This window comes from Vigna unguiculata, chromosome 11 (assembly GCF_004118075.2).
Source record: "Vigna unguiculata cultivar IT97K-499-35 chromosome 11, ASM411807v1, whole genome shotgun sequence".
Lineage (NCBI taxonomy): Eukaryota > Viridiplantae > Streptophyta > Magnoliopsida > Fabales > Fabaceae > Vigna > Vigna unguiculata.
In genome coordinates this window covers 34,166,958-34,277,478 of record NC_040289.1, presented here as the reverse complement: position 1 = coordinate 34,277,478, position 110,521 = coordinate 34,166,958, and the positions used below count along the sequence as shown (strand labels likewise).

Here is a 110,521-nt window from a genome sequence, read left to right as displayed (position 1 = left end):
ATATATATATGAAAATATTTATATTTAGTTCGTGGTTTTTAAGGAGAGATTACATATTTTTATATTAAATGTAACATTTTTTTTTAAAGTAGTTATCTTTTTTTAGACATTACATGGCAGTGTAAGTGAAGAAGCTACCCAAACCAAAATGACAGCTATGCTATTAATTCACAACATGGTTAATTTATGGAGAAAATAATAATTGACGAACAAACCAAAGTGACTCTCCCTTTCATCACAACAATTTTTCTTTTTGTCTTCCTTTTCAAAGTTAAATTTCTTGGTTGTTATGATTACAAAAGAAATAAAGTATTGGAGTCCATCTTTTCATGGATGCTCTTCTGCATACATAGGTTAGGCTCGCCGTCCAACTTATTTGTAATCATTAACATTTATTTTTTTCTATTTATATTATATTTTTATTATATACATTTTTCCTTTTCTTTTTCATCTTTCTCAATTATTTTATTTTAAATTCATTCTAAAAATACTTGTTTACCATTGATGTTGCTGTTGCTCAATTTTTCTCTACTGAAATTCTCCAACATCACGTCATTAGCCAAAAGAGAAACCAAGAAAAACATAGACAAAATCAATTCATGACAAAAAGGAAAAAAAAGTATTATTTGTGTGTGTTTTCTAAAAATTTGAGATAATGAGTCTGAAAAAGAGAGAGAAAAAATGAAAGTTTAGTTATTTGGGTCAAGAGAAAGATTATGACTAATGTTTCTTTGTATTATTTTTTTTATTAAATCATCATTGATTATTTTATTTTATAAATAACAAATATATTTAATAATCCCTTTTGTATTAGAGAGGAGGGAATTAAAGAATTTAGTTTTAAAAATTAAAATTACAGTAGTATTATTCTCTCATTATATATCGATTATTTAGGGATAATTTTAAGTTGATTATTTTAGAGGTCAGACAAGTTGATTCATTAAACCTAATCTATTTTATTATTTATAGTACGTAAGAAGTTTAAAGATGATTGTGATTAAGAATAACAAAAATATTTGTGTCTATAAATATTTGTGGATAAAATTAACGTCGAATAGGTTAATGATACTTTAAATTTTTATCCAAAGTCCGCGTATTTCTCCTTTTTCTAGGTTTTCTTTCTTTTTCTATAATTTTTTAATTTTTTTTAATATATTTATAGTTACCACAAATATTTGTGAGTTTACTTTATTACGGGTTGGACAAAGAGAAACTACTATCTATGTCTATAGAGACTTATTGTTATCTCTAATTGTGATATATATTATGTATAAAGAGAGAAAGGAAAAAAGAAATTGCTAAAGAGTTTTGCTAAAATTATTAGGTTTAGGATGTTTAAAAGTAAAATAGTAATTTTAGAGATAAGATATTAATAAAATAAAAGTGTGAAATTATTGAGCACAAACTTGTAAAACCAGGTAATACCAAATTCAAGTTACAAACAAATATAATTATAATACAATCTAACATTATTCATAACATTATATTATTATCAGATTATAAATTTCCTTTTTAATAACAATTTTTTATACGTAGTTATAATTGTTCTACCAATTCAAAAAGATGTCCTCAAATTAAGTATATATGACTCATTTTTAAAAATTAACAATAATAATAATAATAATAATAATAATAATAATAATAATACCTTTCTTTTTATTATAAATTACTCTATAAGCAATGTGATGCTACCTCATCACTTAATAATAATACATGACATTAAAAACGTTAAAGATAACAAAATGTACGAATAATATATATATATATATATATATATATATATATTATTGTTTATTCAAAATCACACATTAATATTGTAACATCCATAAATTATACTATCAATAAATAATGTATTATATAATTAAAAATAATAACATATCTATTACAATAAATTATAAACGTATGAATATAGATTATAAATATTCAAAATATACAAATAATTGAATATTTTATCAGAAATATATTAAATACTTTAAAATTTATATATGTAATTAGAAATAATCATTTTTATTATAATAATAGAAGAAATGTAAATAAAAATAATATATGTAGTGAATGATTTAGTTATAAATAATGTTACAGATTCAAAGGTTATTTTCAAAAGAAAAAGAAAAAGAAAAAGATCTAATTAGTATATATATATATATATATATATATATATATATATATATATATATATATATATATATATATATATATATTCATATATACGAAAACATATGTAATAAAAACATGTAAACATCGAAAGTACAATAATAAATACACATCCATCTGAAAATAAATTATCAGGAAAAATGTTTAGCTATTAATATAATTGGCACAATGTTAAAAATTATTTGGTTCAAAGAAAACTAAAACTAATCATTACTTGAGTAATATAAATATGTGAAGGGTGAAGGAATGTAGACGAGGTGGAAAGAAAAATAAAAATAGAAAAAGTGTAATGCTTTAATTTCATTCATCAAGTTCATCTAGTATAAACAAATAAATAAATAAATAAATAAATATATATATATATATATATATATATATCATTAAAGTCTCAATTAAATCTTAATATATCTTTCACAATAAATAAGGTAAGGGAAGAAGATATTTATCATTTTATCTTTTTATTTTTATTATTTTTTTATCTCTTTATAATTATTTTTATTTTTATATTTACTTTAAGTGAGGTGTCTTAACCTCATTCTAACTTATATTTAGTTCTCGTTCTTATTTATTTATTTATATTCATTTTAGTTATGCATTAGTCCTATTTATTCAATTTATATTATCCTCTTTTATTTATTTATATTGATTTTCAATCACGTACTAGTCCTCTTTATTTATTTTTAGTTATGCATTAATTCTATAATTATATGATTTAACATCAAAATAAAATTTATGATAAATAAAAATATGATTTTTGTAGTTGAAGATATAATCTTGAAGATTTAAATGAATAGTTAGTATTCAAAATGAGATGTTCTTGAGTTACTTTGTTGGTCATGATGACACTTGGTTATCCTTACTAGTTACTACAAAATTAATCAAGGAACTGAAGATTCTACTATCACATTCCTAAATGCTCCAAATGCACCGATTATATTGGAGGGATAGATTGAAGTCACTTTTTATTTACCCCCAATAATCGAAGTGAATCCTATCCATAACTGTTTTCCTCCACATGTTTAAAGGTTAACCTACAAGGGAGAAACTGTAAATAATAATATTTATTCTTCTTCTAGTATAGAAAATATAATATGTACCAAATGATGTAAATTTAAGACACATACAGTACGGTAAGATATATAAATATATGTACATGTAAATATTTTAATTATGTTATATGTTATTATAAAATTATATATTAAATTTTTGTATAAATATAATATAAAATATAATATATATATATATATATATATATATATATATATATATATAATAAAAAAATATATAAAATAAAATTTGGTCGTCACATATATTCAAATTCTAAACCCCTTAACTAAATTATGAAAATAAAAACAATTTTGTGGAGCAGTTTGTTTCGTCATTATTTGTGTGTTAACGAGTTACGCACATTAACTACTTTAAATGGAATCCATACTTTTAAATTTAAAAAAGTAGTTTGTTTTTTTAAATAAAAGTAAGAGAAGAACTTAATTTGAAAGATTCGTCTAGCTAGAAAATCTGATCTGCTCATCAAAATAATATTTCTGGATAGTTTTCTTGATAATTCCATATCGTGATCATCAACCTACTCAAAATTCTTCATACAGTTTTAGAAAAATGCTAATGGAGTTCAATATTTTATTGCGATTTTTAGTTGAAAATAAGTAATTTTCTATATAATAAAAACCTTCCTATAATTATCCATATCGCAAATTTAGGCAACTGTTTATGGAGTTCAATGTTTTAATCTCATTTTGATTTGAAATAATTCTCTCTCTTCACTAAGAATAGCAAAACTTTCTTAAATTTATAACAAAATCAAGAATAAATCATTCATGACCGTCTGCATTTTTATTAAACTTTGTACAAACTTACTTCTAAAATTATATTAAAAAGTATCGCTTAACCTTTTTTCACAAAAGACTGAAAAACTCTACTAATTAATAAATAAAAGAGGATATTAGTTTTACGAATTAACTAATATTACTTTAAAAGATTAATTTAATTAACAACTTGGTGTGGGATGGAAGAAATATAATTTTTATTTAATAGAAAGCATAATAACTAAATACATCAAACTGGATATATTTAAATTCTCATGTTATAACATATCTTAATGTAAGTTATTTTTTTCATTTTCATTCTTTAATCATATTTATCTTTTTCTGTTCATTTTTTCATAGCATTTATTACTTTCAATATGTTCTCTTACCTTCCATAAACCCCCCAAAAAGAGGTTTTTTCTGATGGTTTCTTTTTCTAACTCAATCTCTTAAATATCCTCTTAATGGCCCTACAATGGGTTGCAGTTATACATACTCTGGCAAACTTGTTTCAGAAGAACACAGTGTAACCTTGCTTTTAAGGATAGCATAGTTTTACCTGGAAAAGAGTGAACTCCCCTATGATGTTGTTGTTTTTGTTGTTGTAACATTTGAGATTTAACCCACTTTTTAATCGTGATGCATACGTAAGACTCTCACACCTTCTGTTTTCTGTTGGAGATAGACACTGACATGACAAAACACGCTTCTTTCTTCCAAATCAACCATCTTTGACTAACCACTTAGGTTGTATAAATAAATTGCCGAATCCTTTGCTTCACTTCACTCTTTCTTTCTTTCTCTGCCTCTCATACCTTATTCTGCTTCCTTTTCTTTTCTCCAAATGGAAAAGCTCCCTCATTTACTATGCATTTTCCTGTTCATTGCTTTGCTCTTTCACGGAGGAAAGGTTGCAGCTTTCAAAACCCAAGATGGATCAGAGGAATGGGGATACGTTCAAGTCAGACCCAGTAAGCCACTGCTTCAAATTTACCAATCTTAATTCATTGGGACACACCAAATGATAACACTATCACAAAACAATTTTGTTTTATTTTTTGTGTTTTCATGTAGTGGAGCTGTTTTGGGTTGTTGCTGTTGATATTTAGAGTGTGTGTGTGTGTGGAGAAAGGAGTTTAGAGTGATATTGAATTGATAGTTGTAAATTGTTTTGCCTTGTTGTGTTGTTGTTGTTGTCATCACAGAAGCACACATGTTTTGGTGGCTTTACAGAAGTCCCTATAGAGTGGAAGATCCCTCGAAGCCATGGCCAATTGTTCTGTGGTTGCAAGGAGGACCTGTAAGTGTTACTGAATTTGGTTGTGTGATATGAGCAAAAACATGATTTTGAGGTTTTCAAACATTGAGCAGGGTGCTTCAGGGGTTGGAATTGGAAATTTTGAGGAGGTTGGGCCTTTGAACACAGAATTGAAGCCACGGAATTCCACATGGTTGAAAAAAGCAGATCTACTGTTTGTGGTAATGATCGTGAAAAGAGTTTCTATGAACCTTTTTACTCGGTGGCTCTCGATTGTGTTAACTCAATTTAATGCTTCTGGTGATGTGAACCATATAGGACAATCCAGTTGGAACCGGGTACAGTTTTGTGGAGGACAAAAAACTGTTTGTGAAAACAGATGATGAAGCAGCCACCGACTTGACTACATTGTTGATTGAATTGTTCAACAGGGATGAGAAACTGCAGAAGAGCCCTCTGTTCATCGTGGCAGAGTCATATGGTGGCAAATTTGCTGTCACTCTCGGTTTATCTGCTGTGAAAGCTATAGAAGCTGGGAAATTGAAGCTTAGACTTGGAGGTAATCTTCTCTTCAATTATGTGCATCTGTAAGATCAGATTCTAGATTGGTGTTTTTGGACTAACCAAAAACAGTTTTTGTCTGATCATTTACATAAGGAGAAAGGTTATTTACCAACTTTACAGCTCACTGTGTTGGTGGCTTTGTTTTCAATTTATGATAATTGAAAACAGTCTTTACTTGTTACTTGGATTAAGAGTGAATTTCTCTTATAAACAATATTAGAACAGAAGAAGTCCAAGAAATTGATGATTTGGGGTAACTATTTTCCTTTTGTTTAGGTGTGGCATTAGGAGACAGTTGGATCTCCCCTGAAGATTTTGTGGTACTCACAATAAATAGAATTTATCTGTCCACCAGTTTTTGTTGAACTTTCAAAGTTTTCAATATTGAATTCAATATTGCAATTGCAGTTCTCATGGGGTCCTCTCCTTAAAGACCTCTCACGACTTGACGATACTGGCCTGCAAAAATCAAACAGGTAAAATCAGTTTTCCATCTTCTCAAGTAGAAACAAACATGAATGACACAGATAACAAAAGAAAAATGGAAACTAAGTAACATTCTATGGAATGGTCATTTTCTGTGTTATCTAACAAACCCATTTTAGAGATCAGTATTGCTGAGAGGATCAAGCAACAACTTGAGGATGGTAAATTTGTCGAAGCCACCGACTCATGGAGTGAACTTGAATCTGTGATTTCCATCGAGAGCAACCATGTGGTACCATGATGTCTTCATTCAACATTTTATTTATCCTTGTTCCCTGTCTGACCCACATTGTGCTTTATTCTCTTCTTGCCATTACTCCTAAGAAATTCTATAACTTTTTGTTCACTTCAGGACTTCTACAATTTATTGGAGGATGCAGGAAGTGATGATGTTGCAACATTGGAATTAGGGTTATATAAAAAAATATCAATGAAGAGGTACTCCAGGTATCTCACTTCCTTGAGGTCAAGGTCAAGAACTCCTGGTGGTGAAGTTGATCTTGATACATTACTAAACGGTGTCATAAAGAAAAAGTTAAAGATCATCCCAGAGAATGTTACGTAAGTCTTTAGTTCTTTGAGAACAAAAAGGGTTCTCCAAATTTCACTTCAAACCAATCAAATTGATCACTCACTTAGCTTCTGTGCTGACAGATGGGGAGGGCAATCTGGTGAAGTTTTCGATTTCCTTTCAGGTGATTTCATGAAACCAAGAATCAATGAGGTAAGAAGAAAATATAAGCATTAAAACATGCAGAGAACTATGGTTTTAACCTTCAATAATACAATTAGATGTTATCATGTTCACAATCGTACCATAAATAGTCCATTTGAGCATAAAATCAACCTTTCTGGTAAGCTTAATTTCTTGAGTTCTTCCCTCTTATGATTATCATGTAGGGTTTGAGATCTTACATCAAACAGTAAAGAGACTAATTAGTCCAATTCACAGTATATAAATGATTAGTTTAATTCACATTATATAAATGAGTGTAAATTTTAAGTTATAATTTAATTATTTGGTGTTGAATTAAGGTTTTTTTAAGTGATGACTAGTAATGAAGTCAATGAGTCCAATTTACAGAATATAAAGAAAACAAACCTACTTTATAATATAGTTTTGTAGGTTTAAATTAAGTTTAAAGTTTGGTAACAATTTTTCTTTTTCTTTCCTGAATATTCACTGTTCTTTGATTTAAAATCTCAAGGTTGATGAACTGCTTGCCAAAGGGGTCAACGTGACAGTGTACAATGGACAAGTAAGGCCCCTTTCCAAAACTTTCATTGATAGTTTCTATGATAATTAATAACAATTAATGATGTTCATGATTAGATTATATATAAAAACAGGTCACCCTAATTATTTAATTTAACACTTGTTCCAAATTAATCAGATTATTGTATATGATTGTTTCAGCGACTTTGTTTTATCTTTGAAGTTTATCCAAATCATGTGCTACTTTTTATGTTTTAATATAGTTATCATCATATTGTGTCTCATTATTACAGGTTGATCTGATTTGTTCAACCAAAGGGACTGATGCTTGGGTTCATAAACTGAAGTATATGCATATTTTTTTCTTCTTATTTAGCCTTCAAGATTGTTAAGATTCATAACAAACATCAAAGTTTTTTAATGTTTTTTTCTTTCTTTGATCAATGTTTTTGTTATAGGTGGGAAGGGCTTAAAAATTTCTTGGCCAAAGATAGAACACCCCTCTACTGTGGAAGTGACAAATCAACAACCAAAGGCTTTGTTCAATCATATAAAAATCTATTCTTCTATTGGATCCTCAAAGCTGGCCATTTTGTAAGTCAACCACAATTATCTTCTCCATACTTTTTCATAAATATTTCTGAAAAAAAAACAAGTTTTGCAGAAAGTTTTTTAATTAAAATTGTTTTAATTTTTTCTTTTAATTAATTATACTTTATCTTCTTTGTGATTGACGTAAATATATAATACAAGGAAAATGCTGCTTGGAGTTTTTTATATGAATTTTAGTTTTTGTAGTTTCTTCAAGTATTAGTTTTTTTTTGAACTCTTATTCATCTTGGACTTCATTGTTAGGACATAGTTAATTCCTAAAGAACCAAAATTCGAGTGAAGTTAAATGGAAAAATTAATATGAAAAGAAACTAACTAACTAACTATAAAGTCTAAAATCCATTTCCTAGCAATACTAGAGGTTCACTTCGATTTTCACTACCAAAAATAGTTATATATCATGTTTACAAATTATTTACCGAGTGATGAAGTAATACATTGACTAATAAAAGTTATCATTTTAATTTACCATAACTTTCGTTGCTCAAATTTTATTTTGAAAACAATATGGCATTTTATGTAAGAAAATCAAAGTACGATTTATTGGAATTAATAATTTATTTTAATCATATATATATATACATATATAATCATAGCAAAAATTAGTAAAAGTCAATGTGTCATGTTTTTGTACATAAAATTGGAAATGTGAAACCCTAATTTACTTGAAGAATGTGTTTTTTTTTTTTTTTTTTTTTTTTAAAGTAGCTTCCTTTGCTTTCAATGAGAATCATCTTAGGATCACATTTTTCTAAGAATCAATTCATCTGTAGCTGTCAACACAATAAATTTGCTTTCAAAGATTCCTTATTCTTCTTTCTTTCTTTATCTTTTAAAAAAATCTTTTAGTTTTCACGTGTGTGATGTCAGAAAATTGAGGTATTATCTTTCTTATGCTTTTGCTTTACTTTCCTTAGAAACACGATCTCATTGAAAAAACAATCAAAATTTCCCAAAATTAATGTTTTTGTTACTTAATCTGTCTTTGTTATTTTCAAAAATTAACATTTTTAGTTTCTATTCTTTTCTGTGCTTTAAAAGGTTACCTTCCATACCTTTTCGTTTGATGTTTTGGTTAAAAAAACTGTCCTATTAATTGCTAGTTTACACAATCAATGAAGCATTAATTTTCCTTTTCCTGATACCAGTATAGATCTTAAGCATTTATTCTTGAGAGAAAATAGAAAAGAAAATTCTCTCACATGTACTTGATATAAAGCACTTAAATTAAGTTGATTTTGCTGAATTTTTAATTAAAAAGTATCTTTGACAAAATATTTGTAGTTTTTTATTTTTTATTTTTATATCACAAGAAATATATATATATATATATATATATATATATATATTAAACATAAGGTGAAAATTATAATTATAAATGATAAAAGAGTAATTAATATTCTCTTTCATTTATATCTTCTCGAGAAAAGTATCGAAGTGTTTCTTTTATTGGAAAATTCTTAATATAAATCAGTAATGTTTTTTGAAATATATTTTATACTTTCTGTTTCTTTATCATTGCCTTTTTAATAAAGAAGTATTTTTTGTGTATCATTTTTAAAATATCAAGATAATATAATTTTTTTCCTAATTATGTTTCTCGTTTCTATTTTATGACGTTTTGCAAGTTATTTGAATATTAAATAAAAAAATAAGTTATAATGGATCACTTATTTAAAATTACATTACAAATAAAAAAATTAAATGCTTTCCTAAGTTTTTGAAAGAACTTTAACAACTATTATGTATAAACAAAATCAACAAAGTAGTAGTTCAAAAAATTATAGTTCATATAAATTATAAAATGTGTTATATATAAAGTGATCACTAACTTATATTAAAACCGAGAAGGTAAAAGAGAAAGAGAATTTAATTAATACTACAAGATATGGCCATATTAACAAACTACATCAAACTTTTCTTTCTTATCTTTAGCTTTACATATTTTAGTATTTTCTATTTGTAAAGTAATTGATATTTGCCTTTTAATAATATTTTAAAGTAATAATAAATGATAATTGGGTTTTAGAGGTACCAATTTAGGTGAGATATCAAATTATATAATGATACTAAATATAATTTTAAAAAAGTAATCAATGTTTTGAAAATTTAAATTGTAATTAGTGATTAATATTTTTTTTAAAATATAATTTTATTCAATATTTGGTTACTAGTATTAAATAAGGACATTTTAGTTGGAATATAGTAATATTTTTCTTTCAATAGATTTTTCATAATCTACATGCATGAAACTTGAAAGATGAATATAATATTTTTTACGAAACCCAAAATGTTTGATTAAAAAGAGTTATAAAAATGAGAAAGATTTCAGTTGAATTAGTAGCAGACATTTATGAAAGTTCAGAATGAGATTAAATGGGATGGTGACTATTTTATTACAACTTTTTGTGGGAAACATTGGTGTCAGATTGTTGAGTTATGAGATCCAATGAAATTGTCTCTTCTGAAAAAACCAGATTTGTGTCTATGTGCTTCACTTATTTTGTCTGATAAAGAGTACACTGGTTTTTAATTTCAGGTACCCACTGATCAACCTTGTGTGGCACTAAAGATGGTGGGTGCAATTACACAGTCACCAGCTACTTGACATTTCCATGGAAAATAAATAATAAGATTAGAGTTTGGAAGATGGAGCAGGTACAACAAAAAAAACAAATTAGAATAGGATAAAGCATTGGATTGCAATAAAAAACACTCATTTAACACTGATGCTATTCATTGTTAATTTGTTTTACCATCTAATTCTTTGCCTAATGTCTTCTATTTTGTTGTTTTTTTTCCTCTATTTAAATTTATAATATACTCATAATCGTTTAATTCTTTTTTATTTTATTTTTTAAATGTTTACAAGTAAAATATTTTAATATAGAAATAATTAGTGTGTAAAATGTAATGGATTGGATCTTGTAAAAAAAGAAAACATTACTTTTAATAAAAATAAAGGGAGAAGGTTTTTTTTTTTTTTTTTGTTTGGGATGGGTACCTTCGCGATTCTGATTTTTAAAGGTAAACAATTATTTCTTCTTAATGTATAGGAAAGAAAGTTATGAAAAAAAGAAAGAAAAATAAGTGAAATATCCGATCGAAACAAAAAAAGAAATAAAAAACGAGGCTCAAAGAAAAAGAGTGTAAAAAATGATTAGTTGTTTCTAGAAGATAAATAAATAAATAAATCTTTTTGTGGATAGAGATCACGGGAAGGCAAAATAATTTTTAAATATTTTTAAGCGATAAAGTTCTTTGTTTTTCTTTCTAAGAAAATATTAATATATTTTACGAAATTTCCATTGTAATAGACAAATAATTGAAATTTTCAAATATCCTATGTTTTCTCTACTAGGATGGAAATTTGTGTCATCTATATGTTTTTTTATTATAGTTTCTTATAATGATTTTATACATAAGTAAATATTATTTTTATTTTATGTAATTGGATTTATCATATAAAATAAGCCAATTAAATATATTATATATTATATTGAAATTAAGTTGTAATAAAAAGTTTAATTATTAAACTTTTTGTCATTTAGTTATATTAACATATGAGTAATCTTTTTCTCACATGGAAGTCTCTTTCCATTATTTGGTATTTTTCTTTTGTTCCCCTTTTAACGGTCACTTTTATTTTTTGTTAGATCTAGGTGAAACTATCCTCAGCAGTTTATCATTTTTTTTTTATTTTTTTTCTACACTTTACTTTAAGTTATTTTTTCTTTTAAATTTAACGTTGATATATTTTCTTGAATTTTGTACTATAACTTTCAAATATATTAGGAACATCAAACTGAAGAATCTCTCTTGTATATTATTATAAGTTGTAGATTATAGATATGTTATATTGAAGTTAGGTTGTTAGGAAAAAAAATAATTATTAAACATTTAGAGTTTAATTATATCTAAATTATGAGCAATTACTATTCTTTTTTTCACTTAAACTATCTTTCCATTATTCGGTAGTTTCTCCCTCTTTTAATAGTTGCTGTTTTTTTGGTTAAATTTAGATGTAACTCTCTTTCAAGGGACAATTTATTTGTTTTTTTATTTTTTTTCTCCCCCTTATTCGTTTTTACATTGACATTATTCTTTTTAAATTTATACTAATTTTTAAATAGTATTAAAAATAAAATAAGAAAATAAATTGTTTACACTAAATTGAAGATTTCATCCTTAGAAAAATATTTATACGGATATTTGTTTTTATTTTTATTTTTTTTACATTAGACAACAAGAATATAAAAATAAATAAAAATCAATCTGACGCACAATATAAATAAATAGATTTCTTTTTGTATTTTATTAGTTACATAAAAATAAATTGAATTATACTTTCGGTATTTCTAAACAAGTCTCAGGATAAGAAACCTAATGATAATGACGTTTTTAGATATTGTTTATGTTTCCATTTGTGCTTAGTCATTACAATATGTTCTTATAAAAATTAAAACGTGTTCAGACACTTTATAAAAATAAATTTATTTATCATCTTTAATTGAAATTTGAAGCTCGGGCATTACATTGATGAAACCTGAAAGGAACTAGAGAGATCAGTGGTATCTAATATCTCACGAATCCCAAAAACAAGAACAAAGGTTTTTCTTTTAAGGGACATAGTCAGGACCACTATTATGATTGAGGCCTATTTACATTTTATTTTATTACCTCTGGCAACTCATATACATGTGTCCAAAAACAATTGTTTACTCTAAAAGTTGTAATAAAGGTATAGATAATATTCTAATTTTTTGGAGCTTAATGCAACCTTACAGATTATCCAATTCACCATTTTTCTGTCTAGGATCACTCACATTTTATAAAATGCATCATCATTTCAAGTCGAGCTAGGTCACAGCTAGTAAAATGTCAAACTCAGCTTTTTTATTTTTGGGTCGTTTTGACTATTAATTTATAAAATAAGATATGTTGAATTTTTTTTTGAAACAGGATCAACTCGTCGTGGGGAGAATGACATTAAAAGTGAAATCGTTCATACCTGACCGGTTTCATTCTTTTTTTAAAACAAAATGATATCGTCAGAGTGAAAATCAATTTCTGATAGTTTCATTTAATTGCTAACGAAGACTATCCTTATATACACCGGTTTCGGTTAATAAGTAACCGCAGGCTTGGGTGACGACTTCAATCTTATGGAAAGAGAGAAGAACAATATGCTAAAAAGCCAAAAATATGCGAGCTATATGAGTCTCGGAAGAAAGCATGTGCGCCATATATAGATCATATTTTGGATTTTATGCACATGGAACAACACAATTTGACAGTTAACTGTCAATGATCTAAGACAAAGTCTTGTTATGCGAAACTTGATACTCATATTTACCCTCAAAGATTTATCCAACCGTAGTATGCAAGCAATGGCTAATGAGTGTTTTAATAATGATTAATGCAATTATGCAAACATGGAAGTGGGGTTTTGGAAACTGTTTTTTTGTTGTGGTGGCACAGACACATGTACAAAAATTACGTGAACTTGAGGATGGTCCTTTAAAAAGGTGTTCAGAATTGATAATGGATATATACCCTAAATTTGCAACATTTGGCATCACCACCAAGTGGTACTCTTTAATTAAGTAGTATAAGAAATCGTTGGCTTGTATGACGACTTCAATCCTTTATATAAAGAAACTGGCTTTCGCTCTCACAACATTACTTTTAAAAAGAAAAATGAAATCGGTTGAAGGGAGGATGACTTCACCTTTAATGTCGTCTTGTCCCATAACAACTTGACTTTTTTCGCAAAAAAAAAAATTTGAGAGACCCTTTTTTACAAATTCAAGTTACAATGGACACCAATTACAAAAAAGTCTGCCAAACTCTTTTGAAGGTTGTTTAAATGTTTTATATACGGAATGATCTTAAGGCCATGACTAGCTATACCACCAATCTCGTGACATTATTAATCATACTATTTTCATTACTTTTCTGTTGGTGTTATAATAACTCTTTTATTTCATAATACCAATGAGTAGTTATTTAAAAAAAAAAAAACAAAGGACATAAATGCAATTAATTAATATTTTATAAAGCTATACCACTTAGTATATTTCTTTATTGTGAACAATTTCATGATATGGATATGGTTAGAAAACAAAGTATACAAGTAAAGAGAAAGTATTTACTTCATAAATTGATTTTGTAAATTTTGTAAACATAAATCGGTATTAAAATTTAGGTTTAATTATTCTTTTGAATCTTACTTTTTTGAAAAATTGTTAAGTTGGTCCTCCAATTTATTTTAGTTTCAATCTGATCCCAATTTTTTAAAAATTGATATAATTTGATTTTTTTTGTTAAATTTCTTGGAGTGAATAAAAAATATTTTATCAAAATTGATACTAAGATTATGTTAATTACACAAACAAAACAAATCATCTTTATTAACAACTTCAATCTTGATGAAAAAACTTGATTTATTTTAAAAAATTTAACAAAAATAACCAAATTGTGTTAATTTTTTAAAAGTCGATACTAAATTGAAACTAAAAAAAATTGAAAGACTAACTTAATATTTTTGAAGAAAAACCAGTACTAAAAGAGTAATTAAACCTATAATTTAGACTTTTCTATCGAATTTAAACTTTGTGCAGCTTCCTTTGTCTCTATCTCTTACCGGGTTATACACGATGGTATCCTTTCATAACAATATTGTGTAAGTTTATGTCCTTTGCGAAACCAAGTTGAAGTTAGCAGTATAAGAAAGTTCAAGTAGCTATTCCTTTGTCCCTTTCGATCTCTGTGGCCTATGCGCCACTAGCTCGTCTACTTATCTTTTGTTCCTTCTCACTCACTATGTGTGGCTAAATTTCTTAAAGAAGAATAAAACACCCTCTATTGTGAAAATGACAACACCACCATGGAATTTGAGATTGCCTCATGTGTGAGGGGGGTGCGTTTATATTTTACTTATTTATTTCTTTTATGCTTGCATAATTTGAATCAGCAGCACTGTTTCATGAGTGTATTGTCCCTTAGCGTTGAAACTGGAGTCAACAAGTAAGTTAGAACAAAAAAGATGACACAACGTAGAAATAAGAGACAACATAGTTATCCTGCTTAGAAAATAAGACTACTTAATATCTTTATATTAATTTTTTTGAAAAAACAATTTTGTTACTTGATGTTACTTTTTTAAAGAGTGTAATATTTTGTTAGAAAATAAACCAATTTAATATATTCAAATTGGTAATTTTTTTGTCAATGTTCGTCCTTCGTTTGCTGTTGATTATGCAATGTCATTCTTCTTTTACATTGCACAATGATATATAACTTTCTAAATTCGATCATACATTTATCTTTCAGTTTTGTTTCTAAATAAGAAACAAAATTATTTGTGATCGGATTTGTCTTGAAATAATAATGTACTCCTTCAAAATGTAAAATGTTTCGTTAATGTCTTTCACAAAACATAATATTTTCTATGATGGATAGGTGTAAAGGGGTTTTTAACACAACGCCTCACTTTTTGTGATAATGTATGAAACAAAAATTAATACAATACTTGTGAAAAGTGTGATAGACAAATTATTAAAAAAATTAGAAATCAACTATTTGTCTATAGCACTGGATTTGCGACTCAATGTGTAATCTATCCTACCTAATAAAGAAAATTATGGTTATTGATATACCTTCGTTTATAATGTAGCATGCATTTAAATCGACCTACTAGAAAATAATTACTTTTTAAACGTATATCTAAGAACAAAAAATTGATTTGTAAAACAACACAATTGCACAAGGAATATTGATTTCAAGTTTCGGTTTTGTTGATTTGAATATAATGAGATTTAGAGATATCCTAATCAATTGTACACAATTTTTACGTTTTGGTTTGTATATCTTAAAAATTATCCATTTTAGTTTTTAAACGTGCACTCTCACAATCATTTTAATCCTGGAAATCAAGTGTCCTATGACATAGCAAATTTTTCAACAATTGCTATGTTTTCATAAATTGTAACAGGGACGAGCGAGAGAAGAGTGAGAGCAAGAGAAGAGAGTTGTAGGTGGCTAGCTGAAGTTAAAGAAAAGTTATGACAGAAAGGATAAGGACGGTTATACGGGAATATTTCTAGGGACACAACCATGTTTTTCTTCTCTAAAATACTAGAGAGATACATGAAAATAGATCTGTGGGAGATTTTCCCAAGGTGAAGAAGAGTCTAAAATATATTAATTGAGAAGAAACTAGATAAATGGAAAAACAAGTTCACTTTTGTGAGATTCACAAGGTGGGTAACAAAAGGAAGTTAAAGAAGGAACTAAACACTACCATGTTCGGTTATGAAAAGATGAATATGAACATCCCAAGGTTTAGAAACAAAGATAAGAAAACAGAGTCTACAACACAAAATGGTGGCTAGATCTTAACAAATAACATCTTTAGGCAGTTTGGAGAAGGAAAGGCCAATGCAAGTTGAACAAAAGGAAAACGAAGCAAAAGCCAAGATAAGGTCCAGACTTGCACGATGAGGAGTAATGTTGAGGAGGAAAGGGGCAAATACAAGTGTTCAAGTGAAACACAATGTTGATCTCATCAATCGATGGGTGAAAAGATTGAATCATATTGTCTCATATTTCTTTTAAGAGATTATAACATCTTTTGACTAAGCTATTTCAATACCTAGCATACCTAGCTTCCAAGATCCTTTGTTTAAAAATATTTACACAAGTACTCGTTTAGCTGAGATATTTGATTAGCATCATCCTCTGTAATGACTATATCATTAACATATACTATTAAGTAGACACATTTTCCAAGCAAAGGTGTGATAGTAAATGATTAAATGATTTGCTTCACAAGGTTTTAGCCCAAAGGTTTGAACAAGGTAGACAACTTTTTCAAACCAAGCATATGGTGATTTGCTTGAGACCATATATATATATATATATATATATATATATATATATATATATATATATATATATATATATATATATTACACAATTGAGTTCCAATATATTTTAAATAGACACAATTTGGTCTCTTTTATTTAATTGACATTAATGTTGCACGAAAGGTGTCACGTGTCAAAATAAGGGTCATCTTCTACCTTAGGACCCCTCTTGTTCAACACGTGACACGTTCCAAATTTTAACAAGTGACATGTTCCAAATCTTGACACGTGACACCTTCTACAGAGTTTGACAAATGACACCTTTTCAACAGCATTAACACCCAATTAACAAAAGGAACCAAATTCACTCTATTTAAAAAAATATAGGGACTCAATTGAATAAAAAAAATAGGGTTAAATATGTTTTTGGTCCCTTAACTTTTAGTGAAAATTGGAATTAGTCCCTCTTCAAAATTTTGACTCAATTTAGTCTTGTAACTTTAGAAATGCGTGAATTTAATCATTTTAACCAAATTTTGTTAAGTTTATTTGACGTTTGAAACGTGTTTCATGATAGTATTTGAATTAATATTGAAGCGAAAATGTATCAAACTAAATAACTCAAATACTACCATGCAATATGCTTGAAACGTCAAATTACGCATTTCTAAAGATGAGGGACTAAATTAGTTCAAAGTTTCGAAAAAGAACTAATTCTAATTTTCATTGAAAGTTAAGGGACCAAAAACATATTTAACCCAAAAATATAGGGACCAAAGTTAAATATAAGACTAAAAATAGGGACGACTAAGAAGTGGACCTTATTTGCACCCACTTATATACTGTATATTGGCTTTATCTATAATCGATGTGAGACTTTCAATACACCCCCTTACGTTGAGGCATATACATCTTAAGCGTGAGATTAGACATTAATGGGTGGTCGAAAGTGACTCGATAGCGGGTGAAACAATAGACCCAACAAACAACAAACTTTGTTAGGATAAACTCTAATCCATGGCTCTAATATCATGTTAAGAAGTAATCTTTAAGCCTATCTCAATCCTCCAAAACCAACTTTTATGTTGTGTTTGGATCCGCATGAGTACTATTCATGCGGATGGAAAATGACTTGAAAATGTGTTTTGATCTACTTGTTTACGCCGATTTGATAGTGTGAATTTGCAGGTGAGTTGTAAAATATGGCACTCTATAAAATGAAGAGATGTGCAAGGAAAGTCAGATCATCGTATTAAAATTACTTTATTGTCCCTCTCTTTTAACAATTTAATTTACTTATATTTAATTATATGAATATTAATAACACTGTATATTATTAAATATATAATTTTAATTATTATAATAATTAGTATTATATAATAATAATAATAATGTTATTATTATTCAAATAAATATCTTTTGTAAATAAATTAATTCTATAAAATAAAAGTATTTAAATAAATGTGGAGCTAAAATTAAACTGTCTATATTATAAATTATTTCAAGTGATAATTGAGAATAATAATAATAATTTTAAGTTATTAATTGTAATATGAATAAATTATATTTTTGTAATTTTAAATAACATTTTTAATTTTATTTGAATATCATTTCTTCTATTTACATTAAAGGGTAAAATGGTAATCGTATAATTTATTCTATTAAAAATGATAATTTAATAAATTTTATCAATCACATCATACACAAACTTTTATAAACTTTTCACTCGTATCCACTCAAATCATACCATCTTTCCTTTAATCTAAACAATCACATCTTTACCTACAAATCAACTCAAATCAATGCAAATTCACTCTTCCAAATCCACACCCCAATCCAAACACAACATTATCAATTAAGCCAAATAAGATTGAGAGGATAAAATTATTTTATCTCTAGTAGATGTGAAACTTCCGATATGGACCAAATTATCAATTAAGCCAAATAAGATTGAGAAGATAAAAGAGAAGAAAAAGAACAAATTTTAGAATTTAGGTAAGAGAAGGGAAAACTTGACCAACTCCTAAGAGGAAACTTAGAACCATCGGCTAAGGTTATGAAATGAGAATTTTTTGGAAAAGGGATAAAGGTTATGAAATGAGAATTTTTTGGAAAAGGGATAAAGAACACAGAGGTACTACTAGAAAAGTGGTCATAAGCACCAGAGTCAAGTATCCATGTGTTTTGACTTTCCAATGATTATAAAATGCAAACCGTTGACAAGCAAAGATTTGCAAAATAATTATGCCTAGTTATTAGATTTCAACCTCATATTCTTTGTATTCCTCATCAAAGAATTTGGGTTTAACAACTTCAGTTTTAGAGATATTGGCTATTGTGTCAGGAAAGTCGTTTGAAAAGGAGTTCTTTTGAATGTGACCCACACTTTGACGATATGTGCATTGAGGACGTCCCTTGCCACCAAGTTCTCCTCTAGCATTGCGTCCTCCTCTTCCACGTATGGAAACCATGACAGAAGATTCCACCGACTCAGCATTCTTGCTATAGAGTGTTAAGACAAAGAAGATATATTGTCAAGCTTTCGATGGATGGATCTTCGTGACAAGTTAAAAGTCGATCTCTAACATGTTCAAATTTTGATATATGACATAGAGGATCATCACCAAATAGAATTTAGCTTCTTCTTGATCTCGTATAATAACACAACCTTCCACGAACATTTGTAATTCTTCAATCGTAGATCATGCTTCGCTCATAAAAAAACACCATCTCGTGGTCTATTTGTTCAAGAGAAGTAAGCCTGTTGGTCGAGTCATAGAGATGTTGAATATTATTTGAAAAAATATTTTGAGCCTTTTTTCAAAGGAGTTACACATTTTAAACAATCTAAGATTACCCAATAATTGTGGTTCCACAAATTGCAATAGTAATGCACATGACTCCCGTCTTGTTCAAGATGATCATGGAAACCTTAGCAAGGGAACCAAAGTTAATATGAAACTGCCCAATACAGATAATTTTTTCCATGTAGTTTTTTAAAGGTAATAGTAGGAGTTCCAGACTATAGGTCCAAACAGTTTCGTTGCCAAAGAAGAAAATCAATCAGGAGAGACAAAATGAGAACCCTAGGACCTTCAACCACACTAGAAAAAGAACCAATGGTCAAAATGGAGAGGAGGTCCTCCTAGCCTTGTCATGGAGGTACGAAGGCGCTCCAATGAGAGGGAGGTGGTGGTGGTGGTGCATGGATGACACACGCCAAACAGATAAAGACCGTGGAGTTAATTCAGCTTCCGTGATCGGCAAGGTTGGTCATCGCGTGGAAAGGCGCTCTAAATTCAGTGGTTTTCAAAGAGAACTAGTACGGCGAACATGACAAACAAAGACGAAAAGCGGATATTTCGCCGGTGACCAAAACCAGCAAAGTGGGATCAACCCTCTGTAGTACCAGAGATAAATAAAAAAGACTATATTTTAGAGAGCTTAATCACTCTACTCATTTTTATACTATTATATTGATAAAATTCTGATACAATGAATGTAGGGAAGAGTAAAGATCAAACTAGAGACCTAGGTACACATATAGGTACAGCTCATGGGTACAACACAACAGTTCTCCAATACAACCACTTCCTACTTATATTTAATACCTATTCTAATAGTGTGGTTAGTTGGTGGGTTAATTTTTCAGTTTGGTATGCGGTTGTATATTGTTTGTGGTATGTCTTATACCACATCCCCTTTCTAATATAATATATCTTGATTTGCTGATTAAAATTAATAGCCGCAAATTTGTTACGAAAGAGACCACTTTCGGCAGTAGTTTTGTAACAACTTTACTTAGCAGAATCAAAAACAGAAATAAAAATGCACATAAAATGGGAAAAAAAAAACGAGTTGTTGTCTTCCCTAACTTTCTCTCTATCTAGTCAGTCTCCTGTTCTCTAGCGTCTTGTCCTGTATTTGGCCATTCTTGCAAATCTAACATCCACATCCTAACTTGAAATAGTTCATCACAGGTAAAGACCGGATAAATATGGTAGAAACCAACAATTAAATGGACATTACTTCATTTTCTGGTAACTGAAGTTTATACTACTGACCCAAAAAATATAATGAGGTCCAGAATGTAAAAAAGACGAAGAATGGATTCTCTCATGTGTTTCAACATTAGTACATCACTCTTCAATCTTCATAGGCATTAATCAGGTTAAAATTTATGAATAATTAGAAAGAAAATGATAGATGCAAAAATTTTGTATGACAATTTACTCACATCACGTTCAACTAAAATAGGAATTTGTGCGCCTCTGATAGATAGAAGAGGATGCGGATAATCTACAGGGTAGTGATTAGTTACCCCAGTAAACAGAAAGGAAAAAAAATAAATTCTATATATATATTTAAGTAAAATTATAGTACAATTACAGCTTATTACCAGAGGACTATCTACAAGACACCAAAGCACAGATTTGGAAAATACTCCATAATTAATAGGGGATCAAATGCCAAGCAATATGCAATACCTTTATACGGAGCTCTGCCAAAAATGAAAGACAAAGGGGAAAAGGAGCAGAAGATTCTATATGCCTGACTTGCACGATAAAAGACAGCCACTCATTCAATCTTTTCCAGTATATCCAACCTGGTTTTCCTCTTCCAACCTTTCATAGTGGAAACAAGATTGATCAGTCCGATAATCTGGCTTTTACTGTATTCCTGCAAGAGTTGGAATGCTTAGTTAAAACCTCAAGGCAATCAAGATATGAAACAATGCTGCGGAAGGGGGATATGCTTACTGGGTGTGCTCGAGCCCAGTGCACATATTCTGTCTCGGGAAGGTAGTAAGCCTGGTTTAAAAGTCCAAGACGTGTATTAGTAATAAATGCATATCACATATATTCAAACATGTGAGATCCCAACTTATTTGTACAACAGATAGGCAACAAAATCCAACTAATTCTGCAATGTGGAAAAATTCATCTGTATATATGCAACAAAATAGTGGGAATGTGTTTCCATTTCCTTCGTTGTTACCTTGATGAAAGTTTCGACCATTTGAAGCTTGGGCTTCACATTCACTGACACAAAATGCTGTAATCCATTAATCAAAACCTGAATTGTCAAAAGAAACAAATTCAAACCCAGCATATAAAAACTAAAACAGAATGAATGACAGGGTAAGAAGGTTGATCAATTTATAGATCATTGTCTGCAACTCTACTTTAGAAAAAGAATTAGTCGCATATAAATTTGACACAATAAGATTAAATTGCTAGTAAGGTTTGAAAATAAAATTCCGTTGAAACCAGAACATGGAAAAGTAATTTAAACAGTGGCAAAATATGTCATTACATAATTTAATAGTTTATTAAGATTAAATTATATTTTGCATAACTACTTAATATAATAATAATCTTCTACAGTAAATAAAAATCCAAACAAACATTGAAAGGACTTAAAATTGATCAAATATTTAAGGAATAACCTGAAGATCTAATGACATAAGAGCTCGTCCTTCATCACTGCATCTCTTCACCCTTGAAAGTCCTTCAACAAGAGTTTCTGCCACAATTTCAAGCCCATAATCCAATAATAGGCCTTGAATCTACACATACAGATGCAAATTTTGTGGATACAAACTAATGTTTAAACACAAGGAATTACTTTTCTATGTTTTATTAAAGTGGACATTTCAAATACAAGCCTTTATTCATTTAGTAAGCTGATTTCAGTGCACTTGATAACTGTCTCTGAAGATAATGAATAACAACAATACCTCTTTACGAATTCCTCCATGAGCAAGTCTTGTTTTATAGTGCTTAAACTCCCCCAGCAACAAATCAACATATCTATCATTACAATCTACAAGTCAGGAGTGCAGAAATGATGCACCATAATTCCAAGAATAATATTCTAGCAAAATTAGAAACAATATTTGCAGCTAAATAACACTTGCAACAACAACCTAGCCTTTTCCTAATAAGTGGGAGGGACCATCCGCATAGATAAGATTGTTGGAGGTTCTACATTGATTAGAAATATGTCTAAATTAAGGTACACAAGTGTAGGACAATCCTCATCTCAAAAGTTGGTTTTGTGGAGTTAGGATAGACCCTAACCCAAATTCTAAAAGAAGTGATGCCATAATGTTCCATTTTAATCATGTCTATAAACTATTCATTGAACTCTTAATCTTAATGGTTTTACCTTTTTTATCTCTTTCTATCCCCTCAATTATAGGTCTACCCTCGATTTGATTTATTTCTCCACAAAAGCACAAACAATGCCAACATCCTACCATTTTTTTACAAATTCGGTGCTACCTCAACTATTCTCAAATGCATTCATTACTATTGATAGCATGTCTAGCACACCATCTCATTCAACATAGGATTCTCTCCATCACATTGACATTATTACTTTTTTAAATTTCATCTCCCAACATTCAGTTTGATATAATATTGCAAATTTTATATCTATACAGTAAATTTTCTCCTTAAGCTTGAACATTACCTTTTTGTCACTGACGGAAATGGGAATGGGAAAGAAGAGAAAAATTTTATTGAATAGAGTGAAAAGAACATGGAATAAGAGAAAAATCTCACCTTCAAGGGTTTCTCATTCACAACGAGCTAACACTCAATTTACAAATGACAAGAAATCTGAATCTATGCTTATTCCCCTGTTTCTATCTGCTAGTTCCTCTAGTTAACTAACTATTGTTCTAAACTCCCATTCTCCTTATATCTTAACTGTAAAACTCATCCATTTACCCACTCCACTTAAATCCTTTGATTTTCCACATCACTCTCAATTCCTTCATCTTGTCACTGATGGACCCAAGAAAGATGCTTAAGCTTGTGACATGTGAAGGTAAGGTCTCCAAGTTGCACACCTACTAAAAGTCATGAGCTTCCAAAGCTTGTCTCCATACCTGTAATTTGTCATTTATTTATTCTCAACACTCTCCAACTAGGAACTATATCAACTGCAAAAAATGCAATGTGGCACTACCACATAGTTTGATGCAAACCTATAATTATAGGGGATCTGCTGTGACCCCTGGCTCAGGTTCTCAGGCTTTCCATGTCATACACTCCTGCTCTGTGGCCTTCCACAGAAACATCTCCTAGCACTCGAATATGGTTTCATTTCAATAACTCCAACAGAATCAATTGCAGAAGTAAAACTAGTTTTCCTTAGGACTCAAATACCAAAGACTTTTATGAGATGAAATCACCTTTCCGCACATCCAGTACCATTGGTAGAGTTATAAATTGAAGATATCTTGACAAGGAACAAAAAGAAAATGTTCATACTCAAGAACTTCATTAAAACAAGATCCCAATAGTCCAAATAAATTTTTACACGTACATTAACTCCTGTGTGCAATAGTTGTTTACCTTTGATATAAAATAGTAACTACAAGTAATATACCAAGAGGAAAAAAAGGACATGGAATTCAAATATAAAGACGATTCAAAAAATACAAACCCATTATGCTCCATGCCAAGCTCTTTTAATTCCCATTTACAATTGGCAACACGATCAACATATCTGCAAAAGAATGTATAAAAATTAAAAGAACAATAAAATTTAAACTAGCTACAATGATCTCGCAATATGAAAACATTCAAAATTAGGTTGAATTTTTTCTTCCACAACTTAATAAAAGACTTGGGGGCCGACAAATAAACAGAAGCATAAAAATAATATTTTAGGATAAATTCCAAAGCACAACTGTCACCAGATACAATCCTTTCATTGTACAACAGTTTTGAGATCTTTAAACAACATGCAAAATAATTGTTACAGCAAAACATTTTTAAATAAAAAATTTCCTTTAATATATAGGAATCCTAAAGATGAATGATTGATATATCTCACATAAGAAAAGAAAAAATGTATCACTAGACATATTTGGATGTTTCATTTTCTGCACGAAAATTTTCGGTCCAACTCTGCAGTAGAAAATATTAATTAAATTGAATTTAATTTGGTATAATATAGCTTCCCTTCCCAATGGTTTGTCAAAAGCCAAAAGCCTCACATTGGGGATGTCAATTTTAAAGTACAAAAGTCATATATAATAGCAACACTTCCAAAGCAACCTTGCAGACTTCTATTTACAATACATTTGTCTTACCCATTAATGTGCAACAATAGTCTCACTGTAGTCCGATGAACATGTTCTGTAAGATCTGGTACAGCATCCACCTAAAGAAATCCTTACGTATTAGATTGTTGTTATCCATACTTAATCTTTTTCATATAAAAATACGTAAGAACAACTGAATCAAGTAGAAGTAAACTATCAGATAAAAAATATACATCCTAAATATAAAATCCAAACATTCATCTACTAGAAGTCAACACCTTGATGTTATACATAAAGGTATGCTTATAAAAAGGCTTTAACGAAAGGTGGTTTTCTACAATGTCAAAGGGTCAGAACTTCAAGAAGTGCATAGAGGGGCAACCACAATACCCTTAGTGAGGATTAACCTAACATGCTTAGGATATGGGAAGGACATAGGAGTTCACCACTCCCTCACTCTTCCCGATACCATGATGAATAGTTTCTTAAACTAGAAAGCCACCAATGCATGCATTTTCAAAATGAAAGAATTCTTACTCTTCGTGTAAGTATAATAAGGCCCTCCAAAAATGTATTTGTTTTACACTGAAACTCTATTATCGTGACATGTTTTTAGTAACACAACATTGGTCTATTTCCATTACCTTCTTTCCAAGCCCTCCCACAAACGGAACATAACAGGATTTCAACTTCATTTAACCACAACATCAAATTTTACAATCATTTTAATGAATAGTCAAAAAAGCATTGGGGAGTCGGTCAATATCAATTTCCATAATGGTGTAACCCACTAAGTTAAATATTAAGATTCCACATACCATATGAACGTAGAAATCCTCAAGTATAGTTGAATTACTTTGCAAGAGCATTGATTGGAGATGAGCTTTAGATCTATTCAGTATTCGAGCAACAAGAGATAGAGTGTCAACAGCTACACATCTTTCCTGAAACAATTAAAAAGATTTATAAAGACAAAAACATATCTTACACAACTTCCTCATTGAATCAAAATTCAAACTACAGAAATGAAGAAAATTATCTTAATAAGCCACCACAGAATGCAAAGTTTCATTGATAATATGCTAGCTGCATATTATCAATGAGTGAAATCAAGGTAACAACCACACTAGATTCACATACCAATGTGGAGCTCATGTTATACAAGGGTTCTTAACATAAGTCAACCCAAAATGATTGCTAATAGGTTGAGGGTGCCCCCGTTTAGAAATGAACTTTAAACCTAATTCAATCCTACAAAATCAACTTGAAGATAATATTTGCACCCACTTATTTTAAAATTTAAGAAGCATTATTAAACTAATTTTAATTTGTAGATTAAGTGATTTGATATATATAAATTATATCACATATATATGTTTTACTTTATTTTTTTTTATATCACATGTATAAATTATTTTCTTATCACATGTATAAATTATATCACCCTATATATTTTTTTACATATAATTATTATTACAGACCGACCCATTAACATATTGGCCAGACAAGCCTAAGCCCATATGGTTTGCAAGCTAAACGAACATAATTGTCTAGTTCATTTTAGGTCATGTTTCTCATGCTTAGGCCATTGGACCATTCCTGTTTTGACACCTTTAACTTTGATGCTGTCCTAGAATATGGATTGTGAGCCTAACTCACTCCCAAAAGCTACTTCATGTTGCAAATGGCATGAATTGTCCCATGGCAAATGCTAGGTGAACCAAATCACAATCAAGTAGTTTGATTTCAAGTGGAATAATTGTTGAGGGGGAGACTATATTTGAATCAGAAAACACAGAAACCCTAATCCTAGTGAGTTTTCTCCACAAACGCGCTCCAAACAACCTTGTTTTTAGTTAAAAGTTTTTTTCTCATTGAACTCACCAAATCATTCCAAACTAGTAAGTTTGACCAAGTGAAGCGAGTCTCCATCATATTTTACCGAGTTCACTTGAAAAACGAGTTTGCTTTTGAGTTGACTCGAAAGCCATGACTTACCAAGTTAACTCATGAGTTTGACATCCATGGTCTCAGTAACCATACTAGAGTTGTATGTTACTATCTGGGCAAGATCTTTTGATAAAAGATCTACTTTCAAATAGTGTTTCCATTAGAGGTAACTTGATTTCTTGGAAAAGCAAGAAACAAATTATTGTGACAAGATCTGTGCAGGAGTATAATATAGAGTTATGGCCTCAACCACTTGTGAACTTGTTTGGCTTAAACAATTACTTAAAGAATTGCAATTTGGAGATGTCACTTAAATGACACTTATATGTGATAGTCAGGCTTCTTTTCATATTAGTTTTAATCTTGTTTTTCATGAAAGGACCAGGCACATTGAGATTAATTGTCATTTTATTCGAGAAAATATTGTGTCTGAAGACATCAAGACTGAGTCTGTTAACTCAAGTGATCAATTGGCAAATATTTTCACTCTCTTTACGGGAATCTAGAATTGTTTTCGTAACAAGCTTGGTACATAATATTTATATGCACCAACTTGAGGGGGAGTGTTAGATATTGTTACAAGATATTATTAGTTACAATATCTTATATTAGTTACAATATTAGGTGTATTGGGTTAAGCCCATATTTTCCTTTATCATTCACTATAAATATATTACCCTATGTGTATTTTCTACACAAGAGGGAATTAATCTTATACCCTATTTTTCATTGTGTAATGTTTTACGAAAATCTTTAGTTTATAGAGAGAGAAAATGTTAGTAAGATATTTCTTCAAATACAATTTTAAACATGTTATATTGTGACAAAATTATTAGAAGGTACAACTTTTAAAATCTTCCCTCTTAAGCGACTTTTAATGTGTTAATATAGGAGTAAAGAACAACAATATATTTTCTCATTTTTCTAAAATAACTATGAAATTTCTTATTGTATGCTTTCTCGTTTCTATTTGACACTAGATTTATATTAATTATTTTTTAACTTATAAATATAGGTAAATAATTGTTCATATAAATATGTAAATCTTATTTCTCATATTTGATCCTATTTAAATTTTTGTCTGGTTGAATATTTTTTATAATATTATGTGTGTATCACGTCTCATTGCTTATGATTTTTAATTTTGTTGTCCTTGCGCCTATGCCCATGTCATTCTTGTGTTTGTATATGAGGATTTGTGCTTCATAGCTCAACACTAGATCTAGAAATTGGATCCTGTTATTGCTCTTCTCGGAGATCAAGTTTCCTCCAATGAGAACACAATATCCAAAAACGGACTTCTTGCTTCATGGTGAGCAAAGTAACAAACAATTTTGTAATTACCTTTGCCATTGTATATTAACCACAAATTGGTGTATTTTTAAGGGTTAGCTTTGTTTTTGGTCCTCAAACTATAACAAGGTTTAGGTTTTCATCCATATCTCAAACTTTGATCTTGTTAGGTCCTTATACTTGAGAAATGCATGGATTCAGTCATCTTCACCCAATGACATTAACTGATTTTTGATGTGACAAATAGCAAATCACGTTGAATGTGGTCTACAAGTTCCTCTCCTATTAACATCTTAAAAGGTTAACGCGATTTGCCGTTTGTCACATCAAAAAACAGTTAATACCATTGCGTGAAGAGGACTGCATCCATGCATTTCTCAGGTATGGGAACCTAACAGAACCAAAGTTTGAGATAGGGATGAAAACCAAAATCGCATTATAGTTTAGACATAAAAAACATAGTTAACCCTACTTTTTTAGGTATCGAAGGATATGTATGTCAGGTTTCCAATGGCTATCACACTAACTTCAAGAGTAATGTCTAACCGAGTGACACTTAGGTAATTAAGTTTTCCTACTAGACAAAGATATCTTCTAGGGTCTTTCAGTGGCTCACCCTGACCTATATGAAGCTTCACAGTAGGATCCATAGCAGTGTTGTCTGGGTGACAATCAAGCATACCAGATTCAGTGAGGATGCTTAAGGCATATTTTCACTAAGAAATGACAATGCCAATGGATGATTGGACAACTCCAATGTCAAGGTAAGCACCTGAGCAAACCTAGGTCCTTAGTTTGAAATTGACTATGCTGATGAGAATTCATATGAAGGATCCTTTCAAAATCAGTAATGAAGAATGAAGGTTAAAGATTGAGTTCTCAACTTCACAATGAATCATATAAAACTTAAGTAGGGTGGAGGTGAAACAACCAACCCATGCGCAAAAGATTGCTTCAAACAATAGAGTGGTGTAAAGGGTGCAAGTTGCTTCAGACTACAAAATTGGGTGGCAATTCGTATATAAGTCTTCTTTCAACTCATCATGAAAACAAACATTTTTGTGTCCAAATGAGGAAGTCAATGAAGAACGACAACCATACTAAGAAAAGGACAAAGAAAGTTGATTTTGGCTACCAAGGAAGTCCCACCAGAATCTAGTAAAAAACTTGAGTATAAAAACAATACAACACACAACAATCACCACCACCTAACAAGACAACCAGAGATGAAGCACACAACAACAGTGAAGAGAGAGGGAAGTGTGCTTTGCAAGTTAGGAAATAGATGCTCAAGAAAGGGTAGGGCACAAAGGAAGAGAGATGAATCTAAACCTAGAGGCAAAAAGAATTGATTATGGCTCAAGCACAAAAATTAGGGAATGAAATACTTAGAAATTGGGTTTTCCTGTGAACCACATACTACAACCCAAATTGTGGGATTTGGTATGTTGTTTGCACACTACGCCATCCATCTAGTTTGTTGAAGTGATGACCCAAACCACTACATTTGTGCCTACAAGCCAGCTTGAGGTTATTGGAGATTCCACATAGATATGAGATAAGAGGAATTAAAAGTATATAAGTAGTTGCAAACCTCACCTTACAAGTCAGTTATATAAGATAGAGTTAGGCTCAAAGTTTACTTCTTAAGATGATACCAAAGTCATCCAAAGTTTATCTTAACAAGATTTATTGTTTGTTGGGTCTATCGTGCCACCCACTGTCGAGCTACAGGACCACCCACTATTGTCTAGTCGCACACTCAAAATGTATATGCCTCGACGTGAAGTGGGTGTGTTGGAGATCCCACATCGATTAGGGATATGACAAATTAACAATATAAAAGTGGGTGCAAACTTCACCTTACAAGCAGATTTTGTAAGGTTGAGTTAGACTTAAAGTCTACTTCTTAAGAGAGGCAAATGGAGGAGGATAAAAGTCAACATGTGAAATTGTTAGCACTATTTATCTACCATATGATAGCCAAATGTACTAATGTGGTGGACAAGATGCATGAAGCCTAGGTTCTAGTTCCTCTAAAGTGAAGGGATGTACTTTATAAGATAAAGTGCATTTACATTATGGTAATGGATTGCAATAAAATGAAAGTATATCTATAACAAACTCATTAAACTTCTCACAATCTCAATTGTTGATTTTTTACTATATAACTATTAGTACATTTAGTCCTCTAGAGAGTATTCCCCTCAATTTAGAGAATCCAATCAACATATATGCTCAATCAAACATGAGTATCATATTATCTCTAAGCCAAATTTCAGAAAACAATAATTCCCACCTCATCGTTATGGACTTCTCTAAACAATCATAGCAGAAAAAATTCAATCAATAATGCCATGTAGTTAATAAACATTGAAAGAAATTCATAGTAGAAGGCATCACAATTCTAGTCATGTGAAAAAAAAAATACAAAGCTCATGAGAATTGGTTTTTCTCAAAATAAAACTTCAAATAAATACCGTGAGACCCAAAGAGGTCCCCGAGGAATGACCAAAATTTGCATTGGGCGGGTTTGTAGGTGTCAACTCTGGATGTGCAAATGAAGAGGTCAAAGATGTTGGTGAAGACGATTGAGGCTTAATCCACTCTTCACAATCTTGGTTTACTCTAGATAAAGCTGTTCTCAAGCGATCTGCATGTCACAATTGAACTCAATCACTAATAATTAATCAACTCAAAAATTGGATTTAGCTACCGATGTTTTTAGTATTTAATTCACTGTCACTTACAATTAAGAGAGTTAGTTGAGCTTTTTCCACTTGAACCAGTGTTTTGCTGACCAAATGTTTCATATATATTATAGAAAAATATTTCAAACAATTGGCATATTCCCTGCATCAATACACTGAATCAGGAAAAAAGAATTCAGAGGAAAAAAAAAACAACCCGAAGCTTGTTTCTGTAACGTTTAAAGAAAGTAGGGAGAAGGTGGGCAATCTACAGCATGCCCATTTAAGGAAGAAATGACTAACCTTAAAGAACTCAACATTTACCACTTCCAATTTCTGCATAAGCCTTGCATATTTATCCATAGACCTTACATTTTAACACATTCATTAAATCCATTAATAGTGATAATTATACTAATAAAGCTGGATGGTGGAAGGTAACAGATTCTTCTAATGCAAAATTGTAAAGCAACTTACTTTAAAAGACAGAGAGACGATCCAGTTTGTGTTGTATTCTCGTCATCATTACCATGTGAAGAAAGAGTTCTTGAATGAAAGGGTTTAGAACTTCGACTTGGTAGTTGGCTGTCTTCATCAATAAAGTCAGCAAGAAGATCCTCATTTTCATCTTCTGAAACAGAACTGGCGCCATTTATGTGATTGGAATCGTTCTTTCTAGGTGTTCTATCATCAAATTCACCATGAACTAATCCATTAGGTGGTAATTTTTGCAAGAAAGGGTTTCCACTTTTTATCCAGTGAGAAAACCCATTTTTCCTTGCACCAGTATGAACCATATTCCCTGATTTAGGGGAATGAAATGCACCGGCATTAATTGATTTGCCACTGGATAAAGAAATCAAGGGTGCACCATCACCAATAAGTCCTGCAAAACTGATCATTTGTACTGTTTCTAGAGGTAATTTTAGCCAGGTCTCTCTCTCCATAACCATTTTTAGTGCCTAAAATGAGAAAAATAATCATTTAATCATTTATCCAAGACTATATATAAACGGACATTGGTCAGATGCAAAGCCTGGCATATCAACATGCCCAAAAAACGATTCTGCACCATAAATTTGGAAGACCCAAAGAAAAAAAATATACAATGAGTTACTTAGTTTATTCCCCTGTCATGAATTATTTAGCTTCCACATTTTGCAATAGTTTCAGCAAACTAAAGCATCCTTACTTTTCCATACAACATTAGCAAAGCAATCTCAACTTTCAAGAAGAGCAGAAAATCAACAGAACCACAAATGACATAGCTGGCAGGGTTACATCTCGAAACAAAAATAATATAGTGGATGTTTCTGGGTCTAAACATACAAAACATTTCTCTGATTCGGATTATCTTCTGTTACAAGATTAATGAGACATCAATGTTAATCTTACAAGTCAATAAATTTAAGATTCATGGAAAAAAATTCTTACATCAATGTTAATCTTAATGATGGCCGGAACACCATCACCATACACAGATAGGACACAAGAAATGACAATGCATTTTACGTATCATACAAGACTCAAAGGAACTACATAAGAAAACACAATCAATATTATATGACTCTAACAGCCACGAAAAATGGGAAGCCTTAAAGGGTACTTACATGCACATTTTGTCGATGAAAAGCTGTGAAATAATTTTCACACACAGCCTTTAGCTTCTGCCTAAATTCAACTGCTTCGATTCCACAAAAGGCTTCCCCAGTCAAAATAAAGACACTGAGTTCTTCATAATTTTTCAAGAATTGATGAATACTGGCGGTACAAACTGCAGCAGAAGAAAGCAAAACAGACACACGACTTGCAGTGAGATGCCACAAATTCCTTCGCCCTCTTTGAAGGGTCTGTGACACAAATGTTATAGCTTCTTTGCGAAGATGGTACCAAGGGGATTCAATGTTTAATGTTGCACTGTCCTCCTTTCCAGTCTCCTTAAATGGATCATGATAATCACTGTATGGTGAACCACTAGTTTCAGTCAGAGAGCTCATTGTTACAGATTCCTCCCTAGAAGATGAACCATGTAATATATCTCCTGAACTGGACAAAGAATTGTTGCAGGCTCTTACATCTGAATCAACTTCCTGAGCGCCTGGACGGCAGGAAATCTCTTCATTGCACTTATTTGAATTTCGTACTGTGTCCTGAAATTTAAATCAATCATACGTATGAGCTTGAAGAGCACATATCAACAACTACAGACCCTGTAAGCATGAATATAAATTTTTCCCAGCCTCTAGATTGAATACGTATTAAAATACTAAATGTTTGTGAGAAGAGTACTCGCTCCATCACAAACTGGTGATGTACTCAATCCATCCAGCAAAATCAAATAAAGTATCTCTCCAACTTACTCGTTAACTTGTTGAATGAGATCTTTCATGATAGTAAGAAATTAAAAACTAGGGCCTAAGCAATTGAGTGGAAAACAAAGAATGACTTCTCCAACCAATGCAACGAAAATAATAAAAAATTAAAAGTCATGATTGACCTAATAGTAGTCTGTGTGACTTTTAATTAGATGAACAAGATCACTTGAATACTTGGATGCACAAAGCACAGGTGCGAAGGCATATAAATGGAAAAAGATATGCGTTTAAGAGCGTCAGAGGAACCAGAAATTACCTTTCTTTCCAGCTCGAAATCCATAATTTCATGGTATGAACACATAAGGTCAAATAGAACAGCCAGTGTTCTTAATAAGCATAGCCTGAACTTTGAATCCGGTATTCTGAGGCATAGATCGCTGTAAGTGAGCCTGGAATTGAAATGACAACTATGAAGCCAAATCAACATAAAAATACTTATAATAATGATCATCAAAGGATGATAGATATGCTTGTAGAAGAAGAAGTACCTACTATTTTGCAAAACTTCCTCCTCATCCTACAAAAAAAAAAAAAAAGCCAACATACTAATTAAATGAGCTCTTTAAAATTTTGGCTGAAAGAGAAATAGCAGTCCTTCAAATCAACCAAACTAGTATTTAACATGAATCAATTGCTATGATCAATATTTTGTTGTCAATAGCATATTATTATGATAAAAATATCCTCAATATCTTCACATTGATTAGAAGAAAATATATTTAGAATCTCCTATTCATTTCAGCATATTTTAATTTCCTTATTTTAAATGGTTTGATTTAGAGGTGAAGAAAATGTATTGGTGTCATTCTTATCAGTATAATGGTTTACTTCCCTACATAATTAAAGTTAGTATTAGAGCCCTCAATCTTGGAAGCTCTATCTTCGTTCCCGCATAAACAGTTGTCTTTGCAGCTATCCACTGCCATTGAGGTTAGCGGTGGGCCAAAATGATGTGCCTCATGCCAGTTGTTAAGAAATGGATTTTAAACCTAATTTAACCTCACAAAACCGACTTGTAAGGTGAGGATTGCACCCACTTATATATTGTGAATTGACCTTATCTCTAGTCGATGTGGGACTTCCAACACATCCTCCTGATGCCGAGATATATACTACATCCCGTGCGAGGGTCTAGAAATGGATGGTCCAATAGCGGTCCAATAGCGGGTGGAACAATATGTCCAAGAAACAGAAATTTCGCTAAGATAGGATTTTTAACTATGGCTCTGATATATACATCCAGTGCGAGGGTCTAGAAATGGATGGTCCGATAGCGGCCCAATAGCGGGTGGAACAACATGTCCAAGAAACAGAAATTTCGCTAAGATAGGCTTTTTAACTATGACTCTGATATCATGTTAGAAGTGGATTTTAAGCCTAACTCAACCCCACAAAATCGGCTTGTAAGGTAAGATCTGCACCCCAATTATAAATTATGAAATTGTCTTATCTCTAGTCAATGTGGGACTTTCAACAACGACTAAGCTTAAGTAGCCAATACACAATCATAAGCTTATATAAAATTGATAGTAGTAAGACAATTTTAATTGCAGACATCAATTACATAGAAAAACAAACAGAAGTTCTACTCTCAATTTTATTTGCATGTCGAGTAGGGAAAATATACTATTTACTCACTCACCTCCAAACAATTTCTAATCCAGATAGTACTGAACATGAGTTAGACAAGAAAATGTATTGCATACCTCATGCATAATAGCCTTTAATACAGAGTGTGTTTCTGATATAACTTCTTGCATGAAGAAACTCTGTATCTTTTCAGCAAGACCAGCAGTATCCCCTATTAATGCATAAGCATCAATTACCTGTATCACCTCATTAGATTAACATCATTTATAGTATATTTCCAATACCAAATGTCTGCACGCTCACAGACAATAAAGTGGGGACAACAGGTCATATCAAATATTGGCGATTTTTTTTATAAAAATTGGAAAAGAAGAAATACACAAAAGTCAAACCAAGAAAGAATGGTGGAAAACTAACCAAGAAAAAAGGGGAAAAAAACTAAAAATATGATCAACAAACATCATGCCAATTGTTTGTAGATCTACAAGAGCTTTAGTTCAACACGGCAAAGAAGCTTGGTAACAAACTACTTGATCCCAAATGAACTCCAAATACAACTCTTGACCAATGAAAATTCTGGCGTTTCTTTCAAGCCGCATGCAACAAACAACCACAAATTGAAAATACCACCAAATCCTTTTAGCATCTCCAATACCAAAACCTCATAAATTAACACGCAAAAGAACTTCGGGAGAACCATGTGGCAAACCCAGTCTTCACCAACAACATGAAACAATTTATTACAAAGATGGAAAATTGCCAAGAGTTGCAAACACAATACGGCAAGCAATTTTAGAACATGATCTTCGGAAATGAATTTCCGAATATTGGTAACAATTAATAGCATTAAATAAAAACTTTAAAACTAGCTAAGCTGAGCCTTCAAATATCAACAACCCACAGATGGAAACTATGAACATATCTTTGAGCAAATGCTAACATAGTAAACAGAAATATATAGAAGATTATTTGTGAAACTCAATATCTAGATAACCAGGAACACCAAGGAAATTTTAAAATTGTCTCTGGAAAAAATAGTGAAAGTCTAAAAGCTAGAAAATTAGGAAAAACAGCTTATAGGTCAAATCAGTCTTCAAGTCAAAACTGGATCAATAAAAATCTCAAACATAATTGATTTAGTTTAATTAATTTTTCCTAGATAAAGCTTACATCATTTATATTCCCTTCATTCTATTTATTTGAATTTCCCCCCAAAAAGAGAAGATTAAACATCACCGGCATTCACCAAACAATCTATAAACATTACACTAGCTCATTTACTGGGTTAATTTAAAGTAGTTTTTAATTGCCACGTACTCCCTCGAAACAGAAACAAAACAAACAAGTGTGTATGCTCATTTACCCATTCTAGACACTGAATACTCAACACTTGCCCAATATGAGTAGAAAGCAAAGAAATTAATACAAACTTACTGTTATATAGCCATCTTCCTTGAATTCTTGACACACTCCCAATAAAAGAGCATCCAGCTTCTGCAACGTTCTTCCCAGCCAAACCTGGCATTAATAATGCAATGAAGGAACCTCAGTTAAATACACAAGTACTTGCATTGTAATCAGGAATATATTGGGTAACATAGGAAATAATGAATTTAATAATTAGACAAATTGTTAACATGCAAGAAAAATTTCCAGAATAAATTATCTTAATTCTTCCTAGAAGTTATTCAAATTCACCTCCACGCCACGACTCATTTCTTGTATTGCTGAAAGCTCTGACAAACTATCTAAGAGTTGCAAATACTCAGATAGAACTTGAAATGCCTGCATAATGATAAAACTAATAAATGAGCATCTTAGCAGATACCTTAGATCGAAGAACAAAAAAACAAAAATTACAAACATCAGTTAGTTGTGATTAATTGACCACAATATATATGTTAATACATATTATTAGAGTATGCACTTAGCTAAACTGTATATGTTAAAACTGTAGTAGTAGTCAGAGCTGTTAACCATTGCTAACCATGGTAGTTGAATCGTGAATCGTATCGTGTATCGGAGAGCTGATTTATTGTATCGTGAATCGTTTCGTATCGTGAATCGTACAATTCATAAACATTTTGAAAGTTATCTTTTTTTAATTTTTTAGATGTAGTGATAGTTTCTAGAGTAACTTTTTTAAGGATGAAGTAGTTTTAGTTACTTTTTTTTTTCTGGGATGCTGTAACTTTAGTTGAAGTTACCATTTACTAATTGGATTTTAAGATATTTTAAAGAAATGGGCTAAAATTTAGGTTAAAACAGGCCCAATTCCAACCCACTAAAAATCCTAGGGTTTTCTGTCTTTCATATGCACTAAGACTATCTTTGAGGGTATGCCACCGTTAGATACAATGATGCCATGCGAGTTGCTGCCATCAAGGTCTGTTGACTTCTCTCTCATCCTTTGCGGGGTAGTGAGAGACACCACGGCAAGAGAAGCCACCGCGAGAGAGGCTGCCACGAGAGAGGCCGCCGCAAGAGGCACCACGGCGAGAAAGGCCGCCGGCGCCACTGCAAGAGGTGTTGCAGCAAGAATCGCAGTCGTGAGAGGTGTCATTGTGAGGAACATTTGTCTCTGTGAATGCTACGATTCGGATCGATTCGGAACGATTCATGCGATTCGAAGTCCGAATCGTACGATACGAACACGATACAGGAACAAAAACGATTCGTATCGTGGAGCTGTTGAATCGTTTCGTATCGTACGATTCGTATCGTGAATCGTACGATACTTACTACCATGTTGCTAACCACTACCTCATGTAACCTTTTCAGTAAAGGCAATTAGCTATCTCTTTTGTTGTAAGTAGTTAGCTATAAATACTTCAGTACACTTCCCTTTTTGATAGGTTAATAAAATGAATACCATACGGTTTGTTAAACAGCTTTCTCTTGTTCAGTTGATTTTACATGTGACTCTTCTCTCTTTGTGACATCAATCTCATCAAGGTGTTTATTTTCTGGTATTTGTTGGTGATATCATAATCATTGGGAGCTCTAGTGCTCTAATTCAACAGCTTACTACTAATCTCCATGCAGCTTTTTCTCTCAAACAACTTGGTTCTCTTTATTATTTTCTTGGCCTGGAAATAAAATACTTACCTGATCCTTCTATTGTTATGACTCAAAGTAAATAAATTTGTGACTTGTTTCACAGAACCCATATGGCAGCAGCTCATTCTATTTCTTCTCCTATGGTTTCTAATTGCAAATTATCCAAGTTTGGACCTGATATCTTTTCAGACCCTACTTTATACCATTCAGTGATAGGTACTCTGCAGTATGCTACTCTCACTCAACAAGAAATCAGCTATGTTAACAAAGTCTTGCAATTTGTGGTCTAACCACTGGAGTCTCAATGGGCCATTACCTTAAAGGTATTTTGTTTCATAGACAACATCTTTGACCTGCTTCTCCTGCACAATCTCTGTGCCTTAAATCCTTTTTGTCATGCTGATTGGTCGTCTGATGTTGATGACAGATGCTCTACTTTTAGAGCAACCATCTATCTTAATCCCAATTTAATATCTTGAGGGTCCCCCAAGCATAAAGTTCTTACCCACTCTAGTACTGAGGCTAAATATAGAAGTTTGGCTCAAAATTCTACTGAACTAGCGTGGATTTCTGCTTTGCTCAAAGAGTTGCAAGTTCCATTCACTGCTCCAGTTCTTCTGTAACAATCAAAGTGTTGTGTCTATTTCTCATAATGCAGTGTTTCATAGTCATACGGAACATATGGAGAATGATGTATATTTTTAGGAAAAAGATTTTGGCCAAGCAGCTTTTCATCTATCATATTCCAGCACTGGAGAGATGTGCTGCCCAAGCCTCTCTCTTCATCTCGTTTTACTTTTCTCAGAGGCAAAACTCAATGTAAAGATTTTTTTTGTTCCAGAAAAATCTTCTCCTTGAATTTGAGGGGGGGGTTATTAGAGTATGAAATTAGCTATATTTTGAATGTAAAAAATGTAATTCGTAGTCAGAGTTGTTAGCAATAACAACTACGTCATGTAACCATTTCAGTGAAGGCTGTTTAGCTATCTCTAATGTTGTAGGTAGTTAGCTACAGATACTTGTGTATGATTCTCTTTTCAATAGTTTAATAAAATGAATACCATTCAGTTTGTTATACAGTTCTCTCTTGTTAAGTTCATTTTACACACATACATACATAGAGAGATGCTCACCTTCCAGTAATTCCCTTCCTCGGCAAGGGATTCAAGTGTTGATTGCATGTTCAAAGCCCGTTGAAGTTCAATCAAGGTTGGAAGCATGTCCTATGAATGGAAATAAATGAATTTACCACGGGTATTAAGGCCTTAGTGTAAGCATGTATTACATACCACCCCTACCCCAAAAGAATGGGGGAGCTATGTATCCAAGACTAAACTACTTTACATGCCCAATTGTGAATAACAAGAAATCAATTCTCAGGAAAAATCAAATAAAATCATGAGAAGCATAAAGGCATTACAAAAAACTAATGCTAGTTTGTATACAGAGAGACGGAAATACCACAAGAGCTTGTTTCTTTTTGGAATAAGAATTCACAATCAGATCCCTTGAAACCTCATTCATAGACGATGTCAGATGTCTTCTTCCATTCTGCACAGCATTAAAAACAATGTAGAAAGAGCTACATAAAAAGTAAGTATCAGCTCCTTATGAGTTACGATCTTACCATACAGATGACATTTGCAATTCTTAAGTCTTTTTCCAATTCTCTGACCAAATTCATCCCCTTCACTGGCCAAAAGTAAGTATCAGTTCCTAATTCTAAAAATTCTTTTAAAAAATGAATAAATATAAAACTGATCTAGAATGTTAAGTTGGCAATAGCAGTAAAGTTGCATCAACCAAACTACTCAGTATCTCAATGAATTGAAACAAAAATTATTTAGTATTTAAACTAAAAATAACATTGCATTCTTCCAAAAACACCAAAGAGAAACTTATTTTAATTAGTATAGAGAAATTAATAATTATTTTATAATACTAATTGGACCTATCAATTTGGCCCCACCCACAAGGCTTGACGCTAACTCATGAAAAACATTTACTCAATCCAAACCCAATGAGTTTGGACAGGGTCAGGTCAGGCTTAGGTAAAGTTAGACCAGGCTAGAACCACCATGATGACATGTTGGTCTAGATTGGCCCAAGTTAGGCCAAGTCAAGTTGAGTCTAGGTCAAGGCACACCAGATTGAGTTGGTCGTGCAAAGTCTAGTTCGGGCCAAGTTTGGCTGAGACAAGCCCAACTCAAGTCAGGCCAAGCCAGGTTGGAGCATGTCCGACCAAGTCAGGTCAAGCTTAAGTCAAGTCAAGGTGGTTCAAATCCAAATTAGTATGGACAAAGTTGGGTTGGACCAGTTCAACCTAGATCGAGTCAAGTAGGGACCATTTCAAGCTGGTAAGCCCAAGTCTAGGTTAGGCTGAGTTCAAGTAAGGCCAAGTCATGTCTAGCCTATGTTGTTCTAATTCAAGTTGGGCCCGGTTTTAAACCATGTCAAGTCAAGGTGGGACAGGCCCAACCAAGGTCAGACCCACATCGGGAAAAGTTGAGTTGATCCCAGGTAAATTTGAATCAGGTCAACCCTAGGTTGAGTTGGGTTGGCCCAATCAAGTTGGACCAAGATTAGGCCAAGATAGTCTAGGCCTTCTCAGATCAAGTTGGGTCGGGTCCAAGTCAAATTGGGCCCAATTAGAAAAGGTTAGGTCGAGTTGGGCCTTTTTTTAGTCATGCAAGCTTAGTTTGGGTCTAGCACAAGTTAGGTTTGGTCGAGCTCAAATTAGGTTGGGTTTGGTTAGGCCCACATCAAGTTGAACTCAATTGGATCCAGCCTAGGTCAAGATGGGATTGAATCAAGTCGAACCCAAGTCAAATTTGGGTTGGGCCCAAACGAGCCCATGTTAGGATGCGTTAGGCCCACATCAAGTACTCGATTGGATCCAACACAAGTCAAACACAAATCAAATTTGGTTGGGTCCAAACGAGCCCATTTTAGATTGGGTTAGGCCTAGCCAAAGTCAAATTGAGTTGAATTCAAGTCAAGTTTGGTCAAGTTGGGACAGCTCAAGTAGAGTCGAGGTCCCATTGAGTTGGCTTGAGCCAAGGTTAAGCCAAGCTTTGTCAGGCCAGGTCAAGTTGAGTCTAGGTTTGGAAAGATCGAGTTGAGCCTTAACTCAAGGTGGGTCAAGCTATGCCTAGGCAGGTTAGGTTGGGTTGGGTCCCAACCTTGCAATTAAGTTGTAAATAATAAAAATTAATTAATGATCAATTTACATATTCAAAGGAATAGGACAATTCTAAAAAGTATTTAGGATTTAATTGAAGTTTTATTTTAATGTTGTAGTGGGTCAAACCCACTTTGCCCCAAACTCTAACTCACTTTTGTGAGGGGGCTTTGGTGGCTAGGGCTTTCTTAACCAGCTCATTTAGTGGGTCAATAAAAGAAGACTTATTTTAGGAATGGATTGAGATTAATCCATGAGTCATGGATCAAATTGACAACTCTAATAATAATAGAACAAGTTATACAAATACCCCTATGGTTCTTCAAAATTCACACAATATCCTCACCTTATTAACTTTAGAATAACCCCCTTGTGGATACAAAGTGTACTGTATTTCTTGGGTAACAGGGTGCGTCAGTGCCATATATTAAGGGGTTACTAAAAGGGGGAAAAGGGAGGTATAGTATGAATTTGAAAGAAACCACAAGGGGTGTTAGTGTAATTTTATCATCACAACAATGTAGCCCTGGCAATAAAAAATAGATAACTTTGTAATAAGCAAGGAAAATCTGCGCACAGCAGAAAAAAATTCTAAACAAAATATCTAACATGAATGACCTCGTGCACTAAAACCTGCACAGAAGAGGTATAGCCAATTCTCTCCGTTCACCTCTTCAACTTACCCATTACTTCATGATGCTCCATAACATGGCGAGATAAATGTTCAGCCACTCTATCCAGTTGTACCAATCTAAGGGCAGCCTACATGACAAATTCCAAGACAAATATCTTATATAAGAGTATTTATAGCTTTTAGCAGGGTAATACAAACCTGATTCAATCAACTAACAAAATTCAAACTGTTAAGATAATAATGAGATTTGTTAGAACAACAACGAAAATTAGATTATTTCAATAACTGATAATAATCAGAATCAGCTTTCCATTTAGATAAGTTTACTGAAAGTGATTTTAAGATAATTAATTTTCTTTGGACTCAACGTAAAAATCCGCGTTGACATATGAAAATCAGTGTGTATAAAGTTGAAAAGTAAATAAGAACTGTTAAAAAATAATCACAAGCTATAAATTTTCAGATTTGAAAAAAAATTATTTTATCCAAAATAAAAGTTTCTTTACAAATTTAAGTTATTATCGGAAACATACAGCTTATTCTACAAAACCACACTTTTAAAAGAAAAACAGCTAATTATAAGATTTCTGCTGTCCAAAACATGCTATAAATGGTTAGTAGTTATTGAACGTCATAGCAGTTCCTTGCTATGTAGCACGGACACTGCAACACTTATAATCTATAAAATGTAGGACGTAGTGACACACACACATATATTTATATTGAACGTCATTATGGATTACTGAAACTAACAATGAAGATTTATATTTTCAAAATCATCTATAAAGAAGTTGGTCAAATATAACAATATGAACATACACACTCATACACATACATACATATATAAATGAAACGAGGATCTAATTCATCTAAACATTTCAACCCTTCTTGATCATTATCATTGAAAAGACATTACAATCGAGATTCATCTAAAGATAAATTAACAATTTCAAAGAATTCCACATTATATGAAGATATGATACAAGAATAAATAAAAGCATTCCTAAGAATACATATATAACCTAAATATCCCTAATTATATAGGATTTGTTCCTTATTTTTGACTAATTATAATATAAATTTACACAATAAGTTTCTAAATTTTTAACTTATAAGAAAAACCATTGTGCCGGCCCTCATTAACATTGCACCAGAGAGAGACATGTCAGAGACCCAAAACCACGTTTTTTAAATTGGACACTTCAACAGAATATCCAATACATATCAGACATAGGGACATGCCATTGAAGAGGCGTCTCCAACTACCTGACTGCCAAATCACAGCACTCCACTGATGGAATATTGTTTTAGTCCCATTGCTCAATCGTGAAGTAACGGCATTGGAGTTGCTCTTAAGTGCGAGAAATGATAATTTGCAATGAATGTTATGAAACACCTATACTTTAATTTATTTGATGTATTTGTATCAGATAATAATACTCTTTAATACTACACCATACTTATTGGAAAAATACCCAAGCCTTAAAATTATGAAAATTTAATACAACTAAATGAGAAAGATAAGCATGTATAATAATAAAGAAAAGTGGAACCATTGATGAACAAAATGGAAAACTGTTCCCTTCATATATAATATAAAGAAAAGAATGAGATTAATAGAGTTGAAACTCAAAGATAATTCAGATGAAAGCTTCAGTGTATGTATTCACTCAGCAGGAAATGATGTGATGTGTGTGTGTGTGTGTGTGTGTATATAAAGATGTTACAGATGAAAAGATAAAAAGAAGTTAAAGTGAGTACAAAATAGATACAAATAGAGTCAGCTTGTAGAAGCTAGAAATCAGATAACATTGTATTTTCTTTTAGATAGTACTATTTCTATTAGTAAATAATAAGAAGTAATTTATGATGCAATAATTTATAAATTTTTTTTTCAGATTGGTATGATAACCAAGTATGTTCCTAATTTAGATTTGCATAATTGAAACTATATTTTTCTTCGTAATATATCATGTTTTATGAAGGTTATCCATATCAAGATATGAATTTATATGCATTATATCCTATATACTTTTAAATTATTAAATAGTCCCATCAGATACTACTGCATCCAACACACATTTCATATCTGTACATCCTAGAATAGCTGCAAGAGATGACCAACAAAGCTAATGACAATTTTACTTTTAATAAACAAAAAGGAATCTTTAAGAGATAAACTTCATCAGTTACAAGTACAGAAAAATTAAGAGTTTCTACTTTCTTTAAGCTCATAAATAGTACAATGAATGGATACAACTATTTCTCGTTAAGTAGAAGAATGGCTAAGTAGAGGACTGAGAAAATTTTAACTTTAAAGATAACAAAAATAAAAAATATTTTATCTGTTAGCAAGATTGAGACACATGAACCACACCTGTTTTTCAAAATATGTTAGCTCATTCTCATCAGCTGGAACACGCTCTAAAATATGTTTAATTGGATCAAAGTCCTGCATAAAGGCATTCAAAAGAATCCATTCAACTCCACAATTCATGGTGATCAAATATGATTAATACAAACAAAATTTCATTGAAGTTAGTAAGGTACTAATAGCTATAATGAGGCATTTAAGCTCAAAAACTTGCTATAAATACATGCATACCTTGATATCAATTCAAACAGATTTTCTCATTTACATTCCTTTAAGTCTTGAGTTCGTTAGATTAGAGGGCACAAAAAGATAGTTTTTCCTCAGTATATTTTTAGCACAATGTTAATTTTACTGAATTTTTCCTTCTTATTTTTCATACCGGTGATATTGGGCAAGAAATATTTAGATTATAGGAATATTTTTAATAATCAGGAGAAATTTTATACAGCAGTACTATTTTTCATGCTGGGTTTTATTATTGGCCCATTCCTATAATCAGTACAAACATTAAGATATCAAAAATATATAAGTTGTTAATTAGTAGTACACTAAAGAAGAAGCTGTATAAGAAAAAAAAATGAGTAAGAGGAGAAAAGAGTGAAGAAATTGTGTCTCTTCTGAAAATGAGCCAAAATAACAAAACAATAAAAATAAATAAATAAAAACAGAAACATTGATCACTAAGGGTTATGGACTCCCATCACCCAAAGTTCAAGTTCTACATAAATGGATACACAAATATTAATTAAAAAAACCAAGGAACAAGTTCGTATGTATAAAAACTTCCTAATATGAAGAGTTATATTAGTGATCTGTCTAAGGATACAAAACTAATCCTAAATAAAAGTTATGTGCTCTCAACTGTTAGCAACCATCCCAAGGTCTCCTGATACAAGCAATTATTTAGAAACTTACAAAAGATAAAATTTTCTGCCATCTCTCAATAAACATAAACAAACAAAAAGGTTTCTCCTCAGATTGAGCAAAAGAACCTCCATATGAAAATAGTTTCTGTCATTCAACATAAAGGAGGTTGCAAGAAAAATCAGTATGAACTTGAAACAGGAGTGATATAGAAAGTAACACCTCTTCATAGAATTCATCCTCCAGATCCTCCACCACTGGGCCTTGAGGTCTGCTTCCATATATTGAACTCAATTCTTCTGAACTTGATGAAAAACTATATCTCTGATGAGGAGGTAACCCTGCAAGAGCACGAGCTACAGCAGCAGCTGCTGAAGCTCGAGCTGGAACCTGTTCAACAACATTTATAAAACATGAAAATATGACTCAAACTCTTAACTGTACGAATATGACCATAAGGATAACCACAACGAGCCTTCCCTGTTAGGCTCGCTGGTAGGTGGGCTTAGGAGTGAAATTACAAGAGTTATTCACAAAACTTATAGCCCACCAAGTGTGTTTGGTTTGCAGTTGAAAACTACAGTATTCCTGCAATATTAAGGATCGCGGAGAAGACACAACCGCGATCCAAAACCATGGTATTCTCTACAACCATAAACATCTAAACATCTATGGCTTTTCGCAAGTCCACTTACAGTACCAATATTCTTGACAAAACTCGTTTCATGATTTCATTAATTTTCCAAATCAAACTCGCAATCGCTAGTTCTAAGTCTTGATCAGTGTTATTTCGCAACCAAATAGCAGGCGCCGAGCAATGATACATCATCAAATCCAAAACCAGCATAAAATGCATCAAAAGCAACATAGTTAACGCTTCACACTGACTTAGCCACAAACACAGAACACGTTTTAGCAATCCAATTGCACGGCATTATCTAAAACTAAAACCACGCATCTATAGTTTCGAAATTAAAAATCAAATTCAGCATAACGAGTGTAGCAGTGGTGACCACGCAATTCTACACGACAATGATCCAGAGGTGGATTTACCTCGGGACGATCAGGAACGGGAGGGAGCAATCCGATAGATCTCGCGGACCTAACGGAGCTCAAGAATTTTTCTCCAACCTTGGACAAATCCATTGCTCCTCCCTGGGAGAGCAAGAAGAACGGGAGCAAGAAGAAAACCCTAGAGCTCTCGATCCCTCCCTCGCTCAAATCACCATTGAAAATAAACGGATTCCCCAGCACACTTCCAAAGGGAAACAAGTTCGGCTGCATCTCAACTTAAGACGCCGAGATCCACCACTCACAGCCGCGTTTCATAGCGAAACGGCTGCGTTCACCTCTCGGCGAGATCTGAACGTTGTGGCATGAAAATGAGAGTTCGGAACTGGAAAATATGGCGATGGCGTAGTTATTTATTTGCGTTGAAGAGTTTCGGGTCTTGCTTTTACTTCACTGGCCACAGTACAGTGCATGAACGTGATCGTTGCTCCCTCGCTTGGTACGCTCGTTGACGAAAAGTGGATTAGAATTTGGGATCAGACACTGACTTTGCGCGCATCTGGTTTTGTTTGTCGTTGCTTTACCAAAAAAATTAAGTCGCGTGGTATGGGATTTGGGATCAGTACTTGGAAAAGGTTACTTACTTCTTAAATTTACGCTAATCAAGCAACTAAATTAGATCAAACTTGCTTGTGTATATGGAATGTAAGACCCCTAGTAATCAAGTAATTAACAGTTAAATGAGTATAAATAAGATAAAATCTTCACCTTTCTTTCTTACAAACATTAGCCTTTTTTAATAAATAAGATCATTAATACCTTCATCACTCTCTCACCAAAAAAATGTGATTATTGAATTAATTTCTGAAAACAGTGGTAAAGAAAAACTACTGAAATTTAATTTATCTTTATGAATAATCAATATAGTGATAGAAATAATTGGTGGTACCTAATGATTTGGAAGACAGCACTTTTCAACAAAAAAAAAATCATCTCTTTAAATTTTTTAGAGAATTCAGGATTTTGCGATTTTGCCGATCATTAATCGTATGGTTTAAATAATTTGAAGTTTAATGATATTTGTGATAAGTAAAAACTGATTCATTTATTTTGAAAATTTGAAATTATTTGAAATAAAATAAGTTATTTGCACGAGGAAATTAAACAAAAATTAAAATTGAGGAATTTTAAATATTTCAAATAATTAAAAGGATAGAATTTGAAGTTTACTAATTAAAATAATTTCAAATAATTAAAATAAGTAACCTTGTATTTTGATGATGAATTTATATAATTCGATAAATTCAAATGCATAGTATTTAAATTATTTATAAAAAAATTTATTTCAGTTTGTACATAGTTTATTTGGATCGAATAATTGAAATATCTTAAATTTCAATTTTTTTATAATGCAAATTAATTTTCATTTTAAGCCAAATTCAACTATATCTTTAAGTCCGAGTTAAGTTAGCTCAACGTTCAATCCGAGAGTGCTCCTATCGACTTTCGATTCAAGTCAAGTCCGGAAGATTCAACCTCGATCCACTAGGTTTGACCTTTATCTCGAGTTAACTCATCTCAAATTTCAACTAGGGTTGATTGATTTCAACCTTCACATTAGGTTGACTCGTCTTAACCTTCAATGCGAGCCAACTTTGCTCTAACCTCAACACAAGCCAACCCAACTCAATTTGTGGTGTGACCCAATTAGGCTTAACCTTTAACTCGGGCAAACTTGACCCAACCATCGGTCAAGGCTGACTCAGCCAACCTTCAACTCACACCGATGAAACCTAATCATCAGCTCGTGCTAACTCAACCCAACCATCGACCTAGGCTAGCTCAACCTGGCCATTTACCCGGTTTGACAATCGACCCTGCCCGAATCAGATTGGCAATTGACCAATTCTAGCTTAGCCCAACTATCAGCACAAATGAACTTAGATCCACCTTTGGCCCTAACTAACTTAACTCGACCTTTGATTTGGACCGATATGACCATCGACCCAAGTCGAGTCAACATGACCTTCAACCTAGGTTGACTCGGCTCAACCATCAACCTGGATCAACTCGACTTGGGTGATAGTCGGGCCGAGTCAAGTCAACTACTAAGCTGACACAACTTATATTGCTTATCGTCTTAGGGGACTCAGATCGACCTTTGCCCTGAGCCTGGCTCAACCCAACCATCTGCTCGAGCCAAATTGACTTGACCACTAGCCTGGGCCAACTCGGCCTGATTGTCGACTTAGACCGCCTATACCAACTATTGGGTCTGGCTTACTCAGTCTTACCATCGCTTGAGTCGGCTCGGTCTGACCATTGATATAGACAAAATAAAATTGACCATCAGTCTGAGCTAACTCGGTTCGACCATCGGCCCATGCCCACTTAAATCGACCATTGTCTTGGGCTAACTAGGATCGCCCTTCGTCACAACCCAGACATGGATCAGCCTTCATTTTGAGAATTACTCAAGTTGGCCTTCGTTCATGGCCTGACTCAGCCCAAACTTCAACTTAGGTAGACTTAGATCGACCATCAACTTGGGGCGAATTTCAACCTGACTTGTGAAATTCGTAATCGATTAACTCAAAGGTCAAGCTAATTTGGCATAAACTATAGGTCAAATCGATTTGTATGAAGTGAAAGTCGAGCCGATTCAGCCTAAACTTAAGGTATAGTCGGGATAACTCAGGCCAATGGTCGAACTAAGTCAGTCCGACCAAAATCACCCTGAGTCGGACCCGACCCTAGGGGAATATCAATCCAAGTCGATTCGATTTGAAGGTCAAGTAGAGTCGTTCCGAGCCGATGGTCAAGTCAGCACAGGCTGAATATCAATTTTAAGTCAGCTTGGATTGAAGGTCAAGTCGAGTCGATCTAGACCGATGATTCGGTCGAATCGATCCGGGCTAATGATCGAGTCGAGTCAGTCTCGACCGATGGTTGAGCCGAGTCCGAACCCAAGGTTGAACAATATCGATCTAGGCCGAATGTCGAACCGAATGAGCCCGGATTGAATGTCGTGCTGAGTTGACCCAAGTTAGCCCAAGTTGAATGTTGAATTGCGTTGGCTAACGCAAAGTCAAACCGAGTAAACCTTGGTCGAAGGTCGGTCCAAGCCGACCCCAACCAAAGTTTAAGGAAAGTTGTTCTCTGTGGAATGCCGAACCTAGTCGGTCGGGTCCAAAGGTCGGACAATGTATAAGGAAAATGATATAGTGACACACAAAATTTGAGAACTTCTTTCACAACAATACGTGGCACTGCCAAATTTTTTTAATTGAAATTGATTTCCATTGTGGCATAGTTTGAAAGGCAGACAAGAAGGTTTGTTTAGAAGATAAATTTCTTCAAATAAAGTGTTATTCTGAAAGTTGTTTTGAAGTGTGTTCGTCTTTTTCAAGTCCTATTCCTCTTCCTCAACCTCCTCCTAACTTCTTTAAGCTTTGTTGATGGTGTGCATCGTAGTTGTGCTTTTGAAATTGTTCTTTATCTTGGAGGCCTTATTTTTTGTTGACGTTTTGTTGAAGCTTGAATGGTGTTGATGTTGTAGAAGTCAATTGTTTAAAGTCGTAATCATCTTGGAACCCCTATTTTGCAAAGGTTATTAAACCAGTGTGTGGGTAGTCACCGTAAGTTTTCAAATTCGTAAACCTAGTATAAATTTGTTACTTTGTTTGTAATGGAGTTATTTATCGTCGCCTTTTCTGTGTAGTAGTGGATATTTTTTTAGGGGATTAGGTGGTTGGTTTTGTAAGAGTAGTATTTGGTCGTTATCTGCATGTATTGGCTAGTATGTTTGTCGATGTTCATTGGTGGTTGCTTAGGAAGTATGATCTCGTTGATGTCGTTGATAGTCTTGTTTTGGTTGTAATTGTGGGTGGTGTCTATATCTTACATTATTTTTTTAGGATAGATTTAATGTAAAATATAAATTAAAATAAACTTAATCTTATTAAAAATATTTACTTGAAATATTAATTTTGATAGAAATATTTGTGCATATTTATATAGAAATTAAATTTGGTTTCAATTTGGAGAGAAAAAAAATTGCACAATTTTTACAAACATTAGAACTAAATTGAGACAAAAATTAAAATACTATGACCAAATTGAAAATAGGAAAATGACACCTGACATAATAGTGACATGTGACACTATCACTGTCACGTGACACAATGTCAACTTGACACGTGGCAAATTTTTTTTTTGTTTAAATTAAAAAAATAAATAAAAATTCAAAAAATTCAAGAACTGACACATGACACCGTATTTAACGCCGTTACTACACCACTAACAGAAAGAACTTGATTACATCAAATTTCTCAAAGTAGGAATCAAATTGAAATAAAAAAAAATTGAGGGACCAAATTGATATTTTGCTACGAAAATGGGACCAAAGATATGATTTAACCTAATAACTTTTTTTTTCAGAATTACAAACTTTTATACCGGGGTACAAGAAGAAGAAAAAAAGGTGCATGAAGAAAGACCCTTCTGAGGGATCTCTCAAATTATCGGTCCAGTGCCAGTTCATTCTTAAAATCTTGTTTTGAAAATTTCTCAGTTTTCTATATATAATTCGAAAGTCACCTTTCGAAAAAACATCATTTTAAAAATTTGAGGAGGTGCCTGGATAAATTGTGGGGATGCAAGAAGTAAAAGTCCAGAATGGACCGTCATTCATTCCTGATTACTGATTTCATCCCCTACGAGCCTTTGCATGCATTTTTTTTTTATATTACAGGTTTAGCTGTTATTTTTGTATAAGCTAAGAATTTTATTTGGATACTCTCCTGGATCAGAAATTAGAACCATTGGATTTTTGGGTAACGATTAATCAAGGACTCTGATGTCACAAGGCGGTAGCCGAAGGCAGAACTGGACGTAGAGGATCGGAGTGCACCACGCCTCTTAACTAATCAGCACCTAACACCTCGTTGTTTTTGTCGTCTACTCCATAATTTACTTTATCGAGGGACCGTTTGAACCTTTCCTCTTTCTTGAAAAATTTTGTAACACGAAATTTCATCTTTTTTTTAAAAAAAAGGAACAAAGAAAGGAATAATGGTAATAATTAAATAAAAAAGATTTTCTTAGCACAACCAAACAGATCTAATTTCTCACTTTCCCTCATTTCGCATTTTGGCCAACTCACCATTCTCCTCGGGACGAGGCCTCACGCGATAACTATCCTAATGGCTCCGTTTCCGTCTGAGAACGGCGTCGAAGGAGACGACGAGAGAGAAGAGGAAGATGAAGAGGAAGAAGAGGACGAAGAAGAAGTGGAAGATGAAGAAGACGAAGAGGAACCGAGGCTCAAGTACCAGAGAATGGGAGGTAGCATACCTTCGCTGCTAGCGAGTGACGCCGCGTCATGTATTGCCGTCGCGGAGCGGATGATCGCTCTCGGCACTCACGGCGGCACCGTTCACATCCTCGATTTTCTTGGGAATCAGGTTAGTTAACGTGTGATCATCTATTCGTTGCGTAATTCGACGTGGAGAATCTTCCGATTATTGTGTATCTGAGCTATTATTACTGGAATTGAAGCTGGTTAGATCAAATTTATGGAGTGAAAGAAATATTTCGTGTGATTGAGAACTTGCATGCTTTGACGTTCTCTTCAAATGTATGCTAGGAATTGTGGATATTATTTGGTTTATGCTAGCACTGTGCGCTTTGAGATTTCGCAATTTCTGTGAATTCGAACTGTTACTCGAATTGGAGCTGGGTAGATAAAATTTATGGAACGGAGCAATCTGTATTATTGAGAAGTTCGTTGGTTGATACTCTCTTCAAATGTATGCTAAGGATTATGGATGTAATCTGGTTTTTGTTGAATCCGTGCGCTTTGAGATTACACGTAGCTCTGGGGTCAGAATTTCGTAATTTCTGTGAATTTGAACTGTTATTTACTCAACTTGGAGCTGGCATGACTAAATTTATGGAAAGGAGAAATTCGTGTGGCAAATGAGTTGTTTTCGTGATATTCTCTTCAAAATCAGATTATGCATGGGTTTATGGATGTATTTTGGTTTATGTTGACATTACGCTTTGAAATCTTGTGTAGCGGCTGTTGGCTCATGGTCAATTGCTTGCGTGTTGTGTTATTTATAGGAATCCGTTTCTAATTGAGTTACCTTGTTATAGGTTAAGGAATTCTCCGCACATGCTTCTGTTGTCAACGACCTTAGCTTTGACACAGAAGGTGAATATATTGGAAGCTGTTCTGATGATGGATCAGTTGTGATAAACAGCCTTTTCACTGATGAGAAATTAAAGTTTGATTACCATCGGCCGATGAAGGCAGTTGCCTTGGATCCAGATTATGCAAAGAAAATGTCCAGGAGATTTGTCGCTGGAGGTTTGGCTGGTCATTTATATTTGAATTCAAAGAAATGGCTGGGCTACCGTGATCAGGTTTGTCAGAATGTTTTAATACTTGAGATATCTATTCTCTACTCTACAGTACTTTTTGTTTGTTGACGATAAAACTACCCCACCCTACCATTCCCCAAAGGTTTTGCACTCTGGTGAAGGTTCAATACATGCTGTGAAATGGAGAGCAAGTCTTGTTGCATGGGCTAATGATGCAGGAGTGAAGGTTTATGATACTGCCAATGACCAGCGTGTTACATTTATTGAAAAACCACGAGGAAGCCCACGCCCTGAGCTTTTACTTCCTCACCTGGTCTGGCAGGTTAGTCAAATGTTGATTTAGGCAAGCTCTCGAGTTATACCATTCTTCCATGCAGTCTCCACTGCTATAATTGAACGCTTATTCTGTTGCATTAGAATTTGAACAGTGGCAAGGCCATTATTTCCTATGTTCCTGTATATTTCTTGATAAAACTGAGGCGCTTAATGCCTTCTATAACTGTAGGATGATACCCTCTTGGTAATTGGATGGGGAACATCTGTCAAAATTGCTTCAATAAGGACAATTCACCAAAGGGCAGCGAATGGGTCGTTCAGACAGGTTCCTCTGTCTGGTGTGGCCCAGGTGGATATCGTGGCATCTTTCCAAACCAGCTATTTCATCTCAGGGCTTGCTCCCTTTGGTGATGCTTTGGTTGTTCTAGCATATATTCCTGGAGAAGATGGAGATAAGGATTTTAGTAGCTCAGCTCCTTCACGGCAGGTATTTATGCTCATTGGTAATAATGAAATGAAATTCTTTAATTTTCACGCTGACCTTCTATCCTATTGTAAACTCCTCCCTGTGTTTATATGCTACAACTTGTTTTCTTTGTTCATTCTTCTGTCTTTTACTCATTTAATGGTAAATTCTTCCAAATATCATAACTTGAAGTAGTAATTTCCTGGTCTATAATGCATAGGCATGCTGAAAAATTTATTTATTTATTATTACATTTTGTGAAAGATCAAACAATGAATTTGATCATTTGGATATTTTAGATTGCTTCAGTGTTATATGTAAGCAATGGTACCAGATCAGCACCATGTTGCTTCCCACTAGTTAGACATTTTCATATATATTACAGACAGGCATGTGGAATGCGCATTATTTACTATTTAGTGCATGTTGGTTCTATTTATTTTCGGATAAACAATATTGTTATACCAGCTAAAGAGCTTTTGGAAAAGAGAAAAAATAATTATTTACCCGAAAAATGATTTACCAAGCATGACCTAATGTGTCATGTCTCATTCTGGCTATATGTCATTGTGATTTTTGAGGGCACTGTTTCTTTTTGGGGGTGTAGAAAATAATGAACTCAAGCTGCATAACAAAGTCAGTTGAAAGCAATCAAATTTATATTGTATTTGCCAAAAATAAAGTGTATTTTGTGTATTATAATAGGAAGCGCCAATACTTCAATTTGCTTCACATACATGATGTCAGTACTCCTGGATACTTCTCCAATAAGTGTAAATGATGTATCAAGACCTGTGAAATACCGATACTTTTATTTGTTTCACTTATCTTATACTGAGATTGTTGAAGGTTCTACGGCTTTAAAACATTTATACCTTATAAAACTACATGAAACATACAAGTATGCGTAATATATGAACATGTCTCTTGGTGAAGCTGATTAAAAAATTGTCTCTCTATGAATTATTTAAAGAAAAAGAATGAAATAGATATTGTTATCCCATCCCTATATGTAATTTGTAAATAATATAGGAAGTAATTTGTGATGATAATGATTTTTAATTTTTTATCTATTTCGGCAATACCTAAAAAATGCGTATTTTGATTTTGTATATGTAGAATTGCAATTATATATTTATTTTTGAATTTTTATACATTTTTAAATATGTATCTTGTACATACCATATCCTGTTACCTTTAAAATAACTGTATTGATGTATTGAATACATATCTCTTACAAAGTGATTTATTGAATTCATGTATATATTCAAAAATTTGACTTTTTTAAGAGCTTGAGTAAAATAATTTTGAACAGGGCAATGCACAAAGACCAGAAGTAAGAATAGTAACATGGAATAATGATGAGCTTTCAACAGATGCTCTGCCAGTACATGGGTTCGAGCATTACAGAGCGAAAGACTACTCTCTTGCTCATGCTCCCTTCTCAGGTTAACATTTGGCTTACTTTGTTTGTGATGTTCTGAAGCATATTCAGCTATTTTGAATATGGTGTATTTCATTCCACTGATACAGACATTAGTATGATATCACTGCCTGCAAAGTGGGGATTTACAGTGGGAGACGAAATAGCTGATAGAAAATAGGTGACACAGTATTCAAGGGATTGTGCACACCCCTACTCTTCATTTTTTTCATCTCCCGTCTGTCTTCTCATCTCTTTTCTTTTAACACGTATGAATTTTTCCTCCCCCAATTCCCCTTGGTTGCCTCAGTGGTAATCTGGTTGCATTTACCATTTTCTTCATGGGATCTTAATTCCCTTTATTTTGTCTCCCAAAATCTTTTCTTCATTCATTCCCTCCCTGAGAGACCTGAATCCTCTGAGCTCCTCCTTTCTAATATACACCTTAGTAACATATTGTTTCCTGAAATCTGCATAATATTGTTTTTCATTCAAATGTAGGTAGCAGTTATGCTGGTGGTCAATGGGCTGCAGGTGATGAACCACTTTACTATATTGTATCTCTGAAGGATGTAGTTATTGCCAAGCCAAGGTTGATTTCAATTTCTTTATCCATTGTACTGTTTTAACTTTTGGTTGCATTTGTGTATGACTTGTGGCCATAAAAGTATTGAGGGGGATGTTGACAAAATGTTTTTGACCAATACATAATATGTGATGTTTCCTTTGTTTATTATGCATTGAAAGAGGACAATATTTGAAGTTTAAACTGCTCATCATGTCCACCCTCTAGGAAAGGGGAGGAATTTAGTAAGAAAAGAAATCATCTTATGATAAAAAGTTGTCTTAAACCTCATCATATCCACTTAGCATGATAATGTTGTCTTGTGTTTCTTTGTATTTTCTAAGACAAGATATGGTTGTTTTCAGTTGATTGCTTGCAGGGACGAATGTTCTAATTCTAATTGGAGTAGCTTGATTTGGTTATCATTGTTGTCCAGTTCATTGATAGTTGTGTTATGTTTAATATTCGTATATTATTGTTTTTCACACATCATAGATTATAGAATTTCAGAATGATATAGTCTAAGGAACTTACTTTTGTGACTCATTTTAGAGAAAAAAATTGATGTCTGAATGCTGTCATCTGTCCATGTTACCCTTCACACTTGTACACTTTGTTATTGGAAATTTTAACCTCCCTTAATTATCCCGGCAATGCATGCTGTTGCTGTGGTTGTAAGAAGCTATATCATTTGAAATAAAAACAAATAGGGTGTGTTCTTTATCTAAAAGTTCTTGCTAAAACAATATGCTGGAATTTTTTAATACATTTAAGATAGACGTAATTGCACTTTTACTACTAAACTTTATCACTTCCACGAATTTTTCCACTGAACTTTTTTTTAGCCCATTGTACCATAAGTTAAAAATTAGGCACATTTTACCCATCCCTCAATTGGCAAACCGCTATGAATCATAATGTTGCCAATAAATAAAATAATTGATACAATTCCATGTCGGCATGATCATGTGCACTAAATCTAAATATATATGGCTACTCTCCTCTCTCAAGCCTTAGCCCACATCCTAACGACTCCCACACCACCCATCCCTCCACTCTCAATCCTTTATTGCCACCCAAATCCCCACCTCAACTGGGACTACCCTCCCTTCCTCTACTCCGACCCCAACCTTTTGAGAATGTGGCTCTACTAATTCTTCCTCAAAAGGGTCTTCAGTACCACTCCACCTCAAACCTCTTGGAGTTCCAAGTGTCTCTTCCACTAACTCCCCCGCACTTTGGATATTTCCTTTTGTATCTTTGCCAACTTCACTAACCCACCTAAGTCTCAAACCTTCATCATCTGTAACCTCCCCCACCCACCCACACTCTCCTAGCCCAAGTCCAACCCCCAGGATCTGACCCAAAACCTGACCACATAGACACTCTCTCAACAAAAACCCTTCCAAGCTCTTCCACCTAAGGCTCCAATGCGACACCAAAAGAGTCAAAACCCTCAAAGTCCTCATCTTTAACCAAAATACCTTGTTCCTCCCCCTTTGTCACCACCTGGGCTCATCAAGATGCAATTGGTAAAACAGTAATTTCTCAACAAAAATGCTCACGTTCCTATGTGCCTAATTCCAATGCATGGCCCTCGACTTCGTCCATAATAATGATGCCCTATGTGTGGATTGCAAATTTGTTGATCATGGATCGCATCAAGTCACTGTTTCCAACCCAAAGTGGAACCTAGTTCAACAACAATTCTCTTACTTTATCAACAGATTGAGCCTGTTCCACTAAACCATCTTCAATTTGTTCGGCAACGTGGCTGCTCATTCTCTGCATTGTTTTGATTCTTCTTATGGTGGTGTGTACCGAAAATCTGAAACGAAAAATATATTTTAGCACAAGGGTGTGGACATATGGGAATACCGAAGAGAATGGTGATGGAGGTGGTGAGGTTGATGATGGTGTTGAGGGGAGAGATGTAGGCCATCCAGTTTTTTTAGATTGTGACTGGCTTCTGAAAACTGATAAGTTCAAACAGTTAGTTAGGGTTTATGTTGTTGACAATGGTGATAGGCCAGGGTTAATGTTTACGACAAACAACACTAATAGTAGAATTAACATGCGGTACCATTCTACATAGGCCAACATTTGAATTTTCAACTTGTTTTATAATCATGTCATCTGAGTTCCAATTGACGGATTAGTTTTTTACTTATATGGTACAATAAACGAAAGGTTGGAAAATTTGCAGAAGTACCAAAGTTGAGTGATAAAAAGTTCAATTAAGCCTTTAAATATCATGTTTATTTTCCAAGTTTTTCTAAAGATCAGAAAAAGTTAAATTAGATAATTTAGAAAATTTGGTGCATTTTAATAATCAGGGATACTGAAGATCATATTGCGTGGCTTCTTCAGCATGGGTGGCATGAAAAAGCATTGGCTGTGGTTGAATCTGGCCAGGGACGAAGTGAACTACTTGATGAGGTATTATGGTTTATCCTATTTCAATCTAACTTCTAATAAAGGGTACATGTATGGCACATAATTAGAATGAGGATTTGCCCAATTGCATATGTAGGCACTTGTTTAAGTTGATTGTATGTTTGTGAAAGCTCGTCAACTACTTTGTTTTTCTAGAAATCTATTAATTTATTATCATTTGCTTTGCTATCAATGACACTCTATATAGACATTTAAGATGAAATGAAATGAATTTTGTAGTAATTTCCTATATAATTAGTGGTGACTGGATTATGTAAAGTAAAACTGTTGACCTGCTCCGCGTAGATCTATATAAAACTTGAAATCAACTTGATTGGTATTGAAGCATGATTGACCGTTTTCTTTAATGTCTAGTTTCCCCAAGACTCTATTTTGATGCAATTGGTAATTCTTATGTTTGTTTTAGTTTAGTTATTTGAAAGTCTTTACTCTTGAGGGTACCTTACCGGCTTTCGGTATCCCTTATTGTACTTTTCTTTTCTTTAATATTAGTTCTTTTTTATGAAATAAATCACAGTGGATAAATATATTGTGTGTATATGCTTTGTTACCTTCTAGTTGAATTTGTCCATTTGAGTATTATTATGAGAAGTTTTTCATTTTTCCCACTATCTTTGCAGGTGGGATCTAGGTACCTTGATCATCTGATCGTGGAAAGAAAATACAGTGAAGCAGCATCTCTCTGTCCCAAGTTGCTTCGGGGATCAGCTCCAGCTTGGGAGAGGTACAACATGTCATTATTTGCTAGTCTGTTACTGTGTTCTGATTTGTAATTGTTGTTTAATGAACTGCTTTCAAACAGATGGGTTTTCCATTTTGCACATCTTCGTCAACTTCCTGTTTTAGTTCCTTACATGCCTACAGAAAACCCCAGACTACGTGACACTGCTTATGAGGTTGGCTAAAACAAAATGGTTTCTGTCACAATTAATGTGCTTGCTCAGTATCTGTAATTAACTTGCTTGGTATACATAATCTTGTATGCTGCTTTTGGTTCTACAGGTTGCTCTTGTTGCATTGGCTACAAATTCTTCTTTTCATAAGGATCTCTTGTCAACTGTAAAATCCTGGCCTTCTGTAATTTATTCTGCATTACCTGTAATTTCAGCCATTGAACCTCAGCTAAATACTTCGTCCATGACTGATTCACTTAAGGAGGTCAGTCTGATCAATCAAACTTGCATTTTTTAATCTGTTAACCACATATTTATGTTAGCATTTTTTTATTTTGTTCTAGGCACTGGCAGAGTTGTATGTAATCAATGGGCAATATGAGAAGGCCTTCTTGTTGTATGCCGATGTAAGTGTTCAAAGAAATTTTTCTTGCATTCAGGCAGCCATGACATGTATTAAATGCTATACGCATGCTTTATACTAGAGCATATTGTCTATTTGTTATTATAGCTAATTGACTTTCCTTTTTTGTTTGGTTGAATTTTTCAGCTTTTGAAACCAGAAGTATTTGATTTTATTGATAAACATAACCTACATGATGCAATTCGTGGAAAGGTATAATTATGCTTTGTAGAAGTTACGGTAATCTTGGAATTCTGTGTTTTCTTTATAGGACGTACCTTACCTGACAAATTTATGTTTCATATATCTGCTGGCATTCTATTTTAATCACCTGATTTTTTTTCTTTACTAGCTTCAATGTAGTTTATTAAGGTCTGGGTATCCATGTTTGCCCTATCGGATATTTTTTTTTATATATTGAATGCATACAAAGGAGGATTAATGAACAAAGTACCATATTAGATTTGCCAAATTGGTTGAGTAAGATTTCACTATTCCCAGAATTGTTTATAGAGTTGTTGAATTTTTTTATTTTAAGCAGTATATGAGTTTGGTTCTGTCTGTACCTAATTGACTCTTATTTGTTTAATGTTTTTCTGTGCAGGTTGTTCAATTAATGATGCTAGATTGCAAGCGTGCAGTTCCTTTGTTGATCCAAAATAGGGACTTAATAAGTCCACCCGAAGTTGTGAAGCAACTTCTAAATGCCGATGATAAGAGTGATCGTAGATATTTTTTACATTTATATCTTCATTCATTATTTGAAGTAAATCCTCATGCTGGGAAAGACTTCCATGATATGCAGGTAGTTTTGTTTCTTTCATTTAGCTTTTTGCAAGCTTCCTTAGCTTTGGAATCTAAGCTGTAAGTTAATCTGGATTTAGTACTTACAATTACAATTGATGAAAGCCATGTGTCTGGCGTTTGGAGTTCCTCTCAACCTTTACTACCTTTGTTTCTCTTATAGAAAATAAAGTTGTAAACCTCATTAAGTGATAACTCTGACTGTAACTGATTATGGTCCAAGACAAATGTACAGGAACAAGGAAATGTCAGATCCAACGATAGGGACTTGGTTAATATTGGGTGTCTAGGTCCCACATCAAATAACATAAAATGTTTGCTGGAGTAGTTAAGTGTTTGGCTGTTTTCCTTAACAACAACTAGCTTTTAAGGGTGGCTTCCCTAAGTCTATGGGTGCATATCAATTGGTATTAGAGTCAGTTGTCAACGTCCCAAAAAGGGCTACCAAGAGAGGGTTTTAACCAATGAAAGATTTTAACCAATGACGAATTTGAGTGAAGTATCACGGAATAAGTGTCATAGGGACAAATGTCCCATCCTCATTTTTACATGTGTATTTGCTCTAAAGTTTATCCAGTGTTTGTCTTGTCAATGAGATAGCTAAAAGTTTGGAGATCATGTTTTTAAATCTTGAAAGCACTCTCTTTGCTTGCATGGGTGATAAGGCTCTTTACACGGACCCTCCTTAGACTCCACTTGTCGGGGAGCCTTGTGCATTAGTCATCTTATTTGTTGGGAGAATCTTCTTGCTGTATCAACTGAAATTTAACATTATATTTGGATAAATTTCTTATGATGTGCCTGTTGAAAATTATTACGTTACTGGTCCCAAGCCCAAATAAAAGAAATGGTTTGTCTCAGGCAATGGACAACAACAAACACAACTTGTACTAATCTGTGAGCCTTGGAAAGAGATGACATGGTTTCGTTAATGATAGGTTTATACTAAAACACATAGGTGGTTTATCCATATAATCAATCCACCTGGTAGGTTATGGAGTCTCCGATAATTGATGTGTCAAAAACTATTTCATGTCATGAATTAGGTGAAAACTCATGGATGGTTTTATGTGTATTGTAATGTTAAGTGTTAAAACAATAATTTTATCATGACATAAAGTTTGGTAGACATTGAAAAGCGTGGCTGAAATGCAAATGCCATAAGTAAAAGACTTTGAGAGCTACCAGAAATCCAGGAGCTGCACATTTTATTCACAAGCATGCAACCATGGATGTGAGGGGACTTTCTCTCACCTTGAGTTTGGCCTTGTGTGGTCGAATCTTTAGCTTTGGGTTTTTAGCTGTAGACACACTGTTCTGCTTCTCTAACATGGAACTGTCCCGCCCTTAATATAAGGATATGTAACATCTCTAGTTGTTGTGCATAAGTGTGTGTGTGTGCCCTGGAACTAGAATCATCAGGTCATTGTGTCTATTCTGATTCAACCTAGGTTTGCTAATTTTTAATTGAACTTTATGTTAGAATAAATAGTCTTAAAGGAGATTCATTTTCCTAGGAGCATGCTTTAGATCTAGTTCCTAGAAGCATGCTTTAGTCCTAGTTCCTAGGAGCATGCTTTAGTTCTAGTTCCTAGGAGCATCTTCTAGAATTCTCCTCTTTCCTCTCATCCATTGTATCTCATGTACTATAAATATTGAAACCTAAGAGGAGAGAACACACACTCTCAAATTCCTTTAAAATCTTCTTCTCTTTAATTTCGGGAGAGTAACATCGATATCCTTTTTGAAGACGAGAATAACCCAAGAAGACACATTTGATAGATCTTGCTGAGAGTTTGTATCAGAGCGGGTCGATCCCGCTCTGCCTGTCTCTGTCAAAGGACTGGTCCTCCGTCGTTCGCCATCCGTCGCTGTCCGCCGTCGGCCGCCGCCGTCCGCCGCCGTCCGCCGCCGTCGTATTTTTGCCATCACCTAGGTTCGAGTCGCCTCGAGGAGCGCAATCCAACCCAGATGGTCGCGCCTTCGTTCGCTGCTTCACGTGCCGGCACGCGCCGTTCAACGCCGCTGCTTCCATAGGCGCGTGGGTCTCACGCGCCGCCGTCCCGTGGCCGGATCATCTCCAGACCACCTTCGTTTAACTCGCCGGAGCACCGTGAGTCCATATCTGTCCTTCGTTTCTGGTTTCACAGCGTTTTGGTGAGTCTCTTAGGGTTCTCTCTCCTAAAACCCTAAGATTCTTTCTTGAACCCCTGTTTTTTGTTCGGTTCTGCTGTTTTTTTTCTCGGATAGTCCACCAGCTACTGTCAACTTATCATGTCTTCAGGGAGTATTCCATCTTTTTCGGGCACTACTTCCATAATTTTGGAAAAATTAAATGGAAAAAATTACTTGTCTTGGTCTGCATCTGTGGAACTTTGGTTCCTTGGTCAAGGGTTTCATGATCATTTGGAAGAAGATGGAAGCTCAGTGCCACAAGATCAAATTCAGCAACGGAAGAAAATTGATTTTTAGCTTTGTGCTCTACTTTGGCAATCGGTAGAGCCTAATATTTTGAGTACGCTTAGGGCCTTTAAAACATGTCATTCTTTTTGGAAGAAGGCCCAAAATATATTCGCAAATGATATCCAACGGCTCTACGATTCGGCTAATCGACTATCTTCTTTAAAGCAATCTGACAATGATATGGTCAATTTTATGGCTGAAGCTCAATCTGCTGTTGAGGAATTAAAGGTGTTCTTAGAAGTGGACTCATTAGAAGAAATAAAAGGAAAGTTGGATAAGTTTTACATGGTTATGATTCTTCGAGCAATGAATCCGGAATTTAATCATATTAGGGATCAAATTCTAACTAGTCAAGAAGTCCCTTCTATGGAGAACCTGATAACACGTCTCCTTCGTGTTCCATCCCTTAAGCATAGAAATCTCCAAGAGAATGCTGAGTCTTCTGCTATGATTTCATTTCGTGGTAAAGGAAATCGTGGTGCTAGAGGAGGGCGTGGTGCTAGAGGGCGTCCCCAATGCACATATTGTGAAAGAATGGGCCACACTCAAGAGAATTGCTACTCACTACATGGCTTTCCTGGAAAGACAACCAATATTTCCAAAGCTGAAAGTTCTAAGACAAAATTCTCTGAAGAAGAATATCAGGAATATTTAAAGTTGAAATCCAGCAATCTAGCTCAATCATCTACAACTCCTAGTTTGTCAACTGCCTGCATTTCACAATCTACGGAGAGTCACAACCCATGGATTATTGACTCAGGTGCATCTGATCATATTTCTGGTAATATCTCCTTGTTCTCCTCTCTCTCCTTTCCTAAAACATCTCATTTCATAACCCTTGCTAATGGATCCAAAGTAGCTTCCCAAGGAATTGGTCAAGTTTCTCTTTCTCCTTCTTTGAACTTAAAATTTGTTCTTTTCGTTCCTGAGTGTCCCTTTAGTCTCATCTCTTTAAGTCAATTAACAAAATCATTAAATTGTTCAGTAACCTTTGATGCCAACTCTTTTGTCATACAGGAACATGGTACGGGTCGGATGATTGGCGAAGGACATGAATCTAGAGGCCTTTATTACCTTGGTTCTAGCCCATCTATATCTTGTGTTGCTTCATCTCCTAAATTGCTACATGACCGCTTAGGACATCCTCATTTGACGAAACTAAAGAAGATGGTCCCTGAACTCAATAGTCTCCAAACTTTGGAATGTGAATCATGTCAATTAGGGAAACATGTGAGGTCTTCTTTTCCTAAACATTATGAATCTAGATGTGATTCTGTTTTTTCTATTATCCATTCTGACATTTGGGGGCCAAGCCGTGTGTCATCTTCTGGCTTCAGATATTTTGTTACTTTTATTGATGAGTTTTCTAGATGTACCTGGATTTATTTAATGAAGGATCGTTCTGAACTTTTGCAAATTTTTATATCCTTTTTAAACGAAATTCGAAATCAATTTGGGAAAATAATCAAAATTTTCAGAAGCGATAATGCTAAAGAATATTTTTCCTCTGAATTATCCAAGCTCTTAAACTCACATGGCATTTTGCATCAATCTACTTGCCCTCATACACCTCAACAAAATGGTATAGCAGAAAGGAAGAATAGCCATCTAGTTGAAACTGCTCGTACCTTATTGCTTGGTGCAAATATGCCGATTCATTATTGGGGTGATGCTATCCTAACTGCATGTTATCTCATTAATAGGCTGCCATTGAAGTTGGACCCAACGGTGAAGTTGATCGACTTAAGGCACGATTGGTGGCCAAAGGATACACTCAAATCTATGGACTTGATTACAGTGATACTTTTTCACCAGTAGCCAAAATGACTACCGTCAGACTCTTTCTTGCAATGGCAGCCATTCGTCATTGGCCCCTTCATCAACTAGACATTAAAAATGCTTTTCTGCAGGGAGATCTTGAAGAGGAAGTTTACATGGAGCAACCTCCTGGATTTGTTGCTCAGGGGGAGTCTGGTTTGGTTTGTAAGTTACGTCGCTCTCTCTATGGTCTCAAGCAATCTCCACGTGCTTGGTTCGGGAAATTCAGCCACATTGTTCAAAACTTTGGGCTGAAACGCAGTGAGGCAGACCACTCTGTTTTCTATTGCCTTACCTCTCCCGAAAAATGTGTGTACTTAATAGTGTATGTCGATGATATAGTGATCACAGGCAATGATGTTGGTAAAATCTCTCAGTTAAAAGAACACTTATGCCATCATTTTCAAACCAAGGATCTTGGAACTCTAAAATATTTTCTGGGTATAGAAGTAGCCCAGTCAAAGGAAGGAGTTGTAATTTCTCAAAGGAAATATGCTCTTGACATCCTTAAAGAGACAGGTACGATCGACTGTAAACCAGTGGATTGTCCCATGGATCCAAATCAGAAATTAATGGCAGAACAGGGAGAAGCTTTCTCTGATCCAGAAAGGTACAGAAGACTAGTTGGAAAACTTATTTATCTTACTATTACCAGACCAGATTTATCCTTTGCAGTTAGTGTTGTGAGTCAATTCATGCAGAATCCGTCTATCGATCATTGGAATGTTGTCATTCGTATTCTAAGGTATCTTAAAAAAGCTCCAGGACAAGGACTACTTTATGAGGATAAAGGGAATACTCAAGTTTTTGGATATTGTGATGCTGATTGGGCTAGTTCTCCTATGGATAGACGTTCTACCACGGGATATTGTGTTTTTCTTGGAGGAAATATAGTCTCGTGGAAAAGTAAAAAGCAAAATGTTGTTGCACGATCATCCGCTGAAGCAGAGTATAGAGCAATGGCATCCCTAACATGTGAACTTATATGGGTTAAACAATTTCTACAAGAAATAGGTTTTTGCAACATTCAACCAATGAAGATGTATTGTGATAATCAAGCTGCTCTCCACATCGCTTCTAATCCAGTGTTTCATGAAAGGACCAAACATATTGAAATTGATTGTCACTTTATTCGAGAAAAATTGATGACCAAAGAAATTTGCACAGAATTTGTAGGATCGAATGAACAACTTGCAGATGTATTAACAAAATCCTTGAGAGGTCCTAGGATTGAATTTATATGTTCCAAGCTTGGCACATACAATTTGTATGCTCCAGCTTGAGGGGGAGTGTTAGAATAAATAGTCTTAAAGGAGATTCATTTTTCTAGGAGCATGCTTTAGATCTAGTTCCTAGAAGCATGCTTTAGTCCTAGTTCCTAGGAGCATGCTTTAGTTCTAGTTCCTAGGAGCATCTTCTAGAATTCTCCTCTTTCCTCTCATCCATTGTATCTCATGTACTATAAATATTGAAACCTAAGAGGAGAGAACACACACTCTCAAATTCCTTTAAAATCTTCTTCTCTTTAATTTCGGGAGAGTAACATCGATATCCTTTTTGAAGACGAGAATAACCCAAGACACATTTGATAGATCTTGCTGAGAGTTTGTCTAGACCTGGAGACATGTCATGGACAAAACATACACAACCAAAAACACGTGGAGTGATATGAAAGAGAGGCTCTTTTGGAAATAGAATGGAATAAGGAACTTTATTTTTAAGAGAAGAAGAAGGCATCCTGTTTTTGTAGTCTAAGACAATTGCCCTATTTTTGTGATACATTTATGTGGTATTCCGGCTGCACCATTTCTGTCTCTCAATTTTAATAGCATAATAATATCAGTGCTGATTGCTGAGGACAACCTCTGGTGCAGCGTAAAGTTGCATCTTGGTGACCACTTGGTCATGAGTTCAAATCCAGAAACAGTCTCTTTGCACATGCGAGGGTAAGACTGCATAATATGACCCTTCGTATACCTTCGCATAGCAACAGGAAGCCTTTTTGCCTTTTGGCGCCTGGGTTATGTTGTTAGTATTAATACTGATTCTTGCCGAGTCTTTACTGCTCTACTCTTCTCTCATCGGTTTTGCCTGGTATAATAATGGTTTGTAATAATGGTTTGTAAACGTCATTAAACTATTGTTTTCAGTCATTTAATATAATTTCTTTTTGGTATAATGCGCATAGGTAGAACTCTACGCAGACTATGATCCAAAGATGCTACTACCTTTTCTCCGTAGCAGTCAGCACTACACCCTTGAGAAGGTGATGAACCAATGGAAAACTTTGACAGTAATTTGTACTGTATGATTGTGAATCAAATTCTGAAAGTTGTTTTTCAGGCTTATGAAATTTGCATTAAAAGGGACCTATTGAGGGAGCAAGTCTTCATTTTAGGAAGGATGGGAAACTCAAAACAAGCCCTAGCTGTTATTATAAACCATTTGGGGGATATAGAGGAGGTAATTGTTTTCTTTTTCAATTGAATGAGTTTGGTTTCAACCAACGTCTAAATCATGAACCAAAACTGTGGTGATTTTATGTTTGAAGTTGTCATGATATTTTGCAGGCTGTAGAGTTTGTCACCATGCAGCATGATGATGAGCTTTGGGAAGAATTGATCAAGCAATGCCTTCACAAACCTGAAATGGTACCATGATAACTTAACTTTTTGACAGGCTTGAATGTGAAATCATTGTGTTGTACTAGAATATATGATGATTTACCACACATATATGATGTTTTAGTGGGATTAGTTACTACTTGTTATCCATGTAAAGATCAGCTTCTTTTGTAAATTAGTGCTCTACATTGCTTTAAAAATGACAAAAAGACAAATATAATGCCAGAAAAAAAATCTAGGCATATTTTTTTGTTTATTTTTACCAAAATAATACCCTAAATTTGTTTTTATTTAACCTTTAGAACCTTGATTAGTAGAAATTGAAAAAAGAAAAGAGAGAAATAACTGACCAATTCTGCTAGTATTCTGTACTTCTACCCTTTCTCGTTCTATTTTAAGCTTGATTTTTGTAATTAATAGGTGGGCATATTGTTGGAGCACACGGTTGGAAATCTGGATCCCCTTTACATTGTAAATAAGGTTCCTAATGGGTTGGAAATACCTCGGTAAGTAATTAATGTGAACTTTGTTATCAGATTGTATTCGAAAATACTATTAGAATTTGTGCTGGCCTAAAGTCATACAGATATGTATGTGTCAGTAAGCACTATGTTCACTGACTGTAATATCTCTATCTACTTTCTATAGGCTCCGGGATCGACTGGTTAAGATTATCACTGACTACAGGACTGAAACATCACTCAGGCATGGGTGCAATGATATCCTTAAGGTGTTTTTTCTTCCCTATTCCCTCTGGCTCGACCTTTGGAGTCCAAATTCTTGAATCTGATCAATATCCCACTGACTTGGTGTTATTGAAATAGGCGGATTGTGTCAATCTTTTAATCAAGTATTACAAAGAGGCAAGGCATGGAGTTTCTTTAGGTAATGAAGAAGATGAGACACGGGTTAAAATGAGTGACACTCGTGCTTCTCAACTATTTGAGAAATCCCCGAATCTGAGAACTATGGAGATGAAGTCAAAGACTCGGGGAGGTGGAAGATGTTGTATATGTTTTGATCCATTTTCTATTCAGAATGTATCGGTCATTGTTTTCTTTTGCTGTCATGGTTATCATACAACTTGTCTCATGGATTCATCTTACACTAGTAGTAACAAGAAAGAAACCACGTCCCTAAAGGCAGGAATGTATGATGATTACAATGGTTATGAGGACGATGCTAGCGATGACGCTGAAGATGAAGAAACCAAATCGGGTGGCCCACGAATGCGCTGTATATTGTGTACTACTGCTTCTAGTTGAGTGTGTTTTTGTATGTGTCCACAGTTTGTGTTTGCATGGTTAATCTTTTAGTTCGTAGTTCCATGCACCAAGAGCATTTGTGGTTTCATTTGTTGTCAATTTTTTTTTTATCAATATAATTAATCACGGGTTTCACTCCCCATTTTTTGCATTGTCTCGATGTCTTGTGTATTTCATATCTTTGATCATATAAAATTATTTATGCCATGTGTATTTTCTATGTTACCAACCACGTAATGAAGTTTAAACTTTGTGTATGGGATGATTCTCTCTTTAGTTTCAAATTCGTTATATTGTCCATGCTGTCTCAATGTTTGAATATACAAATTAAACACATTAAGATTTTATAGGGATTAAAAGAAAAGGTTATAGCATTTTTAAGAACAACCAATATAGTTAAACCATATACTTATTCTTGCAAAACTTCTTATACAGATCTTAAAAGAAAAATAATGTTTAATTCTTTAAGTGGTTTTATTGTTATTTTTTAATTGAAATTAAAGTTCATCTTAGTAACATCGTAATAAAAATTAACATTAAATATTAGTGTTATAATAGTTTCAATAGGAAAGTGATACATAAACGATTGTACTTAACTTTCACTTTTTTAAATTAATAAAAAAAATAAATCACAGTTCATAATTATTTTAAACCCAATTAACTCGTATTAAAAGGTGGAAAGATAGAAAAATATAATTTTACAATTTAACAAATAAAAAATTTCACAAACATTATAAGTTAATAAACAAAAGAATAAACTTATTACAAAATAAATTGATAGTGAATTTAAAATTAACATAACATATATTAATAATGTTTTTTATATTATATACTTTTTAATAATATTATTTTAGAAAAACAAGCATATCTCGTAGGAGAAAAATAAGGCAAAGAGAAGTGAAACAAAACAAAACAAAAAGTGTTAAATAACAAGTAAAGAAAAAAGGTTACACAACAGAGGCAAGGACTATGGAACACCATTATCAAGCATTTGTGATTAACCCAACGTTTTCAAGCACTTAGTGGCCAAAACAATACAAGAACATCATCACAAATAGAAAAAAATATAAAAATGTAAACACAGTTGTATAATCATATAACATTCAAACAATAAAAACATAAAGAATAAAATCTCATATTATGGTTTTATTCCGTAACTTGTATAACCTTTGTTTGTGTTTAAGTCTAACTCCAAATTTTCATAGCAATTAAAAATATAATTAAAAAATAGGTTTAAATTTAACTCATTTTACTTATAAAAAATCACCAAATCTTACTATGATAAGTTTTAATATCATAATATATTAATAAAAAGTAAGTTTAAGTACGATTCATCCGTATAAAATTGATGAGAATTATCTTCATTTATATAATATATATTAAGTCTAATTTAATAAATAATAAATGAGATCTCCATGATATAAGTTAGTAAAATTTCTACCACTTTTTCAGACTACTGCTGTGCTGTATTCTTTTCTTCCCTTAAACTTCCTAATATGTTTCCAAATATAGCTTTTTGTTTGTCTTATTGCTTTTGTTCTGATATTGCTCTGTTAATGTTTGTCTCTTTTAATCCAAAATGAAGTTCCTTATGCATGCTGGGTCAGGTTGACTTACCAGGTTACTTCATTTTGCCTCAGAAAAGTTACGAAAACCAAACCACAAAATCTTAACACATTCGTGAAACTAGGATTTGTTTCGGCATATGTATCACTTTTATTTCTTTTGTCGTTTTCTGTTTTCTTTGTATTTATTTTAGTTGGATGTTGGGCTTCGCTTTTCCTACCCTCTGTTTTTCTTATGAAAATGTATTTATTTTAAAGCATGCTTAATTTCATTTGTTAATCATAAAAAATACAAACAATTTCATACTTTTGTACCTTTAACACTATTTTTTCCTTTAACACTGCCTATCACTATCATTAAAATATAATGACGTTTGAACGTTTCTAATGTGTGGGAATGATATGGATCATTGCAGAAATTGGCTCATAGGATCACGATGTTTTGACGAACAAAATTTTAATAAAGTATGGCAAACTATTTTTTTGGATAAAAAAGTATTATTTTATTATTTTATTTTGATTGAAAAATAAAAAATAATTTATTTAATTTTATTTATAGAAATTTTGTCAAATTTATAAAAAAAAATTGTCAACATGGATTTTTATTCACTTTTGGCTTTAGTCTTCACATATATGAAAAGAGAACATAAGCCAAAATAGCACTTTTAGTGGCAATTTTCTGCGAAAATCTGTGATTTCTATTACCCAAGCGAGTATTTTTGGTCATCTAGATATCTTTTAAAGTTAAGTTTCATTTTAAATTTAATTATACATTTATTTTGTTTTTATTTTTACGGAAAGTCATATATTCTCTTTAACAAATTGTAGTTATAACGATTTATATGATTTCCATAAAGTATAAGAAAAAAATTTAGTAAATAGTTTAATTTATACATGTGTAGTATTTGGTGAAACTCAACAAAAAGGTTAGATATGTTACCAGCATAAGATATGGTAATTTTGAAAATAAAAATAGTAAAAAGTGATTTGTGATTAACCTAACATTTCCAAGCACATAGTGGCCAAAACAATACAAGATTAGCATCACAAATAGAAAAATATAAAAATGTTAACACAGTTGTATAATGATATAATATTCAGAAACAATTATAAATAAATAAATAAATCTCATATTGTGGTTTCATTTCATATTTTGCATGCTCTTTGTTTGTGTTTCTCTCTTAAGCTTAACTCTAGGCTTTTATGATATTTTAAAATAGTATTAAAAAATGAATTTAATTCTAATTCATTTATGTTTAATTTATAAGCAATATGATAATTTTTGTAAAACTTCGTTATGATACTTTAATATCATGATAAAAAGTAAATTTAAGCATAGTTCATACTTAAAAAATTGATTTGTAAAATAAAAATTATCTTAATTTATATAATATATAAGTTTAAATAGTATTTTAATCATAATATTTTTAAATTTTATTTAATGTGCTTTTTTAATTTTCTTTCTTTCAATCCAATCTTCGTTGATGTTAAAATTTTCTTATTAACAAGAAATAATTAAAATATAAAAAGTATATGGAATGTTTCAATCCATATAAAATTCAAAAAATTTAAAATCCTTTGAAGGACTATTATTACACAAATATAATGTCAAAACAAAAATATTAAATCAGAGCATATTGTAAAAAAAACAAAGAAACCACCAAAGGATAAAACAATAATGTTAACATAATTTAAAAGATAATCATATATCAATATTTTATTTTTCCTTTTAGTTTTTCTTATGTTTTTGTTGTTTGTTTCTTTTTCCTGAAACGATAATTGCTATTCTTCTTCCTCTATTTTACTATTATTTTATATATATTATTAATCATTATATTTTTAACAATATTTTTAAATTAAAAAAATAAGTTACAATATCCTAAAATTATACCAACTGACGTGATTTTAACTTACTAAAATCTAAAACCATACCAAATTAACATAACTTCAATTAAAAATTTAGAAAAATTACAACACTCTGCATCATTTTACGCCATCTTTTACAAAAAATTACAACACATTTTTATAACTTTTTAACAATTTCCACAATCTTAATAAATTTGAAAAAGGATAATGATAGAATGCCTCATTTTTTTACCCAAATGTTACCCGCCTATGTGGCACTCATTATTTTAATAATTTTAAACAAAATGGCAATTGGAGGCAACGGTAAAGGAAAGTGTGCGTTGTGTGCACGCGCTATGAATTGGAGAAACATTTTAAAAAAACACACTGCGTTGCATCGTTTTTCCTCGTTTCTTCCCCGCAAGTTTCTTCTTCGATTAGTTTCACACAAGCACAGAGGCATTTGTATCGCAAGACATTCTCTTCCCCAAAAGGCTATCCTTCCATAAAGGTTGGTGTTGTGGGTCGCAGTGGAAGCAGATAGCGGAGTTGTGGAGAGTGGTTTGGGTTGTTGGAGACGGCGAGTTCCGCGGAAAGTGATGGGTAACGTTTGGTTCATTGCTTGGGCGCTCTCTTGTTGGCGTAGTTGTTGGTTGATTAAACGCCATTCACAGAACGAAGATTTGATAACTGCAGTGAAACCCCAAAAACAATCAAACACCAAATTTCTAGTTCGATAATCAAGTGTCTTTCTGTGATTCCATAAGTGTCTTTTTACATTGAACTTTTTGTACTGTCAGTACTGGGACTGATTTTAAACTGTATTATTACGTGAAATCTGGTTTGGACACAATCGAATGGTTATCCAAATAATTTCATCACCATGAATCATCACCAAACAACTTAAACAACTAATTGGAACTGCAGATTGAATTAAAAATCAACTTTTTCGGTGCGATATTCAACTGTCCTTTTATGATTCCTAGGGGTGGCAAAACGGGCTGGGCCCAACGGGCCAGCCCGTCAGCCCGTGCTAAAAGGAACGGGCTGGGTTGAAGATTTCAACCCGTCAGCCCGTTCTGGCCCGTCCTGTCCAGCCCGTCAACTTGACGGGCCAAAGTACGGGCTGGCCCGTCCTGGCCCGTTGGCTCGTTTTAAAAAAATAAAATAAAATAAAAATAATTAAAAAGATTAACTTTTTAGATTATATATTTTAAATGTAGAAATATATAATAGTATTGTAATTTAAATCATCTACACCTACAAATTAAGTTTGAATTATTAGTTATAATTGAATAATTTAATATGTAAATTTAATAATTATTTTAACTTATCTAATTAAAAACATTAACTAATCAATTAAAATTTAAAATAATATTTTATTTGATTAAATATGACTTTAATAATAATTTATATGTATATATAAACAAATTTAAAAAATAAAACAAATTAAAAAATTTGAAAACTAATTAAAAAAATTAAAAAAATTAAAAAAAAAAACTAGACGGGCCAGCCCGGCCCGGCCCGTTAGCCCGTCCTATACGGAACGGGTTGTGATTATTGGCCCGTTTCTATTTGACGGGCTGGCCCGTCCCGGCCCGTTTTTTGACGGGCCACATACGGGCCGGGCCAAAACGGGCCGGGCTGGCCCGTTTGCCACCCCTAATGATTCCATAAGTGTCTTTTTACATTGAACTTTTTGTACTGCCAGTACTGGAACTGATTTTAAATTGTATTATTACATGAAATCTGGTTTGGACAGTTATGGCATCATAAAAGGACACTTCAATCTCGAACTAGAAAAGTTTTTTTTTTTCAATCTGCAGTTTGAATTAGTTGTTTAAGTTGTTTGGTGATGATTCATGGTGATGGAATTATTTGGATGGCCTTTGGATTGTGTCAAAATCATATTTCATCTGAAAATACACCTGAAAAGCAGTTCCAGTACTGTGTGTACAAAAGTTCAATGTAAAAAGACACTTATGGATTCATAAAAGGACACTTGATTATCGAACCAGAAAAGTTAGTTTTTAATTCAATCTGCAGTTCCAATTAGTTGTTTAAGTTGTTTGGTGATGATTCATGGTGATGGAATTATTCGGATGGCCTTTGGATTGTGTCCAAACCATATTTCAAATGAAAATACACCTGAAAAGCACTTCCAGTACTCCGTGTACAAAAAGTTCAATGTAAAAAGACACTTATGGATTCATAAAAGGACACTTGATTATCGAACCAGAAAAGTTGGTTTTTAATTCAATCTGCAGTTCCAATTAGTTGTTTAAGTTGTTTGGTGATGATTCATGGTGATGGAATTATTCGGATGGCCTTTGGATTGTGTCCAAACCATATTTCATCTGAAAATACACCTGAAAAACAGTTTCAGTATTGCGTGTACAAAAAGTTCAATGTAAAAAGACACTTATGGATTCATAAAATGACACTTGATTATCGAACCAGAAAAGTTGGTTTTTAATTCAATCTACAGTTGAATTAGTTGTTTAAGTTGTTTGGTGATGATTCATGGTGATGGAATTATTTGGATGGCCTTTCGATTGTGTCCAAACCACATTTCGAAACCAGATTTCACGTAATAATACAGTGTAAAATCAGTTCCAGTACTGACAGTACAAAAAGTTCAATGTAAAAAGGCATTTATGGAATCATAAAAGGACAATTGAATGTGGTACCAGAAAAGTTGGTTTTTAATTCAATCTGCAGTTCCAACTAGTTGTTTAAGTTGTTTAGTTGTTTGGTGATGATTCACGGTGATGGAAATATTTGGATGGCCTTTCGATTGTGTCCAAACCAGATTTCATGTAATAATACAGTTTAAAATCAGTTCCAGTACTGGCAGTACAAAAAGTTCAATGTAAAAATGCACTTATGGAATCATAAAAGGACAGTTGAATCTCACACCAGAAAAGTTGGTTTTTAATTCAATCTGCAGTTCCAATTAGTTGTTTAAGTTGTTTGGTGATGATTCATGGTGATGAAATTATTTGGATGACCATTCGATTGTGTCCAAACCAGATTTCACGTAATAATACAGTTTAAAATGAGTTCCAGTACTGACAGTACAAAAAGTTTAATGTAAAAAGACACTTATGGAATCACAAAAAGATACTTGATTATTGAACTAGAAATTTGGTGTTCGATTGTTTTTGGGGTTTCACTGCAGTTATCAAATCTTCGTTCTGTGAATGGCGTTTAATCAACCAACAACTACGTCAATAAGAGAGCGCCCAAGCAATGAACCGAATGGTACCCATCACTTTCCGCGGAACCCGCCGCCTCCAACAACCCAAACCATTCTCCACAACTCCGCTATCCGCTTCCACTGCGACCCACAACACCGACCTTTATGGAAGGATAGCCTTTTGGGGAAGAGAATGCCTTGCGATACAAATGCCTCTGTGCTTGTGTGAAACTGCTCGAAAAAGAAACTTGCGGGAAAGAAACGAGAAAAAATAATGCAACACAATATATTTTTTTAAAATGTTTCACCAATTCAAAACGTGTACACACGATGCACACTTTCCTTTATCGCTGCCTCCAATTACCGTGTTTAAAATTATTAAAATAATGAATGTCACGTAGACAAATAACATTCGGGTAAAAAAATAAAGCATTTTATCATTATCCTTTGAAAAAATTGCACCACTTTGGTCCTTTTGCCCCTTCTGCATCGGCTGCTGCTGTAACAAAACATAGTTATCAAATAGATTGAACCATTTAATGCCATTTAATGTTACTTCTTGCTGTATCCTTTTATCTTTAATTCTTCAAATCTTGCACAGTTTTGATTGACTGATTGAAAAGCTTCGCTGGCATTATGTTACAGGAAAAAGTAAATGAGTGCTACAAATGAAAATTTTTTACTAGGCGCTGTGTAAGAGATTTAATTTTTGTTAACACCGATTTAATTAAAAAACAAAATTATTATTTTTAAAATAAAACAAAAATTGAATTGAAGATAAAAATATTAAGAAATCAAATTAAATAAAATTAAGCGTAATATATATTAGCATTATGTAATAAATTAAGATTAAATATGTTTTTGTCGGGAATAATTCAAGTATGAATTAAAAGTTTTATATTGGATAGAATAAATAAAGTTAAATATTGTATAAGAATAAAGATTCATAACATCATTGTCTTAAGTTTTTAGTATAAAAATGATGTCAAATACCTTATATGGGTAAGACTAATGTTATATAATCATATAGAATCACACTCTCTCAATAACTACACTTATAATCCATATGACGTAAAAAAAAAAAAAAACAAAGGACTCATCCTTGAGGAGAGATCTAGTTTTTTTTTTCTTTTTTTCTTTTCTTTTACGGAAGAATGTTGTATTTTATTGACATACCCTATATATATATATATATATATATATATATATATATATATATATATAAATATAACAGAATATCAAATATAAAATATTTAGAATATCTCATTCCTAATATAAAATAATAACTAATTTATAAAACTGAAACATATATCTAAAACTGAAATATTTTCTAAAAAACTAATAAAAGATATTAAGTAATATTCTCAACAGTTTTTGTCCTTAACTTTCAGTGAATTTTGAAATTAGTCTATTTTGAAATTTTTGACCAATTTAGTCATTTATCTTTCAAAATACGTGAATTTAGTAATTTTAATCAAATTTTACTAAGTTTATTTCAAATTTTAATTGCGTTTCATAATAGTATTTGATTTAACATTAAAGTAAAAATGTGTCAAACGGTATAAACAACTAAAATACAATCCTGAAATGCGTACGAAACATCAAATAAACCTAATAAAATTTGATTAAAAGGATTAAATCCATATATTTTAAAAACAAAATGACTAAATTAATTTAAAATTTTAAAATAGATTAATTATAAAATTAACTGAAAATGAAGGAAAAAAAATATTTAACCCAATAAATTATTATAAACGATATTTTTTCAGATAAGAGCAAAATTCCTAACACTTTTTCAAACTCCTGCTGCGCTGTATTTTTTTTATTCCTTCAACTTCCAATGTTTTCCAAATATAGTTTTTCTTTGCCTTATTGCTTTTGTTCTGATATTGCTCTGTTAATGTTTGTCTCTTTAATCCAAAATGAAGTTCCTTATGCATGCTGAGTCAGGTTGACTTTTTACCACGTTTCTTCATTTTCCCTCTGAATGGTCCTCAGAACCAAACAACAGATACCTTAACACATTCGTGAAATTAAGATTTTGAGATAGAAAAACTATGAATCTTCTTAATACCCTAATTTATATTAAAAAAAAGATATATCAACCCAATTTTACATAGTTTAAGTGATTAACAGATCAATGCACTGTTTAGAGAAAATAAATTATGCAAATTCAAATCGTTACAGTATTACTCAAGACATGGGACATGAGTAAAAATTAGGACTTTAGACTTTATAACTAAAGTCAAACTGTTCAAAATAATGGTGAATTTTGATTAATAATTTTAAAGAAATTAAATTAATACTTTTTATGCGAAAGTCTTCTTTCTTTAAGTCTCAAGGTAATATAAATAAATTTTTCTTTCTTCTATACGTGTAATATATTACATATATTTATATTGAAGATGAACAAATGATTAAAATAATTATTTTTTCCTTAATTACTAACAAAACTAATTGCTGACTTTACTTAAAACATAAATAAAAAATCCGAAACAATAGATTTTGCAGCGGATTGGGGACCCTGTTAAGCTCGCCCCTGGTTTTTAAAATAAGAAATGAAATTATAGGCTTTCTATATATATTATATAAAACCAAATAATATATTTGTACTTTTATTTTTTTATTGTCTTAAAACATCGTCGTAATCATTACTAATCAAATAATATAGTCCAAACAACACTCGATTATCTTCTATTAGTTTTTTCGTATTTTCAAACATCGATTTATAAATTTGAGGAAAAAATTCATTCATACGAGAGCACCAACAAAATCTCAATTTGATTAAAATCATCACACATAAAAATCCAGCAATAATAAAGTTACTAGTTTATATCAATTATATAACAAAGTTAAGAGAACAAGAAAATGCATGGTTTTGTGTGGAAGGAAGAAGGAAATTGAAAAAAAATAAAGAGGGAGGAGGTGGTTGTGTTCTTATTAAAATAAGGAAAACCTAAAATGTGATATATGCAATCTAAAGTCTACAAAACCCAATCCATTGTTTGATTTCTCTTTATTGTAGAAGTGACAATATAAAAGCCAAAACTTGTATATAAGACATGTAACGAGTTGTTATGAAATCTTTTCACCCCTCCAACTTAAACAAAGTTGTTAGACACTCCTTGTATCCAAACAAAACCTACAAACTTCACAAACATTTATTTTTTCAATTTTATCATGTATTACGATATTCCTCAAAATATATATGCACAATTCTTTAAATATACATTTTTTAAAAGAAATGAAGAATGTCATGTAATACGAAATAAGATATACATCGGTAGTTGTTCACATATACTCTATTTTAAGACTAGATCACAGTACTAAGTTCCTCACCTACGTCATCATTTATTCCTCTATAATATATAGAGTTGTCAAAACGGGTCAGACCTGCCAAAAAATAGCGGGTCGGGTTAGAGAACAAAACCTGCCAACCTATACCAACCCAATCCACTTAGTTCGCCAGTTCGATGAGCCAACCCGCGAGCCTCCTAAGTTAAAAAAAGATGCACATTTCATTCACACCATATATATATATATATATATATATATATATATATATATATATTATATTTACCTCAGTTAAATTTAGGAACACATTTCATTTGAGGTTATATATGTACACACCTACAACACTTAGTTCAATCATAAGTTTTTTGGGATTTTATCTACAACAAACCAATAATCATAACACAAGTTTTGTTTTATTTTTGTTTTTGTCATTTTTTTTTATGTTTTTACTTTACTTTCACTGTTTGTTCGAATGTATGAATCTTCTTAACTTTTACATATTTATTAAATGATTGTAATGTTTTTCCTAAACTCTATATTGGGTAGAACTATTTTTATTTTTTGTTTTTTGTTTTTGCGGTAAAACATGTCCATATGTAAAAGCACACAGGTCTATCTTTGTTACTATCCCAAGTTTTGTCATTACATCAATTAAAATTAACATTATTAACAAAAAAAATTGATGAAAAAAAAACGATTTGATAAGAAAAAAAATCAAAGCTTTTGGGCCTCCAATTCAAAAAATAAATAAAATTCAAAGCTGGTAGTCCAGCCTGCCAACCCATGGGCCGGGTTGAATAAACAAACCCGTTTTCCATTTACGGGTCAACCCAACCCGTTTATAGTAGGTCAAAAATGGACTGAGTCAAAACTAATTGAGTTGACCTATTTTAACACATCTAACACACAATTATGGTAGAAATAAATACAATTTCAAACTAGGGTAAGCTAGTGTGCTTGAAGAAAAATAGTTATAATAAATCAATTGATTTAAAACCAGTGACCACGTACAATAGTAACAACGTAATTTGCTACATCAACAATCCTTAACGATGTTTGGTTACCAAAACTACATCCATTCATTTTTAAACTTTAGGATAAAAAATGTATCAAATTGGAACAAAGACAAAATTTAATTTTGCGTCACAGTTTAGAGATTAAAAATATATTTAACCTAATCAATAATTATATATTTAAATAGTATTATTTCATCAATATATATATATATATATATATATATATATATATATAATTTAATTTTACTAATAAGACTTAATTTTTATTATTAGAAAACAATTCAAAATAACTTATCAATCCCTAGAATTAAATTTAAATGTGTTAAATATGTTTTTAATCCCTTAACTTTCAATGAAGATTGAAATTATTTTTTTTATTGAAACTTTAATCTAATTTAGTCTAAAAAAATGTGTGGATTTGGTCATATTAACTAAATTTTTATAAGTTGTGTAATGTTTCACGTTCATGATAATATTTGAGTTGTTTACATTGTTTGATTTATTATTGCTTCAATGATAATTGAAAAACTTTTAAAGATGGGAGATTAAATTTGTTTAAAATTTTAAAAATAAACAAATTTAAATTTTATCGAAAATTAAGGAAAAACAACACGCATTTAATCCAATTTAAATTTATAACATACAGATCAAATACAAAATTTATGTGGGCTTGTTTGACATCTTACACTTTATTTTGATGTACACAGATCCACCGCTAAAGTTCAGATCATATAAAACTCCCTTTTTTTCTTCTATTTACTTTGCTTTTCACTGAATAACCTTTTATGGGTGGATAATGATTGAACAAGGTAGTCTTTTAATTTCAATAAAATATTTTTGGAGAACTAAAAATTAACATTTTTAATTTTAGGAAGCCTTTGATCAAAATTTTTATTCAGAAACCAAAACAACACTTCAAACATTTAGAAACTAAAACAGATTTCACAATTGTATAACTAAAAAAAACAAATTTTTATTTTTTAAAACCAAAATAATTTCTCTATTTATATAACAACATCTCGTAGGGCTACACACGTTACCATTACGATATTGAGCATATTTACATGTGTTCTGTTGAAGCCTAACTACACATCCATCCACATACCACATTAAAAGTTAAAAAGAAACTATATAATGCAAAAATATACATTTTAAAAAAAGTTGACACTGAACTTTAATTATTTCGAAAAATAAAAATAAAAAGCATAAATTTATAATAATATATATAATTTGTATTTATTCTTTTTTCTTGTTTGCCTAGTAGATGAAATACAAATAGATGCACTGAAGTTAGAAACAAAAATTTCGTTATGATTTTGTTTTTAAAAAATTCTCTAAAGATGAAGAGATAAAAATATTTAAATTTCACTTTACTTCAATTTTTAAATAATATAAAATTTATTAGGTATACTGAAACAACAATCTGGTCGATATTTATTAATTAAAAATATTAAATTAATTATTATATAAATCTTATCATTTTTTATATGTAATAATTTTTTTTTAATAATAAACAATAAACTTTTTTTTTTCAGAAAAAAAAAAAGTCCCACGAGTCAAACACACTGGTACAAGTGAATAAAAGAAAGAGTACGAGTGAAGATAGAAAAAAGAAAAAGAGAAGAAGGTAAAGGGAAGCCTCACGATCACAAACACCAACATCAACATTGTTTGTTTCACACCTCTTTCGCTTCACCTTCCAGGTGCGTTGGTAAACGCTAACGTCGTCAACGTTTCGTTTCCTCTTCGTCTTTCGAACTTTTTAGGGCCCACCAAAACTTCCATAGCAAAGAGACAATTGTACGGACACCCAACTTCAGAACTCACAAATTAGCGTGGCATTTCAACCACTACCTTGTTTTCTTCCTATCTTCTACACTATAGTCTCAATTCTATTATAAAATATGTCACAACAATACTCTACTTCTTCATATTTTATTCATAACAAAACAAATTAAATGTATTAATTAACTAAATTGAACTTTTGTCCAATTTTATTATTTTCTTAAAAAATTGCGTTTTTACTTGTATATGATAATGAAGTGAAATAAATAAAACTTGTTAAATATAATATTTAATTGTATAAGCGCGTGAATGAAAAGTCCACTAGAATTCAAGCATATAGTAATACGCGTAACTTAAGAAATTGCTGTTTGAAAGGAATAAAAGAGAAACATAACAAAATGACAACAAATATTCTCATTCTTCTTTCTTTCTCATTTGAACTTTTTTTATCTCATTGTTGATGGAATTTTTTCTATTTTATTTATCAAACATGAAAACTTGAAATAGAAGAAAAATAGAATAAACGCTTGAAATATTATTTTAAAAATAATTTTAATTAAAATTAAATGAGGACATATCTTTGTCCTCAATTTTCTCTTTCCTCGAAACACGAAACACGTCGTCAGATAATAGAGAGAAAAAGGAAAAAGTTAATGAAACAGAAAAAAGTAAATTCTTTTCCTACGAGGCTTCACTCTGTAAAGTTATCGTCAGACAGCAAAAATTGAAGTTGTACGGAACGGGGTAATATTCTAGAGCCTAAGAAAATCTTTTGGAATTCCAACCCTAATATTTATAATATAACCGTCAATTTGTGATAGAAGACAAAATAAATGAAAGAAAAATTGATACATAAATTTATTAAATACTATGGAAAAAATATTAAATTGAAATATAAATATAATAAATAAATAATATATAAATAAAAAACAATTGTAGGGTCCACTAAGATTCATAATCACTGGTCGACCTCGACAAGGAGTGAGCGAATCGTGTCTGTGTCCAGTAACGCCGCCTATGTAGCACGAAAGAATGATAACCTAGTGGTTTTTCCAATTCCTCACGCGCCTCCTTTGAAAGTCACATCTACTCGCGCTGATTTCGCGAAACGTGTGTAACCAAAAAACTTCTCAGGTACGCTTAGAGATTCATGCGCGAGTACAAAGATCGTTGAACGTGAGAGTGTGGGTAAACCTTTTCCGCTACGTGTGGAGTTTGGTTTTTACGTAATTATAATTATTATAAATTAAAATAAAATAAAATAAATACGGAATATTTGTTATACTTTAGCCAATAATCCAGCAAAGGATATCATTTTTATAAGTACTTGTATTTTTTTTAAATAATCTCTTTACTTTTATTCATATAGACTTTTGTAATCCCTCAATTAAAATTAGCTGCCTAACCTTTTAACTTCTAAAAAGGTTATTTAATAGTCATATTTATTTCATCAAATTATTTTAATAATCATATTTATTTAATATAAACAAATAAAAATATTATACCGGAATTATTTGTCCAGTAAACTAAATTTGGATAGAGAATGTTTTCTGCTCAAAGTTATGGTTATTAAAAAAAACAATCTACATACGCAACAGTCATACATGAAATAGATTTTTTCTATTCTCATTGCAATTTTAGTATTCAGGGACGATAAATGATTAATGATAAATGATTAATAACATTTACTCTTCAATTTGATCACATTTAATATTTTTCCTGAAATGATTAATGTAGAAAACTGTGTAATGAATTCATTTACTAATTTCTTCAACGATAATAAATACAAAAAAACTATAGCATTGATTAAAACAATATAAATATTATGTTAGAAATTTTTATTTTTTACTATTTCTATTACCTTTTAAACTGGCACTCTATTCCAAACATAGTTATATATTAGTACTCTTTCAAAACCAAACAAAAAAATTAAACTCTGCTGCTGTTTATTCTGAACATATAATAATTATTATTATCAAGTACATTTATATTTTCCTTTAAATACACCCTAGTCTAGTCAGTTTCCTGTGAAAGAATAAATAAAATAGAAGGAAGAAAAGAAATTGAACTATCATGAAAGAATGAGTTTCAATGTTGGAAACTATTTTTTTTTAATTATTAATCTTATTTTCTTTTATTTGTAATTTGTTATTTCAGATTTTACCAGCTGCAAGCAGTTTTTAATTTGCAGAAAATAGTTGTTATTGAAAGAAATGGGAGAATTTTGAAATTTGTCAATTGGTTTTCTCTCTTTCTTCCTTGCTTCTATGTTTCCATACCAAACGGTTACCTTCCCCGCAATGCAGTTCAGTACTTAAAGGAATCACTTGACAAGCCATTTTCCATAAAACTCGCAAACGACACTGCCAAACCTCCCTCACCTGCAACAATGTCTGGCCGCGGCTCTAAGCAATCGGATTTCAACCGTCCGCCGCAATCCGCGGCTTCTTCTTCCGCTGCCGGAGGCCGAGGCCGAGGCCGTGGTCGCGGCCGCGGCGCACATTCCGCGCCGTCTCCTCCGACTCAAACATCGCACCCTCCTTCATACGCTGCTTCTCCGGCCCCGCCCACCGCCGCTCCTCCCCGAGCGGTGGCGCCTGTCCCTGCATCAACGGGGCCGGGTCCATCCCGCCCTCCGCCGGTTCAATCCTCGCCGGCGCCAGTTTCTGGATCGCCAGCGGTTGCTACAACAACGTCGCCGTCTCCGGCGGTTGAAGCAGTTACTTCGGCGCTCGAGAAGCAACTGTCATTGGCGCCGTCGGCACCGTCGTCGTCGAAGGCTGTGAGATTCCCGGACCGGCCAGGAATAGGAAGATCGGGAAAGAAGATCCAAGTGCGAGCCAATCATTTTCAAGTCCAAGTTGCGATGTTGGACATTTATCACTACGATGTTAGTTAATTGAATCGTATTTATTCTGTTCTGCTTTAGTCGCTGCATGCTAGTGTTTTTTGTTGCTTATGCGGTTGAGAGTGAAGTGAGATGTGTGTCTGAGTGAGTTCATTGTGTGATTAGGTAGCGATTTCTCCTGAGATTACTTCGAAAAAGATCTCCAGAGATATTATTAATTTGTTGGTTCGAGCACACCGTGAATCGATTCTGGGAAATCGCATGACCGCGTATGACGGACGGAAGAGTCTTTTCACCGCTGGACCTTTGCCTTTTGAAGTTAAGGAATTTAAGGTCAAGCTGGGAGATAACGATGAACCAGGGTCTTCTGCCACTCCTACTTCTGATAGGTTTTTTTTTTTTTAATTATTATTATGTGTAATAATTTCTTATTGTTTACATGTATTTAAATGTAAATATATTTTTAAGATTTCATTGACTAATGGTCAGTTTTGTTTCTGAATGCATAGGAAAAAGCGTGAACGTGAGTTTAGGGTCACAATACGATTTGCTTCGAAGACCGACCTTCATCATCTGACTCAGTTTCTTGCTCGCCGGCAGTTGGACTGCCCACAGGAAACGATTCAGGCTCTTGATGTTGTACTCCGGGCTACACCTTCTGAGAAGTTGTTTTTTTATTTTGTGTTGTTTGAATTTTGATTTGAAACATTCTGTGTTCTCTTTTACTGATTTGTTTGTTTTTTAAAATATAGGTTTGATGTGGTTGGGAGATCCTTTTTTTCTCCCGCATTGGGACCAAAAGGACCTTTGGGTAATGGGACTGAATATTGGCGGGGGTATTACCAGAGTCTCCGCCCAACTCAGATGGGCCTGTCTCTTAATATTGGTTGGTTTAACTTTTCAATGCTGGTTAAGTTATGAGTGTCTTGAATAACACAGTCTTTGACAACTGATTATTTTTGCGCTGCAGATGTGTCAGCCAGGGCGTTTTATGAGCCCATTCCTGTCCTTGACTTTATTTCTAAGAATTTTAGACTCGATCTTCGCAGGCCTTTGCATGATCAGGACCGAGTTAAGGTATTGTTCTGGAAATTTGTGTGGTTATTTGTTCTTATTGACTTACAGTTTGCTCATAAATGCATAGCAATGATTTTTTTTTCTGTTGTGCTCGTAGATTGTGTGGTTCTTTATTCGTATTGAGCTATATTTTGCTTTTGAATACATACTAATGATCTTTTCGTTTGTGCTGAGAGTAAAGATCTGTTACCAAATTTTTCCTGAGATCGTTTGATTGATTTTCAGTCCGGGCATGTTGAAATGTATATAATTAATTTAGAAATCATGTATGTCTTTTGGTTCTTAATATACAGATTAAGAAAGCTTTGAGAGGAGTCAAGGTCCAAGTTAATCATGGACAGAATATTAGGCGTTACAAAGTTAGTGGACTTTCCAAAGAACCCCTCAGAGCCTTAATGTAAGGAACTTTTGCTTTGGTTTCCATTTTAATTGTTGTTTTTCATTTACATTTTAATCATATTCTCATTTAGTCCGCTCATGAGTTAGCTTACAAAACTGTTCTCTGTTCTTATATATAAAGTGCGCAATCTCAGTATGAATAATCCAAGTGTTTGATTTTGTTATTTGTATGTTTTAGGTTTACTGATGACAATGGAACAAAAAAATCCGTTCCTCAGTATTTTCAAGAGAAATATAATATTTCATTACAGTATACCCAGCTTTCTGCTCTTCAAGCTGGTAGTGACACCAAGCCAATTTTTTTGCCAATGGAGGTTTCTCTCTGCATTACTCCATCTTTATACGAGTGTATATATTATGTATGAATATTTTTGCTGAGACTTAACATTGGTTCAATGTACTTGTTTTATATATTGTAGCTTTGTCAAATTGTGGCTGGACAGAGATATACCAAAAAATTAAATGAGGATCAAGTATCCGCCCTTTTAAGCGCAACACGCCAGGGTCCTCGTGATAGGGAGGATTCCATCAGACAGGTACCTGCATCGTTATGAATTGGCATGTGTTGCTTCTTTAGTTCTTTACTCGTGGTAATTTATTTTTCCTGTTTTGACAGATTGTGAGGCAGAGCAAGTTCAGTACGGACAAATTTGCCCAGCACTTTCAAATTAAAGTCAGGGAGGATCCGGCATTGCTTGAAGCTCGTGTTTTACCTCCCCCTATGGTATGATATGATTATACTTGACACGTTTTGGCCAATTCTTTTGTTTAGAATATCTGATTTTATTTTTGTTTCTGCAGCTTAAATACCATGGATCGGGTGGTGAATCACAGGTTCAGCCAAGGATGGGTCAATGGAATATGATTAATAAGGTAAATCTGTGAATAATTTCGTGTTTGGTGGTCATTAATACGTGAGTAATGTGGTTTAATTCGGTGCTGTTTGTATGATTGATTACAATGTTCCATAGCCTAATACCTTTTTGTATCTCATTCTTCATCATCATTTGTTATTTTTCTGGTGGAAGTTGTGTTATCATGTACCTTAGATATGATATGGTTAATATTGTACATTGTTCAAGTATACACAGGGAATTATAAAGTAAATTTAATGTCAATTAAGTATTGTATTCCAGGTAATATTATGATAATTTACTACACCATAAAAAAAAGATGTAACCACTTGTAATATTTTGTAGAAAATGATTGCTGGTGGCACTGTTGAACACTGGACTTGCCTAAACCTATCTGGAAGAATACACAGGGATCTGCCATATCAACTTTGTCAGAATTTGGCTGAAATGTGTAACAGCAAGGGAATGGTAAGGTAGCTTGTACAGTTTGCTATTGAGATTATCTAATGGATAGATTGTTGAGTATTTTTTATTTGAACTGATTTTTATGCCAGCGGTTCAAAGAAAGTCCTGTAGTGCCTATAACATCATCTCCAAGTGGTCAAATAGAGAATGCTCTTATGAACCTGCATAAGCAGTGCAAACAGGCGAACGTAGGGCTCCAACTCTTAATAATAATTTTACCTGACATCAAGGGTTCTTATGGTGAGTGATTTCTATTATCAAATATTGTACTCTTAATGTGGCTCTATCATGTGTAATCATTTCGTTCTGACAGGGAAAATAAAGCGCATTTGTGAAACAGAATTAGGAATAGTATCTCAGTGTTGTCAGCCCAAGCAAGTGGTCAAAATGAACAAGCAATATCTTGAAAATCTGGCCCTCAAGATAAATGTGAAGGTTGAAGTTATTCACTTAAAAACCTTGTTTGAGTTGATCATATTGTTGCTTAAGCTAGACAATATATATATATATATATATATATATGTTTCTGTGAACCTTTTGTTTCTTTTAAATTGTAAACGTGTCGTTGTTGACTATATATAGGTGGGAGGAACGAACACGATATTGAATGATGCATTTGCTAATAGAATACCTCATGTATCCGATGTACCGACTATAATATTTGGTGCAGATGTTACGCATCCCCAGCCTGGAGAGGACAGTAGTCCTTCCATTGCTGCAGTAAGCTCTCTTTTTCTGTCTTATTTGATTTGTAGATGCATTACTGGGTGACGATTTTACTGTGTTTAATTGCTCAATGGTGTAGGTGGTGGCATCCATGGATTGGCCTTTCGTAACAAGGTACAAAGGAGTTGTGTCTGCTCAGAAACATCGGGAAGAAATTATACAAGATCTTTTTATTCAGGATCCGGCCGGGGGAAATGCACATTCAGGAATTATCAGGTATTGTTGATTGTCGCTGTGGCCACTTTTGTATAGCCAACACAATTAATATTATTTTTACTCTTTTTCAGGGAGTTGTTTCGAGCTTTCCGGCTTTCAACTCGTCGTAAACCGGAGAGAATTATATTCTACAGGTTGGGTTTGATTGAACATAATGGGACATTTGTGCTATTAGGCTCTTATTGTGTATGTAATTCCTTTTTCAAATTGTTCTCGACAGAGATGGGGTCAGCGAAGGACAGTTCAATCAAGTGCTTCTTTATGAGATGGATGCCATAAGACGGGTATGTTGGATATGGGTAATGTTTTTGAAGAGAGGATAAGCAACATGTTTTATAACATCCACGTCAAATTGCACACTCAAATGAAACTCTTGAGCAATACTCTTTTTGTGTGTATGCCTAACGTGGTAGTTGGATATTTATTCCATCCTTATTAATTTCGAGTTTGATACATCTTGTTTCAGGCATGTAACTCTCTAGAAGCGGATTACTTACCCCCGGTTACTTTTGTGGTGGTCCAGAAGAGGCACCACACTCGTTTGTTCCCTATGGATCACGGAGGTCGTGATTCTACAGATAGAAGTGGAAATATAATGCCAGGTTTTATATCTCAAGTTATGTTTGGCTACATTGCAGGTTCGTTTGTTCACGCCTGAATTTGCTAATTTTGTGTACATTTTCTTACAGGGACTGTAGTTGACACAACCATATGTCATCCTCGGGAGTTTGACTTTTATCTGAATAGTCATGCTGGAATCCAAGTAATGCAGTACTCTTAAGACGCGCATTCAACTTTTGTTATTTATTTTCTAAAGGCATTTGACAAGTTATCTGCTTGGATTGTACCGTCTGAATATTGCAGGGAACAAGCAGACCAACTCATTACCACGTATTGTTCGATGAGAATAAGTTTACTGCTGACGAGTTGCAAATTTTAACTAATAATTTGTGTTATACGTAAAATTCTACTCCCATGCTATTTTTCCTATTTTGCTGTTTCTTTTGGTTTATCTTCTTGTCAAGTTTGATTGAAATTTGAATTTCTTTTTTCAGCTATGCAAGGTGTACACGATCAGTTTCAATAGGTTAGTTACATCAAATTCGTTTCCTATATCTTGACGATGTATTCACACTTTCATTCGGAGTTTTATTGTTTGCTTGCAGTTCCTCCCGCATACTATGCCCATTTGGCAGCTTTCCGTGCTCGCTATTACATTGAAGGTGACACCTCTGATGCTGGTTCTTCAACTGGAGGCAAGAGTACTACAGCCAGCTTTGAGGTAAAATTGCCCTCCGTCAAGGGTAATGTCGCCGACGTCATGTTTTTCTGTTGAAGGTGAAGGCGTTGTTTTGTAAAGATCCGTGTGGAAATCTCTGTTTCCAAATCTTTGTCTACGTACCTTTTTTGGTGTTAACAACATTTTGGCATCTTGTGTTTTTATTCTATCATAGCTGCTCTGGTGCTCTTGAACAATTCTGATAGTAATACCCAAGTTATAAAGAAAAATCTCAGCTTCATTATTAACTATTATTTATGATTTGTTAACATTTCTTGGGAGTGCACGAATATTTCCACCTTTTCTCGTTTCAATTTATTGTAATTATTGTCATCGCAAGGGCACAACATATGTTGTGTTTCTTAGTTAGTTTCTTGTTCGCTATGATTTAATTAAATGTGTTATTGATAGTGTTTTATAATGAAGACATGAAATATTATTTTTATGTAATCAAAATGAGTAATATATCATCCTAAAATGTTATGGTAGGTCATATCTGAATACGATCAAATTAATGGTTTACTTTGCACAACAAATATATTATTGATTTCTGATTTTTGGATAATAAAAAATTAAAATATGCTCAAATTTATGATGGGTGAAGGTGAATTAACCGAAGTTGAAATGATATGTTGGGATTGCTTTTGTTCTAGTTCTTGATTTTATGTGGATGTGACGGAATATGCAAAATTGCTTTATCACATCATGAGTTGTGATTTTCATTGTTAATGTAATTATTTTGAGGATGTAGATAACTACGGGTGCGTATAATATAATCAAAGTTTTATGTTATAGATCTGGTAAAATGTGTATGTAAATTGCTGTAATTCTTATAATTTGACTTGATACACTTCTTTTGATTAATTTTTGCTAATAATAATGATGTTAATTTAGTGCTACATCCACATGATCTGCATTATTATTTTTCTAAAGAAGGCTCCTACAATTTACAATAAGCCATTTACAACAAAAACTATGTTGACCAAAAGCTTAACAACGATGATTTTTATGCAGAAATCGAGTTTGTCAAATTCCAAAAATGTGTTATAACTTGTATCTTCCTTCAATAAAAAAAACATGTTAATTTACAATACTATGTACCAGAAAAGCAAAAAACTCGATAAACATGGCTGACAGAGTGACTCACATAAGCACCTGAAGCTATAAAACAGACAACCCTGTTGTGCACAAAGAAAACACAAACAAGTGACTCACAAAGTAATAACGTGTGATCTTTGCCGATTGCACCAATTATATACCGGCAAGAGAAATACAAAGCAAAAATGAATATGAAATTCCAATTCCACATGCTACAAAATTAGTGTTATGTGCATGAACAGAGCAAGCAACAATGTCCTTATCAAAGTGTAAGGTCCATCACATAAAGAAGTGCTTCCACCTAGCTCTCCTGCATCTACAAACTCACTTCTGCCCCTACCAGCTGATGCAGATACATTCACTGGCAGTGAACCTATATTAATGCATTTAAATTGTAAACCTCATTAGACTATGATGTACCCTTCAAACATATACAAATACAATGCAACACAACCTAAAGTTAAAACTTTAGAATCATCTTTTTACTTTAAATAACGTTGGACCCTTCTAGCTTTATAAAACTAATGATGACTGAAAATCTAAAACAAAATTGAAGACACCATTTTAAATAAGAGACTTATATGTTAGACCCTTTTGTTAATGATTTATTCACAAACACTAATAACGAATAATTATTTGTTTGTAGGTCTACAATTTGAGTTTTAGTAGTCTTATCCTTCGACGTAGAATCTTTACGCGTTGTTTGGTATGTGTCTACAAAGAAGTGTAGGTGAAACTTACAATCATAGTTAGTCCATCCAATGCGTTGACCAGCAACATCGTAGACAAAAATTTTGTCTTTTAATACGAGATCTGCCGCAAAAGAATCCAATGTTGTTACTACATCATAAATGATAGTTACTTGATGATGATGAATAATAATGTATAAACAAGAATATACAAAATACTAGTTCTAATATCTCAGCCCCACAATAAGAAAGAGTACAAGGGTTTCTATTTTTGATTCTATACTATTTGTGGCCATATACCAAAAATTACTCAATATAAAAATTTTCTTTCTAAATATATACTTTAAGGTCTAACTTTGCTATTATCAACTTGTTTTATGTATCCTTATATCACAAAAAAACATGCATATAGGAACTAAAGTTTCCAAACTAGCACTATACCTCCTAGAATAGTTACACTTTGACCCGGGATTTTCTGAAAGCCAACACACCACACTGAACCCTCACCCTGCAACACACAGAGGTTAATTGATACCCTTGTAAGTGAGAAAACATGCATATGCAAAATAGATGCAGAATAAATATCCGAATGGTTGCTCTGAGATGTGTCGTAAATTTCCCAATGATAAAAGTTCAGTTGCAGAAATAATTATATGAAAAAGCAAGGAGTTTTCTTCTCCACACCCACCTTTACTCAAAAGGGACCAAGCAAGGTGTACAAATGATAATATTTAAACAAATATAGTAAAACTACTGTTCCAATATCGTTTAAGAGTCAAGGTAAAAGACAATTTAAATACTTCTTTCTTCTTTAATGCTCTGAAATACTTTTAAGAACAAAACTATTAAGGAATTCTACGTTCAAATATAGACAATATCTTGAATGAAGTAATCAACCCTAGGGATGTTATCTCGAATAACTACAAAGGGAATTTCACAGCAGTTGCTACTGCACAATAATTTTGCTATGCCACTACAAATTATTGAATACTTAGATCTATTGATATCTTTGCAAATCATGTAATCAGATATTATTTCTAAGAAAATTGAATAAAAGGAAATTAAAGCTTGAATGCTTACAATATAATTCTGTTGAATAAGATAGTCCAGTGGTCTTAAAACCAGAGATGCACCACCAGCGAAGTTCAGACTTACTTGTGGAAAAATGTCAACATTGCTGAACAAAGTATGGCCAGAGAGACATATAAACAGTGTCAAAAAAAATTATTTTTATCCAAACATGAAAAGAAGAATGCTTGAAATCAACAAAATATGAACAGCTCCACTTAACCTGGAGGTGGTTATTAAGTAACACTGATTTCCCCTGGAAAGAACACTGCGTACAGATTGTGGAATAGCAGCTGTAATCTGCATCAACAATAATATTGCTGTTAATTATCGATAAATTTCTTAAAAAGAAAAAGTAATGTCACTTATGAAGAATCACAGCATCATCTATTATTAATCGATTGGATGAAAAGAAATTACCTAACATAACTCACCGCATTCACAAAGGTTGTATAAGCCTCTTCTGCAAGGTACGACAAGGTTGTTCCAGAATCAACAATGGTACCTCTGTTGCTTGATGTAGAAAAAACTGCAGGATCAATTTGCAAAAACTGGCCATTGACAGAGATGCTCTGCAGGTATAAATTGTAGTGAGGCCTGAAATATTTGCCAAGGAAGCAGTTACTCAAACCAGTTTTCACAACATAGTACTAACTAGTGTCCAAGATGTTATAAATTGATTTCATTTATTTGTTTTATTAGGCTCCTAAGAACAAACACAAGAAGCTCCATCAACTCATCAACTTTTTTCATCTCATACAAAAAAATCAACAGAAGTCAACACTTGACAAAAAGTTTCAATCTTCAAGTCAAACAGATAATCTAAAGGATAAATACCATGTTGAAATTTCACTGAATCCATTAAGCAGAATGTATACAGCACATGACTGAACCACAAATAAAAATTGGCATAAAGAAATTTTGAAATGTAGCATGTACTCTAACAAATAAACGTACTGCGATGGAACAAGTGGAGTATAAACTATGTTTGGCTCCACAATTTCACCAAGAACCAAGACACCTCCACCACTGTTATCTCCTTTTAAGCAATGAGAGAACACTCTTGGTGCAATTCCTTGCGATGAGAGTTGGGAAATGACAGACATGCCTTGTTGCCCGAATCCAAATATCCCATCAACTGCTCTATCAGACTTTGTTAAGTCCCCAGTCTGCTGGATGCTACAACTGTTCCACAGTAAACATTATAAGACGATGTTTTTCAAGTTTAAACCAGCAAATTCAAAAGGGGAGATAAGGGTGAGGTGCTTTTTGAGAGGTAAAAGGTTCTTTGACACCATTTGACCAGCATCTGACAATATCGTCTTAACCAATGTTAACTTTTGTATGTTTAAAGAAAGAGAGAAAGGATACTGAAAGATAATGTCAAATGAGTGTAAAAAACCTTCTGGTATCAAAATACCATTGTCCTGTTGAAACATAGGAATGCTATTTTGAGCCATTTGAGACTCACAATACAACAATAACAACAGTCTTAACCTACTACATGAGATTATTGGTTATTTCAAATTCATGATAGCTCACCCAAAAACTACAGATGCAGAGGAATTTGTTGTCAAGGTTCCCTCAAAAATACTAGCAAAATGCATCAAATCTGACACATAATAGCCTGATGTCCCACTGCCATCTCCATACTGGAACGTGTAAATGCACTGGTTGTTCTGACCGGAACAGCTCGCATCGGAGGACTGAACTCCGTTCCTGCACCTCCGGTCAGAACAAGAGATCAATGAGGATGTTGATGAACTCCTAGGATCAAAGTAATTGAGCTGAATCTGCAACCAAATCCAGCAAAGATGATGTTCAATCAGTATCATTCACAAATCCCAAAAGTACATTGTTATAGTCTCGTTCAAACTGTGTACTAAACTGAATCAACTAACTAACAAATAAGGAACAGGGAAGTTAAATTTACTTGCAGCCCACTTGTCTGAGGACAACCATTGCAGGACCCACAACTAACCCAGAGAACATCACTCCCAGTGTCAATCTGCACATAAAATTCCCTTGGAGGAGTACCCATTTTTACCTTGGTATAGTAAAGCCTGTGGAAAAAGCCAAAAGTTTTATTTTGTTTTATTTTTATTTTTCCAAAAAATAAAACATTGAATTGAGAACACAAAACATATAACAGAAACAACAAGATTGGAATTGCGAGGAGAGAAATTCAAATAGGATAGAAAGAAAGCTCAGAATTGAGAGCCAGCCATACATGACCAAACCACTTAATTTTTCATTTGTAATTGAATCACCAAGATAAGAAATTTGAAGACACCCATGAGAGAAATTGATCCAAAAAACACATAAAAAACCAGAATTGCAAAAGGGGTGATAGAATTACCCGACTTGTGAGGGATCGAAGATGCCTTTGACAGGGAAATCTACAACATAGTTAGTAGACTGCAACATTCTACGATGTCTGAGGCTGTCCCGCGCTCTGAGCTGACTCAACTCCACGCCATGATTCGAAGGAAACGCTCTTTCCAGTGTCAGAGTCACCGGCGACCCCTCCACCGCCGACAGAAGCGCGGCGGCGAACAGAAAAACGGCGGCCACCGCTTCCATTTAGTGTCGGTTGGGAAGTGTACAAGAAGGGAAAGTGAAGCGGAATTGAGACAGTGACACTAGTGAAATATGAGAACAAAAAGCAACGCAGGGCAAAAATTGTTGGTGTTGGTGTTGCTGTTCTTCATGATCGTGATGAGAGAGAATTGTAACCTGAACGAACCTGCAAGTTGCAGGTTGCGAATTTGGTTCACATAACACAACAATAATGGATTACGTATAGTTACTGCCATTTTTATATGAAGCCATCGTAACAATTACTGCACCACCGCTACATACATTTTTGTAATATACTCCACCTTCTTCTTCCACCATTAAGTTATACTATATATACTAAATTTGGTATGAAAAAACAGAACATTAAAGAACATTTTTTCATAGCCATGGTAAAACAGAACATGTTTTCCACCCAGGAAAGAAAGAAACGGGTTAAATGAAAATAACGAAAGAGTGAAAAAAAAAGATGAAAGTTAACTATATTTAGGTGAAGAAAGAAACTTCACAATTACGATGGGGAATATTAACCCAGGTTTGAAAGATTTAAAAAAATTGAGAACAACAGAAAATTTAATAGTGAGACAAGGACTTTTGAAGATAGAAAAATATCATCCAAAAGAGAGAATTTACTAAAAATAATTAAGTAAATTATGTAGAGAGACAGTTATAGGAAAAATATATTTATAAATGTGTAAAATAAAATGAAGATACATTGTTTTCTATGTGTATTTTATAGGTTTGTATCTAACTGTAAGCCCTTTTTCTTTTCTGTCCCAGAGGTTTGGGTCTGGCCCTTCGTAGGTCCAAGGGCAGCCCCTTTGAAGGACACTCTATCCTGCCTCTCCTTCACAGTCTCACCTCACATCTGTTTCAGAAAGACAGTCTTCCCCTCAACCTCTCTACGAAAGCAGAAGTTCTCTGCTAGGGCACACCAGTCGCACGTCTCCAGTTGTGTGTGTTGGTCAAGTTAGGGATTGAGTTTCCTGACCTCGCTTTATACCAAATCTTCAGGTTTCAGCTCTTTTCTAACTCCGGGAGCTGTGGTGCCCTTAGATTCGAATCTGTTTGCTTTAGTTGTTCTCAAAACAGGTAAAGGAAGCTAGATTCACCGGTTCTAAATTATTCTTGGCTATTTTTGGTCGGTTTTATGTTTATATGCGTGCATAGTATGCTTTTATTGAATGAAATTGAGTTGCATGTGTATTTGGGCGTTGATCTGAGCTGTTTCCGCCACTGCATGTGTGCTGACAGTGGTGAGATCTGTTATTCTCGCCCAAGCGAGCTCGTCTCGCCTAGGCGAGAGTATCAGAATGCTCACCCTGGTTCTGCCACGAGCACTCGCCTAGGCGGCCCATTTTCCCGTTTTGAGTGACGCATAGTCTCGCTCAGGCGAGAAGGTCTCGCATGAGGGAGAATTCGTGAAGCCTCCACTGTCGCACGTCTCGCCTGGGCGAGAATTCGCTGTTTCAGTGAGGCCAGCGTCTCGCCTGAACGAGTTCGCGTATGTGTGCTATGTTTTCTTGGCTGTTTGGATGGTCTGTTGCATGTCTTGGTTAGATTATCCTTCCTAAATAAGATGTACGCGAATATGCTTGGGTGTTTGAATTTTGTGAACTAAATTGGCATGCTTGGTATGAGATTTATCATGGATTGTCGAATTGTGGTATCTTAACATGAGAATTGGATGAATGATCAAAAAGAGGTGGGAATTGTATGAGAAACATGGTTATGATTGTGAGATAGGCGTAATTCCAGGAGTCTCGTGGGGAGACTTCATGGTGGCGTGTAGTGTATATATTAAGATATGGATTCAAGTAAGGACCGCATCCCAAAACTCTAAAGGGTCAGTGAGTCTCAAGTAGAGCAAACTGGCCCAAGTTGACCCAAGTGGTGAGAGTAGCGAGAGGCCCTAGTCTATGGCAGGATAATGACCCTAGAAGTTTAAAGGTTAACCTTGTGCGTGGTAGGGTGAAACCCATTGGCAATGGCTCTGCAGAGCAGTAGAGGCCACCATAAGTGCAAGCGTCCAGTGAATCCGATCTTAGTATATTTATCCGGATAATTGAGTCATAGTGTCCTGCTTGTTTAATATAACATGATTCTCTGTGCCTGCTGTGTTGTATGCTTTGACTGTGAAATTACGTGTCTGCTATATCATGTAAATTTTTCTAAACTATAATAGCTTACCCTTGCAATGTTTGTGTGTGTGTTCTATCTTGTGTTTCTCTCCTTTGCGATGATCACCATATGGTGGGAGCAGATGGGAATACTTCTGGGGTAGGTCTGATGGTGGTAGCAGTGCAGCTTAGTGGCTCGTCGATGTGACTCAGCAGAGGAATTCTATGGCCCTAGTGCCTTGTAACTCCTTGTACTTGGGGTTTTTCCTTTTTGCACAACTATGAATTCCTTTATTTCTATGTTGGCTATGGCATGGATGTATGCCTAGGTTTTCTTTTAAGTACTTCCGGATGACTGTAATAGTTATCTTACCTACGTTTTATATTTCTCTGAGTGCCTCTCGTTATTATGATCTTGTGACGTTTTATTCAGTAATATAATCTAGGGTTAAGTATGTTTTTAGTCCTCAAACTTTGACTCAAAATTGGAATTCGTCCCTGTCTGAAACTTCGATACATTTTGGTCCCTAAACTTTAAAAATGAATGAATATAGTCCTTTTAACCCAATTATGTTAAATTTTTTTGAGGTGTCGAACACTTTTCATATTATTATTGGAGTTTTTTACACTATTTGATACATTCTTGATTCAATATCTACTGAGAAATATGTTCGACACTTCAAAAAAAGTTAACGTAATTGAGTTAAAAGGACTACATTCATTCATTTTTAAAGTTTAGGGACCAAAATCTATTGAAATTTCAGACAGGGACGAATTCCAAATTTGGGTCAAAGTTCAGGGACTAAAAACATACTTAACCCTATAATCTATTTAAAATGGGATGTCACACTAACTATTATATTATTTTTCTGTAACTTTGTTTATCGTTTTCTTATATCATTGATATTTTGGTAAGAATATATTATAAATCACTTATTATAAACAAGCAACAACATAAATTTTTTTAAATTGAGTTACTAAAGTATGCTAGACTAAGCTAAATATTAATAAACATTATTATTATTATTATTATTATTATTATTATTATTATTATTACTAGCTTAAAAACAGGCGCGATCGTGCCTGTGTGTACGCATTTTCTTAATATGTATGATATTATAGTGAAAATAAAGTGAAATGTACAGAAAAAATATGAAAAAGTAATTGTTGATGAATGAAAGAAAAAAGAAGGAGATAAATAAATAATTTTATAAAAATTTGTAAAAGTAACATTTAACTTTTAAAAATTTATCAAATAATTACATTGTAAAGGGTAAAATTGGAATTATATTATAAATGACAAAGTTGGAATTATTAAATGTGGACACAAAAGAGGAAATCTTCTTTATATATAGTTATAGATTATTATTATTATTATTATTATTATTATTATTATTATTATTATTATTATTATTATTATAACACACAACAATCAAACATTTAAAGTTATAAATGTTATAATACAATATTTTATTTCGTGCTCTATAGTTTCATATGATAGTATTAGATAAGAAAATGTGTTAGAAGTAGGTTTTAAGTAGGTTTTAAGTTTAATTCAACCTTACAAAATCGGTTTGTAAGGTGAGATTTTACCTCACTTATATACTATAAAATGACCTTATTTCTAGTCGGTGTGAAACTTCTAATACACCCTCTAACGCCGAGGTATATACACCTCGTGCATGAGTCTAGAAATGGGTGGTCCGTTAACGGTCCAATATTGGGTGGAATAAAATGTCCAAGAAAACTCGCTAGGATAGACTCTAACTTGACTCTGATACCAAGTTAGAAGTAGGTTTTAAAAGTTTTAAACCTAACTCATAGTATATAAGAGGGGTGCAAACCTCACCTTAGAAACTGATTTTATGAGATTGAGTTAGACTTAAAACCCACTTCTAACAAAATATAAAATTAAATCAATTATTATATTAACCTTTTGTAATTTGTAATCATATATAGTTTTAGTTAAAAATGTTATGATTCAAATGAATTAAAGAAATATTTAAATTAACCTAATTTAATATTTGCAAATTTGATTATACTAGATAAATACTTTTTAGATTTATTTGATTTTGAATTTTGATATACGTTAGATAATCATTTATATTTTTAGGCAATTGTGTAACACCATCATTTTGCTAATTTTAAGCAATTACATATTTATCACATGTCATCTCTCTTGCCTCACAAAGATCTATAGTTATATATTAATGTTAGACAACATCCCTTCCATAGAACATGACAGGGTGAAGTTCATATTTGCGAGTTCAATCTCTTATCGAAGAAGCTCTAGATATGAACCTTCTTCCACTCTTAGAACTAGACATCTTCTTCTATATAAATATGGTACTAGTGGAGTCAGATTAATATTTATAAAAAATCTCTCTCAATACACTACCTAACATCCCATAAATGTAGTACTTCCGTCATTAGGAGTCACTACATTTACTAGATTCACATCATAACTCACATGTCACATTCTCCTATAATCTTAAATTATGCCATACATATGTATTTGACCTCAATCCAAATTCATCACATACATCAATTACATTTTATTTATTTCAATTGACGTATTAATAATTCATCATTTACTTATTCTTGCATTAGCATAATATTCAATTTCAATATTTCAATCAAGCATATAAAAACAACAAGATGTATTTCTCTAACCACGAACCTATAATTGACAATTTCAATGGTCAAAGTGAAGAACCATATTTGAAGAATGATCTCACAAAATTCTAGTATGATCTAGCGTTTAACGAAGCGAAAATCATAATTTTACCGAGACAACCAAAAATCAAAGTCAAGGTGGCGCCCGACACCAAAGTCATTGATGATCATTGTCAAGTGAGGGCCTGATGCGACTAGGGTATCACCCAACACCCTGAACCTCTGGAGCTCACCAGCAAGTGAGGGTCCAACAGTCTCAGGCTACCGCTCAACTATTTTGTGGTACCGTCTAACATCATAATTAGAAAAACACACATTATTTAACTATGTTAGGTTAGGTTATCCAACTTGCCTATCTGGACAATTCTAACTTTTCCTTAGTTTAAAATAACTTGTTTTAATTCAAAATAACCTCAAATAGAGACAAATGGATAGTCCTAGCAAAATCAAATCACTTCCAAAAATAACCTTTTCAATTCAACTAAACCAACAAGTCAATAATATCACATATCACTTATCACATCAAATACCAACTTTCAATAATGCATATCAGATTGGATTCATTGACATATTTGAGTTAATTATACTCAAACATTTAATAGATATAATTTACTTCAATCATTCTAAAATGGTATCAATCAATTAATTTGATAACATTATAATTCAAGTCCCAACATTCACATGTTAAAAATATCTATATAATCTTCAACATATAAGTTTAAAATCAAATACTTTAACTAAACACTTTAAAAATCAACATACCATAAGAGACATTCTAAAAGTTGGGAAGAGAAAATGATAGAGACCAAAATATGTTATGTTTTTAGGTCAATTGTGAAGAGTAGAGCTGTTGGGTGTCTGTTTACACGATTTTGTTCAAATAAAAACGAACTAGACGTTACAAAAATAGTACAACAAATAGGAGAAAAAATATCCCACATAGCCATCTTAGTTAAAACGCTATTATTCTAAGAAATTGGACATTTAATATTATCAGTACAGTTGATACTGGCGTATTTTATTTATTATGTTTTAACTATTATTCTTAGTGTTAAGGTGTTAATGTCTTAAAGATATGAATTAAATTTTCAAAATAAATTATAAAACTCATATTTTTATTTACATATCAAGCTTAGTGATTAAGTCATCTTAATTTTGAAAAGTTGACACACATCTCCAGGTAAATTGCTTTTGATTTCCTAGGAAAGGTAAATTGCTTTTACTTATTCGTCGACACTTGTCTTTCATTACCCATTAAAATAATTGACTTTTAACTTCTTCCAAAGCACTATCATTGGATTATTTATGTTTTCAAAGTTAGTGCAGTTAGTTGCTCTTATTCAACCAACTTAGTCGTAATCCAATCTGGATTTTTTAATGTTTTTTTTATTCTAGTTTATGTTCTTAAAATAAATTAACATAAATTGGATTTAATATTTTAAAATATATTAAAAAGTTTAATATATTAAAATTAGTAAATGTCAAAGGATTGTACAAAGATAGCACACAAAACTTATAAACATGAGATAATGCAGTTAATGTTCAACGTTTTATGTTAGTTAATTTGTGAATAAATAAGTGATTATATATTTAAGTTTGAATGATAGATTATTATTTGATCAATAAATCAAAATAGAGAAAGATATATAGTTCTCAGGTTAAATTAAACACCATATGATCGGTTTTAAAAATAATTGTCAATAAATTAACTATAAATAAATAAATAATCATTAATATATATTATCTTGTTAGTATAGTTATGATAATGTTTTTTTTAGAGATATGCATGCTATGAAGATTTGAATGGATTTCGATGATGATTATTTAATTCTTATCTAAAAAAAATAGATTGCTAAAGATTGACGTGGAATCTGCAGAGATTTCACTGTGAATATTATAAATAATGCATGAACCATTTAAATAACATTAAAATTTGCAATATCCATCTTCGTCAATTATCTCAGTATTGTCTATTGTTAAAGACTTCTACTTTATTCTGATTAAAAGATACATATATACACACACAAACATATATACATATATATATATATATATATATATATATATATATATATATAAATGAATCTATGAAAATGAATAAAAAAGCAGCATTACGATAAAATAAAATAAAAAATTATTATAACTTTTGTAAATTGACTTTCAAACTATTTATTATAATTTTATTAAAGCAACAATTTAAGAATGAATTACTTACAAATTTTTAATATTTCAGGCGATAGGTTTTATTTAATTTTCGTCTCAGAACTAACTTCTGCAATTGTTTAAAGAACACTCTCGCCTGTATATTACACAAATTTCTTTATTTGACATTGTAATATATACTGCTATAAAAAATATTATAAACGTTATAAGGGAATTCAAGAATTTTTTTATAATAATATATAAATCAGTAAATAATATTTAAAGTATTTTTTATTTTAATTTTTAATTTATTTAAACTACTTATTGGACTAATTAACTAAAAGTACTAATTTTACTGTCAAACTCAACCCGTTTTGTCAATATATTAAAAAACAAATTATTTACTAAGAGACATAAAAAAAATTAAAAAATAAAATCGTAAACATTTTTAGAAAGAAAAAATAAGAAGAAAAAAATAAAATGAGTTTCATTGTTAAAACGAGTTTATATTATATAAACTAATTTGCAAAATCTGTTAATGTAATTTCTCTTAATAGTTATTTTTAACTCAATTTTAATTTTGTAAAAATTTTATGTTACTATTTTATTATTATTTTTCATTAAAAATAATTATATATACAGCTCAAGTACCAGGTTTGTTTATAGTTGGCAATGACCATTCAAACATGATTTAGGTGTTGTTATTTATGTTTGAAAGCCATTTAAGAACCTAAATCTACACATAAAGCTAATGCTAATTTTTTTTTTTGTTCTTTTCTTATCCCATAAATTCACCAAAAGTGTTGAGACAACTTCATTATTGCATAAAATGGTGGCTACACTAAAGTGCCATTTCAATTTGACGTATTTTGAACCTTTTTTTCTTCATTATCATTTAAAATTTAAGTGTGAGTGGAATAAAAGTTCACAAACCCATTCTTAAATTTTTTTTTTATGGTTGAGATACACTTAAAATTTCTTACATTTTATAATTTATTCATTTCTATAAATATTTTCATTGATACCTTTATGAAAAAATACCAATTATTTAAAAGATATTGACAAATAATTTTGGACAAAAATAATATACTTAAAATTAAATGTGATTATAATATTTAATTTTCATACAAAATTAATTGAGTTCATTATCTGTGTAGAAAAGACAAACTTCTCTTCCTACATAACTTTTAAATAAATAATATAAATAAGTACTCACTTCTTAATCATAAGAAAAATCTTCTTTATCTTTAATGTTAGAAGGAAACAAAATCTAACGAGGTTAAGAGACAGAGTTATCCCATTTTTATAAGGAATATTCCAATTATATAATAATCAATTTGTTATAAAAAAAATTATTTTAAAGGAGAATTTTAGTTGATTCAAGAAATTATATCAATACTTCTGATGTATTCAAGACAAACTCTTTAGATTTGTGGAAGTGTAAATAAATAGTTTAAAATATCTAAATATAAAGCGAAATTTTGTATCCATTTATATAATATAAAACTATCTTATATGTAATTATTTTGGAATCCTATGAGATTTCAACTTTACTAAATTAAAATTTGTGCATATGATCCAAACTTCACCAATATTATAATCCCAATTGTCTCTATAATTTCCTTTATGTTAAAATTTATTATACCCTACAATATTTTACTCATAATTACATCAACACCATTGGTTTTATAGAAGACACCAGAAGTCTCTGTTTGCAACATCTTTATCACTTTCCCTTTGTATCAACATTTCGTATGCTTCATCATTTACATTTTGAATATTTGAATCATAATTATGGCGCTTGAAACACATCCATGAACTTTTTTATTTTATTTTTTATTTTGTCAATATTTATGGACTTTTTTTTTCTGTCATAAACGAGAGCTTTGTTTTGCTGAAAAATAAAAATATTATCTTTATTCTTTAGTGAGTAGGGTCTATAGAGGGTTATCTTTGCAAGACTCCACTTTTCTTTTTCTTCAGTTGTTTCCCTCCTATCCTATCTCAAGTCATAAAGTTAAAAGGCAAAACTTTAGTTTGGTGGTTGGAAATTTAGTTAGTTACTTAATTTAATATAAAACTATTAATAGTTTATTTAACATAGATTTCCGGTGATTAATTGAGTAGAATACTTTACGGTGATCATATATAAAAATTATTAAATAATTATAAAAGTCAATCATGTTACTAATTAAATTCAGTTTTTCATTGAATCTTTCGAGGAAGAATTATTGGAGAAATATAACACTAACGAACATGACATCAACTCATATATAAGACATTGACACTGCTCTCAACCAAAAATCTTAAGACAATGAGTTTATGGGCTTTCATCCTTATATAATGTTTAATTTTTTTATTTTTATTTAGACTTACACTTAGATTTCCAACCTCAATATTGAAATTTAAGATTTTTTTATTATTTATTTTATACTGTCAACTTTTTCTTATAGAAGTAAAAGGTGATGATTAAAAATAATCAATTGCGAAAAAAGCGATATTATACACTATTTAAAATAACACATCTAAAATGTGTTTTCACATAAACTAAAACAAAACCTTATTTTAGTACACGCGGCAGCCTTTGGGATTTTCCTCAGAAAATAGAATAAAATAAAAGTTACAAAATTGAAATAATTTTCAAACATCTTTCTTTCTTTCTTCTGTTCCGAAATTTGTATAATAGTTTGGTCCTGTTTAAAGGCCCCCTGAAAATGAGTTTTTGTGACTCGGCTTTTACATCCTGCACCTCTCTTTTTTTCTTGTACCCCTATGATATTTTATAACCTCAAATTTATCCCTCATTAAAAATTATAACAAAAAGATAAAAATCATCCTTATACCCCTTTTTATTGAATTCCAAAATTTTCAATTTGGAAGATATTTTGGGATTGTTCAATCTGGAAATTTGGAAACATATGTCAAAATATACATTTAGGAATATGTCTAAAAGATACATTTTGAAAAATATTTTGAGACCTAAAATTACTTTTCGTATTAAACAATTTGAAATCTTTTTAAGAAAATTACATTATGCAAGTACTTATTTCGGAATGTATATTCTGAAAGGAGATAAAAAAAATATTTTATACAATTTACATTTTGGGATGTATATAAAATTTACATTTTAAATGAAGAGGAACACAACTTTCTTTTTTCGTCAAAAAATAACTTATTAGGTCATTGTGAAATTAAATTTTGTTTTTTTCCAAATTTCATATATTATGATTTATAAATTTAAAAAATAAATGAATGTATTCTTTTATTCCAACAAAGTTCACTTTTTTGTATATGTTAAACGGTGTATCAAGTTGCAAGGTTGAAACTAGGATGGCAACGGGCGGGGCGGGGCGGGGACGGGTTTCGCTATCCCATATCCATCCCCGCATAAAAAATTCATCCCCATCTCCATACCCAAACCCAACGGGTATCAAACTTTTTTCCCATCCCCATCCCCACCGGGTAACGGGTATAATCTCGTACCCATACCCGTACCCGTGTTCTAACTACTTCAATATTAATTTTTATAAAAGAAAAAAAATTACGGTAAATAAAACATAATATTATGAAATATTCAATATTAGGAAGATTTTCTTCGATGCCAAATACCTTAAAATAAATTATAATTGTTTACATTTTATATTAGAATACCAAATAAAATTTCATGTGAACCAAAACATTTATTAAATTTGCAAACTACAACATTGATGAACTTAGTTGATAAAATTAAAAAATATTTCAAAAAAATATAAAAGGAAAACAAATATTCAAATTAAAATATATTTTAAATGTTTGTTTACTTCAATTTTTTAAATTCTAATGAATCTCTTTCTTATACACTAATAAAAGTTATAATATATCACTTGATCAAAATGACACAAAGAACAAATAATAAACATAATAATAAAAGGAAAACAAATATTCAACTTAAAATATATTTTAAATGTTTGTTTACTTCAATTTTTTAAATTATAATGAATCTCTTTTTTATACACTAATAAAAGTTATAATACATCACTTGATCAAAATGACACAAAGAACAAATAATAAACATAATAATAAAATTTTGATATAGATTTTGTATCTTTTGAACTTCAATATATGTTGGATAGTGACAAAAAAATATTCATAGCAATTACATTAAATTTTTATATTGTAGTAAATAAAAGTTATTTATACAATTAAAGTGAAAAAAATTACAGTATGATTAATAGTGAGTTATAAACTAACAAATAATTAGATAGAATATATCGAAATATTATTCTACATGATGAAAATAAACAATAAATAAAAATATTAAAAAACTAACAAATGTGTGTTTTAGAAATAATTTGAGAGACTATCGAAAGAAATCGCACAAAGGAAATCAAATGTATAATTAAGGTATGATAAAATGAAAAATACCTTAGAGAACTAATTATTAAATTATGTTTGAAGTGGTTAAAATTAAATAGAAATATCATTAGTGACCAAAAAATTTGTCATTAAATTACAAATAAATTAGTAATTAAATTGGTCACTAAATCAAGTACCGATTCGATCATTGAATCGGTCACTAATTTAGTCATTAATTCAGACAATAAATCAACTACTACCACCAATGACGAAAAATAGTGACTGATATGGGTTACTGACTAAATCAGTCACCATTTTATGTTTTTCTTGTAGTGAATTATCATATATTATTCCTAAATATCATTATATATATATATATATATATATATATAAATATAATTTTAACCACTTCAAACAGAATTTAAAGTGAAAAAATTACATTATGATTAATAATGAGTTATAAAATAAAAAATAATTAGATAGAATATATCGAACTATTATTCTACATGATGAAAATAAAAACAATAAATAAAAATATTAAAAAACAAACAAATGTGTGTTTTAGAAATAATTTGAGAGACTATCGAAAAAAATCACACAAAGGAAATCAAATGTATAACTAAGGTATGATAAGACGAAAAATATCTTAGAGAATTAAGAAAACTTTTCAAATATCAACATATATACTTAATGGTTGAAAAATAACGAAAATTATTTTAATGAAACAAAAGAGTTCTTCAAATTAAACAAAAATTAATAATAATAATAATTAAAGAATTTTTTTTATATTATCTTAAATTGAGAGTATAAACATTCTCATGTGAAAGAAAAATTTATAATAAATAAAAATATTGAAAAATAATATAAATATTCAAATGTGAGGCATAATTTTTTTTTAATTAACATACATCATTTTAACATAATTACATAAAGGTTATGATAAGATAAAAAATATATTGGAGATGAGAATGAGTTTCATGACAAATGAAATAATTAAAAGAAATAAAAATAGAAAATAAATAAATAAATAAATAAATAAATATATATATATATATATATATATATATATATATATATATATATATATATATATATATATAGGGGTTACTTGATTAATTGTGAATATTTTAATAATTTAAACGAGAATGGAGATATGGCGGGGACGGGTATTATGGCGGGTATATGTACATCCCCATACCCATCCCCATACCCAACTGAAAAAGTCGGGGATTCCCCATACCCATACCCATACCCAGTCAATGCGGAGATTCCCCGTCAAAACGGGGACGGGTTCGGGCAATACCCACGGGGACGGATTTATTTGCCATCTCTAGTTGAAACATGTCATAAAGTACAAATAGTTCAAATGTCAATCTGAAATACTATTTAAAACTTAAAAAAAATTAATGTTATTAAGTTAATATATATATATATATATATATATATATATATATTAAATTTTAAACTTTAAGAACAAAAATGTATCAAAGTTTGAAATATAAACAAATTTCAATTGTTTGTTAGAGACTGATAATATATTTAATCCATTACAATTAGATATGTAATTTGGGAATTTTGATATAATTTTAATGAAGGGTAAAATTGAGTTATTAAGTTTTATGGAGTAATAACATATTTAATCAATTAGAATTAGATATGTAATTTGGGAATTTTGATATAATTATAATGAAGGGTAAAATTGGGTTATTAAGTTTTATGGGGTAAAGGGGAAAAAGAAGGGTGTGTAAGAAAAAGAAAGGAGGTGCAAGAAGAAGTAACTGTGTGACTTAGGTCTATGAATTGCATAATTAACCTAACGTTTAATTATGCTTTTGATCTCCATTTTTATAGCAAAATATCATTTTAGACTCTCTATTTTTTCTTATCTCAATTTAGTTCATGTTTTGGGAAATGTGATGTAATTAAGTCTTTTTCGTTAGTGGTCCAGTAACATTATTAAAAGGGGTGTCACGTGTCAGTTTCTAAATTTTTTGAATTTAAAAAATAACAAATTTGTCATGTGTCAAGTTGTCTTTGTGCCACATGGCAGTAATAGAACATTTGTTTAATACTGTTTATTTACGAGGTCATTATTTTACCAATTTTATGAAATTTTTTCAAAAGTGGAACCAATTTGAAAACTTTTGACCAAATTGAGAAGGCTTAATTAGTCGGAACATATCTAGTTTCGTTCCAAAGTTTCAAAATGGTACCCACTTTTAAGTTTATGTCAACTTAGTATCCAAATTTATTAATTAGTATCGATGCAGTCCCTTTTCTTTTGACGTTGTTAAGTTGGATAACGTCAGTGGTATTAGTTGTCGTAATTTACTATTGTAGGTATGACGTGCCACGTTTGGGTTGTCTAATGTGTATTAGTGGTGGGGCTGATCAGAAATGAAAAGTGAAAATCGCAGAAAATATTGGGGGAGGGGTTAATGGCGACGAGAAAGTGAAGGTAGAAGCCGTAGTTGAAGACAATTGAAGTTGCTGTTGAGAAGGAAGTGGATTTGCTTCAATCAAAGGTGGGCAACTGTCCAATTTTTGGTTTCTATGTTTTGATTGAAGGCATAAGATATGGTAATTTTGAAAATAAAAATAGTAAAAAGTGATTTGTGATTAACCTAACATTTCCAAGCACATAGTGGCCAAAACAATACAAGATTAGCATCACAAATAGAAAAATATAAAAATGTTAACACAGTTGTATAATGATATAATATTCAGAAACAATTAGAAATAAATAAATAAATCTCATATTGTGGTTTCATTTCATATTTTGCATGCTCTTTGTTTGTGTTTCTCTCTTAAGCTTAACTCTAGGCTTTTATGATATTTTAAAATAGTATTAAAAAATGAATTTAATTCTAATTCATTTATGTTTAATTTATAAGCAATATGATAATTTTTGTAAAACTTCGTTATGATACTTTAATATCATGATAAAAAGTAAATTTAAGCATAGTTCATACTTAAAAAATTGATTTGTAAAATAAAAATTATCTTAATTTATATAATATATAAGTTTAAATAGTATTTTAATCATAATATTTTTAAATTTTATTTAATGTGCTTTTTTAATTTTCTTTCTTTCAATCCAATCTTCGTTGATGTTAAAATTTTCTTATTAACAAGAAATAATTAAAATATAAAAAGTATATGGAATGTTTCAATCCATATAAAATTCAAAAAATTTAAAATCCTTTGAAGGACTATTATTACACAAATATAATGTCAAAACAAAAATATTAAATCAAAGCATATTGTAAAAAAAACAAAGAAACCACCAAAGGATAAAACAATAATGTTAACATAATTTAAAAGATAATCATATATCAATATTTTATTTTTCCTTTTAGTTTTTTTATGTTTTTGTTGTTTGTTTCTTTTTCCTGAAACGATAATTGCTATTCTTCTTCCTCTATTTTACTATTATTTTATATATATTATTAATCATTATATTTTTAACAATATTTTAAAATTAAAAAAAAAAGTTACAATATCTTAAAATTATACCAACTGACGTGATTTTAACTTACTAAAATCTAAAACCACACCAAATTAACGTAACTTCAATGAAAAATTTAAAAAAATTACAACACTCTGCATCATTTTACGCCATCTTCTGCATTGGCTGCTGCTGTAACAAAACATAGTTATCAAATAGATTGAACCATTTAATGCCATTTAATGTTACTTCTTGCTGTATCCTTTTATCTTTAATTCTTCAAATCTTGCACAATTTTGATTGACTGATTGAAAAGCTTCGCTGGCATTATCTAAAATATATGAAAAGAAACACCTCTGGAAATTATCAAAATACCCCAACTTTAATTGTTGACACCTGTTCATTTTACAGGTTTTTTTGTAAAAACGTCCCTGAATATTACTGAAATAACCTCACTTTATTCGTTGACACCTGTTATTTTACAGGTTTTTGAGTAAATTACTCCTCTTTCAGAAATGTTTTCCCATTCTTTTTATTTGTGATCTTCATTTTACAACTTTACCCCATTCTGCTTTGTGTTTAAACAACAGCATATGATGGGCTATGAGTCATTTTATTTTTCCCGCTTCTGGATTTGTGCAGGGAACACTGTATATTGACTTGATGGTGATTTGAAATTTTTTTGAAAAAGTTACGTTTATCTGTTTATCTGCTACCTTCCTCCCATAATCTTCATTGCATGGAGAGCAAAGATGAGAGCAAAGACCGATATGTTTGTTCTAATCTTTTTTACTAGAAAAAGTGTTTATGAGTAATATTCCTTGATTGCGATAATATTCTTTGTTCTGGACTTGTATTTTCATTAGCTTTAAGCTTAATATCTTTGTGGCAACATTTGTTTTACCTTCCAGTAGCAGCATTTTTTATTTGTGTTGCTTTGTGTTATTGTGTTATTTTGAAGAGAAGTGTGTTATTCCTGATGGACGTTTTTAAAATTTATTCCATGAAGGTAAATGGTGTTTATTATCGATTTGTGTTATTTGTTTCTTTAGCATGTTAAAGTTTTTTTTTCATTTTCTTCTTCTTTGTTTTCTTCTTTTTAAAGCTTTTAAAAGTTGTTGAAGAGAAGATCGAAGGTTGTTTTCGAAGATCAAGACGAAGATCTCAAGCAAAAAAACGAAAAAGGTTTCATTTTATTATTTCTCCATTTTTTTAGTTTGATTTTAATCATTTTTGTTCTGTGAGCTAACCCGTTCCAATGTTGCTAGGATTGTGTGTCTTCTTGGAATCTGATGGTGGTTTTTTTCTTTAGGGTTTTTCATTTTCTTCTTCCTTTTTGATTACTTCTGTTCAAAGCTTTTAGGATTTGTGTTGGAGAGAAGATCGAAGGTTTTTGAAGATCAATACAAAGTTCTCAAGAAAAAGACGAAAAGGGTTTAATTTTTATCATTTTCCCATAATAACTTTTGAGTTTGATTTTAATTATTTTGTTCTGTAAGCCAACCCGTTCTGATGTTGCTAGGTTTGTGTGTTCTTGGAATCTTGGTGGTTGTTTTCCTCTTTAGGGTTATTTATACGAGGATATAGGTAAACCTTCTTTCCTTTCTTTCCTTTACTACGGTGTGTGGTTTCGATCGTGGCATTTGTTGTCCCTTTTATGGATCATGTGACAAATGATAATGTGTTATAGTTGTGTTTTCGGTGTCTGTAATTAATCAATCACTCAATGGTTATTGTATTCAATTATGATGATTATAAATTTGCAGTTTCTATATTTTGCAGTTCCCATGATTCCTCCTATAATAGTTTTAACGTTTCAATGGTGATTAATGGATTATTTAACCATTAATACCTTCCTTCGGTTACTAGAATTTGTTTGTTAATTAATA

At 32.2% G+C, this 110,521-nt stretch overlaps 5 protein-coding genes and 2 long non-coding RNA genes across 17 annotated transcripts in view; 4 read left to right on the top strand and 3 right to left on the bottom strand.

Moving 5' to 3' along the window:
* Positions 1 to 4,488: 4,488 nt before the first annotated feature.
* On the top strand, positions 4,489 to 10,876 carry LOC114168388 (serine carboxypeptidase-like 51). The gene is made up of 13 exons (XM_028053177.1): positions 4,489 to 4,948; positions 5,183 to 5,277; positions 5,349 to 5,456; positions 5,554 to 5,794; positions 6,076 to 6,119; positions 6,208 to 6,275; positions 6,412 to 6,517; positions 6,638 to 6,846; positions 6,940 to 7,009; positions 7,494 to 7,544; positions 7,795 to 7,847; positions 7,960 to 8,095; positions 10,653 to 10,876. The coding sequence occupies exons 1-13, from the start codon at positions 4,822 to 4,824 to the stop codon at positions 10,719 to 10,721; spliced, it is 1,377 nt and encodes a 458-aa protein (XP_027908978.1). The 5' UTR covers positions 4,489 to 4,821; the 3' UTR covers positions 10,722 to 10,876.
* A 10,439-nt stretch (positions 10,877 to 21,315) lies between these two features.
* On the bottom strand, positions 21,316 to 46,718 carry LOC114168269 (syndetin). Of its 2 annotated transcripts, XM_028053020.1 has the most exons (25): positions 46,110 to 46,718; positions 45,279 to 45,446; positions 44,196 to 44,270; positions 41,868 to 41,946; positions 39,631 to 39,695; positions 39,465 to 39,554; positions 39,137 to 39,226; positions 36,642 to 36,728; positions 36,378 to 36,461; positions 35,060 to 35,179; positions 33,842 to 33,870; positions 33,610 to 33,742; positions 32,589 to 33,128; positions 31,456 to 31,940; positions 31,282 to 31,345; positions 31,039 to 31,141; positions 30,769 to 30,941; positions 25,864 to 25,989; positions 25,094 to 25,164; positions 24,442 to 24,504; positions 22,724 to 22,796; positions 22,433 to 22,552; positions 21,982 to 22,059; positions 21,744 to 21,794; positions 21,316 to 21,663 (listed from the first exon to the last, which is right to left on the bottom strand). In XM_028053020.1, the coding sequence occupies exons 1-25, from the start codon at positions 46,338 to 46,340 to the stop codon at positions 21,562 to 21,564; spliced, it is 3,300 nt and encodes a 1,099-aa protein (XP_027908821.1). In that variant the 5' UTR covers positions 46,341 to 46,718; the 3' UTR covers positions 21,316 to 21,561. The 2 variants fall into 2 exon arrangements, with proteins under 2 accessions (XP_027908821.1, XP_027908822.1); XM_028053021.1 differs by lacking the exon at positions 46,110 to 46,718 and having other exon boundaries at positions 39,631 to 39,690; positions 45,279 to 45,407.
* On the bottom strand, positions 23,263 to 24,435 carry LOC114168270. The gene is made up of 2 exons (XR_003600654.1): positions 23,981 to 24,435; positions 23,263 to 23,881 (listed from the first exon to the last, which is right to left on the bottom strand). It is a non-coding gene; the product is annotated as an uncharacterized LOC114168270 (long non-coding RNA).
* A 4,461-nt stretch (positions 46,719 to 51,179) lies between the features above and the next one.
* On the top strand, positions 51,180 to 68,168 carry LOC114170572 (vacuolar protein sorting-associated protein 41 homolog). The gene is made up of 19 exons (XM_028056079.1): positions 51,180 to 51,532; positions 52,227 to 52,496; positions 52,597 to 52,776; positions 52,960 to 53,217; positions 54,512 to 54,644; positions 55,121 to 55,211; positions 57,521 to 57,623; positions 58,262 to 58,365; positions 58,444 to 58,537; positions 58,644 to 58,799; positions 58,879 to 58,941; positions 59,085 to 59,150; positions 59,542 to 59,742; positions 66,211 to 66,288; positions 66,366 to 66,485; positions 66,593 to 66,673; positions 67,067 to 67,152; positions 67,295 to 67,376; positions 67,471 to 68,168. Exons 1-19 carry the CDS (start codon positions 51,272 to 51,274, stop codon positions 67,909 to 67,911), a joined length of 2,868 nt encoding a protein of 955 aa, XP_027911880.1. The 5' UTR covers positions 51,180 to 51,271; the 3' UTR covers positions 67,912 to 68,168.
* Positions 68,169 to 82,794: 14,626 nt separating this feature from the next.
* LOC114168647 (protein argonaute 5-like) lies at positions 82,795 to 88,793 on the top strand. Its single transcript, XM_028053542.1, has 22 exons — positions 82,795 to 83,505; positions 83,629 to 83,852; positions 83,973 to 84,128; positions 84,216 to 84,349; positions 84,434 to 84,540; positions 84,834 to 84,937; positions 85,118 to 85,253; positions 85,359 to 85,475; positions 85,556 to 85,663; positions 85,741 to 85,812; positions 86,139 to 86,261; positions 86,348 to 86,498; positions 86,572 to 86,693; positions 86,841 to 86,978; positions 87,064 to 87,200; positions 87,272 to 87,334; positions 87,421 to 87,484; positions 87,667 to 87,802; positions 87,890 to 87,963; positions 88,065 to 88,159; positions 88,256 to 88,287; positions 88,367 to 88,793. The coding sequence occupies exons 1-22, from the start codon at positions 83,005 to 83,007 to the stop codon at positions 88,534 to 88,536; spliced, it is 2,964 nt and encodes a 987-aa protein (XP_027909343.1). The 5' UTR covers positions 82,795 to 83,004; the 3' UTR covers positions 88,537 to 88,793.
* A 717-nt stretch (positions 88,794 to 89,510) lies between these two features.
* On the bottom strand, positions 89,511 to 94,198 carry LOC114168648 (aspartic proteinase-like protein 2). The gene is made up of 10 exons (XM_028053543.1): positions 93,694 to 94,198; positions 93,268 to 93,397; positions 92,877 to 93,127; positions 92,292 to 92,519; positions 91,769 to 91,931; positions 91,558 to 91,634; positions 91,347 to 91,443; positions 90,708 to 90,774; positions 90,319 to 90,390; positions 89,511 to 89,950 (listed from the first exon to the last, which is right to left on the bottom strand). Exons 1-10 carry the CDS (start codon positions 93,915 to 93,917, stop codon positions 89,790 to 89,792), a joined length of 1,470 nt encoding a protein of 489 aa, XP_027909344.1. The 5' UTR covers positions 93,918 to 94,198; the 3' UTR covers positions 89,511 to 89,789.
* A 15,019-nt stretch (positions 94,199 to 109,217) lies between these two features.
* The window catches only part of LOC114168812, a 3,454-nt gene continuing 2,150 nt past the window's right edge, over positions 109,218 to 110,521 (top strand). The window contains exons 1-3 of one of the 10 annotated variants that reach the window (XR_003600760.1): positions 109,218 to 109,641; positions 109,738 to 110,066; positions 110,155 to 110,521. The exon at positions 110,155 to 110,521 is cut by the window's right edge and continues 552 nt beyond it. This is a non-coding gene — a long non-coding RNA (uncharacterized LOC114168812). Of the gene's footprint in view, positions 109,642 to 109,737 lie in introns of all 10 variants that reach the window. The other 9 variants (XR_003600767.1, XR_003600766.1, XR_003600761.1 and 6 more) reach the window with 9 other exon arrangements.

What these genes read in the sequence shown, in the direction of transcription:
- LOC114168388 (XM_028053177.1), top strand. Translation starts at nt 4,822, where the DNA reads ATGGAAAAGCTCCCTCATTTACTATGCATTTTCCTGTTCATTGCTTTG. An exon ending in TCTCCCCTGAAGATTTTGTG is followed by an intron (nt 6,120 to 6,207) that starts GTACTCACAATA and finishes TTGCAATTGCAG; the next exon opens with TTCTCATGGGGTCCTCTCCT. An exon ending in TCCTCAAAGCTGGCCATTTT is followed by an intron (nt 8,096 to 10,652) that starts GTAAGTCAACCA and finishes TTTTAATTTCAG; the next exon opens with GTACCCACTGATCAACCTTG.
- LOC114168269 (XM_028053020.1), bottom strand. Translation starts at nt 46,340, where the DNA reads ATGCAGCCGAACTTGTTTCCCTTTGGAAGTGTGCTGGGGAATCCGTTT. An exon ending in AAAAGAAACAAGCTCTTGTG is followed by an intron (nt 39,227 to 39,464) that starts GTATTTCCGTCT and finishes TTCCATTCATAG; the next exon opens with GACATGCTTCCAACCTTGAT. An exon ending in TGGTCGAAACTTTCATCAAG is followed by an intron (nt 21,795 to 21,981) that starts GTAACAACGAAG and finishes CTTTTAAACCAG; the next exon opens with GCTTACTACCTTCCCGAGAC.
- LOC114170572 (XM_028056079.1), top strand. Translation starts at nt 51,272, where the DNA reads ATGGCTCCGTTTCCGTCTGAGAACGGCGTCGAAGGAGACGACGAGAGA. An exon ending in TGCTCATGCTCCCTTCTCAG is followed by an intron (nt 54,645 to 55,120) that starts GTTAACATTTGG and finishes ATTCAAATGTAG; the next exon opens with GTAGCAGTTATGCTGGTGGT. An exon ending in TACGTGACACTGCTTATGAG is followed by an intron (nt 58,538 to 58,643) that starts GTTGGCTAAAAC and finishes TTGGTTCTACAG; the next exon opens with GTTGCTCTTGTTGCATTGGC.
- LOC114168647 (XM_028053542.1), top strand. Translation starts at nt 83,005, where the DNA reads ATGTCTGGCCGCGGCTCTAAGCAATCGGATTTCAACCGTCCGCCGCAA. An exon ending in GCACATTCAGGAATTATCAG is followed by an intron (nt 87,201 to 87,271) that starts GTATTGTTGATT and finishes ACTCTTTTTCAG; the next exon opens with GGAGTTGTTTCGAGCTTTCC. An exon ending in AGATGGATGCCATAAGACGG is followed by an intron (nt 87,485 to 87,666) that starts GTATGTTGGATA and finishes ATCTTGTTTCAG; the next exon opens with GCATGTAACTCTCTAGAAGC.
- LOC114168648 (XM_028053543.1), bottom strand. Translation starts at nt 93,917, where the DNA reads ATGGAAGCGGTGGCCGCCGTTTTTCTGTTCGCCGCCGCGCTTCTGTCG. An exon ending in TTCGATCCCTCACAAGTCGG is followed by an intron (nt 93,398 to 93,693) that starts GTAATTCTATCA and finishes CTTTTTCCACAG; the next exon opens with GCTTTACTATACCAAGGTAA. An exon ending in ACTCCACTTGTTCCATCGCA is followed by an intron (nt 91,932 to 92,291) that starts GTACGTTTATTT and finishes CAAATATTTCAG; the next exon opens with GCCTCACTACAATTTATACC.